At 36.2% G+C, this 142,204-nt stretch overlaps 1 long non-coding RNA gene across 1 annotated transcript; it reads right to left on the reverse strand.

Moving 5' to 3' along the window:
• Window positions 1-64,324: 64,324 nt before the first annotated feature.
• LOC131383766 (uncharacterized) lies at window positions 64,325-107,475 on the reverse strand. Its single transcript, XR_009214022.1, has 3 exons — window positions 107,394-107,475; window positions 88,136-88,325; window positions 64,325-65,594 (listed from the first exon to the last, which is right to left on the reverse strand). It is a non-coding gene; the product is annotated as an uncharacterized LOC131383766 (long non-coding RNA).
• Between the last annotated feature and the right edge of the window lie 34,729 nt (window positions 107,476-142,204).

The raw sequence follows: 142,204 nt of genomic DNA on the forward strand, positions 1-142,204 counted from the left end.
CTCAGTAGAAAATATAATTGTGGCAATGAACTTGACCAAAGAAAGAAAAATATTAAAGCCTTTCTCCTGTGATTGAATTAAGGAAAGACCAGTACTTGCAAGAGTTAACTGTTGCTGTTGCTCACACCCTTCCTTCAGATTGATCCACTGATCTGAAGCTCGGCCTCCTTCAACACAGCTCCTAGCTTTTGCTTCGCCAGTCTCTGCCAAGATATAGCAGCTTTGGACAAAAATCAAGGTTACACGAAGCTAAAGGGAATGTGAGAGATAAGAATCCTAAAGTGACAAGGTCTTCCTTGGAGATGTTAATAGTCAACACATTCAGGAATATCACAGAAAAGGAGCCGATCCTTTGCCTGTGTGTAGCTCTATCTTCTACCTAGTGCCGCTCTTAATATTAAACATACAGACATGCTTTAAAATCTTTTCCTTTCCTTTTGTTAAATTGGGATTTTTTTCAATGGACTGGCAAAAGAGAGCTGTCTAATTTTAGTAGCATAAAGGAAACTCCTTTGTGGCTGCTTCATGCTGAATTTTACTCCCTGAACTTGCATGGGTTCCTGTGCATGAAAAGGGTCATATTTTATGTACCCCCAAAAACAGAATATGGGAGAGGAAGAGAGTGCCAGGGGAATAGATTCTGGAGGCAGAACTAAACTAAAATGGCTTTGTCCTATTTTTTTTTTTTTTTTTTTTTTTTTTTTTTTACAAAACTCAAGGCAAATAACCCTACTATTGGATTATTTTTAAAGAGACTAAACCTCAACTGAATCACATTTTTAAAAAAATCATCTCAATAGCCCAGCTAAAAATCTAAGGGTGTTGAGTGCATCAAGCTCTTGGGAAGCTTTGTCTCACAGCTCCAAGAGCATATTCTTGGTGCTGAGGGGCAAGGTTTGCACTAGGATCTCATACCCTACACTGCAGCATCACAGCTGCCCCAGGCTTTGTCTCATCTTTTTGCTCTGTTCTCCTTAAGTCAGAAATAAAAGGAAGAGATGATGAAGCCTGTCCTCATAAGGCTGGTGTGAGGCAAGAGCGGCAAGGTGGAGGTGCAGGGGAGGAAGGACTTTATGCTGCGCCAGTCAGTGCCAGAAAAATGCCATTTATGTGGATCCAGTGCTCACTGAGGACGCAGAAATAAAAGCCTCTGATGTGATGTGGCGCCGCCCCTCTCCTGCTGCACTCTCGCTCATTACAGCTCTTTCTTTAAACTGCTGGGTAGACAGCTGGCAGCCAGTGCCTCAGAGGAGGCAGGAGTAAGGGAGCATATAAATTACTGTTGCATTTTACAGCTAAGATAAACTCAGACTGCAGGGTTATAGCCTGAAATGACATCAAGGGGAAGCTCCAGCAGGCCTCTCAAAAGAACAAGGAATGGAAAATGGATAGAAAGAGTTATTCAGGGAATATGGGATCATGGAGAAGGAAAAAAGAAATCTAAACAAGTTGTGTAAAATCTGCTGCTTTAGTGAGTCTTAAAGAGCTTATGTCAGCTTAATTCTGTGTGGTAGCATAATGTCAATCTATGGGAAATGGGGCTGTAGGCATATCTGCTCTATTCCATTTCTGCAGATTGCCAAACATGGCAATAAATGTCAAGTGATTATTTATTTGATCATTAGAAACTTCATTAGATTTTGATTTGAGGCTCTACAACCTCCCCCCTCTCCACCACCATTAAAAAGAGAGCTCAATTTTGAAATTCAATCCAGCTAGTTTGATTGGGGGAAAAAAAATGTTTTGAAATAAAATCTAGCAAATACCAACATGTAGATGACAACATTCTGCATAAATATAGAAAATCCTCTCCAACAAGTTTACAGCAATTTGCTCAAGCGATTAAAGATAGATTTTGGCAACAGTGGTAAAAATTTTTGGAAGTCTTTTTAATATTTTATTAGATGAAAGGCTGTTTTTGAGGTGAGCTCAAACTCCCTGGCTACAGACAGTCTGATTGTATGTTCTTGGCTTAACAGCCTTAGCATATAATGTATTTGAACTTTCACTCAGCTTTCTTGAACTTGATTTATTTGCCATCAAATCGCCGGTGAAGGAGGTCTGTGGGTCCTCAGTTGGCCTAGGTAATTTGGGACTCAGCTGGTTGATGCCTATGTGTTTGTTTCACCCTAGCTCAAAGCATAGAACCTGAGCCTTATTATCTTCTTAAAACGGGGTCTTTTTACTGTAGTGAGCGATGTCAGATATATTGTTTACAGCTGACTTTTTCATTGCGATTTCAGTTTCTCTTGTGCATTTCACACTACAATTTTCCTAAGAATTATATATAACATGGAAAACAAAGAGAGGATGAGAAAGTGCTGCAACTGGCTTTCTTCCTCAGGGAACAGTACTTGCATGTCAAAAGATTCACCAAATAGGCATTGGACTGACTTTCATAAAACCAGGGATATAAGCACAGTGTGGGGGCATGTATTACTGCCACAGAGCACATGCTAGAAAGCAGCATAAAGAGACAAGCTTTATCTCTCTGCCTGAAACTCTCTTGGAACCTTCTGGGAGTGCACATTCTAAATCAAGAATCAAAACGTTTTCCCAGCACAACTGCAAATTGAAAATAGGCACTTGAACACAGGCAGAGATGTAGAGGGAGAATGACTTTGAAATGCCTGCAACGCACCCCGAGCCACCCTGGGTCTTTCTGTAGACATAAGGAGTATTCATCTCCCGTAAAGGGTATGTAGCACTTGGTAGAAACAAATGACAGCTGACAAAAAGATCCATTAGATGCCTGAACTTGCCCCTTGCCAGCACAGAGCATTTTTCTTTTCCTATTTTTCCAGAATAAAGAGAGGGCAAGACATTTTTATTTCAAGAAGTGCGCCATAGCCATAGATTTTTGTTTCTGTTTTCCTCTAGCACTTTCTAGTATATTGTAATTGAAGCAACAGCCTAAAAGCATTTCTTTTATTAATCTTAGTAGTGTAAAACATGGAAGAAAACAAACTTAGGAATATATTATTGTGCTGCATGGTTAACAACAACAACCACGACCACAACTTGCAGCTAAGGAAGTCATTCCCCTTTTGGGGGAAGTCTCTACCATTAAAAAAAAAAAAAACAAAACAAAAATTCATTGCTGTGTATCAGTCAATAACACTTCCTGGGCATATTCCTGATGAATAACTCTGTACTAGGTGCAGCTGGCAAGCTGAAAAAGCAACAACCTTCAAAGGTCTGGAGTCCACTTAGAAAAACGGTCAACCCAGGGAGGGAAGGTGAATGTACCAACACACTCACTGGTGAAAAGAGAAATAAAAGTTAAAGGATGAGCTTGAGGCCTGAGACCTTTGTGAGTAAAGAATGAGCAGCTAGGTGAGTGGTTTCTCATTTACGCAGGAGGCTTTGAAAGGATCTGCAGAGTATGCTGGTAGACAAAAGGAGAGAGGGAATAAAATGTGTATGGCCCAGAGAAAGAGGCATGTTCTGGATGAAGAACTGGGAATGGGCTTAGATTTTGTTGCTTATAGATTATCTGTGAGAGGAGTGAGCAATACCAGTGAGGTCAGCTATGAGAAAAGAGAGTCAAAGGTTTTGGCAGAATATGTGGATAATCAAGTTGAAGAATATAAATTTGATAGGCGAGGCAATAGGAAGCAATTAAGCATTTGCGTGCAAATGCAAGAGTGGCATGTCTAGAGAGATTATTCTCTTGCTGTACGAGTGTGGGGCAGGGATTGTGAATCATTGAACTGGGCTTTTTAGGACACAGATGTGCCTCTACATCTATGCATTTTATTCTAGGCGATTTGTCGATAAATAGGTCGTGACCCTTACATTCAGTCTTGTGGGGGTGAGAGCTATAGACTTAACTAACACAGAAGATAAGTGACAGAGGGGCAGGGGTGAGAACAGAGGGTGGTTGAGTGCTGGGAGAAACAGATTTGACAGTTACTCAGGGAACCCTGGGGCTTGGATGTGGCAAAGCATTTCCTCACTTCTAGGATCCTGCTGCTTGGGTACAGAGATGAGGAGAGCAGCACGATCGGAATGGTTAGGGGTTTTCAGTGTAAGATACACCCACCAATAGAAACAGCTACATAGCCTATACGGCCAAACAAGAATGGAAGCATGACTGGGTGCCAAACAGACTGGAGCCTGCCAGAGATAAAGTTTTTATACGTGTGTCTTTCTATGTGTGCTTTCCCTTTTCAGCCAGCCAGATGGCTGCCTGATTCTAGGTGATGTCGAAGACAGAAAATCACCTTAAGACAAATGTTCCTTGTCCAGTGAAAGGTCACTAGGGCACTTATTTATGTAAATATAGAGCAAGAAGGCGTCATTGTCCTGGGAAAATAGCCTAACGAGAAACAGAATGTTTAAGGTCACATGGATAACATATATCAGGCTAGGATTCACATGCCAGATTGACTGCCTCCAAAACCCAGGGCTTCTCCTTGTTTTAATCCTTATTCAGTAATACCTACTGAGCACCCTGTAGGTCCCCAGGCACTATCCTGGGTATAGAATTCTAGTATTCTATAGAATACTAGAGAAACTTTATCTTTCCCAAATGCAGATTGCAGATACACAAAAGGATATCTCTTCATTTATTGATATGAATGCTAGTATTCTTTTTTTTGTTGTTATACTTTAAGATTTAGGGTACATGTGCACAATGTGCAGGTTTGTTACATATGTATACATGTGCCATGTTGGTGTGCTGCACCCATTAACTCATCATTTACATTAGGCATATCTCCTAATGCTATCCCTCCCCCCTACCCCCACCCCACAACAGGCCCCAGGGTGTGATGTTCCCCTTCCCGTGTCCAAGTATTCTCATTGTTCAGTTCCCACCTATGAGTAAGAACATGTGCTGTTTGGTTTTTTGTCCTTGCGATAGTTTGCTGGGAATGATGGTTTCCAGCTTTATCCATGTCCCTACAAAGGACATGAACTCATCATTTTTTATGGCTGCATAGTATTCCATGGTGTATATGTGCCACATTTTCTTAATCCAGTCTATCGTTGTTGGACATTTGGGTTGGTTCCAAGTCTTTGCTATTGTGAATAGTGCCGCATTAAACATATGTGTGCATGTGTCTGTATAGCACCATGATTTATAATCCTTTGGGTATATACCCAGTAATGGGATGGCTGGGTCAAATGGTATTTCCAGTTCTAGATCCCTGAGGAATCGCCACACTGACTTCCACAATGGTTGAACTAGTTGACAGTCCCACCAACAGTGTAAAAGTGTTCCTATTTCTCCACATCCTCTCCAGCACCTGTTGTTTCCTGACTTTTTAATGATGGCCATTCTAACTGGTGTGAGATGGTATCTCATTGTGGTTTTGATTTGCATTTCTCTGATGGCCAGTGATGATGAGCATTTTTTATGTGTCTATTGGCTATGTAAATGTCTTCTTTTGAGAAGTGTCTATTCATACCCTTTGCCCACTTTTTGATGGGGTTGTTTGTTTTTTTCTTGTAAATTTGTTTGAATTTTTTGTAGACTCTGGATATTAGCCCTTTGTCAGATGAATAGATTGCAAAAATTTTCTCCCATTCTGTAGGTTGCCTGTTCACTCTGATGGTAGTTTCTTTTGTTGTGCAGAAGCTCTTTAGTTTAATTAGATCCCATTTGTCAATTTTGGCTTGTGTTACCATTGCTTTTTGTGTTTTAGACATGAAGTCCTTGCCCATGCCTATGTCCTGAATGGTATTGCCTAGGTTTTCTTCTAGGGGTTTTATGGTTTTAGGTCTAACATTTAAGTCTTTAATCCATCTTGAATTAATTTTTGTAAAAGGTGTAAGGAAGGGATCCAGTTTCAGCTTTCTACATATGGCTAGCCAGTTTTCCCAGCACCATTTATTAAATAGGGAATCCTTTCCCCATTTCTTGTTTTGGTCAGGTTTGTCAAAGATCAGATAGTTGTAGGTATGCGGCATTATTTCTGAGGGCTCTGTTCTGTTCCATTGGTCTATAGCTCTGTTTTTGTACCAGTACCATGCTGTTTTGGTTACTGTAGCCTTGTAGTATAGTTTGAAGTCAGGTAGCATGATGCGTCCAGCTTTGTTCTTTTGGTTTAGGATTGACTTGGCAATGCAGGCTCTTTTTTGGTTCCATATGAACTTCAATGTAGTTTTTCCCAGTTCTGTGAAGAAAGTCATTAGTAGCTTGATGGGGATGGCATTGAATCTATAAATTACCTTGGGTAGTGTGGCCATTTTCACAATATTGATTCTTCCTATCCATGAGTATGGAATGTTCTTCCATTAGTTTGTGTCCTATTTTATTTCACTGAGCAGTGGTTTGTAGTTCTCCTTCAAGAGGTCCTTCACATCCCTTGTAAGTTGGATTCCTAGGTATTTTATTCTCTTTGAAGCAATTGTGAATGGGAGTTCACTCATGATTTGGCTCTCTGTTTGTCTGTTATTGGTGTATAACAATGCTTGTGATTTTTGCACATTGATTTTGTATCCTGAGACTTTGCTGAAGTTGCCTATCAGCTTCAGGTGATTTTGGGCTGAGACGATGGGGTTTTCTAGATACACAATCATGTCATCTGCAAGCAGGGACAATTTGACTTCCTCTTTTCCTAATTGAATACCCTTTATTTCCTTCTCCTGCCTGATTGCCCTGGCCAGAACTTCCAACACTATGTTGAATAGGAGTGGTGAGAAAGAGCATCCCTGTCTTCTGCCAGTTTTCAAAGGGAATGCTTCCAGTTTTTGCCCATTCAGTATGATATTGGCTGTGGGTTTGTCATAAATAGCTCCTATTATTTTGAGATATGTTCCATCAATACCTAATTTATTGAGAGTTTCTAGTATGAAGGGCTGTTGAAATTTATCCAAGGCCCTTTCTGCATCTATTGAAGTACTCATGTGGTTTTTGTCATTGGTTCTGTTTATATGCTGGATTACATTTATTGATTTGCGTATGTTGAAATAGCATTGCATCCCAGGGATGAAGCCCACTTGATCATGGTGGATAAGCTTTTTGATGTGTTGCTGGATTTGGTTTGCCAGTATTTTCTTGAGGATTTTTGCATTGATGTTCATCAAGGATATTGGTCTAAAACTTTCTTTTTTTGTTGTGTCTCTGCCAGGCTTTGGTATCAGGATGATGCTTGCCTCATAAAATGAGTTAGGGAGGATTCCCTCTTTTTCTATTGATTGGAACAGTTTCAGAAGGAGTAGTACCAGCTCCTCCTTGTACCTCTGGTAGAATTCAGCTGTGAATCCATCTGGTCCTGGACTTTTTTTTGGTTGGTAGGCTATTAATTATTGCCTCAGTTTCAGAGTCTGTTATTGGTCTATTTAGGGATACTTCTTCCTGGTTTAGTCTTGGGAGGGTGTATGTGTCCAGGAATTTATCTGTTTCTTCTAGATTTTCTAGTTTATTTACGTAGGGGTGTTTATAGTATTCTCTGATGGTAGTTTGTATTTCTGTGGGATCAGTGGTGATATCCCCTTTATCATTTTTATTACTTCTATTTGATTCTTCTTTCTTTTCCTCTTTATTAGTCTTGCTAGTGGTCTATCAATTTTGTTGATCTTTTCAAAAAACCAGCTCTTGGATTCATTTATTTTTTGAAGGTTTTTTTGTGTCTCTATCTCCTTCAGTTCTGCTCTGATCTTAGTTATTTCTTGCCTTCTGCTAGCTTTTGAATGTGTTTACTCTGGCTTCTCTAGTTCTTTTTATTGTGATGTTAGGGTGTCAATTTTAGATCTTTCCTGCTTTCTCTTGTGGGCATTTAGTGCTGTCAATTTCCCTCTACACACTGCTTTAAATGTGTCCCAGAGATTCTGGTATGTTATGTCTTTGTTCTCATTGGTTTCAAAGAACATCTTTATTTCTGCCTTCATTTCGTTATGTACCCAGTAGTCATTCAGGAGCAGTTGTTCAGTTTCCATGTAGATGAGGTGTTTTGAGTGAGTTTCTTAATCCTCAGTTCTAGTTTGATTGCACTGTGGTCTGAGAGACAGTTTGTTATAATTTCTGTTCTTTTACATTTGCTGAGGAGTGCTTTACTTCCAACTATGTGGTCAATTTTGGAATAAGTGCGGTGTGGTGCTGAGAAGAATGTATATTCTGTTGATTTTGGGTGGAGAATTCTGTAGATGTCTATTAGGTCTGCTTGGTGCAGAGCTGAGTTCAATTCCTGGATATCCTTGTTAACTTTCTGTCTCGTGGATCTGTCTAATATTGACAGTGGGGTGTTAAAGTCTCCCATTATTATTGTGCGGGAGTCTAAGTCTCTTTGTAGGTCACTCAGGACTTGCTTTATGAATCTTGGTGCTCCTGTATTGGGTGTATATATATTTAGGATAGTTAGCTCTTCTTGTTGAATTGATCCCCTTACCATTTTGTAATGGCCTTCTTTGTCTCTTTTGATCTTTGTTGGTTTAAAGTCTGTTTTATCAGAGAGTAGGATTGCAACCCCTTCCTTTTTTTTGTTTTCCATTTGCTTGGTATATCTTCCTCCATCCCTTTATTTTGAGCCTACGTGTGTCACTGCATGTGAGCTGGGTTTCCTGAATACAGCACACTGATGGGTCTTGACTCTTTATCCAGTTTGCCAGTCTGTGTCTTTTAATTGGGATATTTAGCCCATTTACATTTAAGGTTAATATTGTTATGTGTGAATTTGATCCTGTCATTATGATGATAGCTGGGTATTTTGCTCATTATTTGATGCAGTTTCTTCCTAGCCTTGATGGTCTTTACAATTTGGCATGTTTTTGCAGTGGCTGGTACCGGTTGTTCCTTTCCATGTTTAGTGCGTCCTTCAGGAGCTCTTTTAGGGCAGGCTTGGTGGTGACAAAATCTCTCAGAATTTGCTTGTCTGTAAAGGATTTTATTTCTTTTTCACTTATGAAGTTTAGTTTGGCTGGATATGAATTCTGGGTTGAAAATTCTTTTCTTTAAGAATGTTGAATATTGGCCCCCACTCTCTTCCGGCTTGTAGAGTTTCTGCCGATAGATCAGCTGTTAGTCTGATGGGCTTCCCTTTGTGGGTAACCCGACCTTTGTCTCAGGCTCCCCTTAACATTTTTTCCTTTGTTTGAACTTTGGTGAATCTGACAATTATGTGTCTTGGAGTTGCTCTTCTCTAGGAGTATCTTTATGAAGTTCTCTGTATTTCCTGAATTTCAATGTTGGCCTGCCTTGCTAGATTGGGGAAGTTCTCCTGGATAATATCCTGCAGAGTGTTTTCCAACTTGGTTCCATTCTGCCTGTCACTTTCAGGTACAGCAGTCAGACGTAGATTTGGTCCTTTCACATAGTCTCATATTTCTTGGAGGCTTTGTTCATTTCTTTTTATTCTTTTTTCTCTAAACTTCTTTTCTCACTTCATTTCATTCATTTGATCTTCCATCATTGATACCCTTTCTTCCAGTTGATCAAATCGGCTACTGAGGCTTGTGCATTCGTCATGTAGTTCTTGTGCCTTGGTTTTCAAGTCCATCAGGTCCTTTAAGGACTTCTCTGCATTGGTTATTCTAGTTAGCTATTCGTCTAATCTTTTTTCAAGGTTTTTAACTTCTTTGCCATGGGTTCGAACTTCCTCCTTTAGCTCAGAGTAGTGTGATCATCTGAAGCCTTCTTCTCTCAACTCGTCAAAGTCATTCTCCGTCCAGCTTTGTTCCGTTGCTGATGAGTAGCTGTGTTCCTTTGGAGGAGGAGAGGCACTCTGAGTTTTAGAATTTTCAGTTTTTCTGCTGTTTTTTCCCCATCTCTGTGGTTTTATCTACCTTTGTTCTTTGATGATGGTGATGGACAGATGGGGTTTTTGTGTGCATGTCCTTTCTGTTTGTTAGTTTTCCTTCTACCAGTCAGGACCCTCAGCTGCAGGTCTGCTGGAGTTTGGCAGAGGTCCACTCCAGACCCTGTTTGCCTGGGTATCAGCAGCAGAGCCTTCAGAACAGCGAATATTGGTGAACAGCAAATGTTGCTGCCTGATAGGTCCTCTGGAAGTTTTGTCTCAGAGGGGTACCCGGCTGTGTGAGGTGTCAGTCTGCCCCTACTGGGGGGTGCCTCCCAGTTAGGCTACTCAGGGGTCAGGGAACCACTTGAGGAGGCAGTCTGTCCGTTCTCAGATCTCAAGCTGCATGCTGGGAGGACCACTACTGTCTTCCAATCTGTCAGACAGGGACATTTAAGTCTGCAGAGGTTTGTGCTGCCTCGTGTTTGGCTATGCCCTGCCTCAGAGGTGGAGTCAACAGAGGCAGGCAGGCCTCCTTGAGCTGTGGTGGGCTCCATCCAGTTCGAGCTTCCCTGGTTGCTCTGTTTACCTACTCAAGCCTCAGCAATGGTGGGCACCCCTCCCCCAGCCTCACTGCCACCTTGCAGTTTGATCTCACACTGCTGTGCTAGCAATGAGCGAGGCTCCATGGGCATAGGACCCTCCAAGCCAGGCACGGTATATAATTTCCTGGTGTGCTGTTTGCTAAGACCGTTGGAAAAGTGCAGTATTAGGATGGGAATGACCCAATTTTCCAGGTGCCATCTGTCACCCCTTTCCTTGGCTAGAAAAGGGAATTCCCTGACCCCTTGCGCTTCCCGGGTGAGGTGATGACTTGCCCTGCTTCAGCTCATGCTTTGTGCACAGCACCCACTGTCCTGCACCCACTGTCCAATAGTTCCCAGTGAGATGAACCTGGTACCTCAGCTGGAAATGCAGAAATCATCCATCTTCCGCGTCGCTCACGCTGGGAGCTGTAGACTGGAGCTGTTCCTATTCGGCCATCTTGGAACCGCCTGAATGCTAGTATTCTATACCCAACGTAGTGCCTGGTGACCAAGCAGGTGCATCTATAGAGATAGAAGATGTGGTTTCTGGCCTGAAAGAGCTGCAGCATTCATATGTCCACTAAACTTCCTAGATTGTGTTTCATAGCTCTTTCAAATTTTATTCCAAGGGATCATATTTGAAATTGTATCTTGCTGTTTTGCATGATTTTTCATAACTTATAATCACAGGAATAAAATTTCTTCTATAGATGCTTTAACACATAGCACTTAAAAATCAATTAAATATTCAATAAACAGTAATTTTTAAGAACTTTCAACTGGCTGATGATGGAGCTAGACACCATGCCATGATAGGATCCAAAGGAGATTGAAACACATTCTGACCCTCAAGCTGTTCTCTGTCTAGGGAGGAAGACAGCAGTGACAGAGTTCTGATAGCTAAAAGTAGATATATGGCAAGAGCCAATCGTAATCCAGAAAGACACAGTCCCAGACACCATAATCCTGAACACAGAAAGGCTGAAAGATCAAAATCCCCAAAATATAATTCTAGAAAAAATAATTTAAAAAGATTATTTTAAAAATACTTATTTACATTTTTAAAAGGGGATTTTTTGGGGGAAACATAGAAACATGATAGAATACTTCAGAGGCTACTTTACAAAATAAAATAAGTAATAGTAACATACACATTTTTGTAAGCATAAACACTCAGGTATACTAACAAGTCATGTGAATATAGGAGTTATAAGCAGACAAACTATATTCACAAAGAAATAGGTCAGGCCGGGCGTGGTGGCTCATGTCTGTAATCCCAACACTTTGGGGGGCCAAGGAGGGTGGATCACTTGAGGTCAGCAGTTTGAGACCAGCTTGGCCAACATGGCAAAACCTCGTCTCTATTAAAAATACAAAAATTAGCTGGGAATGGTGGTGGGTTCCTGTAATCCCAGCTGTTAGGGAGGCTGAGGCATGAGAATCACTTGAACCTGGGAGGCAGAGGTTGCAGTGAGCCGAGATTGAGCCACTGCACTCCAGCCTAGGTGACAGAGCAAGACTCCATCTCAAAAAAAAAAAGAAAAAAATATAAGTCAAACAGTAAAGTGTATAACACATACCATTATGGTTGTTAACTGCGTGCACTCAGCTTTGTAAGTGCAGTCGTCTGAAATGCTTTGATGGACAACGTAAGTCTTTTGAGGAGATCAATTTAAAAAATCAAGATGGGTCACAACCACATCACCACCGCACAAGCCATCCAAAGAACTGAGATCTTGAGAAATTTTATCTTTCACAAACACAGATATACAAAAGGACATCTCTTCATTTATTGAAGAAATTTCAGTGGTTTTACATACATACACAGTGCTTGCACACAAAATCAACATTGTGATGATGCACTTTTTCTTTTTTTTGAGATGGAGTCTCGCTCTGTCGTCCAGGTTGGAGTGCAGTGGCGCGATCTTGGCTCATTGCAAGCTCTGCCTCCCGTGTTCATGCCATTCCCCTGCCTCAGACTCCCAAGTAGCTGGAACTACAGGCGCCCGCGCCCGTCACCACGCCCGGCTAATTTTTGTATTTTTAGTAGAGATGGGGTTTCACCGTGTTAGCCAGGATGGTCTTGATCTCCTGACCTCGTGATCCGCCTGCCTCAGCCTCCCAAAGTGGTGGGATTACAGGCGTGAGCCACCACGCCCAGCCTGATGATGCACTTTTGTACAGTCAAAAAGTGCATAAAATGAGTTAGAACTCTGTGATAATCTGTATACAACTTATACCTCCATTATTGGAAATAATTCTAGGATCACATAGAAGAGAAAATTGTAAATAAAAAAAAAAAAAAAAAAAAAGTAATAATGGTGACAAAATGTGGGAAAAAAACTTTCAAAAAGAAAAAGAACAAAAAACTAAAACAAACAAAAAACCAAAACAAGAAAAACTAAAAAGAAAACTGACATATGAAAAAGTATATTACAGAGGTAGTTTATGGGCAATCGCATGGAGATAGTCCATAAGAGCTGGTCGACTTTCATGATCATTAACTATACTTTGAAGTCTTACATCATGATGAATAGCTACTTTTTTTCATTTAGGACATCGATTTCCTCAGAGAAGAATTTACATTCATTTCCTATGTGTCTCTGCTCTTTTTGATAGTCTTCTGTGAGTAGATATACAAGAATATGAATGTCCCCTATTAAGTTTTCTCATCTCTCGTGCCTTGTTTCTATGTTGTTTTGGGTACATGGAAATCCATTCCACATGAACTCATATGCAGACCACAGATTTGACAGAAACAATACAAGTGGGTAAACAGCAACATTGTTGGGCAAGTGTCTTTCTACTGTATGGTGCACATTATTTTTGAACCACTCAGTACCTTCTCTAGCTTCTTCAGACAAATGCAACTTTAGTTCATTGAAAACTCCTGTAATGTCATCAGGTAGAAAAAATGTCAATGCAGGCAAATGACCTGTTTTTAAACTGAAGCTTTTTTCGTTGTTGTATTGCATGTCCAATCTACGCATCTGAATTTTCCTCCAAATGCGTTGTGCTGAATCAAAAATCAAAAAAAGAACAGACTTTATTGGTAACACCTTGTAATTAACTTTTAGAAGCCTTGATCACACCTAATTTCAAATCTGTTATTATGATTTGGAATGCAATTGAAATTCATTTTCTTTGCATACAAATAATAAGGTAATATTTCTGCCTAACATGATGCAACTATTCTGTGATTATGATGTTCTGGATTTTAGACATTAGGATTTTGATCTTTCAGAATTTCAGCATTCAGGATTATGATGCTTAGGATTGTATCTTTTGGGATTATGGTTTAAACTCCCTAACAAGATAATGTATTTGAGTGACTTTAAAAAACAGCTTTATTGATTATAATTGAAGTTATGGGTAATGGGTACATGGATGGTCATTATACCATACCCTTATCTTATGTGTAGGTTTGGAAATTTAATTTACATTAAATTTATATATATATATATTTATATATATCTGTATTTTTAGCCATATAAAGGAATTACTGAACAGAAAACAAAGAAAGTCTGTAATGGGCCTTGGAGCAGGCCCTAATCTGGTATGCCCCTTGGTTGAAAGCCATGTGTGAAATGACAGAGTGATAACATTGGAGCATGATCCTCAAGCACAACACAGATTTCATTTTCTCAAAACAGCACTGGAGCAGGGCTCCTGTCAGATACACCCTGAGCCAGAGCGTCATGTTAGATGAAGGCAGCACTGTGGATTCAGCCCTCCCAGGCTGTTTTGTGAGCTGGAGCAGCATGGCCCCTCCCTATGACATGCATTCTCCCACGGACAGACTCAGCTCCTGCCCAGCTCCTGGTCACCTAGCATTTGAGCTTATTTGGAAAGTTTATATATGGCAGTTCAGCTCTTCCTTCCCCCATACCTTGGTATGACTCCCACCAAGGCATCTCATTTCTACCACCAAATCAGCCTAGTCTACAAGGATGTGACTGGAAAAAGAATTAAATGAGCCTTATCTGGAAGGATGCAAAGGCTGCATCCAGGAGCCTGTGGAACCAATCAGAGCAGAGGACATAGCCCTGCCTTAGTGCTCTACACCAATCTTCATGGATAGCTCCATTGGTTCATATTGCCTGTCCATTTCCAAACTATTTAGGGTGACATTTAAGTTAACTGAGTAAAGGGCATCATATTCCACTGAAGGGATTTATGGCCAAGAAAGATTCTAAGAAAGCTAAATGAATGAAGGGAAGGGAAAAGCTTACATACCTTAAAGACTAAGTTAAAAATGTATCTTTCCTGGAGGTCTTCATCATCCAAGCTAGAAATGATTTTTTTCTTTGTCTTCCCCTTTCCTAGCACAAATATTCCATCCAAAATTTTAGTTATTATTGGGACTTCTTAGCCATCCCACCTCCCCTATTTTGATCATAAGTTCCTGGTTGCAGAGGTGTAGATTAAACTACTTTGTAAATGCCACGGTCCATAAATAATATGTTCTCAGTTTTTGTTATGAACAAGGCACTGTGCTAAGCACTTTTACATACATGAACTCACCTAATTCTCACAAACTCCTCAGAAATATATTGGATATTATTGTTTCCATTGTACAGATGAGAAGATCGATGCACTGAGCATATAATAAACTGTCCAAAGTCACAGGATTTGAACCCATGTATTCCACCTTCAGAGCATGCACACTTAAAGACGATGTTTTCTGCTCTGCTCACAACATGTGCACACAGCATGTCTTCAATAAATATTGATAACAAATTGAATGAAAGCAGGATCAGTCATGGGTCTGAACAAGGCACTAAGGTGGGGCTGTGGTGGCATGCATGATGAGTTCCTTTATTAAGTTTCAATGTCAGAGCCAAAGTTCTTTCCTCCCTTCCTATCCTCAGATCCCTATCTGTATTTTACCGATTAGTGGTTGTAATGTTTTAGTATAAAGGCCCTATTGGCCAGGCGCGATGGCTCATGCCTCTAATCCCAGCACATTGGGAGGCCGAGACAGGCAGATCACATGGTCAGGAGTTCGAGATCACCCTGGTCAACATGGTGAGAACCTGTCTCTACTAACAATACAAGAAATTAGCTGGGTGTGGTGGTGAGGGCCTATAATCCCAGCTACTTGGGAGGCTGAGGCAGGAGAATCGCTTGAACCTGGGAGGCAGAGGTTGCAGTAAGTTGAGATCGTGCCATTGCACTCCAGCCTGGGCAATTCTGATATGAATTCCAATTAAGCATTTCTGAAGGTGAAATGCTTAAGGTGGTATAAAATTATTCTAGCACTTCTTTTTCCTCCTGATTTCTACAACTCTCAAATTCATGAAGCTGCTATGCAGTGATCCAAATAAGAGCAGGATACTTTTAATTCTATAATCCTGCAAAATTAGGCTTTTCATTCAACCGCAATTGTATGTTAGGTCCCTTCTCTTTTTATCAAGCCTTTTCTTTCTTATAGAAAGAAGTCATATTTCTAAGTGACTTCTGGATTCAGCTCCTTTTCATGCTAGTATAAAAGCAAAATGGCCGTATTTTTAAAATAATTGCAAAACTGCTAAATCAACAACCTATACAGTATATTGATGTATTATAGTTGTTGCTCTGTTCTGTCTTAGCAACTGAAGCATTGGCTTCTTGTTGGAAAGCTCTTCTCCTTTGTTCTGTTTTTAAAGAGCCCAGGTTTTCACTTTTGTATAGCAAGGGAAGAGACCAACAGACCCTGATGGGGTGGGTGGGTAAGGCAGGCGTCTATCCTTAAATGGCAGTTCTTTCAGTCTGAGACATGTAACAGAGAGACCTAAAAATGTTATCGTACTTTGTTTATTTCTTTCATTCTCAGGGCAGAGGAACTAACAATTTGGGGTAGTTCCTCTTAAGTCCTACATTCCAAACCCTACTGCCTCCTGTGTTCCTGAACCATCAATTATAACCTGACTCTTTAGTATCTTCATGACTTTCTTCTTTCATTGATGATTTCATCTCAGACTACAAATGTTCTCAAATCTTTCTCATTGTAAAATTTCTTCCCCTGAATGTATCCTTCCCTTTCCCATTGCTATCAACTTCTATCTTCACATCAGTCTGTTTTAATTGCTCCTCACCCCTGTATAATTTGGCTTTCACTGGGTTAACAAATGCCAGCAAAATGCTTGGATGGAGGAAAAGCCCCGGTGTGGACTCCACTTGGGAAAATCTGTTCTAAAGAAACAGAAAGAAGTCAGTACCACTGGGATATGTGGCAAGATCAGAAACATGTACCAGGATAGGCACAGGTGCAAGTCATTATATCCATACCATGAGAGGAATAGTTACTGATGATAATCTCTGAGAATAAGGGAGGGTCATGTTAGAATTGTTGGAAGGAAGCTTAACTGCACCTCTAGATCCAGCATGGTGTAGCTTGACCTATCTTAAGTACCTCATGTGGACCGGGTATATTAAATCAATATCAGTTTTTCACAAGTACAGCATAGAGAAAAAAGTGTACTGGGAACACTTAGGCATTAACAAAAATTTCATTCTTTATCTTCCGTTTCTCAGGCTAATACAACATGGTCCAAACACATTTCTGAAGTCAGAGGTGGGAAACAGATTCAACTTAAGTGTAATAATATTATATTATATACCTAAATGCCTCTGGGATTTATGATAACAAGCCCTTAGACTGGCTACAAGGTTTATCCTGCAACTTATTTTCAACTTCAATTTATTCATTCTTCTTGCTGCACTTTCCACTCTTGAATACAAGCCTGTTGAAGCTTTCATTTCTTGTTTTTTTCATTTGACTATTTCTCTTCAGTCTGTTTAACTGGCATAATTCTTAAATATTAGTGAAACTAGAAGAATAAATAGCACTTTCTGATATTTGTAACTTAAGAGATAGGAAGGTAGCAACAATTATTCACTGGACCCTCAAAAAATGAAAGAGCTATATGTACACACCAAACTCATAAAGAGAATTGAAGAAGACTAGACTTGGAATGCTTATTTTCACCCTGGATTATTTTATCTAAGTCCCACAGGGTATGTTATTTTAGACTAAATAACTCAGATGTGCAGAAATGTTTTGCTGTAAGAGGAGGAAGTATTCCTAAGAGAAGACCAAACCTTTTGGGAAGTAAGTTCTATATTTTAAAAGACAGCTATAATCCATGTAGCATATTTAGGGGAGACTCTCTTGGAAAGAATGTTGAGCAAAGTTAGAAATGGGGGTGTCATCTTGAGAATACACTTCATGAAAGGTTTAGCTTCTAGACTGCTTTTCCCTCGAACAATGATGGATTCAAAATCTTTTCTTCATATGTTGTGAACTTAATGTATCCTTGAATGCCTCAGTAAAGTCTGATATAATCATTGTCTGTGTAAATAATAAGTGTAGAAGACAAATGAAGGAACCCAAGAGAGTTGGAGGAGTCAGCATTGTCGATGAGTCAAATCCATGCCCTTCCTCTTTTCAGACTCAGTGGAGGAGCAGAGCAAAGTTAACACATTTCTCATTAGCATGGACTTGCTTTTTGTATTCTACTCCCTTCTCTGCCAATATGTGCTCCTGGGTAGTCTATTATAGCCTTGGCATGAATGGTTACCACTGTGTTGCTGACTCCCAAATCCTCAGTCAGTCCAGAACTTACCCCCAAGCTCAAGCTGATCCCATCTCCACCTGGATGCACTCTCTCACTGTGCTTCAAGCCAATCTCTTCACCATCTCTCTGCCACTCCACTACCTTCCTCCCTAAAAGCAGTCTTGTTTACAGAGTAACTTGAGAAAAATCCAGACTCCTTTGTCTGTTATCTACATGACTCAGTACTTTCAATTTCATTTCTAACATATTTTCCAATTTCATTCCCTCCCTTGCCTCTCATTCTCACTGGCCTCATTCATTCTGGAGAACCTAGTCAATTCTCTATGCTTTTGTCATCTCCTTCCTAACCTCTTTCCATTTGCATTGTATTTCCAACATATGATTCAACTTAAGTATAGTAAAAAATAAAATAAATACATAACAGTTTAAAATTCTCATGTCTTAGCAAGTTTCACCAACGACCTCTTTTAGTTTCATCCACCCCTCCTCCTCCATTTCAGCAATAAGTCCTATATTCCAGCACTCTGATGCACTAGCTATTCGTCTAATATAACCCATTCTATTTTGCACCATGATTTTGTATACACTATTTCTTCTAACCAAAAATGCGTCTTCTTCCTTTCCCCTTTCGTCCAAATGTCAAGTTCTTAATCGTTCCACAAAAACAAATTCAAATGGTAGTCCTCAGAAGCAACCTCTCTCACCATCAGACCTCCTTGGAAAGGCCTCCTTTGTTTCTCAAGCTTTTTGCACACTATGTTTACTATAACATTTTGAGTGGGAGGAAGTATATACTTTTTAATCGAAGGGATTTTTTGTGCTTATGCTGTCTTTAGAATTTGTATCTCTACAACCTAGCTCATAATACCTTGCACATCATAGGTGCCTAATAATTGTTGAGTAGCCAAAGAGAGAGTAAATTTAGGGCCATGCCATTAGGTGTCGTTACTAAGAGTGGAATTCAAACCATGGGTAAAGACATTTGTTGCTGAATAAAGAAAAATGATCACCTCATTCAACGACAAAGATTATATACATGTGCATAAATGTTCTTTCCCTAAGATAGTTTTTCACTAGCCCATTAGGACAGACATATAGAAAATCTCTCCAACAGAGATCTCTAATTTTTGTTTAGAATTTTGTGCATTTTTAATTCACACACAAGAACTGAATTTTTCATCAAGGTTGCTCATGGAGTCTTCAGTGATATATTCCTGACACTTGCCTTCAGCAAGTAATGATTCATCTTCCTGGATCTCACTCTGAGTCTGTAGTAGATCTGGAGAATATTCTGAAGTTTCTTTTTTGTCCAGCAAGACTGGCTGAGACTGGATATGAAAGCTGTCTAAATACTGTAATCTATTCCCAACCCACAGAAATGCAGGCTTCACACTCTCTCTGTTCACTGTCGTGAATCATGATGCTGACAAGTAAGTCTGATTCATAACATGAAACACAAGCTGATAGGAGTAACTTCTTCCTGAATCCATTGGGAAAGGGCATGGGTGTTCTTCCACAGATGTGAGCTTCTGCTGCCAATGTAAATGTAAAGCTGGAAGAGAATGAAAGATAGCCAATCTTCGTTTCATTTTTCCTGGGATATACAAGATTCGTTTCTTGCCATGAGAGGTCCCTATCTGATTTTCTTTAAAGCTGCTTGCTGCCTTCTGGAAATTCCATTGTGCCATTGCTATAAAGTCTATTAATATTCTATTGTTGAGTTGTTATTACCATGGCCTTTATTATAATGAATAATAATGTGCTGTAGTTACATGGCACCTTTCTTCTTGGATCATCCTGCTTAGGCTCATAAAACCAATTAATCAAGTTACACCTTTAAGGAAAGCATTAAGCTACTTCATTGTAAGAGCAAATTGTCTTTGTTCTGACTGTAGTTGTGTACAGTTTTCTGAATGGGCATGTTAGAATATTCTATCAGGGAAATTTCAGATAGGCCATTATTTAAACTGATTGACTGGTTTCCCCCCAAAATTTTAAAAAGTCTTTTGAAAATACTATGTGAAGAAACAGATATATTCTTCTAGAGCACAACAAAGAGATCAGTGCATATGTGTGTGCTTGCATATGTGTGTGTGTGTGTGTGTGTGTGTAAACAAATGTAAAGACACTCTTTATGCAGTACACATTTTAAATGTCTGTCAAAACGAGTACTGGTAATATTGGAGCGGCCTCGTTCCCCCATTTTGAATACTTGCAGAAGCCTGTACAGAAGCCACAGGCAGGAGTTATTCCCAACAAGACCTCATAATATGACTCTTTCCCACTTCCTGCTTTCTCCTCCAACATACATAACTGTTATGATTCCATTCTCCACAGAGAGAAATAAGAAGAAAAATAATTATTGTATTTAATTTGCATATGAGGAAATTTCTAATAACATCTCATTGCTGGGCTTAGATTTAAATTTTGTGGTTTTTTTCTCCCCAGGGGAGTTTTTGGTGTACTACCCCACCTCTCAAATTGATCTTTCAAATGTTCTACAACTGACATAAGAAAATGACAAGGAGATAAAGACAGAATTTCTCTGTATCTAGAGCTATCTTTAGTGCCATCCATCTGCCATCTGTAATCTTGAGATGTGTGCAGGTTTAGCACTGGAATTCACATCAATGAAGTCAGATCTGGCAATAGATTAGTGTTATATTGGAGACTCTCCATGTACAGCCAGGCCTTTTGGCTGTGTAGCTTTTGGCTTAGGGTCTCTGTGTGTCTAGAAGCAAGCAAGAATAGTCTTCTTAAAAATAACAGCCATAACCGTGAAGTGCATTACGTGTTATGTACGAATATCACAATGTTTCCTTATAGAAAAGAGAGATAGTGTTGATTGAGTTTTACTTAAGAAGTGATTCATAATTCAGAGAGAGTGAGATCAACAGTCACAATAGTCACTTCTAATTGCCATATGTAATTTGGGTACTCTTGTTTCAAATTAATTGCAACGCACTGTAGTAGGGTGAATAATGTCCTCCAAAAAATGTCCCTGTCCTAATCCCCCCAAACCTGTGAATATGTTACCTTACATGGTACAAGGGATTTCACAGGTGGGACTAAGCTAAAGATTTTTAGAAGAGGAGATGATCTTGGATTATCTGACCCAATGTGGTTATAAGGGTCCTTCCTCTTGTAAAGGAGGAAGGAAGATCAGAATTTAAAAACAGAAGGCAATGTGACTATGGAAGCAGACAAAAATTGAGTTTTTTTTTGAGACTGAGTCTCACTCTGTTGCCCAGGCTGGAGTGCAGTGGTGCGATCTCGACTTGCTGCAACCTCCACCTCCTGAGTTCAAGTGATTCTCCTGCTTCAGCCTCTCGAGTAGCTAGGATTACAGGTGCATACCACCACGCCTAGCTAATTTTTGTATTTTTAGTAGAGATGGGGTTTCACCATATTGGCCAGGCTGGTCACGAACTCCTGACCTCAAGTGATCCACTTGCCTACGCCTTCCAAAGTGCTAGGATTACAGGCGTGAGCCACCGCGCTTGGCCAGAAATGGACTTTTAAAAGTACTACCCTGCTGGCTTTGAAGATGGAGTGAGGAGCCACAAACCAAAGAATGTGGTTGGATTTCAGATGCTGGAAAAGGAAAGGAAACAGGTTTTGCCTTAGAGTCTGCAGAAGGAATGCAGGCTTGCCAACACCTTGATTTTAGCCAGTGAAAGCCATTTTGGACTTGTGATTTCTAGAGCTGTAAGATGATACATTTGTGTTGTTTAAGCTACCTAATCTGTTACAGTAGCTATAGGAAACTAATAAGTTTACTAATGATGATGAAGAGAAGTGTAGAGGTTAAGATCACATACTCTAGAGTGGGCGTGGCTAGGTTTGTGTCTTGGCTCAGCCATTTATTAATTGTATGACTGGGAGCAAGTTATTTATGTTCCTGTGACTCAGTTTTCTTTAAAATGGGCAGACCTATATCACATCGAATGCTGTAAAGACTCAATTAATAAGTTCATTAAAATAGCTGAGAATAGTGCCTGTTACAAAACCAGTGTTAGCCACGTCAGAAAAAAGAAAAAATAGCAAGAGTTAACTAGTGCATAGTTCAGGGGAATTTTGTCTCAGATAATAATTAGTGACAGGACTTTAAAGCTAGTCTTTCTTGGTCTCCATCCATTCATATGAATGATATGGGTGCTAGTTCAGTGTATCTCTCAGTCTCCTATTCACTCTGATTCTCTGCTCATGTTGTGCTGAGATTACTACCTACTTCTGCACAGTTCTTCAGTTTATTATATAGGGGTGGTTTGGATTCTGAGTGCTAAAATATAAACTGAAATAAGATATCCATCCAGAGATTCTATAAAGTTTATTAATACCCATATATACTGGTTTTAAATTCATTTTCTCAAAATCTTTTGTCTTTTATACAATATCACTTAAAAAATAACCCTTGATATTTATGCCATTTATTGATTTAATGGGGAAAAGAGAAAAAGTATTAAAGGCAATAAAAGCAAAAGAGTTCAGTTATCTATGAGTGCCTCTTTGGGGGGATTGTTAGAAAATACATGGTTTCTTAAAATGTTAAATGTCCTGTGTCATGGACTTCAGAAAACTGGATGGTAAAAAACAAAAACAAAAAAACCTAAAGTTTATCCTAGGCATGTTTTGAAGAAAATGTTCAGAATTCTGAGTTGAAGATGGAAGAACGAAAGGCAACCAATCATCTGAACAAAACCACTTTATAATTGCTTTATTAGTCTAAAAAATGGAGACATACAACAAAAATTGTTTTTTATATATATAATCAAATATATATAATCAAATACATACATACATATATATACATATATATACATATATACATATATATACATACATATATATACATATATACATATATATACATATATATACATACATATATACACATATATATACATATATATATACATATATATATACATATATATATATACATATATATATATATAATCAAATGGGCATAAAGCAATCTTTTGTTTGGAGGACAGTATATCATCCTGATTGGTGAGAGAAGAAAAAAGAAGAAAGAGAAGCATCACTCTTTTTTTCCTAAAAATTTCAAAGATGCTTTATTTTTATTTATTTTTAATTTTTTAATTATTTCAATAGTTTTTGGTGAACAGGTGGTGTTTAGTTGCATACATAAGTGATGATTCCTGAGACTTTGGTGAAGCCATCACCCGAGCAGTGTACACTGTATCCAATGTGTAGTCTTTTATCCCTAACCTGCCTCCCAACCATCCCCCCGACTCCCAAGGGTCCATTTAGTTTGCCATTCCTGAGTTACTTCACTTAAAATAATGGTCTCAAACTCCATCCAGGTTGCTGCAAATACTATTACTAACAAATTACCCATGTATTTGATAGTAGTAAATATCTCCTCACTACCACCACCTCTAAACAAAACAGTCAAGGACTAGAATTAGGCTATGAAAGGCTCATGGAAGAATGATGGCAATTAAACCAGACACAGAAGCAAAATTCTGAGGAACTGAACACCCAGATAGGCACAGACCTTTCAACGAAGAGCCAGTGAATCCCAAGCCATTCTAGAAAATATGGAATGATTTCTCTGGATGTTACAGAAAACATCTAGACAGGAGGGACTTCATTTAATTTTCTATAATGTATTTGCTTTATGATTTCTATGGAAGAATCTTTTTATCGGAAAGATCACTGAAATAAGTAATTTTACTTATTTCAACAAGTCAGTATTTGCACAGAATTATACTATAACTGATACTGAAGTAACCTAATTATTTACTCTGGTTTATTCCCAAAAGTCATACTCAATTTGTTGTATTGTCACGAGAAATTTCAAAGAAAGAAAAGATATAATAAAATTTTTATTCATTCACTGACAACCTATTTGTGCAGTATATAGTGTCAGGCACTATGCTGAGAACTGGAAAGTCTTAGAATAATTCCTTTTAATAACGAATCGAAAATTTAGCAAATATTACAATAGTTCAATTTGTTTACTATTTGAGATTGTAGCAAGGCACCTGTGTGGAAAGGCTAAGATAAAACAACAGAGTTTCCAAGCTGAGGACAAAAAAAAGTTGTGAAACAGTTAGAAAAGTTTTGGAGACAAGCAGCCAGAACAGCTCAAAGATCTTGAAAAGGTCTTTTCAGGTATGAAATTATGAAATCCCACAAAATCGTACGGATACCATGGGTCACTAAATTTCCTGGATTTCCCCTATTATATTTTATTTTATTTTTAATGTATGCTCTTCTCACTGAATGATTAGGAGTCCAAAATATTGACAGCATTGTCATATTTGTATTAATATTCCTCTAAGAGAAATAGTCTTTTAGAAAATGCTCTAGCTGCTACAAAATGAATTTGAAAAAAGAAATACCCACTGAGATCCCCAAACCTTGTGTCAAATAAAAAAGAGGCATCAATGTGTTTACTGCTCCAGTTGGCGCTACTCATCAGTGTGCTTCTCCTGCAGGATGGTCAGAGTAGTTAATTGAGAGCCAGGGGAGCTCTATTCTATAGAGCAGGGAGCAGTTTACAGTGAATGCAGGGTGAGGTAGCTTATAGCCAGTGCTAACACATTAATCCCAAATCAGTTAACTAGCAGAGTTTAAAGAACAGCAACATCCACATTGGGCTTTAAATAATTGATGACAGCAGCTAAACTATTAAAGAAAAATGTCTCTTTTTTTCTAGGAAGTCTGTATGCCTATAATTGCTGAGCTTATTTTCTCTCTGATTGGATACAGGGTCTCCCAAGAATATTTTCTTTCCCCTGAGACATGAAGAGGAACTCCAGTGACATATTTTTGATGGAAGTGATAGAAAAATAATATGCTTTAAATAGATTGCCAAATTAACTGAATCAACTTCAAAAAAAATCATGCCCCAAATTTTGCTGTGCATGTAGGTACAAACAGGAGAGAAACATAAATTGATAATGAATTTTTTTGCTGAGGGTCACTGGGAGTGAGGATGGGATTATGAGGGTGTTTACAGTGACAGAGACTTTGGGATAAAAAGGAAATGGTTTCTAAATGAAATCGAAAGACAAATGGGTTTTTGAAAACCAGTGATTAAAAATAGTTTTACAAAAGAATTGAGTGATATTTATTTAGAAACTTGTGAATCATTTCCTCTGATGAAAGAATGGTCTTTCTAACCTTCTAGCTAACTCTAACCTTCAAAAGAGTGGTATTCACAGAATTGGTTCTAACCGAGCTGTGAAACAGTACGTAATGCAAGGGACACTTATGAATCAAGTTTTTCCTATTCCCTCGTTTTCGTGTGCATTACAGAAGTACATCTCTAACAGTTTCCATAGAAACAGTTAAAGTTAGACTTTTGAAAACGTAATGGTAGGGGGCAGAAGAGCAAGTGGATGGAGAGCAAGGAGCAAGTGAATGACTAGCGAATGCATTAAAATAAAGGATATAATATTGAAGTGCTGAATGAGAAACACAAACATTTCATAGATGCAACATTATGATAGGTTTTACAAATTTGATGAGTAAATGTTTGTACATGACAAAGTTGCAAGTCAAAAGTCTGAGCATTCAATTCTAATCCTAAAAATATATACATGTATTTACATACATTTACACAATGTCTTACGATTCCATAGTAGTCTTTTAGTGATCACATGCTTTATTCATGTACAAAGGTAGAACTGAAAGTAGTGATGCATTCGTTCATTCAATAAACACGTATAATATGCCTGTTGTGTACCAGGCTCTCATCAGTGTGTTCGGAATACATTAGTAAACAAAGCAGAAAATATCCCTTTGTAGAGCTTATATTGGGGTGGGGGATTGCAGACAGTAAATGATGTCAGAATATTATAAACCAATTATTTTCTGTGGGGGGGAAAAAGAAGATTTGAGCATGATAAAAGATCTGGGGATTTAGGTTTCAATTCTGAGGGGGATGGTGAAAGGTAGCCTTGTTGACAGTATGAGTAAAGACTTGAAGGTGGTGAGGAAGTACACCATTCACATAGTTGAGGGCTATACCTCCGGGCAGAAGCAGCAGCTAGAAGAGGGCCTGCTTACCCTTGAGGCAGCAAGGAGGCTAGTGTGGCTTCAAAGGAGTAAGCAGGGTAGAGGTTTTAGGTCAGATATGTAGCTGTCAGCCAGATCATTAGAGTTTTTAGGCCATTAAACGATTTTGGCGTTTCCTCTGAGTGAAGCAGGAAGCCATCAGGTCACTGGGTCAGAAAGTGTGGTCTCTGGACCAGCATCGTTCGTATCACCTGAGAAATTCTTAGAAATATGTAATTTGCAGGCCCTATCCTAGACCAACATTTCTGGAAGTAGAACCCAGTCATCTGTGTTTTAATAAGTACTCCAAGTGATTCTCATGCATGTTCAATTCGGAGAAGTACTGACCTAGATGATTCCAAGCAAAAGAATGTCATGATCTAACTTGATCATTTGTCATAATAAGCTGCACTGAAAATTTTACATGATTATTTTTATAACATGGTAGAGACAATTCTAACCTTATTCAGGCCCTATGACTGAACAATATAATCATTAGCTTTTTTCCATTGGAATTAATAAGCATTTCATTGCCAGGCTAGAAGTACTTGAAACTGTAAAAGACTTACGTATTGATCATAAGTAGAGTGGCCATGTGATTTATATTCCAAATTTGGGCATGCTGGAGAATAAAATGGGAGCTAAAAATATTTAACAGTTATAGTTTATCTACAGCATGGTATAAATTGGAATTTCCCTGGGCAAACCAGCACATATGAGACCACGTGTCACTCATTTATTCTATAAAATATCACAGGCTATTTTGCAGAACTTTCTTCTAAAAAGAGATCTAGTCACCAAGGGAGACTTTTATAAACTGAAAAGAAGAGAAAAAGGAAAATGACACTAAGTGTAGCTTCCCAGTCCAGAAACATTTGTGTCTCACAAGCAATACCCAGCTTGAAATTGACAGGAAGGATCTCTCACTTGAAAGTAGAGTCAACTTACTATACATAATCTGAAGTGATTTAAAATGAAGCTGGAGCTAGAATAGGATTTTTATGGAAGCCTGACCTTTGGTCTTGCTCATTTTGTTACCAATATTTTACTGCTGACATTTAGTCTGGGCCAAAGTTTGTCTCTACGCATTTCGAAGTCATGCCATTTCATCAAATGGCATTTTGCTTTTGATTAAGGTGCTATAGCATTAGTTGCCTTATAAATTTAATAGTATTTAAATATTTTATATTGACAAGCTGTTTTTCAAAAATATGACTATGTAAAGGTAATATCTAATATAAAATATTTAAATGAGGAACCTCTCAAGAGTGAAATGTTGCTGTTATCAAGGGTGGGCTGAGACGCATTCTAAACAGACCCCATCGCAGACATAAAATGGGAGAAGATGAACTGCAGAGCTTAGGATTAGTGTTGCTCTGGGCCTCTCACATGCTGTGTCCTCCTTATGACAAGGTGGAATGTTTCAGACCTCAGCAGAGCTAGCCTCAATGTGGTTTGAACCACAATTACAAAGCTAAAGATGACAATCATCACTATTACAAATGTTTTCAAAGAAAAATGTAAACTAGATAAAAATAGAAACACGTCATTTAAGCTTGAAAAGAGATTAAGATTTGGATCTAATGCTTCTCAAATGAGTTCACAGATCACCTGCATAATGGTCACCTGGGGATCACATGAAATACACAGAAACACTGGCTGCTTTGCTTGCCAGACCTGCTGAATCAGAACCACTGGGTGGAGGCTTAGAAATCTGCATTTTTAATAAGCACCCCAGGTGATTTTTATTTTTATTTCTTATTTTGAGACGGAGTCTTGCTGTGTCCCCCAGGCTGGAGTGCGGTGGCGCGATCTTGGCTCACTGCAACCTCTGCTCCCGGGTTCACGCCGTTCTCCTGCCTCAGCCTCCCGAGTAGCTGGGACTACAGGTGCCTGCCACCACACCCGGCTAATTTTTTTTGAAGTAGAGATGGGGTTTCACCGTGTTAGCCAGGATGGTCTCGATCTCCTGACCTCGTGATCCGCCCACCTCAGCCTCCCAAAGTGCTGGGATTACAGCCCACCCCAGGTGATTTTTATGCACACTAAAGTCAGAGGACCAATATGATATGAACAGTGTCCAAAAAGAAAATAATTATTCAGAGCTAATAAAGGTGAAGATAAGAACAATTAGGCAAAGATAATTTTCTATGTTTAATATATTTTTTGTTTGAATTACTGTAAATTAAGGAGAATGAGAGAATAAAGAGATACAACAAAGCCCAGAGGAATCACTGCAGCAAGTCAGAGGAAATGTTTAAATGCTTGAGAAGCAGCCAAATAATTACTGGGGAGTGGGAGGTAGGGGGAACCTGCTTGGAGATCCCTTGGGACTAGCTTCACATTGCTAATTTACAATCACATGCTGTATCTGTCACTTTTACAAATCAATGGGAATGCCCACTTTTTAACAGCATGGAGTTACTCGCAATGGTTGCTAGTGTTGCTCATCCAGAGGGGGCTTTTCAGGATGCAAGAAAGAATCTTGGTGACACACATTAACATACACACACACACACACACACACACCCTTTTATGTCACTTCCAATTTACTTTATCTTAAATTGTCAGCAAGGAGAACTTATACCTATACTAATAATTAGAGGTTTGCATTTAAGCCAAAAATAATAAACCCCGTGGGTAACTGCAGACAGCTGGGTTGCAGTAAGTAGAGCCAGAAGAAAAGACATGACTCTTTGTATTTGCAGAAATTTTATAATATTTAGGGAAGTGAACTGGTAGAAGAATAGTTTTTATGTCTTTGTTTAGAAAAGACATTTAGCGAAAATGATCAAGATTGTCATTAAACATAATTTTTACTATAAACAGAAAAAAATGAAAAATTATTAGGATAAAAATCATGATCAGTTTCAGCCATCTGGGAATCTTATTGTGCTGAAGAAAGAGGACCTAAGACTTTTTTTTTTCTTTTAAAAAACAAATGAAGAAATAAAGATGTTGGTTCTGTAAACTTCATTCTGATTAAAAAGTATTGATGATGGGAAATGGGTAAGTACTCTGGAGATTGTCATTTTGAAGAAAATAAATACTTGCTTAAGCCAGACATGGAACTAAGATATTTTTTAAAAGTAGATCTCAAAAGTACTTAAAGGAAAAATAAAGCAGGTTTATCCTTTGTATGAGCCTTAAAAGAGAACATTGCTCAAGGGGTGTGGTAGAAAAATGAACTTCAGTTTATACAATCTCTGTTCAAATGGAAAAGAAAGGACTTCTAAAGGAACTGATTTAACTGTGCAGGAAGCTTTCTCAAAAGCTTGGAATATAAAAAGACATGTAGAAGAGGTAGAAGGAGGGGCACAGAGCCAGGAATGAAAACAGAAGCACAGCCTGGACTTAGAAGAACAGTGTCAGAAAGGTTAGAGGACAGAGGGCTGAGGCTTGCGGAAATAGCTAAAGAAAGGAAAGGGCTTTGCAAGCCCTGTTCAGAGACAGACTATGAACAAAAGAGGGCCAAGATCATTGCCCAGGGAAAATGGCACAATGAACAGATGACAGGAAAGCTTACCAGATTATCAATTGATTAATCTTTATATTCCCTAGGGCTAGCACAGTGCCTATCACCTATCAAGTGTGTCGCACAAGTTGAGTAAATAAATAGATGAAAAGTTCAGGTAGTAAGAATGCTTTTGAAAATTGAAGAGTGGCAGAATAAACATAGCTTTTAAAGAGGAAATTTCAATACCAAGATAGGAAGTGAAATTAATAAAGAGAATTAGTTTTTTTGTTTTTTTTTTCCACCACACTCGGCTAATTTATTTATTTATTTATTTATTTTTTTTAATTATACTTTAGGTTTTAGGGTACATGTGCACAATGTGCAGGTTTGTTACATATGTATCCATGTGCCATGTTGATTTCCTGCACCCATTAGCTCGTCATTTAGCATTAGGTATATCTCCTAATGCTGTCCCCGCCCCCCACCACCCCCCACCCCACAACAGTACCCGGAATGTGATGTTCCCCTTCCTGTGTCCATGAGTTCTCATTGTTCAATTCCCACCTATGAGTGAGAACATGCGGTGTTTGGTTTTTTGTCCTTGCGATAGTTTACTGAGAATGATGTTTTCCAGTTTCATCCATGTCCCTACAAAGGACACGAACTCATCATTTTTTATGGCTGCATAGTATTCCATGGTGTATATGTGCCACATTTTCTTAATCCAGTCTATCGTTGTTGGACATTTGGGTTGGTTCCAAGTCTTTGCTATTGTGAATAGTGCCGCAATAAACCATTAAAATCCTATAAGAAAACCTAGGCAATACCATTCAGGCCATAGGCGTGGGCAAGGACTTCATGTCTAAAACACCAAAAGCAATGGCAACAAAAGCCAAAATTAACAAATGGGATCTCATTAAACTAAAGAGCTTCTGCACAGCAAAAGAAACTACCATCAGAGTGAACAGGCAACCTACAGAATGGGAGAAAATTTTTGCAACCTACTCATCTCACAAAGGGCTGATATCCAGAATCTACAATGAAATCAAACAGATTTACAAGAAAAAAACAAACAACCCCATCAAAAAGTGGGCAAAGGACATGAACAGACACTTCTCAAAGGAAGACATTTATGCAGCCAGAGAATTAGTTTTTTAAAATTACATCTCACTTCAGTCTAAGAAGGATGACGTGCCAAAAGGAACCAAGAATCTGCAGATCTGATGTTAGAACTGTCATTAATAATGTTCAGGATCAAAGTGTAGAAGTTTCAAAGGTGCAATCAGAGTACTGATCCAAAATTTCAAAAGGCGAAAAAAGACGGATTTGGGAAATTTCAGAACAGTGATCTGATTATTTCTGTCATAATTCTATAATGTCTTATGAAGCAGAGAACTTGGAATGATTTAGATAAACAATGATGTTTACAGCCTACTGAAAAAGAAAAGTATAATGAAAAACTAATAGAATTTATTTTTCATGGGATTAACTAGTCTATTTATCAAGAAAATTCCATACTCGCAATTTCAGCAGCGCATCCTGCAAAATTTCTCCTTTATTATATTTTTATTTTATTTTAGAGAAAATATGGAAAAAGATTAACTTGGTGATGGTATAAACAAATGGGTTCATAAATTTCCAGACATACCCCAAGAGGACCAAAATAGAGTGAAACATTTCCAAACTGTTCTGTAAGACTCTGTGATTGGCCTTATATTGTTCAATATTTTGACCAATGACTTGAATTAAAAAACACAGTAGGCCGGGTGCGGTGGCTCACGCTTGTAATCCCAGCACTTTGGGAGGCCGAGGCGGGCGGATCACGAGGTCAGGAGATCGAGACCACGGTGAAACCCCGTCTCTACTAAAAATACAAAAAATTAGCCGGGCGTGGTGGCGGGCGCCTGTAGTCCCAGCTACTCGGAGAGGCTGAGGCAGGAGAATGGCGTGAACCCGGGAGGCGGAGCTTGCAGTGAGCCGAGATTGCGCCACTGCACTCCAGCCTGGGGGACAGAGCGAGACCCCGTCTCAAAAAAAAAAAAAAACAGTAAGGAAGTAGTTATAAAGTTTGAATATATAACAAAGCTAGAGACAAAAATAATATCATGCTGCCAGTCAAAGCAAAATGGTGTATACTCATCTATTCCTGCTCCTCACCCCTAAGTGCAACTGTAATCCTTGGAGACAACACAAGAGACAACCAGAGGAGAATTCTGAAAGGTGATACGACAGGCTGTATAATGTGCCCCTAGAGATGTCCACATCCTAATCTCTGGGATGTGTTACCTTACATGCCAAAAGAAACTTTGCAGATGTGATTAAGAATCTTGAGACGCAGAGTATGATGAATTATTTGGGAGGCCCAATATAATCAGAAGCGTCCTTATAAGAGGGAGGTAGGAGGATCAGAGTTAAAAAGGGAAGGCTGTGTCTTGATGGAAGCAAAGAGAATTTGAAGATGATATGCTACTTATGGCTTTGATATGGAGAAAGGAGCTACAAGCCAAAGAATACAGCAATAACAAATGCTTTTGAAATAAATGAAAAATTAGAAAACCTCAGGAAAAATATGTTATAAAAAAAGCCAAATTGATATTGTAGAACTGAAAAATACAATAATAAAATAAAAATAGTAAAGTGGAGATGACAAAAGATATAATCAATAAAATTGAGGAAAAATCCACAAGAAAATGGAAAAATACACACACATAAATACATATATTTATATAAATATATATACGTGTGTGTGTATATACATACATATATATATGTATATATATAAAGAGTGAATAGAGCCCTCAGGGACCAGAAGGAAGGACAATGATAGATCTGACATTTGTAATGTCTGCATCCAGAATAAGAGGAGAAAGAGAGTGAGGCTAAAAGAATATTTAAAGTAATCATAGCTAAAATTTTCCCAATGTTGGCAGAAGAGGTAAACCCATAGATCTAAGAAGAAAAATGATCTCCAAATAAGATAAAATCAAATAAAACCATGCCAAGACCTAATATAATTAAACTTCTGCAAAGAAAAGTTATTAAAAGCAACTATAGAGAAAAGACACATTACCTACAGAGGAACACTATCTTTAATGCTGGTAGATTTCTCATCTGAAACCATGGAGACCAGAAGGAAGTGTGGTATATTTTTCAAGGGCTAACAAAAAAATAAATAAATAACAGCGGTCAACTATGAATTCTACATCCAGTAGAACTATATTTTATGAAAGAAGGATAAATAAAGGCAATCTCAGATGAAGAAAAATTAAAAGTTGTTTTTAACAGAATGGCTTAAAGGAGTTTTTCAAACAGAAAAGAAAAAAAGTATTAAAAATCTATCTTGGAACATCAGTAAGAAAGAAAGAACAATTTATAAGAGCAGAAATGTGGGTAAATAGAAGAATCTGTTCTGTTCATGAATTTTCTAAGTCATATGTGAAGATTAAAACCAAAATTGTATCACCACATGATACATAGCATAGTAATATTTAAAAGTAGGGATTGTAGAGGGAACTAAAAGGAAGTAAGTTTTCTACAGTTCACTCAATGCTAAAAGGTTGGTTATAGAAGAATGATGATGTAGTACACACAGAAACCACAAAGAAAATTATACAAAGCAACACATTCAATAGTACTATAAACAAATAAAGTTAAAATCCTAAAACAATTAATGTAATCCATAACAAGAAAAGAAAATCGAAAATAAGAACAAGAAATAGGAAACAAACAAAAATCAAAGAATAAAATCACAGAATTAAGCCCTAACATGCCAATAATAATCTTACATGTAATTGGTCTCAGTTAATCAATTGAAAGGTAGAGATCTGCAAAATGTATTAAGAAAAACACAACACAACTCTATACTATTTGTAAAAAGCATGTTTTATTTTCAATAATGTAAGGAGCTGGAAAGTAAAATAATAGAAGCATGGAAACATTATTTTTTTAAAAAGAGTGACTGTGTTAGATAAAATAACCAAACACTTCATAACTAAACAACATACTTATAACACATGCGTCAAAAAAGAAGTCTCAAAGGAAATAAAACATTTTCTCAATTTTCCTGTCTTGTTATGAGTTACGTGAATTGTTTTAGGATTTTACCTGTATTTGTTTATAGTATTATTGAACGTGTTGCTTTGTGTAACTTTCTTCGTGATTCCTTTCCATACTATATCATCAATCTTCTATAACCAACTTTTTAACATTGAGTGAATTGTGGAAAGCTTACTTCCTTTTAGTTCCCTCTACAAAACTAAAAAACATGAAAATACAACATATCAAAATATGTGGGATGCAGCTAAAGCAATGCTGAGAGAAAATTATAGTACTAGATGCTTACAGAAGAAAAGTAAAACCATCTCAAATCAATAACCTAGATTCCTAACTCAAGAAACTAGAAAAAGAAGGGCAAAATAAATTCTAAACAAGAAGAGAAAATAAATGTAAAGTTAAAAAGCAGAAATCTATAAAATTGAAAATAGAAAAATAATGGAATAATCAATGAAATAAAAAGCTGAAGGCCGGGCGCGGTGGCTCACGCCTGTAATCCCAGCACTTTGGGAGGCTGAGGCGGGTGGATCACGAGGTCAGGAGATCGAGACCACGGTGAAACCCCGTCTCTACTAAAAAAATACAAAAAATTAGCTGGGCGCGGTGGCGGGCGCCTGTAGTCCCAGCTACTCTGGAGGCTGAGGCAGGAGAATGGCATGAACCCGGGAGGCGGAGCTGGCAGTGAGCCGAGATCGCGCCACTGCACTCCAGCCTGGGCGACAGAGCGAGACTCCGTCTCAAAAAAAAAAAAAAAATCTGATTCCCCCCCCCAAAAAAAAAAAAAAATCAACAAAAATAAGCTTCTAGCAAGACTGACAAAAATAAAAGGTACCACAAATCACCAACATCAGATATAAAGGATATTATTAGAGATCCTGAAGCCATTAAAAGGATAGAAGAAAATATTATGAACAAGTTTATGCTCATAAATTCAATGACTTAGAAGAAATGAGATAATTTTTCAAACACCTAAAACTACCAAAACTCAACCAGGATAAAATGAAAAATCTGAATAGTCCTATAATCATTGAATAAATTTATTTTGTAATTAAAGTCTCCCAGAATACTACAGAAATTTCCAGGCCCATATAATGTCACTGAATAGTTCTACCAAACATTCAAAGAACTTACAAAAACTTTCTACACTCTCCTCAGAAGATAGGAGAGGAGGGGACACATCCCAATTTATTTTATGAGGCCAATATTACCCTGATACCCAAACCAGGCAAAGACAGTACAGTAAAAGAAGAGCAGAATCTCATAAACTTAGACACAAATATTCTCAGCAAATGCAGACAGTCCCTAACTTACGGTACCTTGACTTGTGATTTTTTAACTTTAGGATGGCGCAAAAGTGATACGCATTTAGTATACTTGTCCACTTACAATAGATTTACAACTTGATAAACCCATGATAACTTTTTTTTTTTTGAAATATTGTAAGTTGAATTAAAATGCTTTTAACTTACAAAGGGTTTATCAGGACATAACTTCATCATAAGTGTAGGGATATCTGAAATAGCAAATTGAATTTAATGAGGTGTAGAACATATTACCCCAAATTATGGCACCACAGCATTTGAGAAAACAGCAGAAGCAGGAAGACTCCTCTCATCTTCCCCTTGCATTTCTTTCCCGATGCAGGCCATAAAACCTAGGAAGGTCACTATGACCTTTTCTCTTCTGAAGACCCTCATGTGACAGGTTTCCTGGCCTGTACCCAGTGAAAAGCAATGTCACAAAGGAATACCAAGAAAGCCTGAACAAATGGTTCTTGCTAAGTTCCCCCAGTTTATTACCATTAGATCATACCCCTTTATCCTCCAATCATACTTCTACACAACTATACGTAAAAATACACAGATTTCCTTATTTCTTTGGGTCTTTACTTCTGAAGACTCCTATGTCACATAGAATTTGTATGAAATAAATTTGTGTGCTTTTCCCTTGTTAATCTGCCTTTTATTATGGGTGTGTCAGCCATGAACCATAACATAACCTTGTTATGAGAGAGGAAAAAATATTACTTCTCTCCTACAAATTCAAAAATGTATAACATTAAAAAAAAAGATTTACAACCTGGCCAAGTGGAATTTATTCCAAGTATATAAGGCGGGTCCAAAATCCAAAAATCAATCACTGTCATCTACAGCAATAAGCTAAAAAAAGAAAAATCATGTGATAATATCAACTGACATAGAAAAAACATTTAGAACAACCAACTACAAGTTAGTAACACAGTGAAACTACCTCAACTTGATAAAAGACTTCTACAAAGAGCCTAACTAACATCATGTCTAATGGTGGAAGACTAAATGCTTTTTCCTAAGACATACACATGGCAAGAAAAATAAATATAAGGCACACAGGTTAGAATGGCAGGAATAAAACTATTCCTACTTGAAGGTGACAGAATTATTTATGTAGAAAACCCCAAGGAATCTACAAAAAACCCCCAAACCTCTTAGAACTAATGAGTCCAGCAAAGTGTTAAGTCACAATACATAATATCAACACATAAAAGTTACACTTCTATATGTTAATGATGAACACAAGGAAACAGAAATTTAAAACAACACCATTTACAATATCTCCCCCCAAATAATTATACATCTAATAAAAAAGGCGCACGATCAATATCTGGAAAATTATAAAATGTAAGATTACAAAATGATAAAGACCAAAATAAATGAGAGACTACCAATGTTCATGGACTGGAAGACTTAGTATAGTAAAGATCTCAGTTCTTCCTAAATTGAGCTACAGTTTTCATGCAATTCCTATAAAATCCCAGCAAGGCTTTTTATATAGATACTGATATGCTAATTTTAAAATCTCTATGAAAAGACATGGGCCATAAAATAGCTAAAACATCCTGAAAAAGAAGAACAAAATGAGAGGAGTCCTCCAAATTGAGACCTACATATAGCTACAGTACTCAACACAGTGTGGTATTGGCAGACGCATAGACAAATAAATCAATTTAGCTGAATAGAGAACCCAAAAATAGACTTTCACCAATATGACCCACTAATTTTTAAAGAAGAACATGGCAATTCAGTAGAAGAGAAATAGACTTCTGCTAGAACAATTGGAGCATCAATAGGTAAAAAATAAAGACCTAAAAATAAACCTCACATCTTATACATAAATTAACTCATAATGGGCCACATACTTCGATGTAAAAGGTAAAATTAAAACTAAAACTTTTGGGGAAAAAAAGAAACAGCAGGAGAAAAATCTTCAAAACCTAGGAGTAGGCAAATAATTCTTAGACTTTACACAAAAGCATTACCCAAAAAGTTAACATTTATAAGCTGAATGTTATCAAAGTTAAAACAGTTTGCTTGAATAAGATCTCATCAAGAAGATGAAAAGACAAGCTACCTAATGGGAGAAAATATTTGCAAACCAAATAACTGACCAAGGAGTCATATCTAGAACATATAAAGAATCTCAAAACTCAAAAATAAAAATACCAAATGTCCAGTTAGAAAATAAAGATGGAAGAGAATTCCATCAAACAGGATATACAGATTACAAATAAGCACATGAAAGGATACTTTGGAAATGCAAATTAAAGCCACAATGAGGTATCTTTGCACACTTTTAAAAATGGCTAAAATAAAGCAATGACACAGAATGTTGGTGATATATATAGAAACTGCTCGAATCTTACATTGTTAATGAAGATGTAAAATGTTACATCCACTCTGGAAAACAGTTTGAAGTTTTCTATCATACCATATGTGCAAGTATCACACAGCATGGCAAAGCAACTGATCTCTGGGACATTTATCACAGGGAAATAAAATCATTCTCACATGAAAACCTGTACACAAATATTCATAACACCTTTATTCAAAATAGCCCCAAACTTGAAGTAACCCATATGTCTCGGAACAAGTGAATGGGTAAATTAATTGTGGTACATCTGTAGCATGGAATATATGGAATATTACTCAGTAATAAAAAAGCAGTTACCTATTAATACATCCAATAACAATCTTGAGAGAATTATGCTCTGTGTAAAGAGCCCATTGTGAAAGTTATGTTGATTCATTTCTATAACAAATTTGTGATGGCAAATTGTAGAAATGGGAAATAGATTAATTATTATCAAGGGTTAGGAATGGTGGAAGGAGATGGGTATTGCTATTAAAAGGAATTATGAGGGATCTTTTTGGTGATGAAACTACTTTTTATCTTGACTGTACCAATGTCAATATTATGGTTGTAATATTGTAGTATAGTTTTACATGATCTTATGTTTGGGGAAAATTTGCTGTGACATATACGGAATGTCTCTGTATTATTTCTTAAAACTACATGTGAATTTATCTGGAAATACAGAGTTTAAATTTTAAAAAAGACATTGTGAGAAACAGAACAAAAAAATAACTTTCATAGATAGAATCAATATTCAGCATTCTCCTGGTAATGAATTCTTTCAGCTTTTATCTTTTAGAATTTTTTTTTTCTTCTCCTCTGTTTTTGAAAGATATTTTCACTGAAAATAGAATGCTGGGTTGACTTTTTGTTTTTTCCCTCACTTTAGAGATGTCACTCTATTGTCTTCTGATATGTACCCTTTTTGATGAGAAACATTGTTCCTTTGTTTGTAAAGTTCTTTTTTTTTCCTCTCTGAATGCCTTAATAACTTTCTCTTTCTCTTTGATTTTGGTTTTCAGCTGTTTAAATATGATGCATCAAGGTGTGGTTCTTTTGTTATTTTTTTTTCTACACCACTTGAGCAATTTATAAAACCTGAGCTAAAATCAGGTTTTTGGGAATGAGTCCTTCATTTAACTACAGAAGTCAGTTATAGAGAAGTACCTCCAACTGGCAGAATAAAAACTTCTGAAAACATTTTTCTCCATAAAAACACCAAGAACAGTGGTAAATCGTCAAAATAAACGTTTTCTGAACTCTTTAATCAGTCTTACAACAATGTGAGAGCATTTATTCAAGAAATATGGCTGAATCTTGGTATGAATAGTAAGATAATAGTAGATAAACTTGCCTTATATCCATCCTTGTCTTTCCAGCTTAGTGGAAGCCTTGAAAATTATCAGCCTTACAACCATGACAGCTTTGAAACCCAGTAGCAGCCACTGTCAGGACAAAACTTGTTTGAAGATCCCCTAAAATACTTGTCACTAAAAAATTACATGATAGATCTCTGTAAAAACCCAATTTGCAGGGCTTGTATTTATTTGACCTGACCAGAATTCACCCAATGGGAAAAGCCCTATCCATAGGGTGTTTGTTAAAAATAATAAGCAACATTTGTTTAACTTTGAAGTTTTCAACATCTCAGTGGCCTGGGGGGGCATTAACAGTTTTACAAACAAGGCACTAGTAAAATAATAGAAAAGGAAAATCTGTCCACTGGGACTTTGAAAAGCTTATGCATACTTGGGGGGATCTAAAAAGCCACATGCTTGTGCAGGAATCTGCAAATTGTAGGGTAAGACCTGAATTAAAGATGCAATATCACATGCTGCCTTGACAGGCCTAGCTATGAGTTCCTCTCCTCTCACCAGGTGTGCTCCCCACCAAACAGCAGGAAAGACTCCCCACCCACCGACCTGCCCTGTCATCTGGACCAGCCGCACCTCACTCAGTTCTCAACCTAACCAATTTCACTTCCTTACCAGCCTGCTAAATCATTCAAACAAGCCAATCACAGCCTCCTATGGGAACCAGAGGTCACCCCAACCACTTGTTATTGCAAAGCTCAGCTCCCAAAGTCCCCGCTTGTTCACTCCATACAAGTGCAATCCTGTGTGGCCCTGCATGGTGAGAGGCGTTCTCTCCTGCACACAGCATACATGGCAGTAATAAACTGCTGTCAATCTCATCTGGCCAGTGTCAGCTGTCATGTTTTCAGCCATCTTGTGCTGTTTGGGGGGGTGATCCCTTCCTCACCAAATGGATGAATGGAAGGTGATCCGGAACACAGATTCTCAGGGAAAGACATGAGAAGGCAGAAATTTCTTACGTCTGGCTCACCTTGAGGCTCTGCATAAGCACAAAGCGAAGGTGAAGCCAGCATTGTAAATTGACAGTGCCCTTCAGCGAAGGGGAGGCATTGCTTCAAAGCATTTAAGGAAATACCTGCCCAATCATTAGCTGACCATTAAGCTAACCAAGCAGATAGTTTGGTGACCACACAAGTTTGAAAATTAGACTTCACAAAATTAGTCCAGAAAAGTCACTAGACAAAGAGCAACAATAATAAAACACAGAAACCACCACAACAAACCTTGAAAAGGTGGAGAGAATTTGATTTCCAAAATTGTCACATTGTAGTACTTAAAATGTCCCGTTTTTGACAAGAAAAGAAACAAAAGACTATATCCCATATGCAAAAAAAAAAAAAAAAAAAGTTAAAAAAAAAAACCTGTCTTGAGGAAGCCTAGATGTTGGGCATAGAAACAAATAAACTGGCTTAAATTGATCATATCAAAAAAACTTATTAGATATAAGTTTGGACTAAACATTCCTAATAAGTGTCAAAGATTTTCAGACTGAATAAAATATGATGTTAATTATATGTTGTCTAAAGAGATACACATGAATTACAAATATATAAGGAGGTTGAAAATTTAAAATAGTCAAACCAAAAACATAAAGAAAAAACAGATGTAATTAAATACATAGAAGCTACTAACAAGATAGAAGAGTTTAGTCCACTGATATCAATAATTACATGAAATATAGAGAGTTTAAACACCCATTAAGACAAACTCTGATTAGATTTACAAAGTAAGATCCAATTATATGTTATCCACAAAGACTGACTTTAAAAATAAAGTCATAGATACAAGAAAATAAGCATATGTATGGCACAACCTCTAATAAAAGCTAGAGCGGCTATATTAATATCAGATAAAATAGACTTTAAAACAGTATTAGGGATAAAGAGAGACACAAAGATTAAGTGGTTAAATCCTAGACATGCATGCACAAAGCAATAAAGCTGCAAATACATGAAACAAAACTGATAGAACCAAAAAGGAAAACAAACAAATTGACAGACTTCATTGGCAATAATACTCCTTTCTTAGTAATCATTAGATCAAGTCCACAGACAAGCAGTAAGGATTTAGAAAAGACCTGAACAATACATCATCCAACTTGATTTAATTGATATTTATGAAACATTTCACCTAACAGCAGAATATATATTCCTTTCAAATGCACATAGAACATCCACCAAAATTGACCATATTCTGGGCCACAGATAAGGTTATCAAATGTTTTAAAAACGGAAATTCCACAAAATATGCCCTCTGGCCACAATAAAATTAAATTGACAATCAGTAAGAGAAAATATGTTAAAAATTCTCAAATATTTGGAGATAACACACATACTTCTAAATAATCATAGACAAAATGTAACAATGTAAATTAGAAAAAAAATGAATAAAAAATGAATAAGACAAAAACAATAACAACTTGTGAAAGACAGTTAATATATGGCTTATATTTTATGGAAGTTTATAAGAAGAATGATCTCAATGACCTACGTCTTCACATTAAGAAGCAAACAAACAAAAAAAAGGTAAACTAAAAGTAAGAAAAACAATAAATATTATAGAGGAAACAAAATTCAAAGCAGAAAACAAAAAGAAAAATCATATAAATGTGATATGATTTGAATGTTTGTTCACTTAAGGGATCCTCCTGCCTCAACCTCCCAAGCAGCTGGGACCACAGGTGTGTGCCACCATGCCTGACTAATTTTGTTAATTTTTTGTAGAGACGGGGGTCTCACCATGTTGTCCAGGCTGTTCTCAGACTTCTGGGCTCAAGCAATCCTCCCACCTCAGCCTCCCAAAGTGTTGGGATTATAGGTTTGAACCACTGCACCTGGCCAAAAATTCTTTAAGGACATAAAATAGAAGAAATCACTTTAGGACTCGTATTTTTTAAAATCAAAATTATCTTGACAATAAATCCGGACATTCCAAAAAGAAAACTTACAGACAAACCTTATTTATGAAAATAGACACAAATCTTCAACATAGAAAATCAATACAGTAATATATAAAAAGACCTTTATTATAGTGAGGAAATTTTCTCTATACTTATTTTGTTGAGAGTTTTTAATCACAAAAGAGGTTAAAGTTCATCAAATGTTTTTTCTGCATCTATTGAGATGATCATGTGGTTTTTATCTTTAATTCTTTTCATGTGATATATCACCTTGTTTGATTTGCATATGCTAAACCAACCTTGCATCCCAGGAATAAATCTCACTTGGTCATGGGGTATTGTTGAATTTGGTTTGCTAGTATTTTATTGAGGATTTTTGCATCTATGTTCATCAGAGATATTGGCCTGTAGTTTTCTGTCCTTGTGGCATCTTTGTCTGGCTTTGATGTCAGGCTGATGCAGGCTTCATAATTGAGTTTGAAAATATTTCCTCTACTTCTACTTTTCAGGAAGAGAAGAGGATTGGAAAGCTTGGTATTGATTCTTTGAGTGTTTGGTAGAATTCAGTCATGAAGTCATCTGATCTGGTTCTAGGTTTTCTTTGTTGGGAGGTTTTGGATAACTACTTCAGTCTCCATTTGTTATTTATCTGCTCAGGCTTCCTATTTCTTCTTGATTCAGTCTTGGTAGATGTGATGTTGTGAAGTATATTTTTGGTCTTCAATCTCATTTCCTGGCATACAATACACTCTTTTCCTAAAATCCTTAGAATCTCCAAAGAGATATCTTTTTGTACACTTAGTATTAACTAATGGCTGGCAGCCTCCAGGTAGCTTCAGGATGGGGCTGGTCACCAGAAAGACCAAGGCATGATTAGAGGATTTGGACTTTCAACTATACCCCCCAACCTCCAGCGAGGGCAGAGGGCCTGAAAATTAAGTTGATCATCAGTGGCCAATGATTTAGCCAATCATGCCTACGTAATGAAGCCTCCATAAAAATCCAAAAGGACAGGGTTGGGGTGGGAGGGCTTCCGGATAGCTGCACACACAGAGGCTTTCAGGAATGTGAACAAAAACTCATCCACATGCCAGGAGGGTAGTGCACCACAACTCCACAGGGATAGAAGTTTCTGTGCTCAGGACTCTTCCAGACCTCACCCTATATATCTCATCATCTGGCTGTTTATTTGTAATATCCTTTATAATAAACTGGTAAACATAAGTACGTGTTTAATTTCTGCTAGCTGCTGTAGCAAATTAATTGAATTGAAAGAAAAGATTGTGGGAACCCCAACTTGAAATCAGTCATCAGAAGTCCCAGAGGCCCAGACTTGAAACTGATGGGAAAGTGCGGGGTTGGGAGGGTGGTGGTTCTTGAGGGACCAAGCCGTCTTCCTGTGGTATCTGATGCTCTCTCCAGATAGACAGTGTCAGAACTGAACTGGAGGACACACAGCTTGTGCCCATTGCAGACCTGCTTTCCTGCTTGGTGTGTGGGAAGAAATCCCCACACCTTTGGTCATAGAAAGCTTCTGTGATGCTTATTGTTGTATTGTAAGAGGAGAGGAAAAAAATGGTTTGAGTTCATTTGTTTTTCTACTCTGTGGGTTTTATGTTTTAAGAAATTATTCATTTCTTCTGTGTTACATGCCATTTGTTGGCACGTAATTGTTTATAATAGTCTTTTATGCTAATGTTTATTTCTGAGGCTTCCATTGCAATATCACTAATTTCTGGCTACTTATTAGAGTCTTCTCTCTGTTTCTTAGTCCTGCTAAGGGTTTTTCAATTTTGTTTATTCAAAAAGTCAACTCAGTTTTGTTGATTTTTAAATAGTTTTTCAATTCTCTATTTGATTTGCTTTTGCTTAGGTTTTTATTATTTCTTTCCTCCTTCTGCTAACTTTAAATTTAGTTTTCTCTAGTTCTTTTATATATTATGTTGCTTAATTAAGATCTTTCTTCTCTTTTTAGTGTAGATTTTTTTATCGTAAACTTTCCTCTTAGTACTGTTGTTGCTGTACCCCGTAAGTATTGGTAAGCTGTGTTTTTGTTTTTATCTTGAGGTTTTTAAAATTCTCTTTTGATTTTCTTTTTGACCCGTGGTTTTTCAGGAATGTGTCATTTAGTTTCCACATATTTGGGAGTTTTCCTATTCTCCTGCTGTTGATTTCTGGTTTCATTCCATTGTGGTTGGAAAAGATACTTGGTATGATTTCAAACCTATTAAATGTGTTAAGACTTGTTTTGTGACCTAACATATGATCTATCCTGGAAAATGTTCTGTGTGCACTGAAGAAGAATACATGTTCTTCTGCTGTTGGGTGAAAAGTTTTGTATATGTCTATTAAATCCATTTAATCTACAGTGTTGTTCATGTCAACTCTTTACTGATTTTCTGTTTCACTGTTCTATCATTACCGAGAGTAGAGCATCGAAGTCTCCTACTGCTATTGTATTTCTGTCAATTTCTCCTTTCAGATCAGTCCATATTTGCCTTATACAGCTAGTCAGTCTGCCATTGGGTGCACATATACTTACAGTTGTTATATCTTTTTGTTGAATTGACCCTTTAGTCATTATGTAAAGACCTTTCAGACAGAGATAAAAATATTGTAGGATGTCACTTGCATTAATAAGTCAAATACATTGAAACAGAAATTAGAACAGTGGTTAGCAGTGTGAGGGTAGAGGAGGAAATGGAGGGATACAGGTCAAAGAGTATAAACTTGCAGTTATATAAAGTGAATAAGTCTGGAGATCTAATGTAGAGCATGAGGACTATAGTCAGTATTATATGGTACACAGAAAATTTGCAAAGAAAATAGACTTTAGACGTTCTTGACACAAAGCAACTACGTGAGGTTATTAATATATTAATTTGCCTGACTGTAGTAATCATTTCACTGCATATAATAAAACATGTTGACATCTTAAATTTATACAATTATATGAATGAATGAACCAAGGGGGTCTATTTGAAAAATGAAAAGTTTTGTTTGACATTTGAAAATTAAAGTAATTCACCATGTCAGCATACTAAAGAAGTAAAACCAAATAATCTTCAAAATAAATGCAGAAGAAGCATCTGAATTTTTTTTTTTTTTTTTTTTTTTGAAATGGAGTCTCGTCTCACTTGGTTGCCCAGGATGGAATAAAGTGGCATAACCTCAGCTCACTGCAACCTCTGCCTCTCAGGTTCAAGAGATTCTTCTGCCTCAGCCTCCCAAGTAGCTGGGATTACAGGCACCCACTACCATGCCTGGCTAATTTTTGTATTTTTAGTAAAGATGGGGTATCAACATATTGGCCAGTCTGGTCTCGAACTCCTGACCTCAGGGGATCCACCCACCTCAGCCTCCCAAAGAACTGGGATTACCGGCGTGAGCCAGTGCGCCTGGCCTAAAAAAATTTAATATCCACTTAAAATTTAAAAAGAAAACCTCTCAGCAAACTTGAAGTAAAGGTAACATCCTCACTTTAATATAGAACATTGATAAAGAACTTATATCTAACTTGATACTTTCTGCTGAATGACTGAATGCTTTCTGCCAAAATTTTGGAACAAAGCAAGAAAGTCCATTCTCACCACTCTTATTTAGCACAACACTGGAGAGTTTGGCCAGTGTAATAGGCAAAATATAAAACAAAACAAAACACAAAAAAAACAAATGAAAGATAGGCAAATGGGAAAGGAAAAAAGAAAATGATCTCTTTTTGCCAACAACATAATTGTATACATAAGTAATCCAGCGAATCTACAAAAGACTCCTAGAACTAATAGATGAGGTTAGCAAGCCCAAGGATACAAGTTTAATATTCAAAAATAAATTACATTTATATACACTAACAACAATTGAAAATTGAAATTTTAAAAACACCATTTAAAATATCACAAATAAGAATACTTAACATATATTTAAAAATGTGTACAAAATGTATATGCTTAAAATTTCAAAACAGTGATGACAGAAGTTAAACAAGACCTAAACAACTGGAGAGATGAAAAGTGTTCAGGGATTGAAATACTTAAATTTTTAAATTTTTTTTTCTATTTTAAGTTTTAAGATTCATGTCCAGAACATGCAGGTTTGTTACATAGGTATACATGTGCCATGGTGGTTTGCTGCACCTATCAACCTGTCATCTAAGTTTGAACCCACCATGCATTAGGTATTTGTCCTAATGGTCTCCCTCGCCTTGCTCCTCCCTGCCCTGACAGGCCCTGGTATGTGATGTTCCCCTCTCTGTGTCCATGTGTTCTCATTGTTCAACTCCCACTTATGAGTGAGAACCTGTGGTGTTTGGTTTTCCATTCTGTGTTAGTTTGCTGAGAATGATGGCTTCCAGCTTAATCCATGTCCCTGCAACGGACATGAACTCATTCTTTTTTATGGCTGCATAGTATTCCATGGTGTATATGTGCCACATTTCTTTATCAGTCTATCATTGATGGGTTGGTTCCAAGTCTTTGTTATTGTACACAGTGCTGCAATAAACATACATGTACATGAGTCTTTATAGTAGAATGATATATAATCCTTTGGGTATATACCCAGTAATGGGTTTGCTGGGTCAGATGGTATTTCTGGTTCTAGATCCTGGAGGAATCGCCACACTGTCTTCCACAATGGTTGAACTAATTTAAACTCCCACCAACAGTGTAAAAGCATTCCTATTTTTCCACATCCTCACCAGCATCTGTTGTTTCCTGACTTTTTAATAATCGCCATTCTAACTGGTGTCAGATGGTATCTCATTGTGGTTTTGATTTTCATTTCTCTAATGATCAGTAATGATGAGCTTTTCTTCATGTGTTTGTTGGCCACATAAACGTCATCTTTTGAGATGTGTGTGTTCATATCCTTCACCCACTTTTTGATGAGGTTGTTTGTTTTTTCTTGTAAATTTAAGTTCCTTGTAGATTCTGCATATTAGACCTTTGTCAGATGGATAGATTGCAAACATTTTCTCCCATTCTCTAAGTTGCCTGTTCACTCTGATGACAGTTTCTTTTGCTGTGCAGAAGCTGTTTAGTTTAATTAGATCCCATTTGTCAATTTTGGCTTTTGTTGCAATTGCTTTTGGTGTTTTAATTATGAAGTCTTTGCCCATGCCTATGTACTGAATGGTATTGCCTAGATTTTCTTCTAGGGTTTTTATGGTTTTATTAGACATTTAAGTCTTTAATTCATCTTGAGTTAATTTTTGTATAAGGTTTAAAGAAGCAGTCCAGTTTCTGTTTTCTGCATAAGGCTAGCCAGTTTTCCTAGCACCATTTATAAAATAGGGAATCCTTTCCTCATTGCTTGTTTTTGTCAGGTTTGTCAAAGATCAGATGGTTGTAGATGTGTGGTATTATTTCTGTGGTCTCTGTTCTGTTCCATTGGTCTATATATCTGTTTTGGTACCAGTACCATGCTGTTATGGTTACTGTAGTCTTGTAGTATAGTTTGAAGTCAGGTATTGTGATACCTCCAGCTTTGTTCTTTTTGATTAGGATTGTCTTGGGTATACAGGCTCTTTTTTGCTTCCATATGAAATTTAAAGTAGTTTTTTCTAGTTCTATGAAGAAAGTCAATGGTAGTTTGATGGGAATAGCATTGAATCTATAAATTACTTTGGGCAGTATGGCCATTTTCATGATATTGATTCTTCCTATCCATGAGCATGAAATGTTTTTCCATTTGTTTGTGTCCTTTCTTATTTCCTGGAGCAGTGGTTTGTAGTTCTCCTTGAGGACGTCCTTCTTGTCCCTTGTAAGTCGTATTCTTAAGTATTTTATTCTCTTTGTAGCAATTGTGAATGGGAGTTTACTCATGATTTGGCTGTCTGCTGGTCTATTATTAGTGTATAGGAATGTTTGTGATTTTTGCACATTGATTTTGTACCCTGAGACTTTGCTTAAGTTGCTTAGCAGCTTAAGGAGTTTTTGAGCTGAGACAATGGGGTTTTCTAAATAGATAACAATGTCATCTGCAAACAAAGACAATTTGACTTCCTGTCTTCCTATTTATTTATTTCTGTTGCCTGATTGCCTATTTCTTTCTGTGGCCAGAATTTTGAATAATATTTTGAATACAAGTAGTGAAAGAGGGCATCCTTGTCTTACACTGATTTTCAAAGGGAATGCTTCCAGCTTTTGCACATTCAGTATGATACTGGCTATGGGTTTGTCATAAATAGTTCTTATTATTTTGAGATATGTTCAATCAATACCTAGTTTATTAAGAGTTTTTAGCATGAAGGAGTGTTGAATTTTACCGAAGGCCTTTTCTGCATCTGTGAGATAATCATGTGGTTTTTGTCACTGGTTCTGTTTATGTGATGGATTACGTTTATTGATTTGCATGTGTTGAATCAGCCTTGCCTCAACCGACTTGATCGTGGTGGGTAAGCATTTTGACGTGCTGCTGGATTCTGTTTGCCAGTATTTTATGAAATACTCAATATTTTTAAGATGTCACTTATTTCCAAATTGGTATAAGATGTGACATAATTCTATGCAATTGATAAGCTTATTCTAAAAGGTACTGTATATGAAAATGCCAAGGAAATAGCATAGCCAAAGCAATGCTGAAAAAGTTAAAACAAAGATGATTCACATTCTCTAATCTCAAAACTTACTAAAAAGCTACACTAACCAAGACAATGTGTTATCAGTGGAAGAATAGACACACGTAGATTAAAGAAACAGAATAGTGTGGAAGTAAATGCCCACATATATGGTCAATTGAATTTTTACAAATGTACAAAGGCAGTTCATGGAGAAACGCTCTGTTTTCAACAAATGGAGTGATTCAACATAACTACATGCAACAAATAGAACATTGGCCTCTGCCTCATGTCTCGTGGCATAGAAAACTAAAAGTGTATAAAAACGTAAATCTAAAACTTAAAACCATAAAATTCTTAGGAGAAAATAAAAGAAAAAATCTCAATGCCCTTTATTTAAGTGAAAATTTCTCACATGTGATAAGAACAAAGAAACAAAAAAACAAAAACCACAGTCTGTAAAAGGAAACATTGATAGTTGGACTTTAACTGATAATCAGACTTTAACAGAATTTAAAATGTCTGCTTTAGGAAAAACACTATTAAGATACTGAAAGTTTAAAACATAGATGGGGTTAAAATGTTTTAATGTTTTGTATCTAGAAAATATAAAGAAAACAAAAATGCAATACAAACTGAGCAACCAATTTGAACAGATATTTCACCAAAGAGGACATGTAGATAGCAATTAATCGCATAAAAAGATGTTCAACATTAGTCAATTAGAAAAATGATATTAAAACTATAATGAGATAACTCTATATACCTATTGAAATAACTAAAAATTTTAAAAAATAATTAAACTGACTGTACCAAGTGGTGATGTAGTTGCAGAGCAACTGGAATCCTTAAACATTGTTGGTGGGAATGCAAAATGCTTTAGTCACTTTGGAAAACAGTTTGGCAGTTTCTCGTATAGTTAAACATATGCTTACCACACAACCTATAATCAAGTCCTAGGCATTTATCCAAGAGGAATAAAAACTTATGTTCACATAAAGTCCTGTATGCACATGTTTATAGTGGCTTTATTCATAATTGGCAAAAACTGAACCCAACGCAAATGTCCAACAGGTGAATGGATAACTATTACATGGAAAACTGCTCAGCAAAAATAAAGGACAAATTACTGATAAATGTGCTGATATGGGTGAATTGCAACTGCATTTTTCTAAATGAAAGAAGTCAGACATGAAAGGATACATACGATGTGATTCCATTTACATAACATTCTGCAAAAGACAAAAATATGAGGACTGAAGACTTCTCAGTAGTCTCCAGAGTCTAAGGAAAGGTTTACTACAGAGGACCTTAAGACACTTTATTGAGTGATTGAGATATCCCATATCTTAATTATGGTAGTGGTTACATAATTCTTGGCATTTGTCGAACCCACAGATTAAAGTTTATTGTATGTAAATTATATTCAATAGACAAGACCCAACTGGCAACATCAAATGTTGGAGATATAGAACTCTCATTTATTGCTGTTGGGAATGTAAAATGTTATAACCCTTCAAAGAAAAGTTTTGATAGTTTATCTTCAAGTTGAACATACATTTATCCTTTAACCAATCAATTATGCTCTTGGCTATATATTCAAGGGAAATGCTGAGAATATAAAAACTCAAATATCCATAATAGGAAAATGTGACAAATTAACACAACAGACTGCTCCTCAGCAATAAACAGAATAAACTACTGATACACGCAACATGGATGAATCTCACAGACATTTTTGATGGGTGAAAGAAGCCTGATACAACAGAGTACATATTCTTTAACTCTTTTTATATGAAATTCTAGAAAAGGCAAAATAATTCCATTGTTTAAAAAAATCAGACAAGTGATTGTCTTGGGAGGTGAGGATTGACCAGAGAACACTTGGGGTCTTTGGGCCGGGCGCGGTGGCTCATGCCAGTAATCCCAGCACTTTGGGAGGCCGAGGCGGGCGGATCACGAGGTCAGGAGATCGAGACCATCCTGGCTAACACGGTGAAATTCCGTCTCTACTAAAAATACAAAAAATTAGCCGGGCGTGTTGGCGGGCGCCTGTAATCCCAGCTACTCGGGAGGCTGAGGCAGGAGAATGGCATGAACCAGGGAGGCAGAGCTTGCAGTGAGCCGAGATTGCGCCACTGCACTCCAGCCTGGGGGACAGAGCAAGACTCTGTCTCAAAAAAAAAAAAAAAAAAAAAAAAAAGAACACTTGGGGTCTTTGTAGGGAGACACAATGTTCTAGATGATGATAGAGGAGTGAGGTTACTAAGGTATATCTATTTTTTAATATTGTGCAGCTAACATTTGTGTATTTCAAAGTAAATAAATTTCACTTCAAAAAGTATTATAAAATAACTGAGAGTCAGGTTTTAAAGTGTATAAAACTAAAAATGATATAAGAATGGCAGCATGATGATTATTGCAGAAACTGGGTGATGACTACATGGGTATTCAATTGTAATTCATTATATTATTCTACTCATTTTGCATATGTTTGCATTATTCTACTTACATTGCCACAATAAAAAATTTAGAAAACTTGATTGACCTGGACACGTTGAAGAAGAGAAATAGGAGGAGGGAGAGAAAGAAAAGAAAGAGGGAGGGAGGTGGAGGAGAAAGATTATCTTGACTGCCGTAGTGAGTGTAGAATTTGCAGTTATAAGGGTGGAAAGAAAGTAGAGTTATATTAAGTAATAAGAAAACTGAGAATGGATCATTGGATTTAGCCAAGTGAAAATTGTCATGTATCTTAGCAAGAGCGGATTCAAAGTGGGAAAAGCAAAAACCTGATTGGAGGGAGAGGACGGAAGAAGAATTACAGACAAATTCAGACTGTCTTAGAATCATAATATTTTTGGTCTCCAAAGTGTTTTAGTAAGTCACTTCGTTTTGTAGGTATGTAATAAAAAACCCTAAGATGTTGACTAGAGAACAATGGCTAGTTAGTGGGAAAAAGGGAACTGACACATTTACTCACCATTTAAAAATCCTTCATTCATACAAATTTGCCTCCTTTGGGGAAAAAATAGTAAATTACTTTTATTTATTATTAGTTAAAAAGCAGAAATTCTGACTATTTGAAATTAAATATTTTCCCTTTAAGAAGAAGCCAGACATTAAATAGTATTATCTTAACATTTCCAAATTCCCTTTTCCATTACCACTCTATTTTTCAGAGAAATGGCAGTTGATTTGCCCGTCAGCCACCATTATACAAATAATGTCTTCCGCTATTCTTTGAACTATGCGTGTTAGCAGCAAAAGTACAAATTCATTTTTGTATTTTGGTCACTCTGTTTTTCATGGACCTAAACTCACAAAACAATATTATCTCTGATTCTCAAATCTTTTGCTCAGAGTGAAATGTATTTTGTTCTGGAATAATACAAATTGAATTTATCTTTTTACTCAAATTCAAAGTGTTCCAAAGGTATCCTCCTCATCCTTGCCTCATTCTCATTTTTGAGGTTCTCCAGAGAATATAGGCAAGTGAATGACAGCAAACTTTTATCTATGTATCACCCCAGCTCAGCATGATCTCATAGAAGAAAATGGAAAGAATAATCCACAGTGGTCAAGGAGCTAAAGACTGAACTTGATCCATAATTAAACAACACATTCACATGGCTGAGCAAAGAGCTTGTAGCTATTGCTTATCTCAGATGTACTTTTACAAGGCTTCTCTCCTTTGAAAGCTTTTTTTAAAAACACATTTCTTTGGTAAGTAGTCTAAATTATTCACTGCTTCCAATATTAATTTTTGTTAGGCATTCCTGTGGTGTATTGTATACAATGGGATAGAATCGTTTTATGCAGATTTTTAATTAAGGCTAGTCAAAGCCACTATGCTAATAATAATAAATAGACACATACCACACATATACACTGTGTAGTTCTGGCTCATTAGCTAAAATATGTAGCAAATAGCAATCAAAGCATCATTTCTTCGAACATTTACGTTAATTATGATACTATATATGACATATAATATTTATTCCAGGGGTGTGTAAAGGATTTTAAGATGAAAAAGTATAATTATGGTAATTATGATTTGGGAGCTTTTCTTTTTTGAATATTTCCTTTGGAGGTTTGTGTGCTATAAAAAAATATTAAGTAAAAAAAGACTCTGGGCATGAACACTTTGTTTTTAATAATCCTCATCGTATTCAATGCTGCTGCCATATTAGCATATTGTCATTTCTGCTTTTTACTTTTAAAAAAAGATCAATTTGCATAATTATGTAGAGTGCAATCTCTCTTTCAGGTTGTTCTTGGGTATGGAGCACTTAGCATTGCATATTACTATGGGAGATAAGCCTCTGTAGATATTCATGACTTTTTGGAGCTGAAAAGAAAATAAATATGTGTGTTTTTCTCTCTTTTTTCTAGTTTCTTTCTGAAGAGAAAAACTTTGGCATATTAGAATAATGAGTATAAAATTGTCTTACTTTCTTTCTGAAATGCCATATGTGCCATATAAAAATACATGTGTATATACAGGTTTAAATTTTTGTTGTGATGAGAGATAGGCATATGAAATTATGACCTCTACATTTCTCAAATTCTGTTCAGGCACATAAATGAGATATGAATACATAATAAAGATTAGAAAAAAAACTAGTCTAATAGTGGACTAGTTTCCGATGATCCTTAACTAACACATACACACAAAAGCACACTCATACAACATGAACACACACACACTCACGTGCAAGCCCGCACCCACATACGATGAATTGCTCGCACAGGGGAAGATATTTCTTAAATGTGCAATAAATATTCTGAAGGAAACTGTTCATTTCCATAAAATGTAGTATAAGTATTTTATGCCTTTTATAAAAAATATCCACTCGTGTTTAAAAAGCCAGAAAAAGTAAAATGGAAAGTTACAGAAAAGATGACAAAAATTTACTGTAAATCTCACCAACCATCACTCAACAACAGCCTAAAGAATAGGTTAGACAATGAAATAGTATCATGTAAAGTATTGTGAACTTAAGCTTAATTTTACTTGACTTTGAAGAAAAGGAAACTGAGCTGAGACCTAAGAATTACTGAAGCTCGTGTGTGCGTGTGCATGTGCGTGCTGCATACACATATATGTATGCAAGACGTAGCTTTTAAAGCCAGCTTTTTATTGGGAGTAATAACATTTGGGTTGTTTTTAACAAGCTTTCTCTGTGTACTAAAAGATAACACAGAATAATCGAGAGAGCCAGACGACCAGGTTTATGGCTAATAGCCCATGAAAAGTACACAAAATCATATCAAGTTCCAATGTGATTAAGAAGTCAGTACCAGCACTGCTGTCATTCACATCTGAAATGTCAGAAATACTACTTGATAAGCTTGTAAGTAAAAGCTGGACATGTCTGTGGCCATCATTCTAAGACAAGCCAACCCAACCCAACAATAACAAACAGTGACAATAACAACACAGCTAAATACAGCTGGGTGTGTTACATTCCTTGCTTCGGAATAGAAGACTCACAGGAAAGCTTCTGTTTAGTAAGTCCTGGGCCATGTGCCTGCACTCTAGCTGCCAGGTGGCTAGAAAAGCAAGCCTTCTGCATTTCACCTCCAGGAAGATAGGATTCAGAATCTGGGAACTTACGCTATCATCGGAATGTGAAAGGTTGGGCTGTCGTGTATGACAGTTATCCATTCCATGTCTTTTGTTTCCTGATCTGATAATTCCCTTTTTCATGTTTTACTTCTTCCTTTTTGTGGAGCATATCCAGAGACAGTGTACATGAGAGGTAAAATTTTGAGCACTTGTATGTCTAAAAAGAGTTATTTTTAACTATATATTTCAAATTTGAAAAATATTTGACTCCCTGCTAGAAATATGTGGAAAATATCACTCATACTTCCTCCCACATTGCTCTTTTAGTCTCCACTTTTAATTATATTGTCATCTTAACATTTCCAAAAGTGTAACATGCACATTTGATTGCATAACTGTGAATACTTTAGTTCTCTAATCTTCAATGTTAGCATAAGTGGATTCAACTCTCCCTGAGCCTTGTTTTCAACAGTTTCTATTTTTCTACATTTTAAAAATTTTCTGTTATTTCCTGTTTGGCATTTTTTATTATATAAGAGTGAGAAGTTATACCTTTTACCTTAAATATGAAGGACAACTTCCTCAGATATAAATTTATGGTAATAGTTAACTTTTTAAAGAAACATGTAGACATCTCTACACTATTTCTGCAACTGAATATTTCTTTGGAGACCTCTAAAGACCACTTGATATTCCTCTTTGTATATGACTTGTTTGTTCTTTCATTAATGAATGTCCATACAATTCTTCCTTTATCTTTAAAGACCAGGGAATTTACCAAAATGCACACACTTATATCAATCCCTCTGTATCCATTTTTCCTGTAACATCATGAGACTCAATCTGCAGAGTTAAGCCTGCCATATTGCAGAGAAGTTTACCCTAACTGCATACTTGAATTTTGTAATTTTTCTTCTGTTCTTAGAAACACTAGTTATATATAGTTCAATATCTTTTGCTGTGTCATAATTTTCTCCATAGTCATGTTCGTGTTTGGTTTTTTACTGTTTTATTTATGTAATGTGTTACACTCCATCTACTACACTTTTGATTTTGTTTTCAGTGATGCTTATTTTTATGCATTATTTTTAAAGTGACTTTTAGAACCATCATATTTTTTATTCACCTGAATTTCTTTCCTAAGATCTATATGCTCCTTTTTCAACCATTTCTGTGTATTATAGCCCTTTCTTTGAACATGTATAACTCTTTTCCCACTGTTTAAAATATTATCTCCTCTATAGCTTATTTCTATTTTTCTGACTTTACCTGTGTTTCTTTAATTCTTTTTATGATATTGCTCCTTCATTTTTCTTTTTAAGTGCTTCGTAATTTCCCTTTTTATCCTCTATAACAAACATGTTTTAATGAGTCATTTTTATGCTAGAGCTTTTGTGATTATTACCTGATGAGAGACATGTCTGGACGGCTCTAGAGGCTCGTTTCCTTCTAACTTTTGATGTCTTAGCTGAGAGCTAGTTCAGTAGACTGAACTGGCCTTCAGAGAGCCAAGGCCTTTGCCTCATGTCAGCATTCCTGACATGTAAGACCGTTTCCAGGGCTTTTGGTTTGCATGACTTGGACTTTACTATGCATATTCCTTAGTGAAGTTTCAGGACCTAGAGATAATTTGATATATTTCTTATTGTTTAGTAAAGGGATCAGGAAACACTATAACCACAACCCATGAACCACACCCAGCCTGCTGCCTGTTTTTACATGGTACCTGAGCTAAGAATGGTTTTTATATTTTTATATGGGTTTAAAAAATGCAAAGAAGAATGATAATTCTTGAAATATGAAAGTTATATGGAATTCAAATTTTAGTATCCATAAGTAAAGTTTATTTGAAACACAGCCATGCCCGACTTTTTATGTACTGTCTATGACTGCTTTTGTGCTACCACAGCAGAGTTGAGTAGTTGCAACAGAGCAGAGGCCATATGGCTAGTGAAGGCTCCCTCCATATAAAATATATGTTATCTGATCCTTGACCTAAAAATGTGTCCTTTCCTGACTTAGAGAAACAAGGTGTTCTGTAGTCTCCATCTTAGGCACATCCATAAACACATACCATAGTGTTAGGTACTCAGCCTCGGAGTGCTCAGTTGCATGTCCAGTGTGCTGATCAGGTCACACCCTCTCTCCTAGAACCTTGGTTTTAATGCATACAGAATATCTATGCCCATCCTGTGGTAGAGAAAAATGGGACTTTGGGGGCTGCAATCACCCTGCTATTTCTCCAGCTGTAAAATTTTCCTTAATAAATGCTATGTTATATTGGGACCGTGTGGCACTTGGTGTGTGCCTATGACCTTCTTGCATGACATTACTTATCTTTGAATGTTAATAGCTGCTAATGGAAAGATATGTGGGGTCAAAGTGGGCATGGAGTGGGGTAGGGATCAGGAAGAATTTGAAAATCTGAAGAAGTCTGCAGCCTCTATTTTGATGTTGGGATCTTTTGGTACACTTTTTTTTGATGTTTTATTTCTAGCTTCCTCACTATTCCGAGATATCAAACTGGATCTCTACTGGGATGATTTTTCATTTTTAGAGACAACCCTAGATCTCATCTAATAATTAATCTAGTTAATCCTGATGATTTTTTGTGTCATCTAACTTTGAGGAAGTCTATACACTGTGATCCCTCATTTTGATTGTCATTTAACAATATTTGGCAAGTGATCTTAATTTTTTTCTTAAAAATTTGATTCTTTCCCTTGTGATAGAGTATTTTCTTCTTTATTTCGTTGTTTTTTTGTTGTGGTGATAGTTGAAAAAGCAGAGGGAGGAAAAATGTTCTTCTCCCTTTTTAAACTAGAAATTCCAGTTTGTTTTTATACCCTTAAGTATTTTTAGAATCATGTATAATTGATCTTGCTCTCTGCGCCTGAATTTAATTTCTGTTCTGACATTAAACTACTAATGTTTTCAGCTATGCAGAAAAATCACTAAAATTTATTTAAACTTAATGATTTGATATTCTTAGGAGTATCTTTTCAATTTGAATACAAGACTTATGTTAATAAAAGTAAACAGCAAAGTCCTTCGTAAATACAACATCCATTATTTCTTCCACAAGAAAGTTGACTTTTAAATAAACCAGAATCATAATTATAAAATACTTCTCTCAATTACTCAAAATCAGCTACCAAGGAGTTGCTTTCATTTATTCTTTCATGCCAAGTTAACTTACTCTATTTTTGCAGGTTGCTGGTGTAAAATTTTCATGTGAACAATTTCTGAATAAAATTTATTATGAATCCTCAGTTAGACAAGGGTATCAGGATTTTCTTTTTCTTCTTTTTTGAAAAAAATAATTTTGTTGATGAAATGTTTTAGGGATAGTCAACCAAGACAAAAGGAATAAAATGCTTGGGAATGTCAATTATATGTAGGATAACAATTTGAAAACCATAAAATAGAGTGCTCCTTTAGGAAAACTGCTTCAACCTCAATCACAATATACAAAGCTGTATATATCCAAGTTACAGTGGCAGCATACTCAAAAGTTAGGAAAATGCCACCTTTAGAGATTTATGTACTCTTGAGTACAAGGAAGAATCAAAATATTTACAGAAGGATGTGACCTATGCTTGGAAATTTTTAAAAATTGTTTTAACATTGTTTAGGAGCCTTTAATGTCTAACAAATATCATTTTCTAAGAAAAGAAAATGTTTACATTTTAAATATCAAAAGTCAAAACTTGGTCAGCTGTTTGTTATTCTAATTTTCAGTTAAATAGAATTTGTGTATATAGAGGAGAAATTATTCATAGATGATACAACACAAAAAAACCTCTTATGACTATTTTTAAAAAGCCAATGTTTATTGGATTCTTTTATTCCCAACACTTTAATGAGTAAGAATATTGAAATAAATTATTTTTTCCCTACTCTTGTAGTGGTAAATCATTATAATGAAATAAAAAATAGTGCATACTGCAAAGATATAAAAAAAATTCTGCATTCCTATGGATCCAATTTTAAAGTGATTCTTGATGTACTCTTACAATGCCACTTCTTTAATGTAGTTTTTCTTCTGGTATGGATAGCATTATAACTTATACTCCATTATTAGCTACCGTAATAAACAATTTCTTAGTATACCTAGGAACTGTTTCCATAATTTAAAGCTAGTATTTTAAATATTTCCATATATTTCAAAAAGTTTTATACTCTTTTTTGTGTTGAGTTAATACAAAAATAAGCTAACCTCTTGTTGATATGATGTGTGACTCCTGGGATATATTGCTTAAACAAACACCCTAATTTGCTTATTTGTCAAGAACTACTACATAAATACTATGCCATTTCTAGGTCATAAAGGTTTCATTATCTTCATTTACATTTCATTCTCCTATGTAACTCACTTATGTATCATTATGAATATGCAGAGATGATGTTTTCTATCTAAGAATCAATCCCTACAGAGAAAACATGAGAGAGGGAATGAAAGAGAAGATAATGTATTCATTTGATGGTAATAATTAAAGTACTATGAATAAACTGTCTCATCCCCAATGTAGGAAGAAATATTGAAATAGTCGTGTTGCTATTTAACTGTCCGTAACTGAGAGGGAAAAAGTATTTGCACAATTGAGAACAAAAATGCATGTAAATACTTCCAAGTTCTGATAAATACTGTAATTCTGTTAATGCAAAATTATGCTCTTTGGGGTCCCAAAACTTTCTCTTCCCCCCTATAAGACAGAATGTACCATATGAGGCAGTTCCCTCAAAGGCACTTTTGAATCTCATTCATAGCAATAAATCTGTAGCCATCAATTCTTTGGACTTATCGACAAAATATTAAATGCCTGGATTGAACAACTTTCAACTTCAAATATAGTGAATTACCATTTGGCAGAAGATTTTTCCCTTCTTAGATTAAAAAAAAAAGTATAAATCTTCTGTTTGAAGGCATCAGAGAAATGCTAAGGCAACCAAGTATTAGAGAGCCAAGATTATAGATTTAAAGGAATCAAAGACTGGGAAACTCACATTGTGCTGGCCACTTTTCTCATAGTGGTACCTGTTGATACTTGACAAAGATGGAAAGGCTAAAGACATGCGAATGGGCCCACAGATAAGAATCTGAGCAGCCAGCCATACCTCTGGCAACTTCACTGGGCTAGGGAGACAAAAATTAGAGTCTAAAGTCTAGGACTGCCAATATAGTTAGGACTTAAGGGACTAAGGTCCAGAGGGAAGGAAGATGTGGAGAACTGAGCTTCATACTTGAGGTTTTCCTCAAAACACATTTTCCAAATATATAAACCTCACAGGGAAAATTGCTGAGAAGATAAGCAGAAAGCTTTTGAAAAGCAGAATGAGATTTCTGTAGTCTCACCATGCTGAAAAAAAAAAATATTGATTAGAATCTTCCAAGTAGAAGGGACCCTAGTAAACAACCCAGGATCTCAGTTGAAATCCAGAGTACTATGTAATACACAAGGGGATAATGTGAACCAATGATAGACACAGTTTTTACAAAAAATATAATCTAGCCTGGTGCCAACATAGCCCCTGGTTTGATTGAGGTAATCTGACCTCACTTTATCTGTCTAATCATCAAGATCCTCAATAATTTTTCATGTACAATATCTCATATTCAATCAGAATTTACCAGGTATGCAAAAAACAAAAACAAGATCAGAAGCAAAAATGGAAAAAATAATAGAAAAAGACACAGAGATGATCTTTACCACTAGCATAACCTCAACATTAAAATCTGATGAGATAATACTTTGAGTTACTTGATGTTACTCAAAATTATAGGGCATTTCATGGCTGCAAAAAAATCTGAACAAAATATCTCATGTCAAAGGTAGTCAATCTAATAATATAAGGTTGATTTAACATCACAATACCATTAGTGTAATTTGCCACATAATGAAATGAGAGAAAAGATGCAGAAAATATGATTTGAGGAAATTGACTATCCATTCAAGATAGAAACTCTTAGCAAACCTGAAACAAAAAGAAACATCTTTAATCTGATTTAAAAAAAAAAAAACTTACAGCAAACATTATACTTCACTGTGCACTATTAAAATCTTCCCTTAAGACCAGAAACAAGACAAGAATGCCTGGCATTATCATTTCTCTTTACATTTTAGTGTAAGTTTTAGCCAAGCAGCAAAATTCCCACATGTTGTAGGAGAGACCTGGTGGGAGATAATCGAATCGTGGGGGTGGTTTCTCCCATACTGTTCTCATGGCAGTGATTAAGTCTCACGAGATCTGATGGTTTTATTAGGGGTTTCCCCTTTCACTTGGCTCTCATTTTCTCTTGTCTGCTGCCATGTAAGACACGCCTATCGCCTTCTGCCATGACTGTGAGGCATCCCCAGCCACGTGGAACTGTGAGTCCATTAAACCTCTTTTTCTTTATAGATTACCCAGTTTCAGGTGTGTCTTTATCAGCAGCATGAAAATTGACTAATATATCATTATTCAGTGATGACATTAGCTTCCTGGGAACAATTTCTCCGCAATGACAGAGCAACAAAAAAACCAAACCAGGTCAAATATGGAAAAAAATAGTTTTAATGAGTCAACAGAGAGGAAATTTCAAAAGAGAAATGTTAACTGTAAAAAAACAAGAATGAAAATACTAGAACTGAAAAGTATAATAAATGAATAAAAATGTTTACAGTATGACCTTAACAAAGTATAGATGGTAAATATTAGTGAACTTAAGGGCAGATAGATCTTCTCTAATCTGATGATCATTTCTTTTTGACAAAAATTTTTAAAATAATCAGACTCAGAAATATGGGAGAAGTAACAAATGATGTAAAATATGTAACATTTGAGTCAGAAATGTTGGAAAGGAAGGAAGGACTGACCAAAAAATTTTGAAGAAATAATGAATGAAACTTGCAGCCATTAGAAATAATAAGATCAGTTCCTTTGCAGAGACATGGATGGATCTGGAGGCCATTTTCCTTAGCAAACTAATGCAGGAACAGAACACCAAATATTGCATGTTCTCACTTATAAGTCGGAGCTAAATGATGAGAACACATAGACACTTAGAAGGAAACAACACACACTAGAGCCTATCAAAGGGTAGAGGGTGGGAGGAGGGAGAAGATTAGGAAAAATAACTAATGGGTACTAGGCTTAATACCTGCATGATGAAATAATCTGTACAAAAAAACCTCATGACACACATTTATCTATGGAACAAGTCTGTACACGTACTCCTGAATTTAAAATAAAAGTTAAAAAAATGAAAATAAAATTATCAAATTTGGTGAAAGAAAAATCTACTTACAGTTCCAAGAAATTCAGTATACCCTAAGCTAGAGATCAAAGTATATCATACCTAAGCACATCATATTCAGCCTGCTGGAAATAGGAATTAAGGAGAAAACATGGAAAGTAACCAGAAGAAGGAAAGGCACATTAAATAGAGGGCAATGATACTATAAATGAGATATGATTGCTATCTTACCATAAACAATAGAGACTAGAATGAAAATTCTTCAAAAACATAAAAGATGTAAAGACACTTTAGATAAAAAGATGAGATAATTTATCTTTAGCAGCAAGCGATATAAGAAACACAAAGGATATTTTTTAGTCTGAATGAACATAATACCAGATGGAAACTCACTCATACCTAACAAGAAAGAATGATACATACCAAAAAAATGCTAAATAAGTGTGGAAATTTTAAAATCTTTTTCTCTTTGTAATTTACTTAAAAAACAGCTAATGGTTTAAAGCAAACATAATATAACACAGAGTTCATGTGGTAAGTAGAAACAAAAGACATGACAGTAGTACAAAGGGCAAAGGGTAGGGTGAATAAAATTATGCTATTTCAATATTATCTTTGTGAAATATTAAGTGAGAAATACAAAGTGTGGAGTATGAAGTGTCAGATGCGAAGTATAGAGTGGTGAAAGTGTGAAGTGCTGAAATATTTACCAAAATGTGTATTGATAAAATAAGGATGTATAGCTTACCCCAAGAGCAACCACTAAGAAAATAAAGAGGTAGGGAAGTCAAGAAAATGAAATAAACTTTAAAAAATTATTTTGCTCAAAATAAAGAATGAAGGAAACAATAGAGGAACAAAGAAAACCCATAAAAGGCAATGGAAAATGAATAGTAAATTGTGGGACTGAATCCCAATCATATAAAAATACATTAAATATAAATAACTTAAACACTCCACATCAAAGATAGTGTCAGAAAGCTTGTTTTTAAAAAAGAAGGGCTCAGTTATCTCTCTCCTACAAGAGATGCACTTTAAACATAAATACAAAAGTAATGTGAAACCAAGTGACTGGAAAAATACATAATGTGCCAACAGAAAGCATAAAAACATTATCTACTATATTCTTACAATAAAGTAAACTAGAGAAAAGAAAATGTTATTAACAAAATTACAAGGAAGAAAAAATATTTACTATTCATTAAGTGGAAGTGGATTATTATGTAGGTCTTCATCTTTGTCATCTTCATGCTGAGTACGCTAAGAAGGAGGAAGAAGAGGAGGGGTTAGTCTTGTGTCTCTGGGATGGCAGAGGTGGAAGAAAATCCATGTATAAGTGGACCCACAAAGTTCAGACCCATATTGTTCAAGAGTTAACTATATACAGAAAAGACCCACATATTGGGAAGAAAATTAATACACTTCTGAATAATCTATGGGTCAAAGAACAAATCGTATGGGGACTTATAATGTTTTGAACTGAATAATAATTATATGAATATTTGTGGAATATAGCCAAAGCAGTGCTTAAGGGGAAATTTATAGCTTTGAATTAATGTACAGATGGTCCCCAACTTATGATTCAACTTACAACTTTTTACTTTACAATGGTGCAAATGTGATATACATTCAGTAGAAACTGTACTTGAAATTTGGAATTTTGATCTTTTCCTAGGCTAGTAATATGTGGTATAATACTATCTCCTGATGCTGGGCAGTGAAAGTGAGCTAAGTAATCATGAAGATTACTTAGTCAGCTAAGCAATCATGAGGATAAGTAACCAATACTCAATGTCTATCTGAAGAACACTATGCCTGCTAAATCAATATGTCAGTGTCTCAGTGCCTTCTACCAACTATTCGGAAGTTTCATCAGAAGAGTAAGAAATTGATAACCCAGTTGCTGTAGCATCCTTATCACCCAGCAATAGATTTTAGCTTAATGTCTCAAGCTTCAAGTCCAGTGGACTTTCAACTCTGTAAATTAATGGTGAGCACCTACACAACCATTCTGTTTTTCACTTTCAGTACAGTATTCAATAAATTACATGATATATTTAAAAATTATTTAAGATTTATTAGAAAATAGGCTTGATGTTAGATGATTTTGCCCAACTGTAGGCTAATGTAAGTGTTCTGAGCATGTTTAAGATAGGCTAAGCTATGATGTTCCGTAGTTTAGGTCTATTAAATGCATTTTCAACTTAAAATATTTTCAAGTTACAATGAGTTTATCAGAACATAACCTCAACATTAAGTCAGGGAGGATCTGTATTTCTTTGTTCTGTGCTGCTATTACAAAACTGCAGACTAGGTAATTTATAATGACTAGAAATATATTGGTTCACAGTTCTGGAGGTTGGGAAGTTTGGTATCAACGTGCCAAGATCTGGCAAGGGCCTTCTTACCAGTCATCACATGGTGGGAGATGGAAGGGCAGAGGAAGAATAAGCAAACTCCCGGCATCAAGCCCTTTATAATGGCATTAATTCATTAATTGCATCAGGCATTAAGTTTCAACATGAGTTTTAGAGAGAACAAAAACATTCAAACCATAGCAGTGTATTAGAGGTTAAAACAAATGACCTGAGTATCCATCTGAAGAAGCAGTGAAATAATAAAATAGGAACAGATATTAATAAAATAGATAATAGAGAAATTAAAGCTAAGAGATGGTTCTTTGAAAAATTTAAAAATTCATACACTTCTAGCAAGATTAATTAAGCAAAGAGAAATAATATTTAAATATCAGAAATAAGAGATAACGTAACTACAAATTTCACAGGCATTAAAATGTTAATAGAAAACGTTATAAACAATTTCATGTGAATAAATTTGATAACTGAGATGAAATGGTCATAATCCTTGAAAAATACAACTAATCCAAACTGAGTGAAAAAATGTAAATTTGAATTCATAATCAAAATATTTCCCAATAAAAAAATTTAGCCCCACATATTTTTACTACTGCATTAACCAACACTTAAGGAAGAAATAAGACTAATTTTACTCAAAATATATTTAAAAATAGAGAAGAAGAGATTAATTCCAAACTAATTTTATGAGGAAGCGTAACCATGAAATAAAATCTTGACCAAAATTTCACAAGAAAATAAAATTACAGGCCAATATTCTGCATGAAGGTGCAAAAATCATTTAAAATTTTAGAAAATAAAATCGAGCAATATATAAACAGTTACGAAATCATGACCAAAAGGGATTCATCTGAAGAATGCAAGCTTAGTTCAAGCTCTGAAAAAAAATCAGCCTAACTCAAAATTCAGCAAACTAATCATATAATCGTTTCAATCTTGCAGGAAAAGAGTGATAAAATTTGATACCCTATTTGATAAAAATTCTCAAAAAGTTATGAAATGAAACTTCCTCAATCTGATAAAGTGAGTCTATAAAATATTCTGTAGTTAACATCATACTTAAGGATAAAAGACTGATTATTTTTAACTTTTATTTTAAGTTCAGGGGTACATGTACAGGTTTGTTACATAAGTAAATATGTGTCATGGGGGTTTGTTGCACAGAGTATTTCATCACCCAGGTATTAAGCCTAGTACCCATTAGTTATTTTTCCTGACTCTCTGCCTCCTCCTTCCCTCCACCCTTCAATAGGCCCCACTGTGTGTTGTTCCCCTCTGTGTCCATGTGTTTTCATCATGTAGCTCCCACTTATAAGTGAGAACATGAGATATTTAGTTTTCTGTTCCTGCGTTAGTTTGCTAAGGATAACGGCCTCCAGCTCCATCCATGTTCTGGCAAAGGACATAATTTTGTTCTTCTTTATGGCTGTATAGTATTAAATGCTGTATGTGTACCACATTTTCTTTATCCAGTCTATCGCTGATGGGCATTTAGGTTGATTCCACGTCTTTGCTATTATGAATAGTGCCACAATGAACATACACATGCATGTGTCTTTATAATAGAGGGTTTTTATTTCTTTGGATATACACCCAGTAGTGGGATTTCTGGGTCAAATTTTATTTCTGTCCTTAGGTCTTTGAGGAATTGCCATAGCACTTTCCACAATGGCTGAACTAATTTGAACTCCCACCAACAGTGTAGCATTCCTTTTTATCCACAACCTCGCCTGCATCTGTTATTTTTTAAACGTTTTAGTAATAGCCATTCTGACTGCTGTGAGATGGTATCTCATTGTGGTTTTGATTTGTATTTCTCTAATAATAAGTGATGTTGAGCTTTTTTTTCATGTGATTGTTTGCTGCACATATGTCTTCTTTTAAAAAGTGTCTATTCATGTCATTTGCCCACTTTTTAATGGGTTGTTTTTGTTTCTTATAAATATGTTTAAGTTGCTTATAGATGCTGGATATTAGACCTTCATTGGATGCATAGTTTGGAAAATTTTCTCCCATTCCGTAGGTTGTCTATTTACTCTGTTGATAGTTTATTTTGCTGTTCAGAAGCTCTTTAGTTTAATTAGATCCAATTTGTCAATTTTTGCTTTTGTTGCAATTACTTTTGGCATCTTCATCATGAAATCTTTGCCTGTGCCTGTATTCTGAATGGTATCTCCTAGGTTGTCTTCCAGGGTTTTTTTGGTTTGGGGTTTTAAATTTAAGTCTTTATTCACCTGAGTTAATTTTTGTACATGGTATAAGTTAAATTTTATTCATGTACAATCTTCTGCATATCGGTAGCCAGTTATTCCAGCGCCATTTATTGAATAGGGAATCCTTTCCCCATTGCTTGTTTTTGTCAGGTTTGTCGAAGATCAGATAGTTGTAGGCATGAGTTCTTATTTCTGGGTTCTCTATGCTGTTCCATTGGTTTATGTGTCTGTTTTGTACCAGTACCATGCTGTTTTGTTTATCTTACATTTGAGAAAAAAAATAAAGGATGTCCATTCTTGCCACTTCTCTTCAAAATTGTACTGGAGGTCCTAGAAAGTATAGTTAAAAAAAAAAAGAAAGAAATAATAAAAGTTAGAAACTTTGAAAAGAAGAAATAAAGCAGTCTCTATTCAGAAATGATATGATAATGTGCAGAGAAAATCCTTAAAAATTACCAAAAAACCCTACTAGAAAAAATAAGTAAATTTAGTAAAAATCACAGAACAAACACCAATATACAATGATCAATAGTATTTACATTTACTAGCAAGAAATAATGGGAATGAAGTTATGAAATAAAATTAAAACTCAGAAATATTATGTCTAGTAGCACTAAAGTCCAAAATATTTTGGAACAAATTTAACAAAAATATGCAGAATTTTTATACTGAAAACTGAAAACATTTTTCAGAGAACTTACACGAGACACAAATAAATGCTGAGATTTACTTTGTTCAAGAGTTTATTAGAAGATTCAACGTTGTTAACTAATTCATTCTCCCACAAAAAGTCTATGTAGATTTAACACAGTCCCAATCAAAATGTGAGCAGACATATTTGTAGAATTTGTAAAAGCATAGGACATAGAAGAGCCAACAATGATGTTTTGAAAGTGAATAAAGTTAAAGCAATCACATTTTCTAATTTGAAGATCTCTATAACGCTAAAGTAATCTTGATAAGTATTATTGGTAGAAAGACATAGAGTGTCAGTGGAGCAGAATAGAATCCAGAAGTAAAGCCATGTATGGTTCATTACATTTTAGCCAAGCACCAATAAGTTAATGAGATAAAATGAGTCTTTTCCATAAACGATGCTGGAATGTCTATATAGCCATATGAAAAAAAAATAAAACATGTACCCCATCTCATACTCTACATAAATATTAATTTGAAATAGATCATTGGCGAATAATTTGTTTTTATTACCTAAAAATAAAAGGTAAAACTGTAACATTCTAGAGGAAAATGCAGGGGGAAATCTTCATACATTGGAGTATGCAAAGATTTTTTTTAGGGGGGAAGTAAGAAAAAGCACTAAGCAAAAAAGAAAATATAAATCGAACTTCCTCAAAATTAAAATCCTCTGTTTCTTCAAAAGTCTGCTAAAGAAAACCCAAAGGCCATTTACAACCTGGGAAGATATATTTACTCTACATGTGCATGTATCCAACAAGAACTTCTATGCAGACGATATGAAGAGCTCTTACAAGTCAATAATATAAAAGCAAGCAACCCAATAAAAAGAGGGCCAAAGATTGAAAAGAACATATCACAAGAGAAGATTAACAAATCACCAGTAGAATGTTTAAAGTCACTTTGAAAATGTTCAGCATAATTGTTCATGAAGAAATGCAAATTAAAACCATAACAAAACACAAATTTGCACAATTGGAATGGCTAACATTAAAAAATTGTCAATATCAAATGTTGGCAGGACTGTGGAGTACTTATGACTCATATATTGCTGTTGAGTGTCTAAAATGTTATAATCACTTTGTATAATCACTTTGGAAAAGAGGCTAGAATTTTCTTGTAAAATTAAATATACCTTGTCACATGATACACTCAATGAAGATAACCACACAAAGACTTGCATGTGAATGTTCATAACAGCATTATTGTTAACACAAAAAAATTTGAAACAACTTTAAAGTTCATCAATAGGTGAGTGGATGATAAATGACTTGTGGTGTGTATCTATATAATGGACTACTACACAGCTATATGAAGAAATGAATTACTGATATGCATAAAAACATAGATTAACTAAAAACTTTATTTCTAATAGAAGTAGATACGAAAGAGTACATACTGTATGATTAAATTTATGTAAAGTCTAACATTAAGCAACACTATTCTACATTGACATAAATCAGGTCATGGCTTCCTGCAGTGAGTGTTGAGGGCATTGACTAAAAAGGGGCACAAAGGAGTTTTCGAGAGTGATAGATATGTTTCCTGTTTGTATTGATATGATAATTACACAGATGTATAAATTTGTTATCAACATCACTTTAAATGCATGCATTTTATTGTATCTATATTGTACTTCATTAAAATTGATTGAGAATTACATTTCAAAAATTACAAAAATTGAACTGACAAAACATACTGGCTAAAAATTGTTCAAGTGACATTATCAAGTGTTGGTGACCACGTGGGGCAGTTTGAATTCTCCTACAAAGCTGGTGAATAAATTGATAAAATCACTCCAGAAAAGAATTTGACAGTATCTACTTTACCCAGTCTTTTTCATACCCTAAGACCCAGTAGTTCTACTTCAGAGTGAATGCCCCCCAAAATGCACAAGAATGTTTATAGCAGGACTGTTTATAAAAGCCAAAAAGTGTAAACAATCCAAATGTTCATGTATAGAAGAATGGATAAACAAATTACAATGGAATGGTGTTACACAGCATTGAAAATAAGCCATTGGTACACATACTGTGGATAAATCTCAAAAAAAAAAAAAAATCAGTATTTAGTTGAAGAAGCCAAATCCTCCCAGAAGAGAATATACTATATAATTCTGTGATGCAACTATATGCTGAAGTCATGATAATGGTTTACTTGGTGGAGATAGTGACTGATAGTGACATGGAGGGATTTGTGCTGATAATATTCAAGTTTTGGGTCTTGGTCACATAGTATGTTCACTTTGTGAAAATTAGCCAAGTTTTATTGTTGTATTCATGTACTTATCTATGTTACATTTCCATAAAAATCTTAAGAGTATCTATCAACTGAATGAAAAGTAAAATGTTCAATCTTCTAGCTGTTGCCTGTATATTTCTGCAAATTCTATTATGTTTAGGAGAGACCCATGAGCCCTGGGACCTTCAAGAAGTCATAGAACTTATGAAATTCCTTCTTTGTAATCAATGCTGCAATGGGGGAGAAAATTTAAAACAAAGCAAAACAAAACAAAAGACAAATTTTATTCCAAAGATAGTAACAAATTTTATTAGAAGACAAAACCGACTTAAGTTTTGTCTTTCAAAAAAAAAAAAAAAAAAAGACAAACCTTATTCCCAAGATAGTAACAGATTTTTTGAAAGACAAAAACTGACGTAAGTATCTTTAACAATTGTCAGTGGTGTCCAAAAAGGCAGCAAAAGGAAATACCATATTTAAATGAGACTATATGTACTTCCCAAGGAGCAAATAACAATAGCCAACATGATTTCAACTTTACATTTTAGAAAATAACCTCAAAAGTACTTGGTAGTTAAATCTTCCAACCAGCGTTTATTATCCAGATTATGACAAGTTAGGAGCATGCCCAATGAAAACATTGGGACTTGAAGTACTGAGTGACTTCACACCCACTCGTACACACATATAAACATGCATATGCACACACAAATGTAAGTAATGCATAGGGTTCTCAGTGTCAAAAAATAGCATATCAATTTTTAAAAGTTAGAGTAATGCCATCATCTTATTCCCTTTTCTGGTTGTTGCAAGCATTTTCTGGATATTAATAATTTGAGTGAAAATCTTGTAATAATCTCCACTACATGCTAATTCTTACCATTAAATCTTAGCCTTCACAGTAGCCCAAATCCAGCATAACTCAAATGTTAACGTTGATGTAAATATTATGCTTTTCAATAAAGCTTGATGATACTTCTAATTAACCATATGTGCAGCTTAGTTAGTGGCTACAGACTTTATGGACTTCATCGTAATGAAAACTCAGATGTTGCTGTTTGTTTATTAAGTTGATATTTGCAGAAACACTTTTTGAGGCACTCAAAAGACTAACTGCAAAGGTTTATAGATTTGATTTACACCCACTTACACCTCCAAAGGGATGTGATGCAGCTACAAACTTTAGTACATTATAAATTTGGAAAATCTTCCAACCAGCATTTTTTAGAATATGCTCTGTGTAATATTAGCTCCACAGGAGGATAAAAAGTATAATAAAGGATAGAAAAGAAATCTCTTTTAAATTTTATATTTAAAATTAGTCTATAGGTTTAATTGGCTACTCTGACTTCTGTAGCATAGGTCTTCATAATGAAATATACATTGTTACTCTACAGTGGGTACAGGACATGTTATGTTTCTCATATATACTTGGTCACTGAAAACCTTTTATTTTTTTTTTAACTTTTAGGCTCAGGGGGACATGTGAAGCTTCGTTACGTGGGTAAACTCACGTCACTTGGGTTCACTGTACAGATTATTTCATCACCCGGGTATTTAGTTCAGTATCCAATAGTTATCATTTCTGCTCCTCTGCCTCCTCTCACCCTATACCCTGAAGTAGGCCCCAGTGTCAGTTGTTCTCACTTCTCTGTGTTCATGAGTTCTCATCACTTAGCTCCCACTTATATGTGAGAACATATGGTATTTGGATTTCTGTTCCTGCATTATTTTGCTAAGGATAATAGCCTCCAGCTCCATCCATGTTCCCTCAAAATACATTATCTCATTCGTTTTTATGGCTGTATAGTATTCCATGGTGTATATGTACCACATTTACTTTATCCAATCTGTAATTGATGGGCATTTAGGTTGATTCCATGTCTTTGCTATTGCGACTAGTGCTGCAATGAACATTTGCATGCATGTGATTTTATGGTAGAATGATTTATATTCCTCTGGGTATATACCCAGTAATGGGATTGCTGGGATGAATGGTAGTTTTGCTTTTAGCTCTTGGAGGAATCACCATACTGCTTTCCACAATGACTGAATTAATTTACACTCCCTGCAACAGTGTATAAGTGTTCCCTTTTCTCTGCAACCTTACCAACATCTGTTTTTTTTTTTTTTTTTTGACTTTTTAATAGTCATTCTGACTGTTGTGAGATGGTATCTCATTGTGGTTTTGATTTGCATTTCTCTAATGATCAGTGAAGCGGGTTCAAGTGATTATCCCGCCTCAGCCTCCCAAGTAGATGGGATTACAGGAATGTGCCACCATGCCTAGCTAATTTTGTATTTTTAGTAGAGACGGGGTTTCACGATGTTGTCCCAACTGATCCCAAACTCCTGACCTCAGGTGATCCACCTGCCTTGGCCTCCCAAAGTGCTGGGATTATAGGTGAGCGCCACTGCACCTGGCCAATAATTATACATATTTATAAGGTACATGTGATATTTTGATACATGCATACAATGCGTAATGATCAAATCAAGATATCTAGAATATCTTGTTTGGTTGGGAACGTTTGAAATTTTCTCTTCTAGCTATCTTGAAATATACAATAAGTTATCGTTAATTATAGTCACCTTATTATGCTATCAAACACTAGAACTTACTTCTTCTATCTAACTGTATATCTGTACCCATTAGCCAGCCTCTCTTCATTCTCTCCCCACAACTTCCCAGTGGTGGTAACTTCTCAGTCTCAAGCAATTATCATTCTACTCTCTACTCTCATGAGATCAACTTTCTTAGTTCCCACATGTGAGTGAGAACATGCAATGTTTGTCTTCCTTTGCCTGGCTTATTTACTAAACAATGACCTCTAGTTCCATCCATGTTGCTGCAGATAAACTACTTTTAATTTTACATGCAGCTACTCTTGGATCTCTTCTGATATCTGGTCAGAACTGCAACTAATAGGCAAAATAGGGCTGGTCTTCCAGAGCTGTTCTCATGAGGCCTACCATTGTATGGTATGGCAGGGGAGAAAATAAATGTAGCTTTTGAAACCTTCTGACTTTGTGGTACAAGGCTTTCTTCTCCAGACCTCTGCCACTACCACCAAGTAGCTCTTCAGTCAAGATCTTGGTGCCCAGGACACAAAGCTGTGCCTTCTCTCATCAGTCTTAAGTTGGCTTTCATTTTAATCCTCAGCTTTACTCTCTTCTCGTTTTCCCAAGGCATTGTGGCTGTATGATTTAGTGAGTGTCGTTGGACAAACATATGTGGAAGACGCCACAGTGTGTAAATGGTATCAAAAGTACTAGCAGAGAGCATTAAAGCAATTACCTGGGATATGAAATTACAAGTGTTAAGGCAGTTTGAGGTCAGTGAAAATCTCCATCGTATTTCAAAGGCTTTGGGGCTTACTATTGCTCTGTGGGAGTACTGTGATAATAAAAACATAATACAAGCCTAAGGACCTTTAAATGCTATTAATTAGATTCACCATAAAAGGATTGTGAAATTAAAATTATTGTGCCCTCAATTATAATTTAATTACATTAAGATGACACAATTTTGTTTTACAGTGAAGGTTCCAGACAGTCAATAGAAAGCAATGCTTTTCCACATACAAAAATTTGTTGTATAAAAATCTGTTAGGAAAGTATGACATTCTGTTATGAAGGAATAAATCTGATTATATGCTCTACACACAATCACATGCAGAGACAGAAATGTTTTTGACGTGTGAAGGGACATGTGAAATTAGATTGTTATCCTTTTTCTAAGAAAGCTTTTTATGTAGTTAAATATAAAAAAGTGAATAATATAATTTTAATGTGATTACTTACAACTTACAAACATCTTATAAAAGCAAAAGGTAAAAATTATAACTCCCCAGTGATAACCTTCTAAAACTGTTAATAAACATTTCCAATACGGGCTTCTGTTTGGAAAATCTTTTGATTGCTTAAAAATTGTCACAGCTTTAAAAAAAAATGCTCTATGGCTGATGTCTTGGTAATCTTTACACTTGTCAGCTTTAGTTAGAAATAATAGAACAAACTAAAGTACTATATAAATGTGATAGCATAAAGGCAATGCTAGAGCAATAAAAAACATCCTAAATATCAAAAGAGGTACTCAGTTTTGGAAGGAAGGAAGGAGAGAGAGAGAGAAAGAAAGAAGAGAGGAGGAAAAGAAAGGAGGAGGAGGAAGAAAGGAAGGAAGAAAGGAGGAAAGAAGAAAAGGAAAGAAGAAAGAAGGAAGGGGCCGGGCGCGGTGGCCCAAGCCTGTAATCCCAGCACTTTGGGTGGCCGAGGCGGGCGGATCACGAGGTCAGGAGATCGAGACCATCCTGGCTAACACGAAAAAAAAAAAAATTACCGGGCTTTGGCGGGCACCTGTATCCCACTATCGGAGGCTGAGGCAGGAGAAGGCTAACCGGAGGCAGACTTGCATGACCGAGATTGCCCACTGCACTCACCTGGCGACAGAAAAAACCCCTCAAAAAAAAAAAAAAAAAAAAAAAAAAAAAGGAGGAAAAGAAAGGCAAAAAAAAGGAGAGAGAAAAAGGAAAATTATTATAAAAATTCATATGACAAAAAATTATACTCATCACAGGAAAAATGACTTTTAAGACGATGGTGGAAACTGATATGTTTGGAAAAATGAAATGCCTGATCCTCATGTCTTACCAAGATATAAAAAATAAACGTTAAACCATAAAAACTACAGCAACATTTGACTGCATATATTTATAATCTGGAGTGAATATATTTCTCACTAGAATATATAAAATTTAGAGGCAAAAGGAAAGATTAATACATTTTACATATATTTTAAAAAATAGTTTTTGTATGGCAAAAGGAAACCAGCAAAGTGAAAAGCAAATACCAAGCAGATAAAAATATTTGCAACATATGTCACAAAGGGCTAATGTCTCTAATACACAATGAGCTCCTAGAGATTATAAGAGGAAAGCCAAGAAACCAGTAAAAAATTGTGCAAACATGATGAACAGGCAATTCATAGGAGACAAAATAAAAATGGCTATTAAACATATGACAATGTTTTCAACCTAACATATAATAAGCAAAAATAAATTCAAACTTCTTTATTGGAATACCATTTCTCACAGATTAGATTAGCAGATAACCAAGAATTTGACAATATACTTGGCTAATGAGACTACAGAGTGACACACACTCTCAAGAATTTCTGGTCAAAATGCAAAATATTACCACCCCTCTGTAAATCTGGCAAAATCTAGCAAACTTGCATTTGGGTTTATTCTTTAATACAAAACTTGCTTATATGACTATATCTCAAAAATACACCAGAAAAACTGCTAAGGAACTAGGTAGTTAATTGCAGTATTATTTGCAGTAGCAAAATACAGGAAATAACCTCAACATCTTTTAAGAGGATGCTGTTTAAATCATGATATGTTCTTACAGTGGGATACTGTGTAATCATACAAGGAAATATCAATGGTTTCTATGTAATTGCTCTCCAGAATATATCATTAAGTGATAAGAACAAGAGGCAGAAAGTGGGGAGAATACAAATATACATATAGTCTCTGTAGTTGTATCATCTGTATGTCTTATGAATATGACAACCACACATATTGTCCTCCCAATACTATATGTTATGAAGAACAGAGAACCGCCAATGAAATGTGATATTCTTGTCCAACATGAACCTGAATTCAATCAAGCCTTTAGTACTAATATCTAGTGCATATTAAATGCCTAGAATAGAAAGCTACAAAATTATTGACCTGATTTCTTCAAAACCTAATACAAAAACATTAAGAGAAAATCCCATTATAGATTATAGAGATCCAAGAGTCATAAGAACCTTGTTTGAATCTCAATTAGAACAAACCAGTTTAAGACATTTTAAGACAATTAGTGAAATTTTAATATGAAACATTTCTCAATTTGTCTTGAAAGATGTAACATAAACTGCAGTTATATGAGAAAATGTCCCTAAATTGAGAGATGCATGCCAAAGAACAAAGGGTAGAAATGACATGATGAATGAAATTTGCTTTAAAATACTTCAGTCAAAAATATGGACTAATTAAAACAAGTAGAGCAACAACAAACAAACAAAACCATTATTCAGTATTTAGGATCCAAATATAGAGAAACAGAACCTTGCAACATTTCCCTAATCCTTGATCACACAGATTTCATAGGAAAAATTGTTGAATGCCATCTGTTGAGAAACAATTTTTCCACTTACTGGAAGCTTTCAGGGAATGCAGAGCTAGAAAATTCTTTCTTGCAACACTTCGCTTGCTTTGTTGGGATCTCCTAAACAGAAATGTTCTCTTTGCCTGTATGAAGTTGTGCTCTCAAAGTGACTGCAAACTCAAGAGAGCTGGCCTTTGGAGCCACTGAAATAGAGTTCCACTTCCCACTTGCTTGTCACTTCTCTGAGATGATTTCATTTGAAACAACTGTTTCATGTGAAAAGAAACTATAAGAGGTAAAATTAAGGAAGTGAGGATAAAAGAGGAAATTTGTCAAATAATAAACAGCAGAAGTCTAATTAACTCCACGAGATTTTGGCCTTGCTTACTTTATTCCTTTTACTGTGAAAATGAAATAATGAGCTCTATGTGTGGAACATTACCAAAAAAGAGTAGAGACGAGGTCAGTCCGGTTAATTGCTGTAAATTGCCATATTCTTTCAGTAGCTAAGCAAAGGGGGTCTCTTAGCAGTTTGAGTTAAGAGAAGAGAATGATAACCTAACAAACATTGAACTAGGGACATGTGCCCTCCTAATGAGGCCACGTAACTCACACAGGAAACTCCACTCTTATTGTTATGTAGATTGTAGATGTCCTCTGCACTGCATTCCCCCAAAACACCCCTCTACATGTACATGCCCTGTGGGAACAGGGTCTCTCTCCTGGAGGCTTTTCCATGATGACGCACACAATTTTGAAAATTAGACTTCACAGAATTGGTTCAGAAAAGTCACTATACATATCCAAATGTATTACACATTTATAAATGTGAGAGTTGAAAATATAAAACCTCTGGAAGACCATGTAGAAAAAAACCTCTGTGTTCTTGTTTTAGCAAATATTAATGTTTCTTAGGTAAGACTCAAAATTCAGAAATGATAAAATAATTGATAAAACTTCATCAAAATTAAAATCAAATGCTCTTCAAAATATAATGTTAAGGCAGATCAACATGCAGGCCACACACTAGATGAAAATATTTGTAAAACCTACATCTAGTTAATAACTTTGTTTTTACTGACAGATTCTCACTTCGTTGCCCAGGCTGGTCTCCCAAGGTGCTGGGATTACAGGCGTGAGCCACCGCGCCCGGCCATGTGTGATAGGGTAGCCCTAGAAAACTAATACATAACCCAACAACAAAATGGCCACATCCAAAGAATTATACAAATGCCGAATAAGCACATAGAAAGAGGCTCAAAATAAGTAGTCATTATAGAAATGTAAATTAAAACCATAGTGAGGAACTACCATATGTTCACCAGAATAATGAAAATTTAAGTGTTATTAAAGATGTGGTGTTAATAGAAAGAATTCCCATATATTGCTGGTTAGAATGCCAGATTTTACACCCTCTTGGAAAAACAATGTGACAGTGTCCTATAAGTTAAACAGATCTATAACATATATCCCAGAAATACCACTTTTTTTGTATTTACCTAAAAGAATTATTCATATGTATATATGTATATATATCCATTCAAAATCCTCTCAAATGCAGCTTTACTTATAAAAAGCCAACACTGAAAACAACTGCAACAACTGAAAAACCTGCAAACTTTCCATAACTGCTGTATGAGTGTACGGATGTATGAGATATCCATACAACAAAACAATGCTCAGCAGTGAAAAGGAATGAACTAGGAATTCATGCAACAACATGAATGATTATTAAATGCATTCTGGTAAATAGAATACCCAGACACAAAGCCACCATGCTCTATGATTTGCTTTTTGCGAATATCCATAAAAGGCAAAATGATAGTGGCAGAAAATAGAACAGAGTGGACAGTGGATAGAACTGACAGCAAAGGGACACGAGGGAACCTTTTTAGGGTGACAAAAGTGATCAATATCATGACTGTAGTAGGAGATCCATGACCCTAAATATTTGTCAAAGCACAGAAAAATGTACAGTTGAATTTTATTGTATATAAATTATACCTTAGTAAGAATTATAAAAATAGCATAATCCCATTTTTATATAACCATGTACATATTCCTATCTACCTACCTATCTAATATTTCAGGTTTACATGCTGGGAGAGATGTCTGAATAAAGTATATGCAGGGTTAATAGTCATTTCTGGATAGCATAGTTTGAGGACTTATTTTTTTAACTGTATATGTTTTGCTGTATTATTTGAATTCTTCCTAATATATCTTTTCATAAAAAACAATACTCTTTTGGAACAAATGTAAAAAATTGCTAATGATATTTATTGTGCTAAAATATACCTTTAAAAATTTTGTACTTAACCCTCAAATGCCAGAAAATCAGACAAGGAAGCATATGATACATGATATTCAATCTAGGCATTAGTAAGTTAGGAAGCATTTACTTTCTAATCTTTTTGGTAAGATCTGGTCACTGTTATATGAATTATTTTATTTCAGCATATATTGGTAACATTATCTGATGTTATCAAAATAGAAATGCTTTCGAGCATTACTCACAGAATAAATTTATTTCTGATACAATTATTTTACTTGCAACTTTAATCCAAAAGTAGATCATATCTCAACATCCCCTTTAGTATTTCAGCAATGTATTGTGTTTTTAAAGAGATTCCATGGTGAAATGCATTTGGGTAGCTCTATTTTAGAAAATAGAACCCAAGTCCTGAAATACACAATATCACTAGTGTAAAACCTTTCAGTGTTACTCAATTTTCCAAATAGTAGCCTATAAAAATTGGGAGTAGCCACACTTGAAATCTACCCTCTTAGATCTTGCGATATAACAGATATTAAAAGTTCTTCCAAAGGTTATCATGTTTATTAAGGTATTGTCTTCCAATCTCTCTCTCTCTTTCTTTCTCTCTCTCTCACAAACACACACACATTTCCATTATCTCACTCAAATCCCACTTGCAGCCAAATGATTTATTCAGTATCTTTAGTGAGAAATATTATCCATTGTGCCGGTTTAAATTTCTTTAATGGCTTTTCAAAATTATGTTTTCTGTTTCCCTTCAATTACTCTATTTGGTCAAACTTTGTTATTAACCATAGCATTTTATTCATTTATTTCTTTCATCTTCTACCAGTTCCTCCATTTAAGAGCTTTATAGATTTAGATCTTGTCATAAAAGGTCTTAATAGAGACTATTTTCTAAGATAGCTTGTGATATGGTTTGGCTGTGTCCCAACCCAAATCTCATCTTTAATTCCCACGTGTTGTGGGAGGAACCCAGTGGCAGGTAACTGAATCATGGATACAGGTCTTTCCCTTGCTGTTCTCGTAATAGTGAATGTCTCATGAGATCTGATGGTTTTAAAAAGGGAGTTTCCCTTCACAAGCTCTCTTCTCTTGTCTGCTGCCATGTGAGATGTGCCTTTCACCTTTCTCCATGATTGTGAGGCCTCCCCAGCCACATGGAACTGTAAGTCCATTAAACCTCTTTATTTTGTAAATTGCCTAGTCTTGGGCATGCCATTATTAGCAGCATGAAAATGAACTAATACAGCTTGCTATCATTTTTTAACATGTGAAAATTTTTTTTAAAAAACTTCAATGTGACTACTTTGTTTTTAAATCATTTTACAATGATTTTTTTACTTTGAAAAATGAGAATGATAATGCTAAGATATCTATAAGAAGTTATAAGTGTTAACCAAAAAACAGTCCCTTGAAAATGAGATCACAGAATCAACAGTGTGTGTTTTACACCACGGAATACTATGCAGCCATAAAAAAGCATGGGTTCATGTTCTTTGGAGGGACATGGATGAAGCTGGAAACCATCATTCTCAGCAAACTAACACGGGAACAGAAAACCAGACACCACATGTTCTCACTCGTAAGTGGGAGTTGAACAATGACAACTATGGACACAGAGAGGGGAACATCACACACCAGGGCCTGTCTGGGGGTGGAGGGAAAGGGGAGGGGAGAGTATTAGGACAAATACCTAATGCATGAGGTGCTTAAAACCTAGATGACAGGTTGATAGGTGCAGCAAACCACCGTGGCACATGTACACCTATGTAACAAACCTTCATGTTCAGCACATGTATCCCAGAACTTAAAGTAAAAGAACAACAAAAAAAAAGAATCAATAGTGTGTGTCGAACAGTAATGTATACAAAATACACGTTCATGCACATATATACATATATGATCCCATTATATATGTGCACTAAACACTAAAGAGACTTAAAATACAATTATATAAATATGGGATATAGTTGTGTCTAAGTTATAATGAAATCTGTGCTTTAGTAAGAACATTTCACATATTTGTGCTTTGTATGTAAGTATATCCCCATGAGGTTGTATGTTACTGAAATAGAAATACTGATTTGAGTAGCAGATTTACACACTAATAAATTGCCTATATTTCCCTTGTCTATCTTTATACAATAGTCCCTCCCTTGTCTGCAGGGCATACATTCCAAGACTCCCAGTGGATTCCTGAAACTGCATATGGTACCAAACCCTATACATATTATATTTTTTAAATCTGATAACTGTGACTAATTGGTGGGGATCATCTAAATGTGGATACACTGGTTAAGGGAAGATTCACGTTCTGGGCGGGATGGGGCACAGCATGGCGTGAAATTTTAGCTCCACCCAGAATGGTGCACAATTTAAAACTCATGAATTATTTATTTCTGAAATTTTCCATTTAAGAATTTTGGACTATGGTTGACTGCAGAAATTGAAACCGCAGAAATTGAAACCACAGAAAATGAAACCAGGAGTAAATGGATTGGGGGGGGTGCTACTGTACATAGGAATACATTATCCATTTCTTAATCGAGTCCTAAGTGTACTCCTCTGCTTAACGTTTTAATTGTGAAGAATTCCAGGTTTGCTTTCGGGGCTCAGGGATTCTCACGTATTAATTCTCCTTTAGCCTTTTGCCTTATTTCAGTGCCTCTGACTGATGAAGCGGACTGTCATGTAGCTTGGGGCTTGCTTGCTTTGGGGGAACAACTTCTGAAAGTGGAGGTGACACAATTTTGTGTTCCAGAGTATTTATATTTTGAAGAGAAAGCAGACCATTAATGCTAAACACACAAATAAAGACGTTTTGTGGCATTGCAGATCCTGTAAAACCTATACAGAAATTTTGTGTGTATGTCTAAGAGAGACCTTTTAGTCAGCCATCCAGATACTGTACTGGTGTCTTGTACCACTACTGACTGGAAAACTTGCCCATGTTAAAACTTTGCAATTGTAAAAAGTAGAAATGTGGTAATTCACTGCTTAATTAAAAGTAGTAATCTCTAGCTATACCCTCATACATGGCAAGACAATAGATGCCACCTTCTACCACCAGATATCATGTGAAATGTATTCATGAATCTATATATCCATACAAACTATGGAGATTTTTTCATAAAAGCAACAACGTTAGCATAAAGCAATCCGTGTATCAAGCATGAAAGGTTTTCACTGAATATGCAAAAAGACAAATGATAGAACCGGAAAATGAGATACGCAGGTTAAACTAGTGTGTCTTTGGAGCTGGCTGCATATGTAAAGCTTTCAACAGAATAATATTACACTTTACTGACAATGAAATGTCCATTACATAGAAGAATAATCATTATCATTAAGTGAATTTCCTGCTGAGTACATTTTTCACTGTGAGCAGGCTCATCTCTTGGGACATTTGCAAGGTAGCCTCTGTAAAATTGTTTAGATCAAAGAAAGTAAGAGCACTGGTTGTTTGATTTAGTTGTCAAATAAGAAAATAACGTGACGAGAGATTTTAAAGCAAGCTGAGGTGGATTTTTTACTGGTTCTTTAGGACAAAATTACGTACTTCTTTCTCATATTTTCACTGAAGTAATCCAAAGGATAAATGCATACATGTTGAAATTTTATTTGAAATAATCAAATCGTATTATAGGTGACTCATTCCCATCATCCTTATATGCAGAGATATCTACATATCAAAGCAACTGCTCAAAACGTCACACTGGTCAAAGGAAAATTAGAAAAATCTATTGTAAAGTATGCATTTCTTTTAATAATATTTAAACTATGAATAAAAGCCAATTTTTAAAATTTAGTCATGGAAAGTTTTATTTTTTCTAAGTTGTGGGTATTTGATGTTGATTTCACACCTTTCGTTTGTCTCTACCTTTCCTGAGACTTTCATACATACTTCATATAAAGACCTCTCAAAATACTTTTATTTCATGCTCCAGTTGTAAAATTTTTCTTTGAATTAGCAATGTTAAATAATTACGGGAACAAAAATCATTCAGAATTTGCTTATTCCTCAGCTTCACTTTTCCTTGATAAAAATCTAATTTGAATAGTAAGGAATGTTTATATTTGGTCGAAGAGAAAATTCATGAATACTGTGGATTCATAACATCATATTCCAAACAAACATAAATTTTCTGAAGAAAAAGCATTATAATAATAATAAACATAACAAGTTAACATTTTATGAGTAATTATTATGTCCAAGGCTAATTTTAATTTAGTCCTCACAACCCTCATGTAAGGTACTATTTTATCTCTGTTTTTCAAAAACAGAAATTGAAGCCCAGAAGAATTAGGTAATTTTCTGGTAAACAGAGAAGCCAGGGTTCAAAGTCAGACAGTCTGATTCCAGAGCCCATATTTATACCATTACCCTCTACTGTCTTACTGTGAATGAGCAGCCAAACCATCGCATACACAGGGAGAGGAAATGTTTGCTGAGTATATGCTTGCACTGATTGGGTGTATTAGCGGGATTCTTTGATCTTGACCTTTGTTGGTTTTTCTTATTTGTGTTGTATAAAGGAATTGGAAGGAAGGTAGATGTGAACAAGCCAAACAGGTTTCCTAGAGTAGGTGGCTCTTAAAATCCAATTTTCTATATTTAACCAAACTTCTTTGTTTTGTCACACAACTTTTTCTTTAAGGAAAATATTAATAGCAATAGCTAATAATGATCGTTCTTAATCTGTAACAGGTGGTAAACTCAGTGCTTTATAATCATATCCATGTTTACTGTGCAGGGCTCCAAGGCCCACCTATATTTCCAAATATGCCATATCTTCTTTCAAGATGAAGTATATTTTCTAAGAACCAAGATTGAATCTAGAAAACCAAGTAGATCTATTGTGTGTATGTGATGGAGGTAGAGGGTTGGAGTGTAAAACAATTGGTAATTAATGCATAACCCAATTAATTTGGTTAAAAGATCATCAGAATGACTAGCTCAGGAAACAGTTCATTTCATTATTTCAATCAGCAATTGAATTAGATCCATTCTGCAATTACCTAATCAATTTCTCAGCAGTAGACTGCATAATAGCTAAAAACTATCAGCCACTTAGCTAGAGCTATATTGATAGGTATTATTTTAATTACACATCACTAGCTCATTTCCCAGGATATAAACTGTGCTTTTTTGTATCTATCACAAAATATAAATGTTCTAGTATCCAAAATACGAATCCATGATTTAATAATTTCCAAGTCTTATTTGCAAAATAAAAGTCAGTGTATTTCCTAATTATTCATTCTAATCAACTGTCGATTTTAGTACACCAAGTGGTGTTAGTGATTATACTTCAAATATGGTCCACTATTATTCCATATCTTCTCTTATAAGAATGGCTGTGTTTCAGTTTTCTACTAAGTTTTATTATACTTTGCATTTCCACTATATTCATTGCCTTAGAATTAGATTTTCATGAATATCACTGAATTTTATATTTAGATCTTCAAACAGTAGAATAATTCACTGCATTAAAAAAAATTCCTAAAATTAAAACACAGTAGGCAGAATATAACACTTCATTGTGGCTAAAATTAAAAATCTTTAATTTTAGTAGATCATTTGTTGCAGTGCTAGTTCTGTATTGAGTCCCACTCTTTATACACACAAGATTTTTAATAAATAAATATTCGGAGGACATTTAATCTGCTATATCAGAGACACTTCACATCCTCAAGAAGAACCACATCATAAAGATAGCTATTCAAATGCCAAAGAGACAGGAAAGGTTCTCAAGGAGTTACCTAATCCATAGTTTTACAATTTAAACCTGAGTAAAAAAATACTAGTGGTCTAACTTTTCCTTCTCCTGTTCTTTTAAATCACCGAGAATAGTATCATTTGGTAACATACAGAGTAACTATCCCCTTTATCTTAGGAATGCTCTGCACAATTCTCATAAATCTCTGTATTTAAATTCAATATTCAAATTAATCTCAATAGAGACCTAAAATCCCATCTTCTACCAAATTCTCACTGTCTAGCAAATATTCCAGAGAAAATTATTGCCTCTCTACAATCTGCCATCAAACTGCTTTTCCAGGCTTCTCTCACATCTACTGTTATTCTAAATGAGCCCTGACCCATATTTTCCCTAGTACACACTATACGCTCACATAGTCCCTAGGCCTGAAGACATTTCCTCTTAGCTCAGTCTGCTAAAATCAAGACGGTTTCTATTTTACCTCCTTTGTAAAGACTTCCTTTATCACACCATATCCAGAAGTGGCATGCCATTTCTGCTTTTTTCTGGCATTGTGCATCTCCTGCATATTAATGATCATGTACAACACCATTGGATTACAATTTGATTGAATATGTAAACTGTAAAACACATAGAAGGTAAATGACAAATGTTTGTTGAAAGCATAACTGGGGGCCGGGACCAACCAGCCTAAGGGAGGCCACCATTTCTTGAAGGTACATTCTTGGCATCAGGAATGATAATTCCCTTTTTAGCACAGAGTTTAATTCTGAGTAGAATAAGAACGGCTCCCATACTGCCCAGTAAAGATCAGTGTGGTTACATGGTCAGAGCCTACCTCAGCATTGACTTTTACTAAGAGTACCTCAGTTTAGTTTTCAGGATGGTATGTCTTAAATTGTGGTCTATGGACATCTTTCTTTTTTTTTATTTTATTATTATACTTTAGGTTTTAGGGTACATGTGCACAATGTGCAGGTTTGTTATATATGTATCCATGTGCCATGTTGGTTTGCTGCACCCATTAACTCGTCATTTAGCATTAGGTATATCTCCTAATGCTGTCCCTCCCCCCTCCCCACACCCCACAACAGTCCCCGGAGTGTGATGTTCCCCTTCCTGTGTCCATGAGTTCTCATTGTTCAATTCCCACCTGTGAGTGAGAACATGCGGTGTTTGGTTTTTTCTCCTTGCGATAGTTTACTGAGAATGATGGTTTCCAGTTTCATCCATGTCCCTGCAAAGGACATGAACTCATCATTTTTTATGGCTGCATAGTATTCCAGGGTGTATATGTGCCACATTTTCTTAATCCAGTCTATCGTTGTTGGACATTTGGGTTGGTTCCAAGTCTTTGCTATTGTGAATAGTGCCGCAATAAACATACGTGTGCATGTGTCTTTATAGCAGCATGATTTATAGTCCTTTGGGTATATTCCCAGTAATGGGATGGCTGGGTCAAATGGTATTTCTAGTTCTAGATCCCTGAGGAATTGCCACACTGACTTCTACAATGGTTGAACTAGTTGACAGTCCCACCAACAGTGTAAAAGTGTTCCTATTTCTCCACATCCTCTCCAGCACCTGTTGTTTCCTGACTTTTGAATGATGGCCATTCTAACTGGTGTGAGAAGGTATCTCATTGTGGTTTTGATTTGCATTTCTCTGATGGCCAGTGATGATAAGCATTTTTGCATGTGTTTTTTGGCTGCATAAATGTCTTCTTTTGAGAAGTGTCTGTTCATGTCCTTCACCCACTTTTTGATGGGGTTGTTTGTTTTTTTCTTGTAAATTTGTTTGAGTTCATTGTAGATTCTGGATATTGGCCCTTTGTCAGATGAGTAGGTTGCAAAAATTTTCTCCCATTCTGTAGGTTGCCTGTTCACTCTGATGGTAGTTTATTTTGCTGTGCAGAAGCTCTTTAGTTTAATTAGATCCCATTTGTCAATTTTGGCTTTTGTTGCCATTGCTTTTGGTGTGTTAGACATGAAGTCCTTGCCCATGCCTATGTCCTGAATGGTATTGCCTAGGTTCTCTTCTAGGGTTTTTATGGTTTTAGGTCTTAACATGTAAGTCTTTAATCCATCTTGAATTAATTTTTGTATAAGGTGTAAGGAAGGGATCCAGTTTCAGCTTTCTACATATGGCTAGCCAGTTTTCCCAGCACCATTTATTAAATAGGGAATCCTTTCCCCATTTCTTGTTTTTGTCAGGTTTGTCAAAGATCAGATAGTTGTAGCTATGCGGCATCATTTCTGAGGGCTCTGTTCTGTTCCATTGATCTATGTCTCTGTTGTGGTACCAGTACCATGCTGTTTTGGTTACTGTAGCCTTGTAGTATAGTTTAAAGTCAGGTAGCGTGATGCCTCCAGCTTTGTTCTTTTGGCTTAGGATTGACTTGGCAATGCGGGCTCTTTTTTGGTTCCATATGAACTTTAAAGTAGTTTTTTCCAATTCTGTGAAGAAAGTCATTGGTAGCTTGATGGGGATGGCATTGAATCTATAAATTACCTTGGGCAGTATGGCCATTTTCACGATATTGATTCTTCCAACACATGAGCATGGAATGTTCTTCCATTTGTTTGTATCCTCTTTTATTTCATTGAGCAGTGGTTTGTAGTTCTCCTTGAAGAGGTCCTTCACATCCCTTGTAAGTTGGATTCCTAGGTATTTTATTCTCTTTGAAGCGATTGTGAATGGGAGTTCACTCATGATTTGGCTCACTGTCTGTGATTGGTGTACAAACATCTTTCATCAGAATCCACCTGAATGCTTGTTGGAAATGAGGCTTTTTGACTTTGTGAAAGTAGGCCCCAGGAATTTAAAATTCTGGCAAGTACCCCACATGTACCCAGTTGATTCTTATCCTAATTTGAAGTTTGAGAATCATGATTCCAGTCCGACCTTTAGCTTGGTAGATGTTAATAAGGAGTACTGTTTTAAAGGCTCTATGGTGAAATATATTTAAGAAACTCTATGTTAGATGTAGTTAATAGGGTTTACAGCAGAGCTTCTGAGAGCTTTTAGTAGCTATGTGTTGTGAATATTCACAAGGGGAGCATAGTTTATTGTGATTTTCTTTGGTAGGAAGCATCCTCTCCAACCAGTTTCTGGGAAAATAAGCCTCAGGAATTTGGCTCCAGCAGATGCTTTTCAATTCAGAGTCAGCTGTATGTGATTTGTTGGACCAATGAAATTGATCCATCAAAGGGGATGAAATGGACCCCTAATGATCTCTTAATGTTAGTATGGAGATAGGATGAGAGAGAAAGGCTTTGGAGAATGAGAGACACTTTCTTCTTTTAGGTAGTCTCTTTCTGCTCATTTCTTAATAATGCTATTTGCTTTTCTTTTTTATGTTACTTTTGAGGCATTCTTTCTAAGTGTTAATTTCAGCAATACTGAGTGTAAGTGGTATGTGTTTGTGTGTGTATGTATATATATAAGAGGGGAGAGAGAGGGATTAAAAAACTATATACTCCTCATAATCCTAATAATATTGGACTATAGCTTTTTACGTAGAAAACTGGACTTATATTCCTGCTTTGGTACTATGCATATGAGTCAAAATTGCATAGCTGTTTGCCTCTAAAATAAAAAACTAGCAAGACCTCATTACATACACAGAAAAGTGAAATAAATGTAGTTTCTAAAAACGTCAGAATAAAAATTTATAATCTGATGATTTACAGTTCATTCCATGGTTTTAGTGTGTAAAGGATAAAGATATCTAGTGGAAACAGATGAATTGGGTCAAGTAAGATTGGAATCCATTAAAATTCTAGCCTGAACCTTGGAGGTCTGGAGAAGCTTGGCCACCCAAGTGATATATTATATAGGCCATTATCTGCTTCTGAGTTTCCTAATTTTTTCATCTGATCGAGAAAATGGAAGGCTCAAAAATACCCCCTAAAACCCCTCATTTTGGAATCCCTGTTGGAACACTTAAGAAGGGATTGAAAATCACTGAGTAGTATTTGCCAGTTTGACGTTTAAAACAAATCCTTAATGCAAATAATTTTGAATAAATCAGATTCTTAAATTTATCCCAAAACTCACTTTGTCATATGATGGCTAACCTCTATAGGTATGTTTCAATTCAAGATCATCACTTCATCATTAAAACAAAGGCATCAAAATGAGCCTGCATTCACTAAGTATTCAAAGAGGGAAATCTGCATCCTTTTCACTTGTTTGGAACAACTAATTTCAAAAGATGCAGTATATTTATGTGCACAAAGTAGTATCCCCCTAATTATAATTTATTTTTGCCTATTGAAGAAAAACACAACAGATGTATTTCTACCAACTCTTGGATGGTCACATGGCAAAAGAACAATTGCATGAATTGCTTCAAATAGATGTTCAAGCATTTCGACATAAATACTTTTTCAGCATATCCTTGTTGGCATATTATAGCATTTAACCCTAATGCTATCTTTGTTGGGAATGCAGATGATAAACAAGATGGTTTACATTCTAGTCAGATCTCTTTCCTCTGTGATCAGTAAGTATCAGAAACAGAATCATCTACAGATAGCAGAGCAATTGCATTTTAAATGTCACATAGCTGCCTTTATTATTCCAGCTGGCGTGTGGAAAGAAGGGTCCCTCTGTTAATGAGACTAACACTGCCAGTCCCATTATAATAGATTTAAGCAAATAAATAACATGTTTGCCATTTCTGCTCTTGTTTTTCAAGCACTATTTTTGTCACTGATCTCATTGCTACAGACATTTCAGTGGAATAACTATAATTGTTGCAGGGCTTAGGAAATGAAAATTACACATGGAGTCCCTATTTGTTTTAGATAATTGAGCATATTAATCCAAATTGTCCTCAAAGCCTATCCTCCCCAGGGGTCTTGCTCACACTTGCTATTAATGCTAACATGACAGAAAGATACAATGGGTTAGGTTCAGTGGTTCACTAATGTGTGGCAATACCTATTGCACACTTGACAGGAGAGAAATAATAGCCATATTAGTTCAAAAGGCACAAAGTTTCCTGCAAGCCAGAAAAGGGATAGTACAAGATCCATCTAAATTATTGCCAAAATTGATTCAAAATTAGGACCACTGATCTCTGGTGTTATGTAATTCAGGGAAATTAAAAGTCCACCAGGAAAAAGTTCTCCTCTGTATTGAGAGGCTATAAATATCATTTTATGGAAAAGTCATGCTTTTCTAATTGCTTCTATAAGTCAGGATGTTTAGACACTGACTGTGGCTAAATGGGCAAGCCACACTATATGATTCACTCAATCTTACTCCTTTCCAATTTAGCCACTCTCATCTAGGCACTGCATGAGTCACATTATAGTTCTTTGACATATTGAGCTTTCTTTTCATTATCTACAGGTTTTCTGTGGGTGACCTAATGAGTAGCACATCTTTTAAATATCATCTTGTACTGATGACTCCCAAATCTAGAGTTCTAGCTGTACCTGTTCCTGTAACTCCAAATCCAAATATCCAACTGCTTAGTTGATTTTGCTGCATGAATGCTTAAAATACATCTCGAATGAGCGTCAAATGAGTCAAAACACAGCTCTTTATTTACACATTACCAAAACTTCTCTTTACTCACCATTCCTAAATTGGTAAATAACTTATATCCACCCACTTGTTCAAAGCAAGTCTCAGAAGAATCCTAGGCTTCTCTGTTTTCTTTCTTCATGACTTCCCAACACCCACACAAACATACCAGCAACACACAGACCTGTTGGTTCTTTCTCCATCCTATCCCTCAGTCTGTTCGCTCTTCTTACCTCCACTACTAACAGTGTGGTACCAGCTACAGTCTTCTTTTACCTGGACTCCTTCAAATAGCTCTTGTCCAGTTCCTCCCTTCCTCTCTTCTCTCCCCTTCTTTCTCTCTCCTCTCTTCTCCCCTTTCTTTCAAGAACAGAGAGCTTCTGTACGTCATTTTATAATCAATGAAGCCAGTCTCCTCCTAAACTGTTTTGAACAGAAAAAATAATAGTGGAAAAGGCGTGTTAACATTTTTATCTTACAGACAGCTATTAAAGCTCAGAGAATAAGAAGTGTTTTGTTACACACAGTGATTTAAATGTAGAGTTAGAGAATGCATCAATATGTTTCTTGAGGTACAGTTCAGTGAACCTGGAAACTCTTCTATATAACATAATAACAAGCATAAACTTTGTTAATTCTAAGTATTTTTAAGTCTGTTCTATTATAATGATCAGATAGCTAAGTATAATATTATATGGCTAAGTCATATGTCATTTTATTTTGGTTTAGCAAGGATATAAGCACTCCGTAATTCTAAATATTTAAGGGCTTTCAGAGTTATTCGTCTATCTTAAGACACAGAAATACATACTTTCAGTTATCTTTATTGCTCAATAATTTAAAGAACTAATGCAACTTGGAATTACTTAATTTTAAGAAGGAAACTCATATTATTTCATCTACCTGGGACCAGGCAAATATCAAATTGGTTTACTGTCCATAAGTAGCCCTGAGGAGATCATTTTGTACTGCAAATACTAAGTTTTTTTCTAAATGTATTATCTATTTTACTTTGTTGTGGGTATTATGTTGTTTTGAGGTATTTGTTCTAGAGCTTTTTTTTTTTGGTAGGAAGAGGCAGGAGATACAGAAATAGTGACATTTGTGCACATTCCAAAGCTGAGAAGTAAAATCAATATTACTCAAGAAGCAACTCTGAGCATGTTTATCTCAGTGTATTTCCTTCTAAGCTTCAGTAATGAGCCTCTAAAATTGTTATAGTATACACAGATAATAATCAGTGAGTTTTTTCACATAGCTTCTGGAAAAACTGCTTTGTGTTCCAGTTTTAATTAGTGCATTATTATCCATTGCTAATTTGAGGGGTTTAGTCTAGAATTAGTGCGCAGCTGCAGAGAATGCAAGCACATGAATTGCTGGATTAGATGGAGTTCAAACAAAGGGGAAGGAGTAAATGAGGGGAGCTGCAACAAACCATATCCTCCAAATAACTTCCAAAATTTCCCAGCTATTACCTATAATTTAAAAGTAAATTCCTTGATGGGAAGGAAGCTGTGTTTCTAAATCTGGATTGTTTTATAATAACAAAATATAGAATTACCTCTTGTTTTTTTTTTGAAAGATTTAAGACATTCAGAAAACTAAAAAGAATAACTTAACACAGACTCACTTACCTACTATCAAGATTTAACAAATGTCAAAATGTTGCCATGTTTGCTTTACATTTTTCTAAAAGCAATAAAATTCTGCAGAAGCAGTTAGGCCCCTTTGGAGTCCTCCTAAGCCTGCTCTTCACCCCATTCTCTTCTCCCTCATCCCAGAGGTAACCAGAAATCCAAGTTGGTGCAAGTACTCCCCACCTAGGTGTTTATATTTTGCCAGATGTTTATAGATTTACAACACGTACAGTTTTTCTTCATGTTTACACCTTACATAAATGATAACATGCTATATATATTATACTACTGCAGCTTATTTTTTTATCCAATCTTATGTTTGGATGATTTCTCAGTTATGAAACACATACAATTGAGTTTGTTCATTTTAACAGCTGTAATAAAAATCATGTTTTTTTAGTGTACATGTGCTGTGATAGGAATCATTTATAGCAGAGTTTCTCAAGCATGGCAGTGCCACCCCAGGAGCATTTGGAAAGGCAAGAAGCATTCTTTCGATGACAAAGTATTAGATTTCTAGGGCTGCCATAACAAAGTGCTACAACTGGGGTAGCTTAAAGAATAGAAATTTATTTTCTCCCAATTCTAGAGGCTCGAAGTTCGAGATCAAGGTGTCGACAGGATTGGTTTATTTCGAGGCCTCTCTCTGTGGCTGTAGAGGCTGTCTTCTCTGTGTCTTCACATGGTCTTCCCTCTGTAATATGTCTGTGCTGTCTCCTCCTCTTATAAGGACACCAGTCATATTGGATCAGACCTTACCCTAATGACCTTAGTTTAACTTAATACCGCTTTAAGATCCTATTCTCCAAATACAGTCATATTCTGAGGTACTGGGGGTTACAACTTCACCATATGAATTAGGGGATAGGGACACAATGGACCCCACAACACAGGTTGCTACTGGATAGAGGGGCAGGGGCCAAGGGCCAAGAAACCTGAACATCCTGCACTGAACAAAGGCATGGTCCTGCACCCTGGAGTGTCAATAGGAAACTCCTTTAGGATGTAAACCAACAAGTAGAATTCTTGGGTTGGAAGCATTCATCTGTTGTTCGACTTTATTAGATACTATCAAAATACTCTTCAAATAATTGTACCAATTTAAATTCCCAAAAGCAGCATCTAGAAACTCAAATTTCCTCCATCCTTGCAAACAATTGGTGTGTTCTCAATATTTTAAAATATATGCTAACATCATGGGTATGATATCATTGCTTCAGTTTTCACTTATTTGATTCCAAATGAGGTTAGATTTATCTATGCATATGAATTTATATAGGAATCATTCTAGTTGTCTGCTCTGTGAACTACTTTTTTATAATATTTACCCATTTTTATGTTCTTTATATTCTAGATACTGTCTTTTTGTTGCTTCTACATTTTTCAGATACCTTCTTCCAGCATGTAACTTACCTTTAACTTTGCTTCTGGTGTCATACTGAGGAATAGTTCAATGTAATAAAATTTATCAGTAATTTTCTTTGTGTAAGTGGTGTTTGAACCATACCTAAGGAAGCGTTCTCTATCCCAAGGTCATAAAGACATTCTCTTCTATTTCTTCCTAAAAAATTCAAAATTTTCCATTTCAAATTTAGGTCTTTACCTAATTTTATTTTTGTTATTATGCAAGGTAGGAATTTATTTAATTTTTCAATATGAATAGACAATGGTCCCATCATCAATGAGTGAATATATAATAATTTCCTAATTAAGTATGATTCTATTTCTGAGTCCTCTATTTTGACCCATTTGTCTACATGTCTATGCTATCATCTGGAATGTCATAACTGCTATAACTTTTTGATATGTCTTAATGTCTCCTAGGGGAATTATCTCTCCTTATTGTTCTTCGAGATTGCCTTGGCCCTTACTTCTCCCTCCATCTGAATTTTCAAATTCCCTTGTCATGTTAATGATAAGGAGAAATACATGGGCATTTCCTTGAAGTACATTAATTTTATAGTTTAATTTGGGGAAAAAGTAGTCCTTAAACATTAAGTCTTCCCATCATGAGCATCTTATATTTTATTAATTCAGGCTTTTAAAAAGTTATGATTTTAAAATAAAATATTATAATTTATTCATGTATTATGCACCTTTAGTTATATTTATGTATATTTATCTTAAAATATATGTTGCTATTATCAATGGTATGCTTTCTTTGATAAATTATTATATTGGGTGTTAATGGGTTCCTAAGGAGGTACTCTTGATTTTTGAATGTTGGTCCTAGATTCCAGCACAGTTACTAAATTTTCACTTTACTTCTCACAACTCATCTTTAGAGCTTCTTTCTTTCTCTTTCTTTCTTCCTTTGCTTTCCTTTCTTTCATTTCAATAGCTTTAGGGGTACAGTGGGTTTTGGTTACAGAGATGAATGGTATAGAGGGGAAGTCTGGGCTTTTAGTGTAAATAGTATACGTTGTACCCAATAAGTAATTTTTCATCTGTCACCCCTTCCCCTTCTGAGTCTCTAATGTTTGTTACACCACTCTGCATGCCTTTGCATACCCATAGCTTAGTCCTCATTTATAAATGAGAACATGGGGTGTTTGGTTTTCCATTTCTGAGTTTCTTCGCTTAGGATTCTATTTCATATGTATATAATCATATCAAACAGAAGTTATTAAACATTTTCTCTTTTAAATTCTTATTCTTCTTTTTCATATTCGTACATTTGCTAGAGCTTTTGTAAAAATGTTGAATTGTGTCAACTGGTATATTTAATTTTATCTGTATTTTAATGAGGATGCTTTCAAGTTTAACCATTAAGTATAATGTCTGTTATAGGTTTTTAATAGAGATCCTTTAACACTTCCTAATCATAGTTTGCAAATATTTTTAAAGATTAATCACTTTTATTTTAACCCCAAAATTCTGTATATATTAAAATTATCACATGGTTCATATCATTTAATCACTTAATGAGGTGAATTTTTATTATTGGTGCTTGAATTCTTAGGACAAACCTTCACTGATAAAGCCATATTATTCATTGTTATTTATTTTGAGATAGATTTGTTTTTCTCATATTTTATTTGCATGCATTTTCATTAGTATATCTACATTTTCTTTTCTTGTATGTCCTGTTCAGTTTTGATTTTGTTGACAACTAAGTAACATCAACTTTGTATCAAAGTTTTACTAGTTTCAGAAAATAATTTGATTAGTACAGCAGAGATATCTACTTACTTCATAATATCTCTCTCAATCTATATTTTTTCTTTCTTTCTTCATAGGAGATCTCTGATGATATTCCAGCATATTTTCTGCTCATTCTTACCTAGGTGTGACCATGCCATTAGCTCTGGAAGGGCTGTTGTGCTCTCATGTGAAATGCTTCTCATGACGTTATGCATGGACAATATTGAAGCGTGATATGATGGCTTTGGGTCTAGTCAAAGAGATATAAACAGAAGTGCTACAAGAGATCTCTAGGAAGGTCTCTTAAAAGAGAAGATGTGGATTTAAGTCTTCTCCTTTCCTTCTGTGTGTGGCACATTGGATATGATTGTTAGAGTTCTGCCAGCCATATTGAGCCATAATATGATCTTGAAAATGGAAGCCCATATAACTAAAGATGGTGGTGGAAAAAGATTAGAACCTGGCTGTCTGAAGACACTGTAAAGTTGGCCTGGTATGCCAGCCATGAAAAGTGTATGTGTATTTGTACGTAATGAACTTCTATCTTGTTTAAGCTGCGGTGTCTTTAAAGGTTTTAGGCATATACAGCTGAATCTAATGCTTATTAATACTGGTGGTGTTTGTATTCCTTTTATTTTAGTCACTGAAATAATGGATTTAAAGTAAGACTGATCTATTACTTAGTTTGTTAACAATTTTCTATAAATCCTTTGGCTTTCAATATGCAGTTTGTTTCCTTCTAAGGAAAAGGGGCTCAAGGCAAATACAGAGTTACTCCTCTTCAAACTCTCATGGAGAAGTAGATCTGCATGGCCCAAGGGGTGGACTGTGGTGCTCAAGGTTATAAGCTACTCAGATAGAAATGATCTACTTAGAAAATAATCAGTAATAAACCCATAGAATTCCAAAGTATGAAGTAGAAATAGAATTATAAAGAGACCTGAGAAATTCAGAGCCATAGCAGTAGAACTAGAATATCATTTTCTGCAGTTGGCCTCCAGTGCATCAGCCACTTTGTGCTCATCCTACCTGATCAGCATGATGTTATCAATGAAATGGCTTCATGTGATGTTCTCCAGTGCATCCATTAGAGGAGTTTCATACTGGGCAGAAATAGTCTTGCCCTAATACCTTCACCATGCTCAGGCATTAGCTGGGTGCAGTTCAGAATGAATGGCCTTGGCATGAATCCCATGAGGGATCTGAAGATGCAACAGCTGTAGGCTGGCAGTCAGTTATCTCACCTCCTCCCCTGGCAGCAGGTTCTTTTGAAGGAAAATCTGGAAGGCATAACTTCCTGACTGTCACAGAGCCTAAATTCCCTTTTGTCTGATAGTAGCAGTGGAATATCTATATATAAGTAGTGTATTACACATGCTATATTACAAATGCTATATCTGATATTATACTTGATATTAAAACTGCTATCAACGCCACAACTAATTATCTGGTTATTAGATTATTGATTATCTAGATTACTTAGTGAATTATTTGATCATTATGCATGCTATTTTTCTTACTGTTTCTTCTTCAATTCTATTTTTTCTGTTTTCAGTTTACTGTGCTGTATTCAATCTCAGTTTCCTGGAATTTTATAAACACAGCACACTTCTTCATCAGTAAATGTTAGATTTTTTTCCCCATTTTCAAGGATGTAAAAATAAAAATTGAACAAACATTCAAATAGCAGAGTTCTTACAATCAGGCATATTCAACCTGAATTTCATAAAATAAAAAAAAAAGTTCTCAGCAAACAATTTGCAAGTATGAAAGATAATAGTAAAGAGAAAAGAGGAATCATTGTGATAATAAAACATCCATATCTCCCATTGTCTTTTAGTGAAAGCACAAAAAGTATTCCTGCCCATATGTGCAGAAAATGCAGGAACTATAAAATGTACACTTCTCATCTTGTTTTGCCTCCGCCAAGACCAATTCTGAAGGGAAATAAAACAGAAACTGAAAGATAACACCAAATATTAAAATCTTAAGTCTTTTAGGGACACTGACATCTATTTGTGTTGATTATGTGTATAGTGGCGGGATGTTATAGAGTACGCGGGAGTAGAAGTCAGGAGATAGGAGGGGATTTGTCAGAGAAGCAAAGTTTTAAGTTCTGCTGTTGTCTCTTTCCTGCATTGCCTTGGAATAGTCTTGGCTAGCCTCATCTTCATGTAAATCAGGTTCACCTCACCTGTGTTAGAGGAATGTTAGCAGGCTGGCACATACAAGCTATTGGGTAAAGGGCTAAGAGAAATGGTACAGATTCACAATCCTTCAGCTCTCTGCCAAAATTTCAAACCCTGTCTCTCATTTACTTTGAAGATATTGTGTGTAGATTTTTAAAATTATGTATCTGTTAATGCTTTGAGAGTCCTTTTGAGTGCATTTTTATTGTCTGTAATTCTTCTTAGTTTTATTCAAGCTGAATTATTTCTTTATGAGTATAGTTATTTTTATTAAATACCAGACATTGTATATGAACAATTATTCTTTAATTGATTTCTCAACAAAACAACTGGCAAATCAAACCTGGAAACATAGGAAAAAATAATATATCAGGACCAAGTGGAATGTATCCCATACATTGCCAAGTAGGTTCAATGTTTTAAAATAATTAATATATTTTACTATATCAACAGGCTAAAAAAATTATATAATCTCAACAGAGGCATAAAAAGCATTTGACAAAATTGAATATGTTAATGATATTTAAAAAATATTTTCTCAGTCAAGTGTGAATTAAAGAAAACTTCTTCAACTAAAAAAGTATCAATTTTAAAAACATGCAGTTAACATTATACTTAACAGTGAAATACTGAATGCTTTCCCCTTAAGATTAGTACTAGGGCAAAAATGTCTACTGTTTTCACTTCTGTTCAATGCAGGTACTAGCTACTGCAATAAGTAAGAAAAAGAAATAAAATGCATCTGAATTGGAAAGGAAGAAATATAACAGCCTCCATTCACAAATAACATGACAGTCTGCATTAAAAATCCTAAGGAATGTATAAAACAGCTCCTAGAACTGATGGGTAAGTTTCAAAAGATCACTGGGGACAAAGTCAATATATAAAAATCAATTATTTTCAATATACTAGAAATGAAAAATTAGAAACAAATAAAACAAAATATGAAATACTTTGTGAGAAATCTAACAAAATATATATAAGATTTGGCTGTTATGAACTATAGAACAATTTTCATAGATTAGAAAAATCAATATTGTTAAGCAGCTAATTCTCTCCAAAAATGTTCTATAGATTTGATGTAATCCCAATTAAAATACCAACACACTTTTTCATGAGAAAATCAATCAAAAAGCTAATTATAAATCTGGAATGGAAAAAGCAAAGAAAGAATAACACTGCCCACCAAAAAATGGAAAAAATCAAAGTGGGTAAACTAATAGTACCCAACCTACTGAAACTCTACAGCAATTAAGACAGTGAGACAAAGTGAAAAGACAAAGAAAAAGATCAATGGAACAGACTAAACAGTCCAGAAATAGACCCACACATATATGGTCAATGGACTTGCAACAAAGTTTCCAGACAATTCAATAAATAAATTACTATTTTCAATAAGTGTTATTGGAATAATTGGACAGCCGTATGCAAATAAAACCTCAACCCATATATCACATCATGAATGAAATTTAACTGGAAGGATCGCAGACTTAAAACTGTAACATTTTGAGGGGGAAAGCATAAGAAAAAAATCTTAGTGGCCTTGGGTTAGGTGAAGATTTCTTAGAGCAATAAAAAGCAGAAACCATAGAAAAGTGATAAATAGGACTTCATCAAGAATAAATATTTTACTCTTTGAAAGACTTTGAAAAGACAAGCCATAGACTAAGATAAAATATTTTCAGAGCATATATCTGATAAAAAAAAAAAAACTTGTTTCAGAATATATAAAGAACTCTCACAACCAAATAGGAAAACAAACAAGCAAAACATTAAAATTACAGGCAAAAGATTTGAACACCTAAGAAGATAAACTGACAGAAAATAAGTACATGAAAAGAAATTCAATATCATTAGTCATGAGAGAATTGAAAATTAAAACTGCAAAGAGATACCACTACATATTTAGAATAGCTGTTTTTCTGTTTTTGTAAAGAAAAAAAAAAAGATCTGACCACACCAACTGCTAGCCAGTATACAAAGCCACCAGAACTCTCATATATTATTGGTAGGAAGGCAAAATGATATACTACCACTTTGGAAAAACAGTAAACAGTTTAAATTTAAACATATAATATGCTTCAATAATCCCACTCCTAGGAATTTACCCAGGAGAAAAAAAAGCATGTATCCATACAAAAACCTGTACAAAAACAAATTTATCAGCTTTGTTTAAAATTACCAAAAACCGAAAAGCATTTAAATACCCACAAGCTAATGAATAATAAACTGTTGTACATCCATACAATGGAATACTACTTAGTGACAAAGTAGAACAAATGATTGCGTTATGCAAACACAGATATGAATTTCAAATGTACAATATTAAGTAAAAATACACAGATTCAAAAGGCAACAACTGCAGGATTTCATTAATACAACTTCCTAGAAAGGACAAAACCATAGTGACAAAAATCAGATCAGTAATTGCCATGGACAAGGTGTGGAGGAAGCAGATTGATCACAAAGGGACATGAGGGAACTTTGGGAGATGACAGAAGTGTTCCACATCTTTATCATAGTGACAGTTAAATTAGTGTATGCATTTGTCAAAATTTATAGAACTGTCCAATAAAAAGGGGGAATTTAACTGAATGTAAATTGTACCTCAATAAGCTTCATTTGAAAAAAATCATTTAAGGACAAATGTAGTTTTTTACATTTGTTTTTAGCACAGAACTAGTGGCACTAGCAATCTGGAATCATTGCGGTCACTAAAATTGGATCAAAGTGACTGGAGGCTGGTGTAAGTCCCTGCGACAGCTAGGCTCCAACTATGTCAGCCTTACCACACTAGGGGATGGAGGAGGGCCTTCGGAGTTCTAGCACAAAGTGTGTGGGTATCCTAACCCTTCATGATCCCTGGACTTCAATTTTCGTCCCTATCATTTTGCAAGTCAGTCACAGTTCTGCTTAGCTTCTTAGCTTCTCACTTGACTTTTAGAATTGGCAGCTGCTATTGGGAGAAACGGTCTCCAGGCACTGGGCTCACTTATCTGGGTTTCTTGTTTTTTCATTGATCTTATTCCTAAAATTCTTCACAGTTCTGTTAGCTATTAGATATCTTCAAGCAAAGATAATTATTTTTAAATGTCCAGATTGTACCTTCTCTTTTATTTTAATTATTTCTCTGCCTTTTTCTACCCTCATCTCTACTCCAATAGTGAGTCTCCTTGTGAGAGCTAATTTACCTATTCTGTCATCATGCAGGAGATCTCTGCCTTTCCAATGTTTATTTTCCAAGGGTACTTTTTCTAATCAATAGAAAAGTGGATATCCAGGGCAAGAGTTTTTGGGAGGTTTTGTTTGTTTGTTGTAATTTTTAATCCAGTAACAGCCATTCATTTACCTTCCACCTAAGAAAGCTTAGTCTTGACCATGTATCTATAAGGGAGTCTGAGTAATGCAGTTATAGATGCCCAGCCCAGGAAGAATGAGACACCAACTGCCTTTGTCACATGAAGCTCCCAAACAATATGCTCAATTAATATTTTGGTTCTTGTAGTTCATGGACTCAGAGGTCTGCTCTTCATCTGAATCCTTAAGATGACAAATATGTTTTCTTGTTTTGCAGTATTTTTTTCATTATTATTATTATTATACTTTAAGTTCTAGGGTACATGCACACAACGTGCAGGTTTGTTACATATGTATACATGTGCCATGTTGGTGTGCTGCACCCATTAACTCGTCATTTACATTAGGTATATCTCCTAATGCTATCCATCCCTCCTCCCCCGACCCTACAAAAGGGAGTGGTGCCCCCTTTCCTGTGTCCAAGTGTTCTCATTGTTCAATTCCCACCTATGAGTGAGAACATACAGTGTTTGGTTTTTTGTCCTTGTGATAGTTTGCTGAGAATGATGGTTTCCAGCTTCATCCATGTCCCTACAAAGGACGTGAACCCATCCGTTTTTATGGCTGCATAGTATTCCATGGTGTATATGTGCCACATTTTCTTAATCCAGTCTATCATTGTTGGACATTTTGGTTGGTTCCAGGTCTTTGCTATTGTGAATAGTGCCACAATAAACATACGTGTGCATGTGTCTTTATAGCAGCATAATTTATAATCCTTTGGGTATATACCCAGTAATGGGATGACTGGGTCAAATGGCATTTCTAGTTCTAGATCCCTGAGGAATCGCCACACACCGTCTTCCACAATAGTTGAACCAGTTTACAGTCCCACCAACCGTGTAAAAGTGTTCCTATTTCTCCACATCCTCTCCAGCACCTGTTGTTTCCTGACTTTTTATGATGGCCCTTCTAACTGGTGTGAGATGCTATCTCATTGTGGTTTTGATTTGCATTTCTCTGATGATAACTTCATGATTAATTTTAATAATGTGTCTTATGATAAAGAAATATCTATATGGGCTTACCCTTCGGACATCTTCATGGCTTCTGGCCTATTCCTCCTCCTACAGAGAAGATCGTGTTTAACTCCTAATCTAATTCCCAGGGTTTATCAAGTTTTGTCTACTGCCGTCCTGCTGGCCTGAGGTGAATTCTTTGCTTGCTCCTGAACCTGCATTTGCTTTGCGTTTTAATTCTTGAATGTTCAACACCACCTTGACTCTCTGCTTGGATTTCTGCGAGTTTTAGTGGACAATCTCTTTCTGTTCACAGTCAGAAATCACAAGTGTTGTGAAAGGAAGGAGGAGACAGTATTGTGCTGCTTCAGAATGAAACTCCCTCAGTCCTGAGAACAGCTGCCTAACTGGTTTTAGTAAGGACAATTTTCTGAACCAGGGGTAAAGCAGTAGGGAAGAAGTAAAGGTCTTCAAACCATTTTGGAGTGGACTGATTTTCACTGTTTCTAAGTATATGGAACCTGCAAATCATTTTTAGTTTTTGTTGTTTTAATTCTAAGATAATTGAAAGCTCCTTCATTGTAGTGTTAGTTAACTTCGAGTCTAGTTTTGGTGGCAACATGAGAATTCAACTTTTCTGAGTTTTTAAATAATATTTTAGTGGTAAAATTGGGATAAGCTGGGATAATGACTATTTTCTTCACTCTGTTTTAAATCAGAATATTTTTATGTTTGGCCATATTTTACATGGTTTTTTTTCATCACTTAATTTTGAATTATCTTTTGAAATTTTTTTCCAACTCTTCAACCTTCTCTATCCAGTTTAAGATCACTAAATTGAAGACTCCCTAATGTCTGTAGTACTTGGATAAACAAGATAAATAAAATCAAGGGCATAGCATTGGAATGTGAATTGCATTATGCATTGAGAATGATTCAGGATCTGACAAGCAAGATGAATACTAAAGCAGCAACAGAAATACTTTCCACTGGTATCTTCACAAATTCAGAAGACCACATCACACGCACCAAAGGCCACATTTAATGCCAGTCTGTTAAACTCCAAATGCAAGCTTTTAACATAAAAACGAAACAGAGAGTTACATGACTATGTAACCATATAATTTCTTTTTTTGTGTGGGTGCTTTTGTTTTTGTTTTGCCTTTAACCCGGTGAGTTATTACTAGTTTAATACCTTCTGTTGGGATAAAAGAAACAAAAAGGAGAAAGGATAGGTTAGCCTCTTAACACAGGCCCCAAAAAAGGACGAAAATGGAGCATCTTTCATCTTTCATGGTTATTATTTGTGGGACTATAATTAGATCCTCCAGAATAATCATTATAATTCATATACTACATAAAAGTCACTCACTCTTTTATGACATGAAACATAATGGTCCTTTCTATATCTATGTAAATAAACCTCCCCCACCCTGTATCTTTAAGAATCAGTGTGACATAGCTCCAAAACTAGATACTCCATTAAACTGATGAGTAAATAAATTATAAAGATCAGCAATCCTTTCTAATTTACATGCTACTTAAAGGTGTTATAATGCAAAACTTGCTTGTAACATTTCCAGGCATTCCACTCATCTAAATTAAATACAATTCACATATTTGATGGATAGATTTGCTATTTATATTTATATATCAATGACTGCTTCCTTTACAAATGGCTAAACCACCCTCAACTAAAGCAAACACAGAAAATGCATGATTGTTCCACATTTTCAGCAAACCTATGGATGCATTTGATTTTATACACATTGGCAGAATGCAGCCCTTATGTCTTGGAATAGGAAATTCACAAGCCGCCAAAGAGGAAGAGACAGCTCTCACTTTTTGTCTTTAAATACACTCTGTGTCTTTTCTTTGCGATTCATCCAGGCTTTTGTTTCTTATTTGTATTTTGTTTATTTGTTCCTCTGTGAGTTAGAGGTTTTGTTTTTGTTTTTAATACTAAAGGGATGTCCATAAAAGGTCATATTACCATTGAAAATACTTAAGCTCTGTTTTTCCCCTTTCAGAACAATATATCACTTCATTTTCCAAATTCACTCAGCTTTTGTGGTTTTCACATGTGTTACTTGAGAATGTTGGCAGATCTGGAATTTTATGAGGAGAACTGCCCTAGAGGTTGCTTTTTTTTCAAACCTTATGGAGAAGTTTCTCTCCACAGCTCTCCAGGCTCAGGTCACAAGCTTTCTTTGCAGCATGTCAGGAGGCAATTAGAGCATTTGTTCAGGCTGGAATGCTCTCTTCTCTCAGAGGCTGCTCTTACTGAATTTGTTGGGCTTTTAATGTAATGTTGAAATCTGTTCCTGCTTGACTCCTACAGCTGGTTTTGATCAGGCTCCTCTAAAGAGGAAGTTTCAATTAGCACAGCTCCAAATGTGCTCGGGAGGTATATTTTATGACGACTCAACTAATAGCACTCTTTGTTCCTAGTGGTGTGTGACTCCTTAACAAACACAGCCATTCGTGTGAGTCACGGAGTGACTTTATAGCAAGGCTAGGCTTTGCCAAAACCAGAAGAATGAGACAGCCAAATTGAATTAGTGGTTGAAACACATTAATTTATGCTAGATAAATGTTATTGTGTTCCCGTGGGCAAGTACTCAGGTCATAGGCTTTATGAACTATTTGCAGCAAGAGGGCTTGGTGGCAGTAAATCAGCTCTAGAGCAGGACTTTGCAGAGGACTTATAGCCACTCACTCTCCTGTTTCCTTAAATTGCCTCTGCCATTTTCCCCTCCTTCCACTGAGATAGCTCACCATTTCGTACACATTTTGTGATATTTAACATATAAGCAGTTGGATTAATGATTTGTGTAGGCTTCGCTTGACTCTGGTTGAGATGTGGCCATCTATTATGCCTGTGGCCCTCGCCGCAGGCAGCTGTGTGTTTATCATTCCAGACTACAGATCTCGGTGGGTACAGAGCTCTGGCTTAGCACCAGCTTTCGGAGTCCGCGCAGCTGTGCCGTAAATGGAAACCTTGATGCCTCAAACACAGCACACACAACCAAGTCCTGACAAGGCTGTTTCTCTTCTGGGAAGGAATTAGATCCACTTAAGGCTGGATTATTTCTAGAGTAAGAAAAGTAGAAATAAGTGTTTTCTGGCTGCAAATTGTGGCAAGTGAGAGATGATGCCAAGAAAGAATTATGCATAAATGATAGTGTTTAAACTTGTTTTTATGTGTTTAAATGTGTCTCTGCCAAAAATCTGACAAGGCCTCTCTGTTGGCATTTTTTCAGAGAGAGACCACTCACACACCAAGCATTTTCTTAATAAAGAAATAATTGTAAATCACTAGTGTCTAGGCAGGTGATAACCAGTTTACCTTAAACATGATCTCTTACAAAACCCGGGGAAAACAACGGGCTGGGTAAGGAGTGATGAATCACTGCCTCCCTCGCTCCAAACCACCAGAAACACCAGTGGATCAATCAAATCCCTGGAAATTTAGTGCCATGAATAAGGGGCTAAGCTTCAGACTTACTTCTAGGGTTTTTTTTTTTGAGAAGGAGTCTTGCTATTTCACCCAGGCTGGAGTGCAGTGGTGTGATCTCGGCTCACTGCAGGCTCCAGCCCCCGGGGTTCACGCCATTCTCCTGCCTCAGCCTCCCGCGTAGCTGGGACTACAGGCGCCTGCCACCATGCCCGGCTAATTTTTTTGTATTTTTAGTAGAGACGGGGTTTCACCGTGTTAGCCAGGATGGTCTCGATCTCCTGACCTCGTGATCCACCCGCCCGGGCCTCCCAAAGTGCTGGGATTACAGGTGTGGGCCACCGCACCCGGCCGCTTCTAGGTTTTAATACTGATGGTACCCTTATTGGCTTGGCAATCTTGAGCAAATTGCTACCCTCTGTCTGTGTCCTCACATATGAAATGGAGATAGTGGTAATACCTACTTTTGCAGGGCTCTTTTTAAGATTAAAGAAGTTCATGAATGTAAGTCATTAACAAAGGGAATGAGGAACAAGGTTAGCCCTCAACAAACAGTAGCTTGCGTTAATTATTGGTATTGCTCTTATTACTGCTGTGGATCCAAAAGAAGGCCATCTTTACCTTTTATTTTAATTCCCCAGTGGCTAGTGGAAGGAGCTGCTGGTACAGTAGAGGTTACCTTTTCCTGGTATAATCTCTCATTGTAGATGGAAGAATACCCAAGAGCCACTCACCATATTCTGTGCAGCCCGTTGACCTTGACCTGCCTAACCCTTTAGACTTACGCTGCTCTGATGTTTGCTTTTTATGTTTGAAGACAGCTGCTATGACATCTATCATAAATATTTAGCATACAGTAGAAAGGCTTGACACATGTCAGGTTCTCATCACATTTCTCCTGAATTCAATTTTGTGTTAATGAATGCCTATGTATGTGCTTAAAGCTCTATGTTTAGACTTTGGGATAAAACTTCCCCCAAATTCAGCACAATTTCCTAAGATTAGATAAATGATATCTTTTTCAGATTTAGAAAAAAAAATGCTGTGTACCCTTTAATCCTGGAAGAACAATAAGGAAAATAAATACAGTCTAGCCTCGGGGCCTTTAAGTTTTCTGAATTAGTTCAATCCTACGTATGTTGCTCCAGCTCAGTTCTCAACTAAAACCCATTTAACTGTTTGGATTTAATGTATCTGTTTGGATTTAATGATTGCTATGCAATCATTACCTGGCTACTTGGTTGATTTAAATTTTTAAAAAACACACACAAATTTAGTCAAAACTTTTTAATACATCTATGTGTATAAGCACATTAAAATATGTTTTTGTTTTGCTTCCCATTTTAAATTAGAGTTCCTTAAGAGCAGGTCCTGTGTCTTCTCAAACTCCAAAAAGTGTCTACAGCACCTTTTACAACATGTACCTACTGAATGTTACATACAAAATGATAAATGTGGCTTAATTTCCCATGGTCAATTTTACCTTCTAAGTCTCAAGCAGAATTTCTTATCCTATGGATTTTTTACTGAGTTACTAAGAAAAATTAAGTATAAAGAATGTCTCATCTTCAATATTAAAAGCTCCACAAGAGCAAGGACTCTGTCTCTTTAGTTCTTCCTCCCTAGTACATCCGAGTGCCTAAAATAGTCCTCTGGCACACATGCCCTGAAATATTTGTTGAAATAATTATTTTATTTTATTTTATTTATTTATTTATTTATTTATTTATTTATTTATTTATTTATTTATTTTGAGATGGAGTCTCCCCCCTGTCACCCAGGCTGGAGTGCAGTGGCATGATCTTGGCTCACTGCAACCTCTGTCTCCCGGGTTCAAGCGATTCTCCTGCCTTAGCCTCCTGAGTAGCTGGGACTACAGGTGTGTGCCACCACGCCCAGCTAATTTTTGTATTTTTAGTAGAGACGAGGTTTCACGGTATTAGCCAGGCTGGTCTCAAACTCCTGACCTTGTGATCTGCCCACCTCGGCTTCCCAAAGTGCTAGGATTACAGGTGTGAGCCACCGCACCTGGCCGAAATAATTGTTGAGTTAACAAAAAGTGGCTGAAAAATAAATTAACTGTTACTTCTTCTTTGTGTTTTTTACTTCCTTCAAGTCACGTTTTCTTCTTATTTTTTCTCTACTTATTAACTACGTATATTTTATTATTGAAATTACCTTCTCAGGGATCAATTTTCATGGAAAAAAGTAGAACTGATAGTATTAAAACAGTTTTATAGTAAACAAATGGTGAAATTTGCTTAACAAGTTGTCTCATGCCAAGGCTACTGGTTTTTAAACTACAACCAATAAATGTGTTTTTCTCTGGCACTTTCTGAGTAGCTCAAAATGCTAAGACGAGTCCCTGGTATATTAACAGACTGGGGTCAAGTGTGTGACATGATGAAGAGCATCTGTCTCGGGCCAGGAGTCATGGGGGTTCATAAGCTTCCCGTGAAGATGGCTAATCAATAAAAGTTCTATGCTTAGGATTTTGTACATTTTGTTAATTAGGACAAAGCAATAGGCCTTTGTGGCAATTACTCAGACAGTGATGTAAAAAGATAGCCTGACAAACAAACCTCCATAATCCACTTACATCTCACAGAAGCCAAAGGGTTGGAAAAGCCTATTAGCAAGCTCTCTGCCTGTCTGTTTGGAGATGTTGTTAAATCGAGAGTCTGCTCAGCACCTGAGGCAGTCTGTTAATAAAGATCGTTTGTAGCAGATTTCTGTTCTATTAAGAATGGACATAAAACAGCATAATTTAAAACATGTCAATAACTCAAGGCAAAAATGCCAAACATAGTCTGTTCTGTCTTTATAAAATGGAGCCAAGTATACACAAGGAAACTGCCAGGAAGGCTTCTGTTGATTGCGTTTTGAGATTGTTCATGATAAATAATGTGATCCTTCAAGTTAAAACAACCTCGTGAGTGGGTATCTCTGTGCCTTTTCTGCAGTAACTCAAGGGATCTTTTCTATTTAGGGGCCAGTGAGATTTCTAACCCCCAGTCCGAGAAGATGCCTTCAAGCCTGTGCCCTTTGTCAGCTTCATGAATTCATAATAGTTTGTGAGTGTTTCATTGTTGTTGTTTTCTCTTATTCTTTCTGTCCTTCTCCTGAGTGGCATTTATGGGCTCTGTGGGAACAGATCTTTATAGACATGAAGCTAGAGTTAGGATGTCTTGGGACGATTCACTAAAAAATGTAAAACCACCAACACAGTGCCACCCTTTGTTTCATACATTTGATCAAACATGCTAGTCTGTTTTCAATGACTGTGCTGTATTTTTAACAAAAAAACAACGACCAAAAAGTCAATATTCCTATAGTGTTTATCTGGCACTTACCATATTATACGGGCAAAGGCAGATGGATAGCATTCTAAATGAGTACTTCAGGAGGATGAGAGGAGGGCTTGGAGAAATGACAGTCCATCACTGCAGATGTGCACTAAACCCTGCCATGTTTAACAGGCCTGTAGATTAAAATTTAACATGCTGTGTCTCCCACATCAGGCTAGGTGGATGGTTGAGCCGGAGTGATATTATCAGCTCTATTAGAAGGCCTCTCATGAACCGAGTGGTGGTTTTAATTAAATCCAGTAGGTTGAGAGAAGTGGTTTGGCAGTTTCAATTGATTTATTGTGTTTGTGACATCTGGGCCTGATTTATTGTATTATTATCTCACAGAATTGTTTTTGGACACTCACCCTACATATTTTCATTCTGGTTTGGGGGACTTGTAGCCTATAAGTATGTGGTATTTTCATTCTATGATTTTAGTTTTCTGTTTGTCTCTTTTTGTTTTTCTTATATTGGTAGGATGGTGAACTGTTGAATTCATTTGGTAGAGAGTCTCTGTGGGTTTGTGTGCATGAACAGTAGTACTGGGTTGGAGTTGTTTATCATCATCTGACCTAAGTTCATGGAGAGACAGAGTGAGAGAGATTGACAGTTTTTTAACGTAGTTTATGAATTGCCAAACTATTTGCTCCATGTTATGGTTTTCTAAAGTTTTTAAGTTTGAGCCTTGGATATAAATATGAATACCATGTCATAGAACGTTTGTTTCCAATTATGTGAAAGTGGTGAACATATTCAGCTGGACATTACACAAGTGTTGCCCAGTCCAAATTTTCTAGCAGTCAAGTACATTTTAGAAAGTATCCACTTCAAATTCCACAAAGCATGTGTAAAAAGGGAGAAAAGGGAAGAATTAAGCTGCGATTTCTGCCATACGGGAAGGGCAGAGAAGTAAGCAGGTCCCAATCAACCTACATGTCTTGTTAATCTATGACTGAGTGGTTGCCCATCCCAGTTATAGATGCTATGATAACTCATCGGGCTCCCAGCTTCATGGCTATTTCCTACAGCTGGGGCCACCTAGCCCCTACCTGAATCCCCAGCCAGGGTTCTGGGCCGAATCAGGATGAATTTAAGAATGGCTAGGTAAATAACTTAGGCAAATCAACTTCAGGTCAGCCTCTGGTTTAGCGCACTTTGACCTTCTGCCTTAGTATTAGAATTTAGATTTTGCCATTGTTCTTGGTAGTCAGCCTCTACGTGGTATTTAATCCACTAAGAATGACTTCCTACTTTTTATTATTGCAGCCATTTCTCTATCTCAGTAAACTATCTTGTTAGTCTTAGATTTCTTTCCTAAATACCAACAGTATTGCTTTGAACTCAAGTTTGGGACATATCTAACACAACTACTGGTCTATCTGGGTATCTGCCTATTACCTGTGGCCAGAATCCAGTGATGACCACCTCCTGTGCAGATTTGTGTCTATGCATTACAGGTTGGTCTACCATCCAATGTAGTCTGCCCCATTAAACTAGGCCTACTCTGCTATGTAAGTGTTTTTACATCGTAATACACAGAAATGTCAACATTCTTTTCTTTGAAACAATGATTTTGCCCTCATTTCCTTTTGTGGAGTTGTCAAATTAAATAGGGAATGATTTTTCATCACCATGCTACATAACTAGGGTTAATTTTAAAACTTTATTCTCTGTAGCACTCAAGTTGCTTTGGAAAACTATGAACTTGTTTGATTTTGGGGGGAGTCTGTTAAATGGAATCCTCCAAATTGGGTGAGATGGGATATGTGAAAGGGAGCTTAATAATAAAAGGCACTTACTGAACCCCTACCTGTATTTAACATAGACATGAAATTTAGCTGAGCATAAAATCTGCTTGGAAAACCTCATTCATATTGAACTCAGGTCGGAAATCATACCAAATTACCTTTCTCAAAACAGCTTTACTGAGATATAACTTACATATCATTAAATCCAATCATTTTAAGTATACAACTCAATGGCTTTTTAGTACATTTTTACAAAATTGTTCAAATCTTACCACAGTCCAAGTTCAAAACGTTTTCTTACCCCCAGAGTAGCCTGGTCTCAAAGAGATCATAGTTATGGTTTTAGATGGTGAATTACCTTCAATTACGGTAATCATATAATATATTCTGTCTATAATTTAGAGAAAAAGTATAAAGAATGTTTTATGTTTAAGAATTGCACATTGAGTGCTCACATGGGTGGCCAATTTAGATGACGTGACTGACCTGATCCCTCTGGGGATCCCAGGGGGGTCAGACTCTGCAAGGCAACATACCCTTCATACAGAAAAGTATTTTGAAACCGTTCTGAAAATAACTCATTCTAAAGTAGAATAAATCTATGTGTGAGTAAAAGTATGTCATATATTAAACAGAACTGTGGTTTCTGTGCCAAGTTCAGATGATGAACACTTCCTCATTATAGAATGTCATCAATCTGGTTTAACTGTGCTATAGACTGCCAACTCCTGTACCTGTAAGGTAAACACTAAGATTTCTGGAGCTGCATTTCCCCAACCCTGTGAGTGGTGTGCGAGTAAGCATTACCACCTAAACTCCGCCTCCTGTCAGATCAGTGGTGGCATTAGATTCTCATAGGAGCACGAACCCTATTGTGAGCTGCGCATGTGAAGGATCTAGGTTTTGCACTCTTTATGGGAATCTAATGCCTGGTGATCTGAGGTGCAACAGTTTCTTCTGGAAACCATACCCCACTCCAGTCCATGGAAAAAAAAAAAATGTCTTTCACGAAATTGGTCCCTGGTGCCAAAAAGTTTGGGGACTGCTGTCCTAGTAGACTGCAAACAGCTGGCCTTCAAAATATAGCATAAAGAGAAGCTGAGGCCAGGTGCAGTAGCTCACACCTGTAATCCCAACACTTCGGGAGGCCAAGGTGGGTGGATCACCTGAGGTCAGGAGTTCGAGACCTGCCTGGTCAACATGGTGAAACCTCGTCTCTACTAAAAATACAAAAATTAGCCGGGCATGGTGGCAGGCACCTGTAATCCCAGCTACTCAGGAGGCTGAGGCAAGAGAATTGCTTGAACCCGGGAGGCAGAGGTTGCAGTAAGCCAAGATCACACCATTGCACTCTAGCTTGGGGGACAAGAGCAAAACTGTCTCAAAAAAAAAAAAAAAAAAATGACACCAAAGAAATAGCAGCGATAACAGTGATCAGGAGAAGGAGTTTGGTTTGGCAGACTCTGTAATCTAGTTTACAAGGGTTTTCCAAGCATTTTTCTTTGTATGAACAAGACTGTATTGGAACATAGAGAGAAATGTGTAATTAGATGTTTATGTTGAAGGGTTTACAATCTAGCTGAAGAAGAAGGGTGTGCTTCCTTGAACAAGTTATGAGAGACAGTTCTTACTCCAGGCACTTCTTTCCTTTTAAAAAACCTGTGGTAGTAATTGTATATAAACAATATTTAATAAGATGGACATTCGGTGATGTCTGATAAGTGTGGTAAGAAAAAAAGCGACCCAGCTCAACTACCTCTTTCCTTTTCTTCTTCACCTCTCACCGAAATCCTCCATTGCCTGGAGGGAGACAAAGTTTTTCATTATTGAGTTGATCAGATAAGTACCAATACCCTTATTTTTACTGGGTTAATAATGGCTTTTCAGAAGAAGAGAAAAGAAGAAACAAAGGAGCTCAATGAGGGTGGCAACTGAATGCCCCTGAAACAATTCTCAATTTTTCCTAAAAAAAAATGCTCATCTTTTTACTCAGGTATATACATTTTCTAAGGAAAAGACCGTGTTTTTGCAGTCTTGATAAAATTCCATCACCTTATGATTTAAATGCATGCTTATTTCTACAGCTAGTCAAGACAAATTAGCAGCACATCCCCTCCCCATTATCCTTGTATTAGTCATTGGTTGGTTATGTGCTGACATCCCGGTACATTACTATTACAGAAATTGGTTTTCCTCCTATCTTATCCAAAAATTAAAACATTTGTTTTAAAAATGACAAATGATATCCATAGAGCTGCAGATGTAAGGGTCATATGCTATAGGGGACATGATTTATCTACAGTTTTTGGCCTTGTGGACCATGATATTTTATTTGCAAAATCTGAGTGATGAGGTCTGTACAATCTCAAATTTTATCTCCGTGGGTGTAAAAGTATGGTTCTCTTAGGTGGAGTACCTGCCTAAATTCTTATTAGTGATGTAAGTGGGCAAGAGCCTGTCTTATCTTGAGTTTTGTTTCCACATGTCATCTCCGGTTCAGCAGGCAAATATTTTGAGGAGGGTATACTCTTAATGAAAGTCCTTGATAGACTTTTTCCTTTGATGAAGTATGCCTGCCGCCACCTCCTGCCCACACTTTATTGTTCCAGTTTTCTGTCTTCAGCCGAAATCCAAAATACTTTTGAATAGTGCATCAGTAATGGAAGGAATAACTGATACAAATTTATTTTATCCCTTTTTTAGCACATTCCAATGTAATGATCTCATTTTAAATTAAAGGGGAAAAATAAGTATCGGGGCAATTGAGAAGGAATTTAAACTTAGACATGGTTCAAGTATATTTACAATTTAATTATTATGCAACTGTCACTTTATTTCAGGTTGTTTTCTTCCTTAAGAGTTTCGTTTAACTTGCAAAGGATAATAAATCTTAATTTAAAAACTTGTCAAGAAATATGTCAAATTGTTTTTGGGAGTGGGGATATCTTTTCAACCCACTGACCCTATCCATGATAGTATGATGAGACTGCTGCTCCTAAAGGCTTGTTCCTAAACAGAATTTAACTGACTCGTTCATAACTAGAGTTATTCCAGTTTGGTTTTAGATAAATGTATTATGTCCATTCTTGGACAACACTTGATCAGGCCGGTTAGGGAATAACTAACTGCCTTGAGAATAGAAATTACAAGATGCCAGGAAGAGAAAAGTCCTTTCAGAGAGGTAATTTTTATAAACTTTTTCATCCCAGCGGTATTTGGTTTTTTAACCCTTCCAACCACATTTTACTTCCGTTTTATTGTTTTCCCTTCTAATTGTTACTTTATTCAATTGCCATTATTCTAATAATTCTTATAAAAATTCACCATTCTACTTACTTTCTGCTTCTTTTTTCTAGTCTGTTGAAGAAAGTTATTCATCATAAGAAGACTATCCTTAACTGGCCTTCTGAGTGTCTTTACTGGTGTTTGAAATCTTTTATTCTTTCAGCCTGACATGTACCTTTCTTGCTTTATGTTTGAATCTTCCCTATAGCAATCTGCCAAGCAGGTTTCGCTGACATGTGGCAAGAATCCGAACCCAGTGATTTCTGAGATCACTCTCTATTTATAGACAGGAAGGATTGCTAGGAAGTTCTTTCTTGGGATGCAGTATAATATGTGTCCTGTATCTTCTGTCAACAGATCCTACTGCTGTGCTCGGAGGATCATACAGAACATAAGCTTCAAACTCAGTCAGTCATCAGCCCATTATTGAGAAGACTTGTGCTAGAGCCAGACTTCCTTTCCAGCTCAAATCCCTCTCTTCACCTTATCTAGTTTCCTAAAATCTAAAGATGATCTCATCTTTAGATGAGATCTAAAGATGCACTTATTTTGTTCTTTTCACCTTTGATGATCTAACCCTCCTCCTTGATCCTTGATCTCATCTTTATCCCAATTAGTAAAGGAACTTGACCCAACTATTACTTGTTTTCTCACTTGAATCCCTAATTGCTTTCTTTCTACTCACCTTACCTCTTTCTTTATGAATTTGTTCAGGTCTACCTTGCACCACATAAAATGAAATAAATAAAGTCTCCCCTTAGTCTTGCCACCTCCAAATAACCACCCAGTTTTGTGCTATCCTTTTTGTGTCAAACTACTTTACTAGATTTGTATGATTGATCTATATTTTACATTAATTTTATAAGATGCAAATATGCTATTTAGTACACTGTGTTATGAATTTGAAATAAACCTTACAGTTGACAGTTTTCCAAAAATAAGCAATGGTTAAGTTTGATAAGAACTAGTTCATCAGATTAAAACCAAAAGAAGTGGCCGAGTGCGGTGGCTCACGCTTGTAATCCCAGCACTTTGGAAGGCCGAGGCGGGAGGATCACGAGGTCAGGAGATCGAGACCATGGTGAAACCCCGTCTCTACTAAAAATACAAAAAAAAAAAAATTAGCTGTGCGTGGTGGCGGGCACCTGTAGTCCCAGCTACTCGGAGAGGCTGAGGCAGGAGAATGGCATGAACCCGGGAGGCGGAGCTTGCAGTGAGCCGAGATTGCGCCACTGCACTCCAGCCTGGGCGACAGAGTGAGACTCCGTCTCAAAAAAATAAACCAAAAGAGGTTAATCCTGTCTAATGGATGAATATATTTAACTAATCTTTTGCATTTAAGAATAATCTTCTGGGAAAATTTTTGTCTTCATTTGACATTTAAATAACACATAATAATGTCACACATAAATAACATATTCCCAAATTCAACTATGCAAAATGGGTTGGTAAATTAATATATTTTTGTGATGAGTAGAATGTATTGATGTACTGTAAGTTAAAAGAAAATCTCAAATACTGCAGACTTATTGTGAGCATATCTCAATACATATGTGGAAGAGTGAAGTATCATATTTTCTTCATGCACTTATTTTGTTCTTCTTATCACCTTTGATAGAACGTTCTTCAGTACAGCCCAGTAAAGAGACAGAGACTTTGTTATCAAAGCATCAAGATTTTCTCCTAAAATATTTAATCATCAATATTAGTTTAAAAAAGGTTTTTCACATGTGTATATGTTATTCTAAATAATCTTAAAAATCTAAATCACTCCAAGGAATATTGTAAAAAGCAACTTCCCCCTTCCTGATAAAGCAGGAAATGAAGAAGAGGGCAGGGGAGTTAGGAAATACCTGGATAAATTCAAGCAGGAACCCCTCGCCAAATACAAGTCCCACAGAACACAAATTTGTGAAACAATGAATAAAGTCAATTATTTATAATATAAATAAATATAAATAATATAAATAATATAAAGCTCCCTGATGCATTCAAAATTAATTCTCTGATTATTTAATTCTTGCTATTTCCAGTTATTAAAATGAACTACACCTGTCAAAATAGGAATGCATTATATAATATATACAAATAAAGTTCATTTGTATATGTGCATGCTAAAATTTTATGAAATGCTCCAAATTCTAACATTCTCATATTTTAATAGATTTCTGTAACTCACAGCAATATTTTAGAGTTCCTTAAATTCTGAGCACTATATAAAATCAAATTGGATTAAATCAGTTTTCCTTCATAGAAGAGAACATTACTTAAACCTTTCTGATTTGTGACTTATGATTGTACTCTGTTAAATGTGATTCAAAGGTCAAGTCTAACTTAAAGCCATGAAACACAGCACAAATTCATTACTCCGTTTTAATTCATGTAGCGACACAGCTAAGATCTCGTGAATGCTTGTACCTCTGACCCAGAACTGTGAAGGAAATCCATCTCTCTGATGATGCCAGATTACGCAGGCCTCCATCTATGAGATTGCGTAGGCCCTCAAGGAAATAAAAGCTCATAATATTCATCAAGACATCTATGAAAATACAATATTGCTGTCCTATAATGCAAACGCAGAACACACAAAAAGTACCATGGATTTCTCATAATGAAGCCAATTAATATATGCCTTTAACTCCATGAACTATGTAGTTTCCAAAATCAAACTAGAAAAGTAGCCATCAAACAGGATTCATAACATCATTACATAAGTGTATAAAGTTTCTCAACTCAAGAGATTTTGGAGTTAATTCAGTGTAGCCCCTTATGTTACAATTAAAGTGACTGAAAAGCAGAAAATTGAAATTACTTGAGATTACACAGATTGTTAGAAGCAAAGCCAGAACAAGAGCTCAGGACACCTGACTTCAGCCTGTCCACTATAGCAATAGTCAGTTGCTAAAATAATTTTATACTCTCAAGATGTTTTTAGGTATGAAAGATCAATTACACTGTGGAAAGTCAACAGGAGCTGTGTCAGCCTCAAAGGGGTGAACATTAGTTTCTGGGGACCAAAATGATCTTAAATATTAGATATTACAGTGGTTTGGGCTTCCAAAGGACCACAGTATATAATCAGTTATATGGTATATCTGTGGCGTCAAAGTTTCTGAGGCAGGGCCAGGGTGACAGGAGAAGGCAGGATTAGGAAGAGATGTCTAGAAAAGCTCCCTAAGGGTGATAATGAAAAAAAGGTGGAAAAACACTGCTTTGGACCAAGGTCCATAGTCAGGACCTTAGGGAGGTTAATAAAACAATGTCTGAAAAAAAGTACTGGAGACTCAACCTCAATTTGTCTTTAGAATTAAGCCATAAAGTTGGGATCCAGAAGCATGCTTTATTCATCCAGTTTTGGTGACATGTGTTGAAGCATACTAACCCTTTTATAATATCAAAATCAGAATTTATGCAATTCATCTTTGTATAAAAAGAGGACAAATAAGAAAGAGGTTACACACTGTGCTTAGCAAGGTACAGACAGGGTGCTTTGAGAATCCAGGGTGGGAAAAATGCGTAGTATAAAGGAAAACACTCAAAGTTCTCAGGTTCTGAATCCTACTATGTCACTCATTAATATTTATTTGCAAGTTATTCTGAGGTTTGTGAAATCTCAATTTTCTCACCTCTAAATATGGAATTACCTACTCTATATGGCGGATAAATTTTTCAAAATAGAGTAATAAATCTGATATATAATAAACATTAAATTATAATTATATATAATAATTATTATTACCTTCAGAAGCCATGAGAACTAGATTGGTTCTAGATTAATTTATTCAGTAGGCAATTTGTTCTTGGAGACTTTCCTATCTCCTGTTTTGAAAAACTCTCCTTTTTCTCCTTCTCACTTTCATTCTTTTTCCATTCTTGACACTCCCTACCTCTGTCTTTGGCCCCCTTGTTGTGACCTGTTTGCTGAATGGCATGCCCCAAGTTCTGCCTGACTGAACTTTTATGACTTGGCATAAGCATCACCCTTGCCTCATATTTCTGCCCTCCCATCCTTAAAATGCTGGAGTAAGGTATTAATATCTCATGGCTGTGCGTCTCCTCCATAAGACCTCTAACTCTTTGCAGACAGAGATTCATTTATTTGACAAGTATTTATTGGGCATTTACTCTGCTCCAGGCACTGTTCTAAGTAAACTGTTTTCAGGCATTATTCTACAGCCATGAATAAAATGGAAACTTTCTGTCCTCATGGGATCTATATTCCAGTAGGGTAGAAAGACAGTAAACAGGTGAATATAGAGGTGGTTAATGGTAAATGCTAATGAGAAAATAAAGTAATAAAAAGAAATGTTAAGTATAAGAAGTAGTGTCATTTTAGAAAGGTAACCAATTGAAGTCCTGTTTTTAAAAATTGGGATTTGAGAATAAGATCTGAAGGAGGTGAGTAGATGGGCCATGCAGATATGGGCTGAGAGTTGAGAGGTGCATTTTCATGGCCATCACAGGGCCAGACATGTAGGGCCACATAGATCATTTTTAGGATGTTGGATTTTATTCTGAGGGAAATAGAATCATGCCCTATGCTTCTTAATGCCACAAGTACTGGGCTCATTGCCTAAAACATATTAGGCTTTGAATAAATAATTGATAAATGAACCAATTCAGGCAGCACTACATGTGCGTGCACACAATCAACTTAAATGATATACAAAGACTGGCTTTGCAATGTCCTGTTTAGGGAGGTACCAGGTGAGGTGAACCTCAAAACAGAACCCATTGCAGACAATATCATTTACAGAAATTATACTAAAGCACATGGCTTATACCTGTCAGCCCTGTGCCAACAGACAACAATTGCAGACCTGGTGAGGGAGTTGGGGAAAGGAATAGGCAGGAAGAAGTAGGAAAAGGATTAGGAGGAAACCCAGGCATTTGGACAGCAACTAGAGTTGGTGCCAATAAATAACTCAGGATGCTCAATTAGGTTTGAATTTCAGGTGAAAAGTAAATAAAATTGTAGTCTAAGTATGTCACATATAACTGGGAGTTCTGTATTTTTATGTGGTAACCCTAACCCCAAAAGATACAAGTTAAATGGACCTCTGCATCAAAACTGAATTCTCAACATGGCCTGCCTGCTGTGAGCTCTAACCCAGCCGTCTGGTAGAGATGGCTCATGGGTTATGGGTAAAAATATTCAAACTTCTGTGTACATTTATTTGTATTTCATTGTTCTATATTTTTATTGCTGCATATATTTTATAATGTATATAACATAGGTATTATAGCATATATATGTATATAATTTATATATAATTTATTAGTAAACATTTATTGGAACTGAATAGCTAAATGTTACTAATAAAGGAGAGTAATTGAGAAGGTTGGAGACTCCTATTCAATAGATAAGTAGCTTTGATACAAAGCTCTAACAAGTTTTATTCCTTTAACAGCAGCAATAAGATACTCAAAACAGGAACATCTTTATTTGCTTGGTAAAAATGTCCCTAAGCTATTTAGTTTGGGGAGTTTGTGAAATTGATCAAATGTGCTGAAATATACCTTCTCATTACAAAATAGCTGATAATTCACTAGGATAAATCACTGTGAGGTAGCCACATTCAAAAACTCATTTGATGCATTCTGCACTTAAGGGGAAAAAATGTTTTTCTGGGCTTGATCCTTACGCTTCACATGCTCAGTGATACTTTGTCGTTTTGTTCTGACAATTGCCTGTCCATCTTCAAATGTGAAAAGCAAAAGCAGAAAGAAAAGAAGCCACAAACCGCCCCCACTGTGCAGAGTGGCAGCATTATAATCCCATGAAATCTAGAGACAGATGGTGGCTTATAGCAGACATCAATCTTCAAAGAGAGTAAATTTAGGATAATGCCCCTCTTTGGTAATGGACATGTCTGTGCAAAGTTATTGCTGACAGCATCCTCTAACATGCTGATTTGCTAAGACCAGGGTTTTATTGCATCTAATCTTGTCGTAAGGCATGAAAAAAATGGTTGGGTACATGTTTTTCATGTATAGTTTTTACAAGAATCGCCTGCATTAGAGAGTGGCTAGATTGTTTTCCATATTTTATGGCACATTTCTAATGTTTCACCGCACACAACATTGATCAGTATGTCCATTAGCTTATTATGATATCCTGAAAGGAGACACTTCCTTTGGGAAAAGCCATTATTTGCAATAAGATGAAGGCTCAGACTACATAGGACAAAGTGGGATGGCATCTGTTTAACAACTGCTTAATTTCATCAAGGGAAATAGTCAACCAAAAAAAATCATGTAAATATAAAGTACGTATTTTTTCAAATTGTCTGACCCATCCAAATCTGCTTTGTCTGTTGAGTGACTTAGACATGTCCCAACAGCTCAAAATATCCCCAGTAAGGATGACAATAGTTTTTTGTTACAAAACCCTCTGCATTGTTATATTTGTTGAACAATACTCATGGTATTATCAGAGTTCTAATATTATCACAGGAAAAACTGGAGGGATTTTAACTTAGGAACTTGTTAACACAAGTTGAGAAGAGCTGAAGAGACACACAGACCTGTGGAGCGCCCCAGAGATGGGAAAAAGCAAAAACTGCCTCCACCACCAAATGGTATTTCCAGAGCCACAGGCTTTCAGAAGGAGATAGTAGACCCCTTCTGAGGCTGTCTTTTGGGAGCCAGGACCATGGAGGGAAGAGTTTTCCAGTGGTCTCAGAACCAGAGGAGACCACTGTGGAGATACAGTCCCTGAAAGAGACACCACTGAAAGTGAAATAAGAACATACTGGATTGTTCTCTCTTTGTACCTTCCAGTTTTCGATAGTTCCTTCCTTTGGCAAGTAAGCCGGGTAAATGCAGTGCCCAGCAAAGCAGTGAATGCTGCTGGAAGCCAACAGATAAACAGATAATCTAAGCAAGATTAAAATAGCTTTCTTTCTCCAGGCTTTCTTATAAGATGCTTCTGAGCATTGTAAACTCCATCCTACACATGAAAACATAACTTTTCCCAAACTAAGTAAACTTTGAAATCTTTGCCAGTGAGGGTAAGGGTTGAGGTGGAGGTTGAGGGGTTAGAGGAAAATGTTTCTTAGAACATATTTTGAAAAATGCTACAAGATGTGTATTTAGTCTCTTCATTGCATTTACTTCAGAAAATGTAAGTGAATGGGAAAATGATGGTTCCCTCATTGAATTCTGCACCTACTCTACATCAGAAGCTATGCAACGTGCTTTGTACATGTCATTTCATCTTTGGGGTGGCCCAAAAGGAGAATTCATGTCTCTCTGGATATATAAGCAATGCCATCTTTATTGACCTCTGAAAACACCAAATCGTGTCTTCCCTATAGGTGGTCCTTCGTATCTGCTGCTGAGATAGGTGGACAGTGCTAAGTTCTTCTTTTACAAGAATGCATAGACAACTCGAATTATGTTAAGCCTCTGGTCTGGAAACTTAATAGTGTATGAGTCACTGTACCATATCAGGCCTTGGGTCCAATCAATTATTTTGTCTCTGATGATGACAGAGATGGTTCATGAACTGTCATGTTTGTTCTCTAATAAAATTCTTAAATACTTTTAAGGTTGTACTCCAACTAATAAAACACTTATTGGGTGCTTACTAGATGATAGGCACTGGTGTGAGCATTCTCCCTTTATTAATTAATACTTGCTATAAACCTGTGAATTGGCTTTATTATTATTTTCACTTTTTGATTGGGAAAATAGAGGCAAAGAGTATTTATAAAACTTGTCTAAATGCATCAAGCTATAATTGGTGGAGCTGGAGTAGGATCCCGTGTCCTAAGGATTATAATATGAGACTTCTCAATATCTCATGATGACCCTTTAAGGATTTGTGGCTCATAATTCTAACTAACTGATTCTTTGTATAAGCAGTTCCCTAATGAAGAATGTGATAGATTCTTGTGAAGAAAGGCAAGATGAGTCATATTAAATTTGTACACGTCAAGATACTGAGTAGGTTAGGGTTTTTAATATGCTCTTTTGAGCAAAGGACTTAGATACACTTTTTACTGGTTTATAATCTGGTCATGAGTATTTTTGGCATTCAACATTAGTTAAGCAAAATTTTGCTTAAGCAAGATAAAGCAGTGGAAACAATAAGATTAGGATTTCTGTTTCTGAGAATATAAAACTCTAGAGGAAGGACTGGTGAAGATCTACTCTGATAGAAAGGAGTAGGAACTGAGTATTGTAAAAACCCTGAACCTTGGTCAAATTATGGAACCACAGAAGTATTTGCTCAGATTATATTGGAGCCCTGACCTAGCATCCTTGTCTTCCCTTATTAAAAGAACTAATTAGTGATGTGGACCAGACTGGAGAAATTAGGGGCTAACAAAGATTATAACACAGACTCTAATGCCAGCCACCTCCACCATGAAGAATGCCAGGACAAGGAGTTTATCCTGTTTTAGGACCAGGGATGGAGAATGAGCCAGTTTTTTTTCATTTTCATCCATCTACTTCTCTGTTCATTACAACCAACTTATAAGTCACCTTTTCAAAAAATAAATAAAATTTCATGAACAGGTTAGGATAGTTCTAGCTCTTATCCTAATTCCTCAAGCTGACTTGGAAATTTATTGAATTTACCTACATGTACAAATTTTGCTGCTTCCAAGAATTCCATACTTCTGTACTATTCATTGCAGTGGGAGGCCTTCATATTTTCCTAAAACTTCTACATCCAAGTCATTTCTAAGCATACTTCGCCTCTACTCATTTTATCACCTTCTGTGATTTTCTTATGGATTACATATTTTATCATAGAAGTTATGGTAAATAGATTTACCTAATAGGCTTAACACATTTATCCATTTAATCCAGAGATTGTCAGTTATGTTTTTTGCTAAGCAGCCTCATTTTCCCCAAGGTGAAAGGTAAAGTCACACTAAAGGGGTCAAACAGGCTTATTGCCATGTTTATTTGCAGTTCATCCCTACTGAGTCCTGACTCAGGTCTCTCCAGACCAATGGCTATAGTAACAGAAATCAGGTTTCTATTACCTAATTGGTGAACAATGGCATTTTCCTGGTCAAGCCTGAATGCTCTGTGTGCCACAGTGCTATTCCCTTCTGAAGGCAGAGCCTAACGCTGGTGCTTCCTCCAGCAGGCACCACCATGCTTTGTCCTTGGGCAACGGTTCCCCTCCTCCTCTTTGTGTGGGCTGAACTAGCATCAGAGAGGTAATCTGGCTGGAGAACTTAGTCAACAGGTAAATTTTCTTCTGCAGAGTGAAGAACTGTCCCAGTACAATTCTTTCTTGGTGTGTTTGAATGTGAAACACAAAGAAGAAGGGATCCGATGATAGGGTAGAGCGGAATGGAAAATGAGAAGCAGATAGAAAGTAGTAAGTGGAAGACATGAGAAAATAGCAATGAGGGAGTAAATGGCACGAGGTGGAGAGTGAAAGTCATAGCAACTAACACAGTAGGAGCAGGATAGAAAAAGCCAAGAGACACAGACCAGAGAAGCTGTCTCAGAAGAACATCCATTTGACTCTTACTGGGACATTGGAGCTAGAGTATTCTAACTCATGTTCCAAGGCTCCCCCAAACCTGTTATGCAACAGTTAGGCCATTTTCTGACTCTTCTCACTTCAGTGTGTATCCCATGTCATCTACAAAACCCCTGTCTTCATTGGTGCTGCTTCTGATCTGAAAGAGGCCAGCACAGACGTTGTTATCTGGGATTCGAGTACCCATACACACTCCTCACTTTTTCAATAATTTAATGCATATTTTTCTTGCTTTTGACCCCAAGGTAAAAATGTGTTAGCATACCAAAAACCAAATCCTTTGGTGAAGAGCAACATAGCTTTAAAAATACAGAACAATCACTAATCATATAGAAATGTATTCCCAAGGTCCTGAAAGCTTAGCTTTTATTTCATTGTATAATTTGTTATTCTCTGAAACTTCTGCAATGCATAGTATAATACAATTATTTGTCCAACTTTTATCCTGACAACACATTAGATATCAGTAACTACTTGAGGCTTCCATAGCATCCAATATTTCTTTTTGCTAATATATATTTGCAATTATTCTGTTAATAGGCATTACTGCTGCAAAACTCTATAAAGACAAGGAACCAAGTTTTCTGGCTTATTACTGCACACTCCATGTCTGGCACAGAGTAGGCATTCAATGACTACTTGTCAATTGAAAAATAAAAGAATAACTGTCATTCTGATTCATCATAGGGTTTTGTGATTTTTATTTGCAGCTCTTGGTTTATCATATCTATTAGGGTTGCAGTGGACTGTGGATTTATTATAGTTCATCAAAGAATTCAAAGACAAACTGACATGGAGTAATGGGCACTGCTTCAATGTTTAACTTTCTTGTTGGTGAAAATATTGGCCATAGCCTTTAGCCTTGCCTAATGATCCAGAGGAATTTTCAAATGAAGTAATTTTTTTTTTGCTCCATTTTTCTAATTCTCTGCTACTTGAGCTGCTTGCAGTCACACCTGATCAGCTGCACTGTCCCTGTTATATTTTGAATTTTGGCATTTAAATTGCTCACCTGGCTGCTCTCTCCTGTCTGCTAGTTTCACTGAAGTCTTTGGTCCTAGTTTCTAGCCTGTCCGTTCTTGTAGAAATCTTGCAAATTCTGGTGTATTTATAGTCATGATTTCCTAAGTCAGAGAACAATAACTCTGAGAAATGTAAATAGTTGTTATTAAGGATCTGTGATAAAGTGAGTGTGAAAAAAGATGATTTGAATAAGCCACAGGATTTTTAGTAAGATAATTTTCCCAACTTGTTTGTTCTTTTCTGTCTTGCAGCTTATTTTTGAAACATAGCTGGAGAAGCACTACCTTATGGCATCTGTGATACATTCTAGCATATTATTTGTTAATATAAACATTTTAACGAACTACAATCCACAGAAAGCTGTAGCATCATGAGTGTGCAGCTCAACTGATTTTCATAAAGTGAACATCCAAATCAAGGAAAAAACACCAATAAAACATCAGAAGCTTCTTATTATCCTTTTCTCCAGACACTACCCCATACAGGGAACAACTATTCTAATTTCTAACACAGAAGACAGAGGTTATTTTCAACTGTTTCTTAGCTTGGCATGAATGGACTAATGTAGCATGTACTCTTTGTGTCTAGCTTCTTTGATCTATGTTATGCCTTTGAAATTCCTCCATGTTTGTTATTACATGTAGCAGAAACCTCTTTTACATGGCTGCATAATATTTCATTTTATGACTGTAACATGGTTTATATATCCATTCTGTTTATAGACTTTGGGGTTATTTTTAGTTTAGGGCTAATACAAACAAAGCTACCATAAAGTTTATTGTATCTGCATTTTGTTGTACATGTGTACTCATTTTTGTTGGGTGTATACCTTGAAGTAGAATTGCTGAGTCATGGGGTATGACTAGGTTCAGATACATTTCCAAAAAAAGGTATAAGAATACCAGTTGCTCTGCATACTTGAAATTTCCTCATTATCAATATTTTTAACTTTATCCATTCTAAAAGTTCCCCTAGATAGCCGATGCTTATCTATTATAGGGAGAGCTTTGTGTGTGTCTGTGAACTATCTGTTTGGGAGAGCTTTGTGTGTGTCTGTGAACTATCTGTTCGGGTCGTATCTCAGTTTTTAATTGTATTTTCTGCATTTTCTTTATTGATTTATAGGAGTTATTTATGTACTCTTAGATATGAGTCTGTTGTCAATTACATGTACTAAAAATATATTTTCCCATTTTATATATTGCATTTCATTTTTTGATGATATCTTTGATAGTCTGACAATTGTTGATAGCTCTTATATTTAAGGAAGTATAATTCATCTATTAGTCCAGCCTCCTTTGACCTGATTGGTAGTCATATAGTATTGCCCTCTCACCTTTATAAAACAGTTCTTAACACATAGTTTCTTTCCTGGACTTAATCAATAATTTGCAGTCCATTATTTATAAAATTTAGAATTTTCCCCCCAGATGCATTGCTTCATCCTTGCTCACTTCGAAGCCCTAATGCCTTTTATTAGAATCCTCCCATAACCTTGCTATATATTCTCATAATTTGTCTTGTATGATAAAAATTATTCACTGCTCAGATAATTTTATAAAATCACGTGATAATTTCTTTTGGTGGTCTCTCATTCTTGACAGTTACAAATACCATAAATATAATTTACTCTGGCACCATTCCTTGGGGGGCCACATTTTACACCTTCATTCAGAATGATTTATTTATTTAACTACTCAACAAACACTTATGGAGTGACTCCTGTAGTTTGAGCCCTATGAAGGATATCATTACATAATGATAAACAAGATTGGGCACAACACTGCCCCTCATGGAGTTTACAGTCTAGAGGGAAAGATAAACATTACATCAACAATTAATTAGATACGTTTATGTAAAGTTGTAATTGTGTTCAGTATTACAAAGGAAAGGTGCCATGGTCTAGGGATGAGACTTTCCAGGGAGGTGTGTCAAAGGCTTTATTCATCCTTGTGGATCAGGCACAGAAGTGCTGACAAAATATTGATGAATGATTTCTGGGAGCTTGGGGATAATAGGAATGACTGCAAGCCAGTGGTTGTACTGGATGACAGCCATGGTAGGTGTCTTGGGGTCTGCTTAAGTGAGAAAACACGGTAGCAGCAGACAGCCCAAGAAAATCAAAGCATGTGTTATCTTTGGAATGTTTTGCAAGTTGCTGATCCTCATTCTGTGGAGTAAAGGTTCATTTTGAAAGACTCTTGTTCTAAAACATGTATTATAATCTTTTCCAATTGCTTGGATAAAAAGTGTTTCATGAATATTTCAAGAGGTATTTTTCCTGTCTAGGAAATGCTGGCAGAAAGCCTGGTTCCCTTGTCATTCTGCCCACTTCTCCTATAGGGCTTTTTCTTTTTAAATCAGTTGTGTGTGTATGTGTGCGCGTGCATGTGTGTGTGTGTGTAGACATTTTCAGAAGTAACCTAATTCGTTATGTATCTCCTTAGATGACAACAGCTCTTCAATATACTTAATCTAAGAGAAGCCACCTAATTCTTTGCATCCAGGAGTGCCTATAAAGAGAAATCTGCTCATATTTTGCCAATATATTTTTTTTATCTGCATTGTCAGGGGACAACTTATCCAATATTGGCAATGGATTGCAGAGCATTCTCCATTTTTAATATGGTGATTTTGATAATGTTCTTTTATTCAACTTTTTTAACTGCCTTATGTCATATAGGTATGTCATTTATTTTAAATGACTAATTATGAGGTTTTATTACTTTTAGCATGGTGGAATGAACTATAATATCTGCAATACATTTTATTTATTGTTATTTATTTATTTATTGAGACAGGGTCTCACTCTGTCACCAGGCTAGAGTGCAGTGGTGCAATCTCAGCTCACTGCAACCTCTGCCTCCCAAGTTCAAAAGATTCTCATGCTTCAGCCTCCTGAGTAGCTGGGATAACAGGCGAGTGCCACTACACCTGGCTAAATTTTGTGTTTTTAGTAGAGATGGGGGTTTCACCACATTGGCCAGGCTGGTCTTGAACTCCTGACCTCAGGTGATCCACGTTCCTCTGCCTCCCAAGTGCTAGGATTACAGGCATGAGCCACTGTGCCTCGACAAATTTTAAAGTAATAGTTTGGTTTTTCTCTTTATTATTGAAAAGTGATACAGATGACTTATAAATAAGATTGATAAAATGATGAAAATTAAAAACTATTACTTTTAGAATTTTGGTGTATATTTTTATAGTCATTTAATTTTCCATAAGAATATATTTATTTATAGAAATGCTATTATACTCTAGATGCTGTTCTTTCATTTTTCATTTAATTCTAGCTAATGAACATTTTTCTATGTCATTACATGGCCATAAATTAACAAAATTAATGACTACTGCATATTTGCTCACTTAATGTGCCATAATGTATTTAACCTAGAGTTTCTTAATCTAATTCAACCACATAACAATATTTAAAAGTACAATGTGTCACTGGAAGACCAAAGGAATATATAATACAAATTTGGATTAAAAAATGTCGCAAAAATGACCACACAAATGAGTCCGAAAACATTTTTTTCATAAATACAAAAAGAAAAAATAGAGAAACTGAGTTATGCATATTTACTAGAAACAAAAATGAGCCAAATTTTTAAATACGTACTGAAACTATAATACAAATTAGATTTGTATAAAAAGATCATCAAAGTGATGACATATTACCAGAAAGGTAGAAATGCAGTTATGTATCAGTTCATACATTGAACGGCATGAATTGTGTTTGAATTATTACATAATGTACTGGTAGTATTCAATATGGCACTTCCTTTTTTAAATTGGAATTCTTTTGGTCTCAATTATTCCTCCATGTACTCAGTCAGCAATTATTCATCAAGGACCTGCTATCTGCCAATCTCTCACACAACTGTAGGGTACAATGGTGAACCAGATATGATCTTTCCTTTCATGAACTCACAAACAAGTGGAAACGGCAGAAATTAAATACATAATTACACCTCTGAGTGTGGTGGCCTAAGATTTTTTTACCTTTTTCACACTCTCTCTGTCCTCAGATCTGGCACGAACAAAACCCAGAACATATAGAGAGGCCAAAGGCAATGAATCTTGTCAGTGTGTAGGATTTTTATTGTCTTGAAATCATATCACATTGAGGCGAAACCACAGAGTGGCCCTTGTTTAATCTCTGTTGCTACACAGTGGAATCCAAACCTAGCCCCCTTCTCCTACTCCCCCATCAGATGCGGAGCTGGGTCAAACAACTTCAGAGGCCACAAGGGAAAGGGGGAGATGAAGACATTTCAAAGTGGGGAGATTTCCCTATTGCCAGGAGAGGTACACTGGACTTCTGTATCAATGTATCTATGTACTTGGATGTTTAGATTTGGGAAGATAAATATACATATTTAAAACATTTTAGTACAACTTGTTCTACTTTTCTCTCATTAGGGAGGTATGTTGAGGGAGATAAAGATTTATAATTCTTTAGGATTTTGGTGCATGATAACAAAAGAATATATATCAGCTAATATTCTGCATCTGGCTTTGCACACACAGTAACAAATGTATTCTCAATATCCAGTCATGTGAGCAAATGTCTGTGTGTGAATTTTATAATCATCTACATCATCCCCTTCTCTGAGAAAACCCTGGAACAGTGTATCTTGACTACGCATTGGAATCAGCTGGGTGGTTTCAAAAAATTCTTACCACTTCCAAAGAATCTGATTTGATAGGTCTAGAATATATGGTCTGTGCATTGGGAATTTTAAAACTGCCTAGGTAACTCAATTGCATGTTCAACATTAAGAACTACTGACCTAGAACAAAATGGTATAACTTAAAAGGAGACAGAAAAATATATTATCTTTCCTTATTAAATGTGCTATAAATACATGCACTGCATTTGGAGTTTGAACTCTTCAAGTGAACTCTACTTTTTGCTTGTTTTTCCATCCTCTTCCAGCACAAGTCTCTGAGATAGAGCTGCTCAAGACCTTTACTAGATTCTACCCTCTGCTCCCCAATTCTAGATCACTATCTCCATGGAGTTGCACCTCTGCTCTTAGGATGTACAGTCCTACTTCACGTGGCCTGTGCCAGGAATTTCAGATGCCTATGAGAGGCTCCTTCCTTTATGTCACAGAAAGAATTGAAGTAAGTGTCCTTAAGATGATGATTCTATGACCACACATACTGCTTTCTACTGAACCCACATTCTCAGAACTCTGCTGCTTCTTATGGTAAATATGTACAAATCTTATTTCAAAACATAGATTAAATTACACTTCAAACACATTTAAATAATGTAGAGCTACATGACTTAAGATGAGGAAACAAACATTTTCCATTTACCCTGAGGCACTTTTACACAAAATCTGAAAAAAAAGCAAATTGTTAAGCTTCAAATAGCATTTAGCTTCTTTTCTCTTATAACTATTTCCTTGAGGTGCAGGTGAGATTTTAAAAATGAACATGGGAAATAAGATTTCAATTTCAACCTGAGCACACCTAAACAGAATTATTAAATCGTGAGTTACTATGAGTGTTAGACTTAACTTCATGTACCAATTAGATTGTTCTTTAAAATTCTCACCACATTTAAAATGAACATTAATACTTAAATATTTACATTTCCAAATGGTCTACTTTCTAAAACTTGGAACACAAGCATCATATTCAATTTGTAATAGGATTTATCCATCTTTCTGTTTTTATTTAACAAATATTTATTGAGTTCCTACTATGTGCTAGACAACACTCAATATCGATGCACTAAACTGAAATTGGATTCTCTTGTGGAATTCATGGTTCAGTGGGACACAGGTAATTAAAATATAAGCAAATGTGTAATTATAAATCAAGATAAGTACAACAAAAAATGGAATATGTGCTCTGATGGCAAATAAAGGGTGAAGAGGAAGGATTTTAGGGTCTTGTGAATTAAAAGTCCCAGGGTGAACAGATCATAGAAGTGGCATTCTTAGCAGTGGAAATAGCATGTGCTGAAAGCTTCCATATGTGAGGGAGCTTGGAGTATTCAAGTTCACATGGCTGGAGCTCACTGAGCTGTCAGTGAGTGAGGTATAAGAGGTAAGTATGGCCTTGGAGGATAGGGTACATTTAGATATTATTCTAAATGTAATGGGAAGCAATTAAGAGATTTTAAGCATGATCCAATTCACATTTTTAAAGTATCATTATGTCTGTTATGTGGAAAATGATTATATTTAAGGCCAGTATAGAAAAGAGAGATGAATTAATAGGCTATGGCAGTAGTCTATGTGAGAGATGATGGTAGCCTAGATTATGAAGGGGCAGAAGAGATGCATTTGGACTTATTTTAATGATTGCTGATGGTGGAGCTAACAATCATGATGTTGGATTGGGTGGAGAGGCTTGGAAGAGGGAAGAATTAAGGATGACACCCAGCAACTGGCTGTATGCTGCCAAAAGTACTGAGTGAGGAGAGACTTAGGAGAAAACAGGTTTTATTCTGACAAAAACAAGCAATGGAGAAAGCATCTTCAACTCAGCAAATGGTTCTGGGAAAACTGGCTAGCCATATGCAGAAAACTGAAACTGGACCCCTTCCTTACACCTTATACAAAAATTAACTCAAGATACATTAAAGACTTAAATGTAAAACCCAAAACCATAAAAACTCTAGAAGAAAACTTAGGCAACACCATTCAGGACAAAGCCATGGACAAAGACTTCCTGACAAAATGCCAAAAGCAACAAAAGCCAAACTTGACAAATGGGATCTAATTAAACTAAAGAACTTCTGCACGGCAAAAGCAACATCATCAGCATGAACAGGCAACTTACCAAATGGGAGAACATTTTTGTAATCTACCTGTATTAGTACGTTTCCAAGACATACTTGAGACTGGGAAGAAAAAGAGGTTTAACTGGACTTACAGTTCCACATGGCTGAGAGGGCCTCAGAATCATGGCAGGAAGTAAAAGGCCTTCTTACTTGGTGGCAGCAAGAGAAAATCAGGAAGAAGCAAAAGCGGAAACCCCCTGATAAGCCTATCAGATCTCGTAAGACTTATTCACTATCACAAGAATAGCACAGAAAAGACCAGCCCCCATGATTCAATTACCTCCCCCTGGGTCCATCCCACAACAGGTGGGAATTCTGGGAGATAAAATTTAAGTTGAGATTTTGGTGGGGACACAGCCAAACCATATCATTCCACCCCTGACCCCTCCAAATTTCAAGTCCTCACATTTCAAAACCAATCATGCCTTCCCAACAGTCCCTCAAAGACTTATTTCAGCATTAACCCAAAAGTCCACAGTCCAAATTCACATCTGAGACAAGGCAAGTCCTTTTCACCTATAAGCCTGTAGAATCAAAAGCAAGCTAAATACAGTGGGATAACAGGTATTCGGTAAATATAGCCATTCCAAATGGGAGAATTTGGCCAAAACAAAGGGGCTACAGGCCCCATGCAAGTCTGAAATCCCGTGGGACAGTCAAACTTTAAAGCTCCAAAATAATCTCCTTTGACTCCAGGTCTCACATCCAGGTCACGCTGATGCAAAATGTGGGTTCACATTGTCTTGGACAGCTCTGCCCCTGTGGCTTTGCAGGGTATAGCCTCCCTCCTGGCTGCTTTCACGGGCTGGCTTTTGAGTGTGTATGGCTTTTCCAGGTGCACAGTCCAAGCTGTCAGTGGATCTACCATTCTGGGGTTTAGAGGATGGTGACCTTCTTCTCACAGTTCCACTAGGTAGTGCCCCAGAAGAGACTCTGTGTTGGGGCTCCAACCCCTCATTTCCCTTCCACACTGCCCTAGCAGAGACTCTCCATGAGGGCCCCAGCCCTGCAGCAAACTTTTGTATGGGCATCCAGGCATTTCCATATATTTTCCAAAATCTAGGTGGAGGTTCCCAAACCTCAATTCTTGACTTCTGTGTACCCACAGGCTCAATAGCATGTGGAAGCTGCCAAGGCTTAGGGCTTCCACCCTCTAAAGCCACAGCTTGAGCTGTACATTGGCCACTTTCAGCCAAGGCTGGAGCAGCTGGGACACAGAGCACCAAGTCCCTAGGCTGCACACAGCATGGGGACCATGGGCCCAGCCTACGAAACCACTTTTTCCTCCTGGGCCTCTGGGCCTGTGATGAGTGGAGCTGCCATGAAGCTCTCTGACATGGCCTGGAGACATTTTCCCCATGGTCTTGGGGATGAACATTAGGCTCTTTGCTACTTGTGCAAATTTCTGCATCTAGCTTGAATTTCTCCCCAGAAAATGGGTTTTTCTATCACATAGTCAGGCTGCAAATTTTTCAAACTTTTATTCTCTCCTTCCCTTATCCTTTAATAGCACCCAAGTCACCTCTTGAATGCTTTGCTGCTTAGAAATTTCTTCCACCAGATACCCTAAATCATCTCTCTGAAGTTCAAAGTTCCACAAATCACTAGGGCAGAGGAAAAATGCCACTAGCATCTTTGCTAAAACATAACATGAGTCATCTTTGCTCCAGTTCCCAACAAGTTACTCAGCTCCATCTGAGACCAACTGGATTTCATTGTCCATATCACCATCCGCATTTTGTTCAAAGCCATTCAACAAGTTTCTAGGAAGTTCCAAACTTTCCCACATTTTCCTGTCTTCTTCTGAGCCCTCCAAACTGTTCCAATATCTTATTCTGTTCCAAAGTTGCTTCCACATTTTCAGGAATATTTTCAGCAGCACCCCACTCTCCTGGTACAAATACACTGTGTAAGTCCATATTCAAGACATACCCAAGACTTGGAAGAAAAAGAGGTTTAATTGGACTTACAGCTCCATATGGCTTAGTAGGCCTCAGAATCATGGCAGTAGGTGAAAGGCACTTCTTACATGGCAGTAGTGAGAGAAAATGAGGAAGAAGCAATAGCAGAAACCCCTAATAAACCAATCAGATCTCGTGAGACTTACTCACTATCACAAGAATAGCACAGGAAAGACCGACCCCCCATGATTCAATTACTTCCCCCTGGGTCCCTCCAACAACACATGGGAATTCTGGGAGGTAAAATTCAAGTTGAGATTTCAGTGGGGACACAGCCAAACCATATCATCACCCATCTGACAAAGGTCTAATATCCATAATTTAAAAGGAACTTAAATAAATTTACAAGAAAAAAAAACCCCATCAAAAAATGGGCAAAGGATATGAATAGACACTCCTCAGAAGAAGACATTTATGCAGCCAACAAACATATTTAAAAATGCTAAACATTGCTGATCATCAGAGAAATGCAAATAAAAACCACAATGAGATACCCTTTCAAGCCAGTCAGAATGGTGATTATTAAAAAGTCAGGAAACAACAGATGCTTGTGAGGATGTGGAGAAATAGGAACACTTTTACACTGCTGGTGGGAATGTAAATTAGTCCAACCATTGTGGAAGGTAGGATGGAGATTCCTCAAGGATCTAGAACCAGAAATAACATTTGACTCAGCAATCACATTACTGGGTATATACCCAAAGGAATATAAATCATTCTACTATAAAGATACATGTACACGTATGTTTATTGCAGCACTATTTACAATAGCAGACATGGAACCAACCCAAATGCCCATCAATGATAGACTGGATAAAGAAAATGTGGTACATATACACCATGGAATACTATGCAGCCGTAAAAAGGAATGCAATAATGTCCTTTGCAGGAACATGAATGAAGCTGGAAGCCATCATCCTCAGCAAACTAATACAGAAACTGGAAACCAAACACTGGATGTTCTCAATCATAAGTGGGAGTTGAACAATGAGAACACATGGACACAGGGAGGAGAATGACACACACCAGGGTCTGTTGGGGGGTGGAGAGTGACGCGAGGGAACTTACAGTGTGGGTCAATAGGTGCAGCAAACCACCATGGCACACATACATCTATGTCATAAACCTGCATGTTCTGCACACACACACACAAACACATGTTTTATTGCTCTTGTTATTTTAGTGGACCTTGGAGAATGTGGGTTGTGTTTTGCATATAGTAAGTTTGAGATTTCTATAAACCAGTGATACTGAGATGTCAAGGTATAAGCATATACAACTTCTGTGGTCAGAGGAGAGGAGGACTAATTAAATAAGTTCAGTTAACACGAGCATATGGTTTTTTAAAAAAACTTTTTTTTATAGATTAAAAGGCACACAAAAGACACCAATATAATGTGCCCTTCACCCAGTTTAAACAATCATTGATTTATGGCCAGTCTTGTTTTAACTACACCCTCCATTCCCTATCCCCTCTTCCCCACTACTGCTGCTAACACTACTAGATTACTTTGAATAAACTCCTGGATATATAATTTGCATCGTAAGTCTGTATGGATTTCTAAAAGTTGAGCACTCTATAAAAATATAGTCACAATATCATTATAACAACTAAAGTAACAATTATTTAATATTATATATTCTGTCAGTGTTACAATTCCCTTAACTATTCACGAATTATTAGTTACAGATTGTTTTTTAATCAAGGTTGGAATAAAGTGCTTACATTATAGTTAGTCTATTTTTTCTTACATTTCTTTTAATCTGTAGGCTTTTGCTTCCCTCTCTCTCTCTCTCTTGCAATTTATTTGTGGATAAACTAAATTCTTGGTCTCGTAGACAGTCTTACAAACTGGATTTTTTTCTGATTGCATCACCATAGAGTCATTTTTCCCATTATTTTATATTTCTCAATTTCTTTCTGTAAATTAGTACAGCAGTTCCTTCTTATCTGTGGGGAATACATTCCAAGACCCCCAGTAGATACCTGAAATAAGAGACAGTACAGAACCCTGTAGACACTGTGTTTTTTTCCTACACATGCATATGTATGATAAGGTTTCGTTTAGAAATTAGCTACAGTGTTCTCATGCCTTGGGGGCCATTATAAAGTAAAATAAGGTTTACTTGAACACAAGCACTGTGATTCTGTGACAATCTGAGAATCGAGAAGGCTACTAAGTAACTAATAGGCAGGTAGCATCTACAGGGTGGATCCGTTGGGCAAAGGAGCAGTTTGTGTCCTGGGTGGAGATGGAGCAGGATGGTGTGAGATTTCATTATGGTAGTCAGAATGATGTGCACCTTAAAACCTATGAATTGTTTATTTCTGGAATTTCCTATTCCATATTTTCAGAACTAAGTTGACCACAGGTAGCTGAAACCTCAGGAAGCAAAACCACAGATAAGGCAGAACCACTGTACTTACATCTATAGATTTTTAGCAGGCTCAGATTTAATTATTTTTGGTCACAAATATTCATATTGGCACAAAATGTTTAGTTTTCTTGCTTTTCTGACATTAGCAGCCACTGAGGATTATTGCTTAGGTCTATTATTTCATTTGGTGTTTCAAAAAGCCTCTTAATTTAGTTTCTGGACAATTTTGACACGTTTCCCGCCTTATACCTACAGTCAAACATTTCTCTTGGGAACCCCAGTTTTTTTTAGTAGAAAAATGGTATTTAAAGAATACAATCTGGCTACTCATTGATTTTGGGTTGATCACTGGTGCTAGATCTTGTCAGTGGATACAGCTAGAGGATGCATCACACCTTCATACTGCTGCTTCCCTTTTCAGTTCAAGACCCTAGGGTATTTACTTAACCTCTTCAATGTCGTATAATGATGGTTTCTAATGTCATCAGAAAAGATGATTACCTAGTGAGAGTGCAGTGAGGACCTATAAACTGAGTTCTATGAAAATCGATATTTAGGGGATGGAAGGGGGGGAAATGCCTGGAAAAGCTATTACAGAAAGGTACAGCACCCTGAAAGCAAACATAAGAGAATATCCTGAGAAGAAGGAGACGATTGTGTTGGAAGAGCCTGAGAAGTCAAGTAGTATGAAGTAACATTGCCTGACTGTGTATTTGGCAAACAGGAAGCAACTATTTGTGTAGAATGACTGGGGCAGAAGCTCTGTCAGAGTGGGCTGATAAGTGGGAGGGGGGGGGAATGAGAAGATGGAGGTAGTATGGATAGAGATATATCCTAATTCTGAAAGTTGGAGATCAGGTGGCCCATTTATAAGCAGGTTTGCCTCAAGAGGTATTTCTTAATTGATAAAACATTGGTCTGAGTCAAGGAAAGTTCTTTCTGAAGAGATCTGAGAGACAGTTAAGGTATCCATGTTTATAAAATCTAAATTAGTGGGGCATGACTCTATTCCAATACAGTTTGCCTTTTACATTAACTGGATTGTTTAGTGTACTGAGTAATTCAATATATTTAGGCATATTTACACAAAGTTCTTTCCGCGAGTCTTTTCCATAAACAGAAAATTTCCGTCTTCATTGAACAGCAGAAGTCTAGTGGAATCATAAGTCATTGATGTCTCTTACTACTGGTCCCATCACTCATACTATGATTTCTCTACATTATCCCTGGATTCCTCTTTGTTCCAGCTAACTATTCTATCATTCAGACCATAGGAAAATTCACAGGGCAAAGAAATAAAATATCCAAACTTTCTGTCATTTCCATGTGTTGTTATAATAGATTCACCTAAAGTAATTACCTAGGCTATCCATTCTCAGCCTCACTGCCTTGGCCAGATGGTGTATTACTCTCCTCTATAGCCCGTTAGTTTATTTTAGCAAACCCTTGAGACTGCTTTAACATCCCATAAACGAAGTGAATGAAGGCCAGGTTCTTTCTAGGTTAATGATTTTGAGATTTGTATTTTTGAAACCAAAGCACTGTTTCAGCAAAGAAAAAGAAAATCAACAGATGGGAAAGAGGGTCACTATCGGTGATTATGATGGGAGTAAAACAGCTTACATAAGGCAAAGAACAGACTGTAGTTGAGTTTAATTCTTCCCCATAGTTCTGTGGTAACAGATACAAAAGTAAATCAGGTTTGCCTGTTGCTTCAGAGAATCTTTAAGAGTGGAGAGAAATGGTAAAATGACAATAATGATTCTCATTCTTTCCATTTGGCAGTGTGTTACTTCTCACTGAGAGGTTTTTTTCCAGAATAGCAAGCTTTGCTTTGAAATGAAAGGGGCCATTTTTATTGATTAACTTTTCTTTTATAACATATAGTCTGTAGCAAGTAATTTTAATATGTTTTGAAGAAAAACAATATTTTGAATTGGAAGCATCCATTTAAATATACCCAGTGTGACTACTCAAATTCACCAATCCTTTCTCTAGGATAGAAGGGGAGTGGAATTTCTTTTTAATAGCTGTATTAAAAAAATAGTTTATCTAAAAACAATACCTTAGAAGATACAGTATTTTTCCGACAAATGAATTCCCAGGAAGGGAATGAGGTGTGTTTTAAAGAAAAGAAAATATGAAAGACTAATAGAACATTTTCAACCATATTTCTTTTCTTCACGCAGATGGAGGGACAATAAGATCCCACTATGTCTTCAGATTTTCTCTCATTTGTCTTGATTATTGCCATCATCCGAGGGCTTTGAGTAGCACGCACAAGAAAGATCAAATTAAAACACCTTAGGCAAAAGTGGGGAGAAGGATAGGTGCAAAAGATGGAGATGATGACTATAAAGGTCACTAATGGGTATAGTTCTGTGGGAGGAGAAATATTTTTCCCTCTAGCCTTACATTTATTTTTAAACTTAATATCCTACATTGTCTACTTTGCTGATTCATGTATAACTAGTCTGAAAGAAGTATTGTTCTAGGGATACCATGAATATAGTTTAAAGGCCATAAAAAAGGACTTTCACAAGTCACAACACACAATTATAAATGTAATTTTATTGGCTAAGATCTTCAGTCATGTGTAGACTGAAAGCTAAGCTGATTTCCAGGAATTCTGGGTGTCAAAGATGGCTGGCAGTACCAGTTTCACTTCCGCTCTAGAGTGAATGGAGTAAGAATGGAGGTAAGGGGATAATTCCATTTCTAAGTATGAGAACTTGGATAGAAATCACTGTTTCTTCATGAAGTTTTAATTATCTGTACAAATTTCACAGTAAAAAGAAAATATTTGACTCAAAAGATGCCATAAATATGAAAATGCCCGAGTTTTATAGCTGTAGTTCTAAGGAGCTCTACGTGTTTTTAAGAAATGATCTTATTCACTTGGAAACTATGACTTTTTCCTAATTTCCATTTATTTATTTATTTAAATATTTAAACCTAAAAAGCACTTAACTCCCATTTGCCAAAATGGTTCATATCCCGACACAATCAAAATTGCTGTACTGATGGAAGTAAGTAATAGTCCAGGAAGAATAAGAGAACAATACTTCACACTTTCTCTTATTTTAAAATGTATCTTATGTAAAGGGAGAACTCCCTTTGTCCTTTATGTCTCAAATCATATGTATGGCAGAGCTCAACTATACACCACACAAAAATGAAAACCTTTTCTAAATTCACAACAAGGAGCAGAAAGCACATGAAAGAGAGTCACTGGGCAGTAGCCAATATTCTATATGTCTTCCTTTCTGGTACAATGGAAATTTAACATGTACATTTCCAACACGTTGCCTTTTGGTTAGCTTCTAATTGTCCTAAGGAAAAAAGTCCTAACGTCTCCTTTAAGCATATGAGGCAATCAATGTTTATGCATCATCTTAAGAACAAGATGTTGCCAAGTTTTACATTTGAATCAGTTCCCACAATTTTGGAGAAAAAAATCTGAGCAAAAACTCTGCTTTTGCATTCTGAAACGGATATAGGAACACTTTCCTCTCCCATTTGCAAAGAAGTCCTCCATTTGTCCCATGAAGTCACTGTCTAATCACACATTCTCACATTTGGGGGATCCCATCTGTTGATGCTAGCAATGAGCAGGCTAGGCAGAAAATGGAGAAAAACATCAGAGGTGGGAAACTGAGCCTTGAAAACGTGTGAGAAATGCTCAGAAAACACACATATATACATATTTTAGCAGTTTCCTGGAAACAATGGAAATCCCTTTTCTTCTTGAAAAACTTCCCTTCCTCCCTCTGCTCTTCAATTCCTATCCAAAAACCAGTGTTCTAACAGTAGTAACGTGGTTCAGAGGTAGCATGGGAGATGGAGAGCCATGAACATATGTGCGATGGCATGTAATACTAAAATATAGGCCTTTTTAATTAGAACATAAAACTGCTTTTTTACCACTGTTTTTTGAAGTTAGACAACTGTATAGTTTTCTGTCATATAGATTGATGCTACCACCAAGCTTTCTTTTTAATTAATACACAAATGAGGGATACATAATGGGCTGCCCAGTGATGACACATTTATCCTCACTAATGAGGATGGAGTGTGAGGATGCTCACTTCTTGCCTCAGGCTATGCTGGTTTTAGTTCTTCATCCTGTAATTGTGGAATTAAATAGTTTACACTGGCTTTTGTGATTAGAAAAAGGAGAAACACATTTTAGGAGGTTAAAAATACACTTGAATATGACATAGTTACAATTTTCTCTTAGCAACAAGCCTTTAAACATTTTTAGTGCATGATATCTGTCTAGTCTGCCTTCTTCCCCACCACACCTCCAAATCCCAGAATAAAATTCTTTGGTGGAGAAGAATTACATAGCAAGAGTTCAAGCCACTCTCATTGACCAATAAGAAATACTGAGCCAGATACTTGAAAAGGAGTTGAGAGAAAGCGAGCAACGATAACAAATATTTGGAGAAGGCAAAAACTGGCTCATCAGGACTTGAACAATTAGGTTTAAAGAAGAAGCTTTCATTCAAGTTTCTCTCTTAGGTACTCTGCTAGATGTAGAGCAAGAAAAGAACTCTGCCCTCAGATGCTGAACCACCAAGAGAATGAGATGGGAAATATAAGTAAGTGAAATATAAGGTAGACCAAATCTAACCAAGAGAGTGTCACACTATTAATGTTGGGAAAGCTTCTTCACAGGGGTGGGAAATTAGAAGAAAGGGTTAGCAAGACAATTGTTTCAAAACTGGGCTGTCTGCATTAAAGAGAGAGTATTAACGTATTATCGAGGTGATTGTTTTGACTCTTTCCCCTGTCCTTGTGTACTGGGTGCAACATAGATGAGGGAAGGAAGAAAGTGTTCGGTAAAAATGTAGGGAAAGGTGAAACTCAGGGATCCAATAAAATCAACTACAAACTAACCGTTGAAAATAGAAGCTTCAAAGGATCCAGTGGGTTGGAGAAAAAAAAGAAAAAGAATAAAGAGGAAAAAGAAAATGTGTAAGGGAAATAACCAACATTTTACATGCTAATATTCTTCACTCCTTGAATCATAATAGTAGGGATATCCTACAGTCCTTTCATTCTGCACACAATGGAAGTTTCACAGTTTAGTGGTCTTCTTTGGGACCAATAAAGTAGACAAATAGAAAATTTGTGTGCCATTGATATAGAAAATATTAAGTTGCCCTATTTCTGGGTGGAAAGATAAATGACATAAGTTACTTGTTGACATGAGGTTATAAATTCTAATAAAAAAAGAATATGAATAAAATTTGTGCATGAATTTGTATTAACATGTTTTTTAATAACAGATGTGGGTTAGAGAAAAGTCTATTCTTACAAAAAGACTGGATCTAAATCAATTTGTACAATATTTATCTATCTAATATATAGCAAAACTATCTACTGACAAGAGCACTTCATTAGAAGGGAAGAAACGTGTACGTGAGCCCTGGTTCTGCCCATTACAAAAAAACATGTCCGTAAACCAAGTACCCAAATTTTTTCAAGTGTTCACTTTTCTTTCTGAAAAAGTAAGCATAACATCCATTCTTCCTTTTGTGTAGCAATTTTTGAAGATTGATAGAGATATTATATGTGGACGTGGCTTAAACTTTTGCACATTAATATTTAATTAAATATAATCTTGTGAATAGACGCTTTGAAATGTTAAATTAATAACAAGCCAAAATAAGCCTCTTACAACTCAGCAGACTAATCCCTTTACAAAGTAAAAGACCTAGTATTCAAGAATTTCAGGGTAGCAATGCTTTTGCATATCTTTGTTTTTTACTGGGGTTAGTGCCTTGCTGTAAATTATCTATTAAGAAAAAACAACTGAGGTTTGCCAACAAAGTCACCTGTATTAAAGCCACATAAGTGAAGACTCTCTTAGATAAACTTAATCCATTGAAAGCTTCTTTGAAATTAAATTATTTTAAATACATGTGGGGTCAAAGGTAGTTGAATGTAGCTGATCATTTGACTCTGAAAATCCTCCCAAACCATGAACTATTCAAATGTCACTGTTAACAGCCTTGCATCATAAACACATACATCTAGCCACTTTAATATATACCTAATTTATCCGTTTTCTCATCAGCCTCATTGTTTCATTTTAAAACAAAATCTCCAGAGGTTCTTTCTAGGAGTTGGACAATGGAACATTTGCTTATTTTGAATTGATTCTCTGAATGAAAAGAGCTCAGATAATATAGTAATTTTAGTTAAATATACTTTAGTTAATCTGCCCTCAAAAAGTAATTAAATTGCTCTTTAAATTATCTGTGAAAATTTCGTTTTGGTGCTATGTTTCCATTAAAGTTTCTCATAAATTGTTTTGTTCAGGAATTATGTGTCAGAATTTGATGACAGAGTTTGTCACTTCTGGTAACTAGTAGGTAGAATAAAAAATGTATAACTCTATTTCAGTGTATGGGTTAAGATTATTCTTAGCAAATCCTTGTTTTTTTTTTTTTTTTCTTTCAAAAAGCCCCAAGTTAAGGAAACACCTTCCAGATTTGTTTAGATAGTATAACTTTCATGTGCGTCCGTGTGAGGAGACCACCAAACAGGCTTTGTGTGAGCAATAAAGCTGTTTATTTCACCTGGGTGCAGGCGGGCTGAGTCTGAAAAGAGAGTCAGCAAAGGGAGATAGGGATGGGGCCATTTTATAGGATTTGGGTAGGTAAAGGAAAAAGGGGGGTTGTTCTCTGGCAGGCAGGAGTGGGGGTCACAAGGTGCTCAGTAGGGGAGCTTTTTGAGCCAGGATGAGCCAGGAAAAGGAATTTCACAAGACAATGTCATCAGTTAAGGCAGGAACCAGCCATCTGGATGTGTACCTGCATGTCACAGGGGATATGATGGCTTAGCTTGGGCTCAGAGGCCTGATAATAACAACAACAACAACAGAAATACAGGGGGCCAGGAGATTATTGGAAAATACCTCACAAAACCAAAGGCAAGAGAAACAACTAGGCTCCAGAGAAACCAAAGCAAAGATAAGGGAGACAGTAGGAGCCAAGGATCACATCTAGAGCTTATCTGGACTTTCTTGGGTTTGAATCTTTGCTTCTCTTGTCACACTCCACTCATCCTTTTTTCTCTCTAAATAGTTTTCCATATATATAAAAGCCATAAGGGTACAGTTTAATGAGTTTTTACCAAATGAATTTACCAGTGAAATCGTTACACAGATTGATGAATAGAGCAGTACCCATGGCCAGAAGCCCCACTATAGCTTTTCCCAGTCATTGGCCCTCTCCTCCTTACAGGTAAACTTCTTGATCATAACTTAGTTCTGTCCATTTCGGAAATACATTTAAATGAAATTATATAATACATAGTCATTTATGCCTTTCCTCTGTCACTCAATATTATTTGAGATTTATCCATAAAGATACATGTAGTTTTATTTGTTTTCATACATAGTATTCCTTTGTGTAAATATACCACGATTTGTCCATTCTACTGTGGTTGAGAATTTAGCTTGTTTTTCATTTGGCGATAAAAAAAGTGTTTCTACGCACATTCTTGAGCTTCCCTCTGGTGCATGTGTTCGTGCATTTCTGTTGGATGAACGCCTAGAGCAGAAATCTTTAGTCATAGGTTATGTACATAAGTGCTTAATAGATACTTCTAGACAAATTTCCAAAGCATGACTATAGTCAATGATAACTTAATTGTATATTTGAATATAACTTTAAAAATGTAATTGGATTGTTTGTACTACAAAGGATAAATGCTTGAGGGGATGGATACACCATTCTCCATGATGTGCTTACTTCACATTGCATGCCTGCATCAAAGCATGTCATGTACCCTAGAAATATATACACCCACTATGTATCTACAAAAAAAATTTCAATTAAACTTTTAAAAAAATATATACAAAATACCCCAGAAATTTCCAAAGTGGATATACCAACAATGTGTGGCTTCTCCAACTGTTCCATAGTCTCACAATGCAGTGAGCTAAATGAAAATTAAAACCACAAGTTGTTACTATAAAAGGAAATCATATTACATTATAGTAGTATATATCAAGAATAAGGTTAATAATGGATGAAATTTAAAATGCATTAATTATAGCATTTTTTAAATCTGGAATTTTCTTTTAAAAATAGATCTGTCTTTGCAGAAAGCATTCATCTTGTTATCTTTTTTATTTCAATAGATTCTTGGGGAACAGGTGATATTTGGTTATATGAATAAGTTCTTTGTGCTCATTTCTGAGATTTTGGTGCACTCATCAACCTAGTAGTGTGTACTGTGCACAATGTGTAGTCTTTTATCCCTCACTCTGCTCTTACCCTTTGCACAGAGTCTCCAAAGTCCATTATATCATTCTCATGCCTTTGCATCCTCATAGCTTAGCTCCCACTTATAATTATAAATGAGAATACTATGATGTTTGGTTTTCCATTCCTGAGTTACTTTACTCAAAATAATGCTCTCCAGTTCCATCCAGGTTGCTGTGAATGCCATAATTTTGTTCCTTTTTATGGTTGAGTAGTAGTTATCCACTCATTGATCAGTGGGCATTTTGGCTGGTTCCATATTTTTGCAGTTGTGAATTGTGCTGCTATAACATGCATGTGCAAGTATCTTTTTTTGTATAATGACTTCTTTTCCTCTGGGTAGATACCCAAAAGTGAGATTGTTGAATCAAATAGTGGATTGACTTTTACTTATTTAAGAAATCTCTATACTATTTTCCATAGTGATTGTACTAGTTTATATTCTCACCAGCAGTGTAAAAGTGTCCCCTTTTCATCACATCCTCACCAACATCTATTTTTTTTTATTATGATCATTCTTATAGGAGTAAGGTGGTATCGCATTGTGGTTTTGATTTGCATTTCCCTGATAATTAGGGATGTTGAGCTTTTAAAAATTTGTTTGTTGGCCATTTGTATGTCTTCTTTTGAGAATTGTCTATTCATGTCCTTAGCCCACTTCTTGATGGGATTGTTTGTTTTTTTTCTTGCTGATTTGTTTGAGTTTCTTATAGATTCTGGATATTAGTCCTTTGTCAGATGCATAGTTTGTGAAGATTTTCTCCCACTCTGTGGATTGTCATCAGTTTACTCTGTAATTATTTCTTTTGCTGTGCAGAAGATTTTTAGTTTAATTAGGTCCCATCTATACATTTTTGTTTTTGTTGTATTTGCTTTTGGGTTCTTGTTCATGAAGTCTTGGCCAAGCCAATGTCTGGAAGAATTTTTCTGATGTTATCTTCTATGATTTTTAAGTTTCAGTTCTTAAATCTAAATCTTTGATCCATTTTGAGTTGATTTTTGTATAAGGTGAGAGATGAGGATCTAGTTTCATTCTTGTACATGTGGCTTGCCAATTATCCCAGCACCATTGGTTGAATAGGGTGTCCTTTTCCCACTTTACGTTTTTGTTTGCTTTGTCAAAGATCATTTGGCTGTAATTATTTGGCTTTATTTCTGGGTTCCCTATTCTGTTTCATTGGTCTATGTGCCCTTTTTTTTTTTTTTTTTTTT

This window comes from Hylobates moloch, unplaced genomic scaffold (assembly GCF_009828535.3).
Source record: "Hylobates moloch isolate HMO894 unplaced genomic scaffold, HMol_V3 SCAFFOLD_6, whole genome shotgun sequence".
NCBI lineage: Eukaryota > Metazoa > Chordata > Mammalia > Primates > Hylobatidae > Hylobates > Hylobates moloch.